General features: G+C 38.8%; 2 protein-coding genes across 2 annotated transcripts; one reads left to right on the top strand and one right to left on the bottom strand.

Moving 5' to 3' along the window:
- Positions 1-1,426: 1,426 nt before the first annotated feature.
- On the bottom strand, positions 1,427-84,358 carry WASF1 (WASP family member 1). Its single transcript, XM_032185697.1, has 9 exons — positions 84,281-84,358; positions 28,387-28,547; positions 16,676-16,810; positions 9,197-9,350; positions 8,526-8,643; positions 7,539-7,711; positions 5,369-5,548; positions 3,422-4,059; positions 1,427-1,779 (listed from the first exon to the last, which is right to left on the bottom strand). The coding sequence occupies exons 2-9, from the start codon at positions 28,517-28,519 to the stop codon at positions 1,622-1,624; spliced, it is 1,689 nt and encodes a 562-aa protein (XP_032041588.1). The 5' UTR covers positions 28,520-28,547; positions 84,281-84,358; the 3' UTR covers positions 1,427-1,621.
- Positions 84,359-84,890: 532 nt separating this feature from the next.
- Positions 84,891-120,678, top strand: CDC40 (cell division cycle 40). The gene is made up of 15 exons (XM_032183999.1): positions 84,891-85,095; positions 91,491-91,577; positions 92,995-93,124; positions 101,832-101,915; positions 103,549-103,688; positions 104,324-104,420; positions 106,101-106,240; positions 107,179-107,253; positions 107,927-107,972; positions 109,514-109,615; positions 110,738-110,853; positions 111,132-111,265; positions 116,219-116,295; positions 118,554-118,698; positions 119,630-120,678. The coding sequence occupies exons 1-15, from the start codon at positions 84,904-84,906 to the stop codon at positions 119,805-119,807; spliced, it is 1,743 nt and encodes a 580-aa protein (XP_032039890.1). The 5' UTR covers positions 84,891-84,903; the 3' UTR covers positions 119,808-120,678.
- The last annotated feature ends 4,888 nt before the right edge of the window (positions 120,679-125,566 follow it).

Genomic DNA, 125,566 nt, shown 5'->3' on the forward strand with positions numbered 1-125,566 from the left:
AACACACAGACTCACAAATTGCGAGAATGCTTTTTCTCCTGCAAACACAACAAGGGCATTACTGTTGCAGTGGAAAAAGTCTTCAATATAGGAGGCTGTGTAGAAAATTGCAGTGGAGCCTGAGATGGTGACAGCAAAGCTGGGAGGGCTGCTGTAACGTATTCCTACTCGTCTGGGCTTCTGGAGTTTTGTCCAGTCCCAAGAGCAGGTTAATAACCACATGCCTCTGCAAATGGCTCCACATCCTACACATTTCATGTCCCACCTTCAGAAATCTTGTTCCGACTTTCAACACTATTTTCCCTCTGTTATGTAATTCCATTTTCCAGGAGTAAGCAAAGCAGAGTGCTCTTGCAGCCCCTCATGCCTCCGTTACCAAAAGGTTTTTGACTCTCTGCTCAGATTTGAAGGAGTTATTCCAGAGAACAGAAAGAAACACAAAAGCCTTGTAACTATTCAACATGCAGTACGCTCCTAGGTAGCACTTAAAAATGACTTTGCAGTGTTATCCATGTTCTTTGCAGTCTTTCACTGACCACGATTTTGACTGCTGCACCTCCCCTTCTCTCAAGATACGTTGATGGTAAAGCTTTAAAAAAACACTTAATATAGCTCACAAGTTCCCACTTTTTTCTTTTCTTTTTAAACTTAAGGATCACAGTAAGATTTCATCTTCTTGTAGATATGCATATATTTTTATCATCAGATGATGCATTTTCTTGTTTAACACAGGCCCTTTGATAAAGTATACAGTACTTACTCTAATTTTGCAGACCACAGATTAAATCTGTGAAATCCAAGTATCCCTCAGTTATAGCAGTGAAAAGCAGGTTTCACTGAAAAAGCAACAACCAGGAACATTTAAAATGAACCATTTATTAAATCAAACTGTTATTTTAACAGTTACATAAGTTACACAGCATGTTTAAGTCAGAAGATTTCACAAAGAAAAAAAAATTAAACTTTTATTATGCAGGCAAAAATAGTACCACACAATATGTACCTGGGAGGGAAGAAGGGAAAGGGGATCTCTAAACATTCAAATAAGGCCATAATTATTTAAAAACAACAATAAAACAATAATAAAAACCCCCCAAATCCATTTTCCTTTCAGTGTGTTCAGTGCTGCTAACTATATGTACTTTTAGTGTACAGATGTAATTGAGGCAGTGATATCTTGATAGCTAGGTTTAATGTTTTTAAAACATTCTAGAAGTGGAATAAGGCTCATTAGTACATACAGCTGCCCTCGGAATGTCAATCTCAGTTGCCTTCATTAACTTAAAATTCACAAAGTGCACAGTTAAGATATGCCAAAAAATTGAAACTGCTACTCTAACAACAGCTGCCCATGCTTAATACTTAGTGGTCTATTGGAACGAAGTACGTTCCTTCAAAAAAAAAAAAAAAAAAAAAAGATCTGTAATAAAAGCCACTGTAAAACATTTAGTTTCAAAGATGCACTAGGAGTTTTTTGTAAACTGAAAAGTAGAAAAACATGGATTAATTATGTAAAGAAAAGAATACAAAAAACACTAGAAATGACCATCAAACCTTCAAAGAACAAGCACCACAATGGACATTAGCATTCGATTTTGTAGTGTACAGCAATGCATTAGTTTTACTCTAACCAATCCACTTCATCAAATTCTGAGTCATCCTCTGAATCACTGTATTCCACAGCAATGCGACGAGAAAGTATAGTAGCAACATCATTCTCAATACGCTCATGTTTAGCTTCTTGTTCACGTTGCTCTTCAACTTTGCGCAGCTGAATACCTGAAGAACACCAAAACACAGAAGTGTCACCACCCCTCTTTATCATTAAACAAGGCATCTGACTAACAAAATGCTTTGCAAGCAAAAATGAAGGATGAGGACACTGTCCTCCTCAGGTAGAAGTTCTCTGTCATGTTTTTTGAGAGGAGTGTTGAAGTTGCTGTAGCAGACAGGACCATCAGCCTTTCTACTGCTTCTGATTCCCCATTAAAAATACACCCATGCTTTTTAGCACCATTCCAAGTGATTAAGCTGTTTTACTATTTGCTTTTCCAAACATTTTTATGCTGTCTCTTCATGGTTTCAATTAAAAGTTACAGCTATGTGAGTATCCTAACACGATAGGATTTCTTGTAACTCAGTTTTGACCACGTAATGGACTATTTTGAGATAAAATATTACTTCAGGGTGAAACACAAAGCAGAAATAACATACTGATAAAGTGAAAATGCCAATAACTCAGTTAAAGACATGACAGATATTATATGTTTTGGGATTTATGTTCACAACACTATAGATTGACACCATCTAAATGTGACCTAAATCCTGTACTTAATACTCCGTGTTGTCAATTGACAGTACATGTACTTTGGTGGACTTGAAGCTATGGTAACTTAAGCCTCTGTTTCTTGTGCAAGACTTGGTCAGAAGCTTTTTCAGGAATCAACTGCGTCAGAAGGCACCTCTTTTTTATTATTATTATTATTTTTAATTATTTTGTGATGTTTTCTACTACTGTTGTATTTAAGTATTGTTGGTTGGAAATGATACTTCTTTATTCAAATGTTACCAACTCACGTGCATATAGATGCTTTCAAAATTATTCTGAATTAGTGTTATAGCCTACCTACAGATACTGCAGTACAATACCAATTCTGTACTGTGGTGTAGATGCATGGGAAAAACAGAACAGTGCAGTATGAGAGACGTTTGAGAAAGATTCACCATTCAAAGATACCACGCAGTTAAACAACAGCGCTCACAGTGCAGCAGGATTTTTCTGGCCGTAGGCTGAAACGCACAGCTTGTACAACCAGCTCCTTCCCTAAATGATCAGGAAAACATTGCCCTGCATCTCTGACACTCACTTGTGCTTTGCCAGCAGGGGACTGTGCAACTGTTCCACTACTGTGCTGAGACGTGTTAAAATTAGATTCTTAACAGCTCAAGTCTTCAGCAACAATTTCTGATTGTCATTTAGATGTCGCTGTAATATGCTGATAATATCAAAATTGAAACGTCCATTATCTGTTCTGCTTTTATCTAGCAGTCTGGGGAAAAACAATGTTTTTGTCTTCTACACAATCTGTCGGCTATCAGAAATAGGTACATTTCCAGGTAAACAGAAATGAAGAGATAATATTCATAGATCATCTATTAGCACATGTACAGCTTTTTAATCTTTAACAGAAAACCAGTTTTGCCATCCAAACTAAAGATCTGATAAGTGCCATTACAAGCTGAAAAAAGCATCTGTCTGCTTGGCAATGTACACACTGCAGAGAACAGAAAACAGAAAGAGTTAAGATGTGCTCCTCTAAACTAACTTCCTACAGGTGAAATGTTTCATCTTTCAATGCTAATGCATATTTAGTACATTTCTGAGGCCATTCTTCTTGTTGCTTATTAGCCAAAAAATTACCTTTTCGTATTGCTTCCAGCAGAACGCTTCTAGCATCACTGATTACAGGAAGAGTTGAAGGATGGCGTTTGGGTTCAGGAGCAGGAATCACTTGGGCTGGTGGAGATGGAGGCATCAGGGGGGCATGAGGGCCAGGGACAATGGTTGTGGGAGGAGGGTGCAGAACAGGGGGAGGGTGAGAGAGGGCAGCAACCGTGACAGGAGAGGAGGGCCGAATGCCAGGAGGAGGCAAGGGAGGAGGTGGTGGTGGTGGAGGAAGTCCTTGTACTTCACCTTGGGGAGGAACTGGGTGAACTGGTACAGCTTCACACACTTGTGCAGCTCTAGTGACAGGGGGAGAGGGCTGTGCTAGGGGAGGAGCAATGGGTGGTGGAGCGGGGTGTAGGACTCCAGGAGCTATCTGGAGAGGAGCTGGTGGAGGTGGCACGGCCGGAGCCTGCAGAGCAGCGGCAGGAGGGGGTGGAGGAGGTGGGACTGGGGGGGGAGGAGTGGAGGTCATTGCAGCTCTTAATGACGAAGTGGACAAAGCAGATGGAAGAGGCGGTGGTGGTGGAGGAGGAGGAGTGGGGCTCACAAACACGGGGGTTCTGCCTGTTGCTGGTGATTGAGGACGGTTTTCTACCAAGCCAGGTGCGGAACTGAAATGCCAAATAACAGGACAACAGTTATTAGAGATGGAAAGAAGAGTTTCATTTCTGCAACTTAAGAATATTGAACACTGCCCATTAAAGTGTTATGTACTATCAAAAATTCAAGGTATTTGTACTTCACATACAAAGAAACCTAACTCTCAATACAGAGTATGCATCAGTCTTCCAACAGACCTTTGCTCACATCCACCCATTAACTCAGTTTATACAAAACTGCATCTTTATCATGTTTCCTGTGCCAAGTATTACGCTTCCCTTCCATCTCTAAATTAATCCAAGTTATTTACCTGAGGTAAGAAAAACAGCAATTGATTAATTGCTTCAACCCACAGACCTTAAACCAAACCAACCAACCAAAAACAAACCAAAAACCTCAAAGCACTAGAAGCAGTGAGGAAGAGTTGAAATTGAAATACATATTTAAGATTTGATGACAGGGAGAGCGAGGCTTATATCAAAGGTCATCAACTGTATCTACAGAGAGGTATATTTATATGCTACATTCTCATTATTGTGCAGTGAATAGGCTAATCAAAGAAAACAGTACAACTGCTTCCCTGAAAGACTAGTAGAGTATTTCTTTCAGCTGCTGTGGTAAAACTAATCTAAAGAGCTTTGCATTTCTGTGTATATTCTCCTGAACAGTAAAAAGACATTCTTTTCAGGAGATTAACATCTCGCTGATCTAACAACTTAACCATCCTGTATTTCAAGTTGTATGTATCTGACCCTACACTAAAATTTTGAGTATAAAAAACAGGGGAGTGAAATATTCTAAGTATGTATCCAGTTCCAAATAAACATAGAGAAATAGAAAATTAAAGGAACTGAGAAAAAAAAGTCATTGTAATTTAGCAAATGTAATGAATGTAATAATGAATATATAATTTCATCAGCTGACCTCACCACATTTCTTTCCTTTCATATATGCTGAAAGACAGCTCAGTAGTACAAATGTTAGGTTTCCAAATTTTCAAAATTCCAGTGCTAAATCCTAAGATTCCATCATCAATCAGAAAAACATTTTCCAAAAAGTTTCCCTCAGAACGTGACATAGTCAACACATTGTTGGTTAGGTGGGGCCTGTCTCCAAAATCACACACTATGAGACTTAGATTTTAAGTCCTCTCTCCCAGATCCTACATGGCCCTGCAGCTGTGGAGATGGAAGGACTATGGACTGACACAGAATGTGTGTGCTGCCTGCGCTGCATAGAAGTAACACAAACAACTCTTAGTGGGGTGGTGGGAAACTAGACCTCCCCAGTAAATTTGCACGTGGCTTGATCACTCCTTACCTAACACAAGGAGGCACGGGTTTCACATCTCCTGCTCCATGCATGGGAGGCGGCGGTGGTGGTTCATGTGGCCGGACCAAGACGCGCTCCTCAGCTCTGTTCAGAAGTTCAGACATCTGGCTATAGGGTAATGCAGAAAGAGAATACGATCCATCCATGTGGTCCACATATGCTTGAGATCTGTAGGAAAATAGCAAAAAATGGTCCAACATAAGCTTTATTAAATCTAAATATTATTGCCCTCAGCTACTATTTTATACTTCGGTTTTGGTTCTGAGTTCAAAGATCTTCAGCAATGTTGCTATTATACCCTATAGCTTTTTATAGCACATTCCACCTTCCATGACTTTGCTTCTAGCAGCTTTAAGTCTAGAACAGATATATCAGACAATTCTGATATCTGAAATCTGGCTTTTGACAGATATATCAGACAATTACTAAGTGTGTGATCTTAACTGTTCATGAGTCACATTATTTTGAGTTAAGTAAACATACCGATACAATCAGAAATATATATATATAACAGACTGCACTATGCAACAGGCATTACAGTTGGTAATGGTTTCAACTCCTCAATCCCTACATATGAACAACCACATTCTTTTATAACATTCACGAACCATCCATCAAGTGGTAAAAATTTACAACTGAATAGTTGAACTTGTCAGAGGTTCTATATTCCAATAAATATGGAGAACATGCAACTTCAGACCTAACACTTTGTAGCTATACAACAGATATAAAGAAGATAATCTAAAGGTCTACTATTGGGTAGCAGCAGTAAATACAGCTATATACAAAGCTTAAAATGATTCAACTTACTTGTTAATGACAACTTTTGACACTCCTTAAAGACCTGATCAGTTAGGAAATTTTAATCAACTACTCAATTAAAAATATTAGTATCTGTCCAAATTCTCTATCTCATGTTTATGAACACTGTCCAACATTTACAGTGGTACTCTATGTTTCCACATACCGTGACCACTGTAGTATCTAAGCCTATTAAATCCTCAGGGGGCAAAGCTCTTACTCAGTGTTCAAAAGCACTGTGCTGTTCTGTATCTGAACAACATCTTCTGCGCAGGTACTGCTCCCAAGCATTATTCATAGTTTCCTTATTGTTACTGAGATAATGGTCCTGGGCATCAAAGGACTCCTGCAACAAGTGTGTCTAATATAGAATCTGGTGTACAACACAAAAAAATGACAGCAGGCAAGCGTTTCTGTCAACTACTTGACACTGCAGTTTACAAAAATAAGATACTACAAAACTGTTCCCAGAAAAATGCTCATTGCCATTACTTGAGTCGTACCCTACTGCCTGGACTGAGACAATTTTTACTTTATGAACTCGAAGAGATAAAATTTCTACAAGCAGGTTTTTCCATTTTTCAGACACAAAACACTGTCACCTACAGCTGTTACAATCATCTACTGCTACGCTTAAGTTTGTTTGAAAGTCTTATGGAGTTGAACAGAGTATTTCCTTGGCCGGTGAAGGAAATGGGATTTAAAATATACATATATTTTTTTGAGAACAACAAATCAATTTTAACTAAAAAAAAATTGCTAATATTACTTGTTAGACTTCTTTTTTTTTCTCAGATGATAGAAAGGACTTGCTTTTGGACAAGCACCACAAGAGGAAACACAGGAGGTGTACCATGTAAAATGCTGCTTTTAGCCACCTGCAAATACGTGCTGTGAAATGAGAATCCAACAAGTTGGATTTCATAATAGACTGTAACCAGAAACATCAATCAAATCTTGGATTTGCTCATGAGTAAAGATATGCTCAGCAATTGCATCCAAGTTCCAAGTGGACATTTGTTCACAGCACACCCACCATATAGTCTTGGCAGTGTCTGCTATAAGAAAGATCAAGAGACTGGAATAATAGGGATTTTGTAGGTCAAGACTGGAATGTAAGGACTACACTTCCTTCAAGTCACAGACGAATGACTCCAGTAACACGATAATAACAACTCTTTAAAAGATACACCAGCCGAGAATTTTAAAACTGATTTTTGATAGAGCTAAATCAATGATTTTCAGTGAATTTCAAGAACAGCAGTAGCATCTCATCATCTACCATTCCTCAAAAGAATGTTTCCTATACAGTACAAATATCTATACTTAATATAGGATAGAAAAAATAAAGAGTAACCTTGATTCAAAATGTGAAGCTGGGCCATTAGCAACTTCAATATGCTTATGTAAGAGGTTAGCATCATCTTCTGCGAGCTCCGGACCTTGGGCTAACTTCTGCCACTCTCTCCGTCTGTCATGAGGTGCCCTCGGCACTTTTTCTGGTTCATGAGGACGATCTAGATTTTTCTGCTGTAGGAGAGTTGTGCAAAAAAGAAAATGACAACTAAGACAGTGTTTTTAAATTAGATGCATTTAAACATCAGCCACAAAATAATGAAAAACAATCCCAAATAGAGTGCAAGAAAAAATATAATTTCAGTCTAAATATGATATATAAACCAAAAAGCCTTGTAAGAGGCAGAAGCTTCAATCTAGTATATAATTTGCTCAATAATACACTGTAAAATAATTGCACAAATAGCTTCTTATACTGTCTGAAATGAAATTCCAGATCAGTTATATTTGTCACCTCTGTGTTGAAATATACAGAATAATGGTGAAAAAGGAAGTAGCATCGCCTTTTCAAGATTATTTGATTTTAAGAAAATATACACCAATTACTCAATTCCCACCAATTTATTCCTAGTTTAGGGTAAACATATTTATAAGGATTTAATTTCTTCCTCCATCTGTGAGGCTGTCAGAAGTCTGTAGTATTAAAAAGTGGTCTAGTGGAATCCCTTATTCTTGCTGTAGTTCTCCTTTTTCTCTTTGTTGAGTCATTGCTAGAAGACTTCCATGTTCTGACCAACATGCTGTTAGTTACATTAGGACAGCATAAAAGCTCTAGGCCCTTCCATATTTTTTTATTATTTAATATTTGTTAAACTTGATGGCAGCGAATGGATACAAGTAATTTTAGTTGAATGACGAGAACCGTAACTGTCTCTGTAAAGTTTGAGTTGCTGTTCATAGCATAACCAAAAATGTACCATATGTGCAAGTAAACCCTTTACAGGAAAAAACACAACAACCAGGAGCTATACAAAAATAACGTATGTACCTTCTGCTTCCTCTTTTCCTTTCTTTTGTCCTCAGTGTCCTGTATCATTTTTTCCTTCCACAGGTCGAAGAAGTATGAAGGATTGGTATAAAACTTCAAACCCTCTTTTCCGTCATCCCTGTAATACAGTCACCCGAACAAGACATGCTGTTTACTTGACACACATGAATGCAAACATTAAAGCAAAATAAAGGCATATTATGGAATATCTAGTATCTCAGGCCCTGACATATTTTACTGATGATGAACATTAAAAAAGATGAACACTGAACTCCTATGCCATTGGTCTTTACCATCTTTCTTTGTGTCCAAGGTCCCAATTTTAGACAAGTAACTAACACAAATTTTAGTTAAAAGGAGTATTCTAAGTAAGTGAACTCCTAGTTCAATGACTTAAATCTTGCTCTACAAATTTTAAGTGAATTTGAGTGCTAGTGTTGTAACTACTGATTTAAATTGGCTTTGGATCAGCAGACAACATTCACCTCCATTAAAAACCTTTCCTTCTACATATTTAACCACTTGTTTTCTTCACTTCTCATCCATCATCATTTACACGGTTTAATATATACAAATCAAAAAGGCTTTTTATTACCATTGTTAGATGAGGGTAAAATCTGAGTAAACAGCTAGAAATTGGTTTTGATTTTTTTTTTTTTTTTTACACTAACCTGTAAGGGGTGAGAATGTTAAGTGGAGGAGGCTGCTCACAAATGTCATACGTTTCTTGCAAAGGAATAGGCAGAGTTTTGCGGTCAAACAGCTGCTGATCTTGAATTGTGGAACTGCGGAAAGCTTTCCTCATTGTAATGTCCTGCAATGACACTGGAAGGGGATATTGCCATTTTTAAAAAATGCCATCAAAGATACTTTATTTAGTTTAATCTGGAATTGCTTAATGACAGAATATAAATATTAAGCTTTACAACTATTATGTACAGCACAAATGCACGTTCAGCAAATATAAATTCATCTAGCACTACTGCCATGGCAAGATACTGTCAGATTATGTCAAAAACATGCTTGTAATGTTCTAGTTCATTACCCTTTATTTAGCTTCCTAGAAAACTTTTGCTCACCTGGACAGATTATCAGAACTCTCTCTCTCCAAAGTAATTCAACAAATTGCTTAACATAGCTATAAAATACAATTTCCTAGGTCAGAAATACCCGATAGCATCTACCAACTCCATTTCATAATCCTTTTAGCACTAAAACATCCCTCTCTATTTTGAGGTGATTTTACCCTTGTCTGTCATTAACATTTCTGTTCCTTGCATGTAGGCAGCAGCTTGTCCAAAGGCCCACCAAGATGCCACACCAGCAAATCACTTAAACTTCTACTGATATCAGTGAGTTTTAATGGGAGGTGACACTTTGTTCCAACACGTGAAAGTAGTCAAATGCTGTTTTTTTAATCAGACTGTTAAATTGAGATGAGACCACTCTGTTTAATTCAGGTGAGACACCTTGAGTTTTTAAGTACACTAAATGAGGAATAATCAATGGCCATTATGTAAGATTCAAAGGAAAAATAAAACTAGATGAATTCAATAGATTAAACAGGGACTTGAAACATATTGACTTTCTGTTGCTAAAGCCTGCCTATATTTTTCTAGCTTGCAATCACTGAAATTTAGAAAAAGATCAATGGAAAAGTGACTACTTGACGAAACCTATACCTTCAATTCCTGGAACAGTGTACCTGTTCAGTCTCATGTTACTATTTCTCCCTGATGGTCATTTACTACTTCTGTGAAGCCCAGATGTGTCTCAAGACTTTCTTTGTAGCTTCTGTTAAATAAGCTACATAAATCAGCAGCCTTTTTCACTGGCTCAGATATTTTAAAAATTAAAATAAAATGACAAACCACTGATACTGAAAACAGGCAGTTTTATAACATGATACAAATAAACCATTTTAATTGCATTCATTTCATTTAATTTATTAAGAAATATATCTATGTGTGTGTGTGTATAAAATAAACACATATTTTCATATTGTTGACTGTAGTGCCTGTTTACTCAAGATGAGAGGATGCCTCTCCCATTTCACTTCTTTAGAGAAAAATCACTAGGGTCTTTTGCAACTATTTTTTTTAAGACTGCATTGGCTTAAGCTGAAAGCTGTGTTTACTCTGCTTCCTAGAACACGTACAAGTGTATGTGCATAAACACACGGGCAGAGTTGGATTTCTTTTGTATAATCACAAAGGGGCAGAAGGCAGGTTTTTTTTTTCCAGAGGGCTTGCAATTCATGGAATGTTCTCTCTTCTTACCTAAATGTATTGGCAGCGTCCTTTGTGAGGCTAAAGATAGGATTTATGCAATTTTCAGTTTGGCTTTTGAAGTTTATTGTACTTGGCAAGGTTGTGTGTGCTAGAGAAGTTTGCTCCTCTTTACCCTTAGATTATATATCATTACAGTATCTTTTATCCTTTTAATACCATTAATTAGCTGCTCAGAAGCCCTTTTAAGTGTGTGAAAGAATTGTTATAATGTACAAATACCAGCTAGGGCTCTCAGTTTCTACGGGTATTTTTGCACTCATAAATAACCATACATATTTTGTACCTGTCATGAAGTACATGTTTTTTTTTTCTGGCAGAAGTTCACAATTGAAATAAAAGAACTAGGGTTTGCGTAATCTAAAAACACATTTTTTATTTTTATTTTTTTAGAATCTTTTATGTTTTAGCTGTTTTTCAGGTTGCTAGTTTTGCAAATCACACCAAACATACTTGTTCAGAGTTGCCTGGCAATCTTGCAAGTCTTTAACTGCCTGTTATTTATTGGAGACTATGCCAGTAAAAAAACAGCAAGTTAGCATACTTCACTTTGAACCTGTCAACATTCTGAAAGCAATTAAATAAATTTATTGTACTAAATATGAAGCCAGTTCTTTGTTTTAATATTAAAATATTCACAGGGTATGTGACACCATATTACTGAGACATACGTTATTCTATAAACTCTTTATTTGCATTCTGTACTTGATCTCTAGTGAACAAATACAGCTGGGCTTGCTCATAATCTCCATTTTCTTATTTTCATTTCCACTTTTTAAAAACATGTACAAGGGAACATCACACCTGAGGATAATCAATCAACAGCCAGCAAGTGTAGATTACTTCCCCTCTACTAGGCTAAAGAGCAAAGATCTTCAGAGAAAACACACACTGCTGAATTCCAAACAGCCAAAAGCATTTCCTGCATTGATATTCAATGAAAGGTATTCAATGTAAAGCATGCCATTATTCAAAACAACTGACTAAATTATGATATTATGAGGGAAATGAAAGGGCACAGAACACAAAATGCTGAGAATTATGACAAAATACTGATATAGCTAGCCTACAGAAAGAGACTGGGTAAACGGCATGTTGCAAACACAGGATATAACCCTGGGCACCGTATATAACCGCAGTTGGCTCACAAAGCCACTTGTTTAGCTTGCCAGCTGGCTAGGAAACAGCAGCTCCGTGTGTGTGGCTTCCCACCTCCAGGGTGGGAAAAACGTGAGAACCTGGCTGGTCATCTGGCCACTTAGCTTTGGCTGAGCGACAAATCAGCACAGCAAGAGAGCAAACGAGTTGTATGTATGAATTCAGGTGTGGGGATATGGGGGACACTGAAGGAGGAGTTGGAAATGCTTCAGGGATTTAACTTGATGCTGATAAATTTGAGCCTCCAGTTGCCTAACTCCTAATCAGCACCAAAGTCTCTGTATGGCCCAAAATCTTACATTTTGTATGGCTAAATTTCTCCAAAAGTCCACCTGTTGCGCCACTTGTGTTTACTGCTAGGTACAAAAAACGGATTCTGTATTTCCTTAAAAGTTGAGGTGCTCACAATTTAGTTAAACGCCCATTCAAGAATTTGAATAAATGCCAGTTTATCTTTACTTTATCTGTACTTGGGACAGTATGAAAAGACCTATTATACCAGCCAGTCTAACTGTCTATAACCACAGTATTTTCCATGTAATTAAGAATTATTTATCTCAGAAAGCTAAACAACCAAGATTTTGTACACCTGGTTTTGAAAAAGATCTAAGTCCATTTTTATTCGTAAACAAAAGCAAAATGGAAAAAAAAAAAAAGTATTTAAATTGCACTTGAATAACATACAATAAAAAGCTTTCTTCTGGGCTGAACTGCAGTGAAATACGAACATGTACTACTGATGTGGCTTTTAATAATGTTTTACCTCCTATTAAGCCTCTCTTTAGATTTCTCTCCTCTTAGTATCATTAAAATCCCCAATTTGTAGTAGAAGTTAGGTATAGAGCACGTCAGCATACTGACAGAAAGTAGCTACTTGTACATTTCAAATATATTAAATATTACATTTTATCTCACCATAAGGAAAAAAAATGTTAAAGACACCAGATGTTTTATTAATTTAAACTCACTTCAACATACAAAATAATATATGTTCCTTTTAGAGCTCTCTTTACACTTTTTGCAGAATTTCATCCTGAAAACTTTAGGACCATGACCTTTTGAATGTCACAGCTATATCTCCTTGCAGAATTGAACAACTGTGAGAAATTATATACAAATGAATGGATTCAGTTGCCTACAATTCCCTTTCTCTGTTCAAAATTTTACCAGTGATTTGAAAAGTGCATGGAAGAAAGAATGACAATATAAACATCTAATGGACAACATGGTCTTAAGAACCCAATTAAAAGTAATAAAAGGGGTTTTTGTGTTTTTCTTGTTTGTGTGATTCAGTTCCTGAAGACAGTGCAATCCTGAAGTCTGATTTCCACTTCATATATATATAAACTAATGATTATATGTTTCACCAAAGCCTAGAACCTCACACCTACCAGATTTCTCGCCCATCAGAATACTTCTGACTAGTCACTGCAGGTCGAATACTTGCTAAGCTGAGAGATTGCTTCTCCAGGATAGAAACCACTTTCCCATGGGCTTGTCCCCAAGACAAGCAATACAAATGTTCTATCATACTTGTAAAAACAACAGCAGCTCAAGCACTTTTTGGATAGGGGATTTATGTAGCTTAACTACTACAGGTAAACAAAGAGAAGACACAAATGTTTTAGGAGGACTGAGAAGTTGCTTTAAATGCAGCACGTGGCACTAGGAAGCCCAGAGCAGCACGTGAGGGAACTGAATCACCCAGCTGCATCAAGCAGCAAATCTGCTGGTGGGCCTCAACAAAGCCGCCACATTATTCAACAAATGACATTTTGTCCACATCCCTCTTTATATACAAAGACCAAATTATGCAATATCATGGCTTTGACACTGCTCTATTGAGCCTTGGACACACAAATTTAGAACTGATTTTCTTACTAAATAACCCCCAAATTGAATCGAGGGCTAAGAAAACCGGAAGAAAAAGCAGAGAAGCAAAAGAAAGCAGCTGGAGCCCAGCCATCTGCCGGGATCTCTGGGAGGGACACGTGCTCAAATCCAACATTCAGTTGCACGGAGAAGTGTCAAGAAAAGGGTCCTACTACACAGCTTAATTGAACAGTCTTTTTCTTTAGTTGACTTTGGTGGTAAACTTGATTATGAATTAATTGACAACAGTGTTATTCTCCATGTTAATATGTTATATGTTGTGACAGAAGGATTGTATGCCAGGAGTCAAGTTCTTCAGTACACAATCTCAACGTTGGTTTCATCTGCTTTTATATTCTTTCAGATATTGTAATAATCCCCAACACACACAAACTATTCAAAAATTCTAGAGCTTTTCTCTACTTTAACTCTACCAGAAACGCTTTGTCAAGTATCTGTACCTTGCTCAGTGAATCTGACTTGTGCTGGTTTTGCTCGTGCTGCTTAGCTTTAAATGAATCTTAATTTTTTTCCTCTTGTGTAATAGCATTGGGCCCAAAGGAACACATTACGTCTTCTATTACTGCCTGCTGGCAAAGAGCTATCAAATGAGACTCATTTTGCAAGCATAGCCCATTTTACACATGCTGTTAGCTGAATAGAAGTACTGAAATTTGCTTAATCCTTCCAGATTGGGTTAGGAAAGGTATGAAAGGTAAATCTAAATGTCTTCCACAAACCTTCACGCATTACCAATCTCCAGATATTTTAGCTCTGACCAAGAGTAAAGCAAGATCGTTTGTGATAAACTACTAAATTTCAAGCCCCAAAGAGGATACTGAAGGTGAAAAGGTTTCTTTATCCCTGATTTTTACAGAAATAGAATGTCGGGTTTCCTCTCATCTCTTTTGCTCTCATCTGGTGACTCATTCTGGACAGACTTTTGTGAATAAGGAACGCTGGGGATGGCTCAAGGACTGGCTCAAGGACTGGATATTCTTAGTTAATAAAAGCATTCATTTAACGGCTCCTGACGCATGTGTTCCTCTGAAGTACTAGCAGTCATTACTCTTTTCACAGAGTCATAGAATCTATGATTCTATCTCTTTTATGGAATGAGAGACAAATCCAGGGTATCAGATCCACGTCACAATCAGCCACTCTGGACTCAATCAAGTAGACATCTTTGTAGCCTTGTTTCCTTTAATTTTAATGCATCAGTCTCTTTTCTTACATATGCAGCTTAGCAAATAGATATGCAATTCTGTGACAAGTTATTGATCTGGTGCATTTGGTACTACAGACTATTTACAAATATTTCTGGCAATTCTCTAATAGGTATGAACATGTAGTTCTGAAACCTACAACCACACTTGTCAAGGGCCATTTATGCTGTAAAGTACAAACTTCCATCTCACTATCCCGTAACATCCTTAAGACATATTAACCATATCATGGTCTCTCTATTTTCCTGGAATGTGAATGGTTGCCACACCAGATATATCACTATAAATCCCACTCTGATCTAAAAGAGTAACTAAGTTCTCTAGGGTAAATGTGGAAATGACATTAACACTCTGGAGTATTGCAGCTGTTACAAGATTAGAATTGCTGACAATTTGTTACTGTACACTAACAGATTTGTGTCATTATCCGATCATAGTAAACATGGTATTTTATTGGAAAAAGAGGTGTATGCATATGATTTATGCTCAGTTGTCAAGAGACTTGGAAAATCCCATTAATGTAAGAATTCCCCTAGGCGAGTCATGGTTTTCTGGAAAATCTGCCACAAGCTGTGAACAGCTGTCTTTCAAAACCTGCTCTGAAATAAATCTCACACGAAGTACAGAGTCTAAACTTCCTTAGCTTGATTTTGCTAATAGTGAAATTTCAACATAGGTAACAAAACAGCCTGAGAACATGCTCCTGGCTTGATGCTTTGTTGTTCCTCTATGACATGCCACCATCATACCTAGACATTTAGAACCGAAACAGCTTTCTATATTTTAAAATTGGATCCCATGAGGAGTCTGAAGTTGTTTTTCATGATAGGATATTGTTCAACTTTCCAGGTCTTAGCCATATATCTAGAACACCCTAAAACTGCGGTTACAGGACCTTTTATAGTTCCATCTGTAACCAGCAGATATCCAAGGAAGGTAAAAAGTGTCCTGATATTTGCACATTACCTGGTCATTGTTCTTATAGTAATCCTAAAGTCCATACATCATTTCAATCCCATAAAAATTCTATTTTATAAGCACTAGCCATATCCTATTGACTGTTAGAAGTACTTGTTTTCTCAGTGCTACCAATCTTTATATTACTGAAAGCTATTTAGGAAGAATCCAAGGGAGTATATAGCATCATAAATGGAGCTATACAAGTAAAAGTTCATGCAAAATATAAGACAGTATCAAGTTAAGTGCAAAAACTCTATCTGGACAAATGGTTACATCTCATGGCAATGAGTAAGAAAGTCACTAAGGAAAAGAATAAAGATGTATTCCCAAGAATTCCCATAATATTGCAAATTATTAATATTACTAACACTAATACATAACACTACTGAAGTGACATGCTCCTATAGCAATTTTTATGTAAAGTTGTGGGTAACCGTAGTGTTCAGTAACCATGAAAATTTTGAGCTCAGAAAGCTGCTCAAGGCTATAAAAACAGCCAGCAGCAGAAACAGAAATGAAGCTCACTTTCATAATGCTCTGCTCTGTGTTCACATAAATATAATTTAAGCTATTCTTATTTCTATTTCATGTATCAGTGATTTTAGGGAGATGAAATAAGAACTCTTCAATGAAGACATTAACTTACGTTCTTCTTCCTTTGGATCAAGTTGCGTAACACTGACAGATAGGCGATCCACACGCTCTTGTAGGGAGTTGACTCTAAATGAGAAACTGTGTGCTTCATTGAAAAGTTCACCGAATATATCTTCAGCATATTTACCTAAAATAGGGGGGAAAATACCACAGGATGAGTTTGCTTTTAGAAAGATTTCTGATAATTATTCTCCTTAAATAAGTAAAGCTAAGGTGCGTATCAGTAGTAACAATCCGTACTTACTAAGGTATTTAATAATGCTTCAGAAGAATAAACAGAAGTTAAATATTTAATTTAGAATGTATTTATCATATATGACATTTTATACTTTACAGAACAGACAGACAGTTGGGCAAAACTGACTGAACTATGCCGATACCCAAAGAACTAGACTATCAATTTCTTGGATATTTATTAAAGGACAACATATAGCATCTGTATGAAGATTAACTGATCTTTCCAAGTGAAATTTATCTCAACATTTCTCAAAATGGCATACAGCTTTCACTCCTACAGTTCAAAACACCTTTCAAAAATGAAAGAGCAGATGTCTATATCTAGGTTAATTAGAACTAGCATATTCAAAGATACACATTAAAAGAATGACTTCTACTTTGAAGGGTTAAAATTCTAGTAACTGACTAATTTATACTAAAGAAAAATAGTCTCCTTTGTTCACTTTGATGGACATCACAAATTTAGCCCAACAGACCAGGAGATTCAGGTATCATGAGAAAAGGCTCAGTAACGATTTTTCTTCTACAGAGAGAAACTGGAATGCTCTACAGAGCATTCTACTGGAATGCTCTACAGAGTGCTTCTACTGCACCCTGAACTCAGCTTGAGTAGTCTGACAAAGCCACTGAAAAATGCACCAGGCCATCTATCAAAATCTGGATCCACATCAATGAAACAACATGTGATAGCTTTTAAAATGTTCTATCATGCTGTACATATGTAATTCATTTGCTGTTAGTGCACCTGTGTTGGTTTTTGAAGTATAAATCTCCCAAATTTCTAACTACCTGGTTTGCACACAAGTTCTCAACAAGTACAGCAGGAAAAGCTATTTATGAAATCTCTGCCTTCATTGCACAATAACTCTGGAAGTATACATAAAAATGAGGACACGTAAAGACATCAAAAGGACAAAAATTAAATTCTTACAGGTAGTGTGGAAACTATTTAAGGATACCATGTGATGGGTACAAGGCCAGTGCACAACCATTTATTAAGACTGAGGTAATGGCAATAAAAACCAGCACAAATAAACACAACAGAATATAAAGGGAGAAATTAGAAGACTTGTACAAATGAAGAAAATAGAAAACATTGCAAATTGTGGCATATTAAATGAAACAACATAAAAAATAGCATGAGGAACAACTAACAAACTACTAATAAATATTCCTTCAAACACATGAGGAACAAGAAAGCCTGCAAAGGATGCAAAGGAGTCCGTAAAGCCAACTGATAATGAAGGTATAAGAGGAGCACTCAGAGAAGACAAGATCACTGGAGACGAGCTAACTTCACACCTTCCACTGGTGTGGAAAGGAACTGGAGAGATCCTCATGCCAGAACTCTTCTTTGTGGGAGACTTGTCAAAGAAAATGAAGTGACTATATAAAAAGTACAGAAAATAAATTGGCAAAACGAACAGTAACGATTTGTAAATCTCCTTAATACACAATGGAAGGTGGCAAGCACAATATCAAGTTTCAATTTTTTCATGGAATATCTTGAGAGCTTCAGGCCGGTAAACCTGATATACGAACAAATTAGTATAAATCATTATGAAGAACTGAATTAGCAGCCACCTGGATGAACTGCGAGGAGTCAGTGCAGCTTTTGTAAAGGTAAACCTCTGCAGGTTTACAAGCACACAGATGGAGTGCAATGATCTAGTTAGATTTCCAAGAGTTTGGAAAGCCCCTAGTCAAAGCTTTTTAGGACAGCTTAACATCCAGGGCATAGAAAGTAAGAGACTTGGCACAGATAATTCCTCAAAAGGTATAAAACAGAGGATAGGAGTAAATAACCGGTCTTCACACTTGAGAAAGGGAAGGCTTCATAGCTTTATGTACTGGGATCTATGCTATCATAGATAATTGTAGGTGACCTAAAAAAAAGAGAGATTAAAGTTGGCCAGTGATTCTAAGGCATGGAAAAGAAACAGAGCATTAGCAAGCACATAGAAACCCAGCTGGTTGATGAGGCTTCCAAACTGGAAGCAGTTGAAGGCTGAGAGATTAGTAGGAGGAAAGCATCATACATGCTTATCTTGCTCTTATTCTTCTTGAGGCATCTGTTACTAGCCACAGTGAGAAGCAGATGAAAGGTACAGCCGGTCTTAGAACCGTGTATCTGAGGACTAGGCCACAGTAAAAGAGATGGAAAGTTAAAGTCTATTTAGCTGGCAACTCACCTAACACAAGACTTTCTAATATACGTCTTGAAACTCTGAAAAGTTTATGTTCTTTAACCTGTATCTGAAGCAAGAGAAATTACTTAAAAATGAGATCCACTAAAAGCAAGATTACTAAATTTTTAATATACATTTACTATAAACAGATTTAATCTAGTTCTGATAACATATTCAGATATATTCTAATTATTCAATTTAATTAGACAACTCATGTAATATTCAGAGACATACAAATTAAAATCAAGCATAAACTTTCACGTATAGATGTATTTGAAGGCTAGTTTGTTTTATCTATATCATTTAATCAGGCTTACAATTCATCTACCTCATTAATGAGCTCCAATTGCAAATAATCTGTCTCAAGATCTTTTTGTTATTTTGCATACAGCCACAAACACATTGCACAGAATAATTTGCCTGTGCTTATGAACATTAATCCTCAAATGGGAAATACATTAAAAACAACCTGTCGTGTTTGAAGTGGTATGCAACCATAATGTTGTCTCTACCTACATGCCTGTTGGCAGTCTTCTTTGTTTTTTGCTTGAAGCATATTGAACTAAATGAGTTTTCAAGCCAAACAAAATGTTTGCTTTTAGTGAAACGTATAACTTCCGTTCAAATGAATACTATGCATGAATGTATGTATACGAGACTTTTAATCCAGTATTTGTTTATTTTGACGTCTTTGTGTGTATTCCATACAAATGTATCTTCAATTTTGAATAGTTTGCAAAAATATATGACAGGTGATAACAGTGAACCACACAAGATGTCACAAAAACTCACATAACTTACAACAAAAACTTACAAGAAAAAACAAAAAAAAAAAAAAAACACCATCCCAAACTTATTGGCAGGATGCTCAGTATTTAATAAACACAGTTGCTCACATTCCTATTAATGTATAAGTAAATAGGTTAGAATGGTAAGAATCAAGATTAATGTCATTATGTAAAGTGAGTATTACTGAAGTATTATTAGCAGTGCAGATCACTTACATCATTATGAGACTGTTTGATCAAAAACTCTACTTGTGTTCCATGCAGCACAATGAAGAGAATGACAGATGACTAAAACAATTAGAATAATAATGCCTTAGGATTTTGGTCATAGCTGGAAATATAATACCAGATTAAAAAGATCAGTGATTTGTTTACCTATTAATTTATTTGCAGAAGACTATATTGGCATTTATTTCAACATCTGTGAAAATCTTATTGTGTTTGCAAAACTTGCTTAATTGACCAGAAATATACCTAAATTTGCCATTTTTAAAAGGCAAGCCACATTCCCTCAAATATTACCAGTTGTCCTTCTCAGTCCATCATTCTGTCTTTTATTAGCAGATCACAGAGTTCTTTTCACTTAAATAAGAGGACACACAAGTATTTAATTTAAATTCAGGAATGCATTTATCAGCTCATTCTTTTTGCAGCTTCTTGTCTCAAAGGTCTGTATTCATGATAACTTTCAGTAAGAAAGTGACACCAGGATGCAGCTCCCTCTGGTGTCAACGTCCTTTCCTGTGACAGCCAAATAAAATGTCCTGGAAGTGACAAATAGTCCTGCCCCACAGAATGTATGCATGTATGCCTTTTTTGGACAATTCTTCTCCTGACATTTAAAACACCTACAAGCTGAAAATGCCAGTAGCTATTAGGTGAAAATGGAATAAAAATAATACTGCTTACTGCCTTCCTCTTCCTCTTTTTTTTTTTTAAACTAGACACACAAAAACATATATCATCTATTCCTGTTCATCACCATGGCAATTTAGCACACAATGGCTTATAAAATCTGAAAAAGCTATGGATCAGTTTTACAGTTTTCAATCTTTCACCGTTTTTCCCTCTTCATTTATTTTTTATCACCTAGTTTTTCCCTAAAATTTATTAAACATTTGTCCAGCACTGACTTCTGTGTACAAACTAATGATCTCTAACTATCCAATGCAGTAATAGGCAGGGATACTGCAATACAAGAAACACCATTTTTGACTTGTTCTCAGGACATATCAGATGAATTGAAATCAACTACAATCCCTACACAGTGTTTTGAACCCTATTTGAAACTAACTGAAGTGTGGCAGAAGAGTCCCTTTATCAGTCCCTCTCAAAACTCCAGTCCTTAAATTCACCCCAATTACTGCATTCTCTATGCTGTATCCATTAGCAAAACTTAAGGAATGGGTGTTTAAATAAATCATTTTACAACACCAGATCAGTTACCATCAGATGAAGTTACAGGCTCTCAGACAAGGAGTGGGACCTGAATCCTGATGGAAGAAGCTTGTTTTCTTTAAAAATGCAAAAGGACAGTAAAGAGTTGCAAGCCCTTTGACTGCACCTAAGGCTGAAACAGCATCCCTCAGACCTGTTATGGTATCAGCAGCCTCTAGGAACTATGATCTAAATTTTAAGAATTTATCTGAATAAATAAACTGATCACTTGAAGTGCTCAAAGCCATAAAGCACCATCAATTTGAAAATTCAAGAAGATGACCAGTAAATCTCAGGCCAATGTGAGATGCATCGAGTGGGACAAACAAAACCAAGACAATTGTTAAGTGTTGCCAAAAATACTACTCTTAGTTAATTTAGCCTTAACTTCTCAATCAAACTTCTGGAGCTTAGCACAAAGACAGAAAATTAACATGTACACAAGCAAAATCTAATCCACCTATCATTAAAAGGTATTGATATATGTTTATAAAATGCACGTATAATGTATAAAATATTTAATGTGCATTTAATAATTTTTGACATATTTAACAATGTATAATGTATTTACCATAATAAATGCTAAATATGTTAATATATTAAAATATAAAAACCTCAAAATATCATTACAGTTTAAAAATATAGGTTTGGTAATCTGACTTTTGAAACAGCTGTAGAAATGTTTAAAATCAAAGAATAAGCTAAATGTTGGGCCTGTTAGCCACTTTTATGCCATCATTCCTTGATTTCTATTACTTCAATTCCAGTCTCATAAGAAACAATATTTTTGTTCAGTACATTTTGTAAAAAGAAAAGCATAGAACAAAGGCAGCAGTAAAACCCACCCCAGGTCCTACTTCATTCTTTTCCCAATATTCTACACTATGCAAAATTACACTACTAGCTACCAAATAGTTTCTTACTATATCATATATTGTATATATTAGCAAATAATCTTTTAGGATAATTAATTACCATATAAGCCAGTATGAATATGTAACCAGGGTCCCTTTATGCAGCAAAACAAGAAAGCTATTCTTTCTATTAATATATTTTTTCATCCTCAGTTAATTTTGACATATAACTTAATATATCCAATGCCAGTTGATTCAGCTTCTCATCTTCACCACATTAATTTCATTTAATTAAATGCTTTAGCAAAAAGGCAAGCTGTATCAGAGTTTCACTGAAAACCCTAGGCTTGATTCTCATTGGATTATTTCAACCCCACTATTCATTGAGGTTGCTCTGTGGCTAGGAGAAGGACTAAAGTTAAGGGACTGAACTGTCTTCCAGGCTCGGAGATAAGACCCTTGGTAGATCCTTGAAACCATTAGTGGCTGTAGATGAGCAAGCTCTGGAAAACCATGTAACTAAATATAGTTCATCTATGCTAATTAGGAACCTATCATTATGAAGGTGTAAGAGCAACCCATAAGGACTGGCTGTGAGGATTGTAACAGTATGGTCATAATTTTGAAGAGACAACCTGGTTCCTTTAGCTGGCAAAGATGAACCACGCATTTATCAGACAACCTGACCAGGATATCAAAAACTCAGGTGAAGGCCAACTCTGGAGCAGGTCTTATGCTTCTCGTTGACATCCAAGCAGAAAAAGACATCCTTCAAAAACCTTCAGTCACAGAGGTCTGAGGTAACATTTCTCATCTCCCACCGAGGGTACCATTCAAGTAAACTGGCTGAGCTTATCCACGCAGTACTCAGAAAATCTGGGAAAGAGACTGCTGGGAGCTGAACTTGGTGTTGAAGGCACCACTCTTAATAATCCCTTCACAGGGAAGTCTTACTCTTCCTTCAGTGCTTTATCTAGGCAATAAATTAATGACTTGTAGGACTTCACACTACTCTGATTTCTAACACAGATGTTTTCAATGAGAAATTATTGACCATTTGCTCACTCCCTCATTATCATTTGAAATGGAGATGAATCAGCATCATATTGCTGACGCGGCTACTACTGGAGAGACACCATCAAGAAATCACACAGAAGTCTTTGAGAGGATGGAGATCTCTGAAAAGCACTGTAAGCCTTCAGTTTTTGAGCTCATCAGTTCCCTTACACCATCTGCATTAGAACATTTTCTCTAGTATTCCCTGGTAATCATAGTAAAACAAAGAAAGAGGGGTGACTAATGAAGAAAATTCACAGAAAACACTGAATATTCTTGCAAGCACAGCGAGGAGGAGGATTCCCACAGCAGGAACCTGCTATAAGGATTCTGCTGGTTCTGAAACACTGACTGAAGTCCTAGCTGCAGGTCTGCAGAGACCTACTTCTCATCGTGCAACATGTGGGGGCCTCACCATGTGAAGATGGTGTCCAGATATCCTGGTGAGAGAGGCTGGTCTTGAAGAGGCTTGGTTCTAAAAATTCATTGCAGTCTAGACACCTTGATGGTGAGTATTTCTAGAGAAACATTTCCCATTTATTGAATAACATAAAGCTTTGGCAAAATGAAGGTTTTCTGAAGTGAGAAAATGTCTCACACAAGACCAGCAATGCTTAAAACTCTCTAGGGGATGGCATGGTAAGCAAAAAATAAGGAACAAAACTCGAGTTGGAGCAGAAAAAAAGGGTGAATAAATAATATGTTCAAAAGTAAGTATTTTACTGGTTACAAATAAGGTGTGAGGAAAAGAAATAACTACCTAGGACAACAAGATAAAACTCAGAAATAATACCAAGAAAAGAAAGGAAGAGAGAAAAGGTTACTGAGGTTCAATGTTAATTGAAAATTATTTTCACTAACATTAAATGTACTCCAGCTTAGAAAACAGTGTTATTCAGCATCCTCTTTCGTTATAGAAAATGTAGAAGAAAATGTAGAAATGTAAAAGAAAAAAAGGGGGAATTAACATCTTGCTACAATTCAATGAAAGCTCTGGTCCGAATGCTTGCAATATTCATAAAAGGAACATACATACAGAAAAAATACTCAAAAGGAGAAATTTTCTCCTCCTCGTATGGGAGTGTCAGACTGGGAACAAGAACGAGCACCATCAGTTCGGTTTCTTATATGATAGATTTCGTCTACAAGGAACAGCTGAGTAAAAGGAAAAACAAGATTGGTTGATGGTTGTGAACAAAAGAGGAGGTTGCCCCCAGACAAAAGAACTATTTATCCATCTTCTAACAATGGCACAGCTGCACAGTGCTATCGGTCATGTTTCATATATGATGGAAGACGCTATAGCCTGACTAACATACACTAACATAAACCAACACAGGCTGTACTGAATAAAAATACATCTGCGACATTGCTGAAAAAATAGGTAAGCACTTATGTAAAGCAGATACAATCAGAAAGCAAGAAAAAAAAGGGAAAAATGGCTAGGAAATAGACAGTTACTGCTGCTGTCCAGAGAGTTTCTGTTGCCACAGTGCTAAGAAAGGCTGTCAGAAAACAGGTCCTTTTATCAAGTTAGGGAAACGTGGGAATAGACGGGGAAAAAAAAATTACTTACTGGCAATTTTGTATGTAGCATAAAGACAGACCGATATGTTTTCATGTTCCAGAGAGAAAGGCAAGGCCTATCACTCAAAGTAGATATAAGTACTTCTGTCCTTTCATCTCTATATCTTTTAAAGGTCAATGTGTTTTTTTTCAGCTTGAACAATTAAAAGCAACACGTCAAATAAACTAGGAAAGGACTAAGAATTTGTATGAAGACACATAACAACTATTGCTGACAGACTGATGTAAAGCTCTTTTCATTTTATATTAAAACATTAAAAACCCACAGAATTCCTGTCATTTTATAGGTATTGTTTCTGCAGGCATGCTCTGCTTGCACATAGCACCCAAGACCACAGAATGGTTGAGGTGGTAAGGGACCACTAGAGGTCATCCGGTCCAACACCTGGCTCAAAGCAGGTCCAAGTAGATTCAGTTGCTAGATTAATCCCATCGAATTATTATGAAGAGCTCCAAGAATAAAGATATAACTGCGTACATGATAAAACTCTACACTAAGCTTTTCTAAATAATGTTTTTCAGTACCATTTGAAGTACTGGAAGCTCTAATTTCATCATAGCACTATTTGTCCATATCATTATCAGAAGAAAGGTTAAAAGAATGCTTGGTCTCGAGAGTCATAATGGCAGGAGATTAATCCTCTATTTGAGGGCTGGTAACAGAAAAATCTTACAGGCAGAAATGAAAGAGTGCTAATCAGGTTAAAGAACATTCATTTCAATTTGCATAACTTTACTGTCAGAAGCAAAAGCAGCTTTAGTTTAAAGGAAATTAAGCCCTATCAGAACACCGAGTTTCAGCTCTCGGAGAGAAATCTAGCTCTGTCTACAACTTGAAGGCTGATTCTCAAGCACGCCCATTTATCCACGGAAAACAAGAAGGGAAGGACTGCAGAGAAGCTGGTTGCCAAGGGACTGCTGCAAAGCTATGCCTGCTGGCTATGACTCACAGATGACTACTAAAATTTATCTGCACGTCAGCAGGCTTCCCTGTATACTGGTAAAAGTGAAACACAAGGTGCAGACTGGTTATTTGGGTTCAAGCATACAGGAGACAATATTCCTGTGCCAGAAGATCTCCCCAATCTTTTCAAATCCATATTGCTACAGGTCCAAACAGAAAGAATAAAATAAAACAATTCTAGATCAGAATACTTTCAAAAGGTACTCATGTCTTTATAAGAAGACCTCTGTTTTTAATAGAGAAATCCTCAGTATTGCTGAGGAATAAGGACTAATTTGTAAAAATGCCTTCTATTTAATTACAGATAAAAATATTTTTGTTAAAAATATACAGTATAAAACAAATACATACAGGTTGAAAAACTAAATCAGTTGACTGTATTAAACTCCAAAAAGGAACATCAGTTATTCAGTAATTCAGTTGGTATAAGCACTGTCCATAGAAAACTGCAAACACCATGATGCTGTTTGGAAAGAAGAACAAAAGACTGAAGTAACAGGTCCTGCTCATCAGTGTCTTACTTATTAAAAAAAAAAAAAAAAAAAAAACAGCTCTGAGTGACCTATTCTGTGCTTGCTACTGCAGAGTAAACTGGTACCTTTTCTCTCCTTTCTTGCCTTCCTTGTTATCTCCACCATTTTGTGCCTTCCTGACCACTACTGAGTCACAAGCTCATGACAAACTCCTCCCATGTGAAAACAGCTAAATTAGGGCTCATGACTGTGTATGCACAGTTCATGTAGCACCACACTCCTCTTACAGAAGCGGAGTTTACATAATTACTGTTAAATTTCCTGGAAAGTGTCTCTCTATCAGTGCAATACATTAGGCAAGCCATACAGCAAATGCAGGACCACTCAACAGGTATTCTTTCATCCTTAGTTTTATCCCTTAATTGAGTTCTTCCTGTTCTGATATTGCATCCTGTGAGGAGCAGCTGAGAACAGTGGATTTGTTAAGCTTGGAGAAAAGGAGGTTGAGGCATGACCTCATTGCTCTCCACATCTTCCTGAGGGGGGGAGATGGAGGGGGAGGTGCTCATCTTTTCTCCCTGGTATCCAGTAACAAGACACGTGGGAATGGCTCAAAGCTGTGCCAGGGGAGGTTCAGACTAGACATCAGAAACAACTTCTTTACCAAGGGGGTAGACAGACACTGAACAGGCTTCCTAGAGAGGTGGTTGATGCCCCACGCCTGCCTGTGTCTAAGAAGCATTTAGGTAATTCTCCTAATGATATGTTTTAACTTCGTCAACCCCGAAATAGTCTGACAGTTGGACTTGATGATCTGTGAAGGTCCCTTCCACCTGAAACTATTCTATCCTATTCATCCTGCACTTTTCCTGAACAGCTGTAGAAACAACGTCAGACATGAGGTATGTATAATTAAGAAAACACAGCAAATACTGCTGAATCTCAAAAAATTAAGCACTGACACCATGCTGTTGGGTTGGAAGTTGGTGTTCTTTAAAACTGAAAATTGGTTAAGACCTCGGATGGTGATCATCTACTGCATCCTAAACCTGTATGTTCTTGGTTCACAGAAAATAATTTAACAGTTAAATTATTTTCCTTGCTTTTGCAGCATCTATATGAATAATGTTCATATTTATGTGCTGTAAGCATTCCTGTCTCAATTGCATAATTCAGTGTCCTCAATTAGGGTGCTACTAGGTTGAAGAGACTAACAGCTTTGAAAGGCTGCCAAAGCACAGCACCGTACAGTATACCCTCAAACCAATAACTAAATCAATCTAATTAACAAATTAGGCTGCATCACCTATGGCCCTAAGATACTGAGGAGCTGAAAGGCTTTTCACATTCTGGATTTATATGCATGCACATTTTAATATTTAATGTGCTGGTAGTCTGGAAAATACTAGTATCCTAGTGGTTAAAAAACAACCGCAGTATTGGAAATTCAAAATACTACGATGCTGGTGCATCTGACAACTTTTTAAAGTTGCTGTAACTTAAAGAGAGACAAACACGCAAACAAACAAAAAACAACAACAGAAGCCAGCTTTTGCAGAAAAACTCCTTCGGAGTTCTAGAGCTTGTGAAATTTACTCCTTTAAAATGCACCAAGGGAAAAACTGTTGACAGGAGAAGGAAGAAAAATCTTTAACTGTTTGAAAACCTATGTAACAACTACATTTCTGGATTTATTATTAAAAAAAACACACAACTTTTAATCTTAATGACCATCACAGGATGAAGGGTTTAAGTTAAGAGAATTAAAACAATCCAGTGATATATATTCCCCATTATGTCATATTCCTTACCCAAAAATTGCTCTAAGGTTAGCAATTACTGGTTTTATTAGCTACCAGATATCCTATTCTGACATGTTCCACAGGTAGCAGAAATATACAGCTGAACAGTTCTGAGATGTGCTACTGGAGAAATTCAGTTTGAAGCCTAAGCGTACTTTCACAGCAATTGATGCTAATCACTAGTCAGAAAAGGAGCAGATTGAAGGCTCAGCCACAATTTTCCGAGAATGTGAAAAGGTGTTCCTACTTCAACCACAGAAACAGCGAGTGTAAAATATATCAGTTCTAAATACAGCTATTAGGACAAAGTACTTACTTAGGCTACTCAGCTGTCTGATTATGTTTGCCAAGGAGATATTGGTGACACATTCCAGCTCATTCTTGATACCTCGAGGCAGAGCTGTGTGGCACAGATGCCTGGGGTCTATGTTTCTTTTTACCAGCGGCATTTTGAAATGTATCAGTGGACCAGGAAACCTGTAAAGAAAGGACACAAAATACTGTAATAAGTTAAATTGTATTTTAAATTCAGATTATGTCGAAGTTAAATTGACTAATCCTAACAAGATAAAAATACCTCCACAGTACTGACGGAATTCATTGCTCAGTAAATACATAAATCTCGTCTTCTTTGCCCAATGAAAGACTATTTCATTCTCTATCTTTAAACCTTTATCCAAGTCAGATGCCAGTGATGTGACAAAGACAATTCATGCTTCCCCAACCTCCCAGAAAAAACAAAAAAACCACACACAGAAAAGTCTTCTCACTATAAAAACGTTAAATAATTTTCTTCTTGATGGATTGCTTCCTTATTCAGGCCAAGCAAAGTCCATCAACAAATTCCTTTTATTATGTGGTCAAAGTAGTTTCCTATGCCACCTGAAAGGCACATACGATCCATCCATTAAGTAATGTTATATTACTAGCAGGAATCATCCTCTTGTCTAAGCATCATTTACAAATCATACCTAATCAAGGTAAGAAAAGAGAGATTTCCCTTCCACCTGCACTGCCACTGGCAACAAATTTAGCTAAGCTAGGGATGCCTCTTCCAAATACAAAAAAATACAAATACAAAAGTCTTTTTGGTAAATTTATAGTACAAAATCCCCCATGACGCAGAAATCCTACCCCTCCACACCTTTTCAAATCCACATATGTTACATTAATCAAAAGCCTTCACCAGCTCTGCAGACAGTGTAAGAATCATCTCAGACTTGTGATTTTCTGCACCCACGGCACCGACTGGAAGGAGTTTCCCAGTGGGGAAGTTGTATCTACAGTATCATCTTGTCTTATTAATGCTGCTTTTTAAGTTCATTTACAAAAATTTTTCTTCATTAAAAATGGATTTCCTAGAACTCTGCACTTTTTGTGTTTTCTGCCATGTAAAACCCTGAATGACCAACAGAAAACCCCTACTTGATATCCAGAGAACAGTTATACGTGGTGTTGGGATAATTTAGCCTCCCTTCCCACTGTGGAAGAGAGATTGCTCTTTCTCAAGACAGCAAGGCAGACAAGTTTTCCACAATGCTCCCTGCAGACTGAATCCCTCCGTAGGACAGCGTGGCAATGCTTCATCTGCCTTCTGCTTCGAAGCTTCAGCCCCAAATGTTCCCAGGATGCAGCTGCATCTTCATGCTGTGCAGCAAAACACATTTTCCCTATAGTATATATTTAGCCATGGGTATCTTTACTCATAATGGAGATTTTTTGGGGGGAGGAGTAAGAATCCCATAAGGCCAGTGGCAGTAGAGCTGAAATTCTGCTGACCTAGAAAGTAATAGTGAATTAAGAGTCAATGAAGATGGTAATGGGGCACCTTCCCCTTGCAGGCTGCTTAGATTTCTCCTTGCCATTTTTTCTGGGAGGCTATTCTTTCTCTGAAGGCTGCACTTGTAACTGAGGAACCCAGGAAGGATCCTTAATTCTTCTTGAGAAACTCTGGGCTTCCAGGATCTGGCTAGACATCATTCAGTGCCTTTCAACAACAAGTCTACTCCCCTTATTTTCTTCAGAAGACAATCAAAAATATTTGACACTTGATTAAAAATACAATAAAATAATTTCTCTAGTCACTGCTTAAGATGAGAGTTCTGAAAATTTTGTAATTTAGTTTCTCAATATTAAAAGTTTAAATACATGAAAATGTGCATAGGGCAGGAAAATTATAGGATCAGATTTCTATTTTCCAGGAATATCCCAAGTCTTTCTAGCATACGAATGCCAAAATACCAAAACGCCAGCTGATAATATAAGCTACATTAAAAAAAAAAGTGCAAATATGAACACTGTCTCAGACAGAGGCATTGAGAAAGTGTTGACAGTGACAAGTGAGCCTCTGTACTTGTGGTACACCATAGAGAACGAAGCAAGGCAGATCAAGCAGGACCCTACCAGCAGAGCTTCTGCAGTCTTAGCAGCATGCAAGCCTGTAGGAGCAACAAGCACATGAACAACCCTGGTTCATTACCACAGTTCCCCAACAGAAAATAAAGGAACTATTTTGTCACTGTAAAAGTAACACAACAAACAACATGTGAGCAATGTTCTACAGAAACAATTAAATATTAATTCCAGACTTGAGCTCTTTCTTGATTACTACTTTAATGATACTGTCAAAGAAGGTAAGTCTTGGAAAGAGAGGACCAAACGCATATGAAAAGAAACTTAATAAAAGTAAAAAATCTACATTAAAAGAAAGTGAAATAGTTATTTCTAATACAGATATGGGATATAAAAAAATATCAGTAAGAGTAAAAAAAAAAATGATGGTTGATGCCCTTTTTCTTGAGTTATTTAATCAAGACAATACTAAACTGATAATATTGCTCTCCACCATGGTTTTATACCCTGCATGAAAAAAAAAAACTTGCCCAGTTTATAGCATGTACAGATCATAAAGTTTCAGATGCTTAAGTGAAAGATTCTCTATAAAACTGTGTGTAATAGCAGTAACAAAATATTAAAGAAATTTTATCCCACTGCTAGATAGATTTTAAGTAACAGCATTTGTGTAGTGCCCCTTACCTGCCTCATTTGCCTCTAGGATAGAATATTTGACAAAACAGCTGAAAAGACGCAATATTGGCCTGCATGTTTTCTCCAGTGGGCATAAAAAAAGCTGGATAAGCAAAGATTTGGCCAGAACTCCCTAGATCTCAAAACATACAACTCTGAACCCGAATAAAAGTCCACTTATGACAATAGATTTTTTTTGACCTCTCTAGACTTCTCAGAAAATCCACTCGGCCCTTTCCTCCTCCCCAAACCACAAATATCATTTTCTAATAATATCTGACTAAGGCAGTTTGGGTTGTTCTATGCAAAGATATAGAGGAAAAAGAAAAGGTAGCACAGGGAAGAGAAAGTATGGTGTAAGGTAGAGTTTTAAGTATGAATAAACTTGGAAAAGAAATGCCAGAAGATAACTGCCACCTTCCAAATTATGCATCGTGTCTGAAAACTACACAAAACCTGAACAGAGAATATTTCCCCATTTCCTACAGAAACAAGAACAAGGAGGCAGCAAGGAAAATATCAATCAAACATGCTTCAAAGGGAAACCCATCTCACATGATGTTTAATAAACGGTGGAACCCATTGCTACAGGAGCTGTACACAGCAAATTACCTGTTGGTAATTTGTCCACCACAGACCACATAGTCTTCATAGTTTGTGGCAATCTCTAGTAGGTCTTGATGATTCCTCCCCGGTCGTGTTTAGTGATCCCAGCACTGGGAGCCCTCACTCACAACACAGGAGTGGGACAGCAAACAACTTGACCGTACCCAAGCAATGTCTTTTCTCCTATAAAAGATGACTTTCCTAACGCAGATCGTATCAAGAAAGCTAACAAATTCTGAAATCCCTGAAAGTATCGTGCAGCTTTAGAGCTGTGAAAGAGGAAAAAAAAAAATAAGGAATGTCACAACCCAGTATATCCTCCAGATGAAAAGCAAAAATTGTACCATCTTCCCCTCTGCTCCCAACCATACGTTACCCAAGCCATTCCTGCTGCAAAAGAAAAAATCATCCTCAGATCATAACGTCTTGTTAGCGGGTTGCTCTCAATTAAGCCCTGAGAACTGTAGATAAGGGTGACCAAGCAAAGGAGAGGAAGAAGCATGCCAGTGCATGAGAGCATCCCTTGCTGTGAGAAAGGTGACCGGACACCTGAGAGGCGCGGTTCTCGCCCTGCCTGCCAGGTGACACCTCCAGGGCAGGGACACGGTTCCCTCCTCCCTGCTCTCCCCTACAAACCTCCGGGCAACTCTTAAGCAGTGGCACTAGTTTGCACTCGATGAACTGCAAATGCTCTAAAGGGATCTCAACTGGGAAATTAGTCTTTACAAAGAGAGACGGATCTCTTTCGCACAGCCACTACTGAAAACTTCTCCCACACTTCTTGTGCATCCTTTGAAGCACTCTGACTCCACTTGAGAAGCCGACTCTAATCTTTATAAAGCTGTCTGCTACTCCAACACTTGTACAACAGCTGGCACAGTCTGCCCCTCCATGCTGAGAGGACAAACAAGCACAGAGTACGAGCACCGAGTGTGCGTATGTACTTGGCACCTACGTGTTTCATTTATCTATTATGCCTTGATGTGATTTTTACAAGTTGGTATAATGCTGCCGTTGCCTATGGCTTAAAGAACTGCAAAGCAATGGCACTAATGAAGACAATTAATACCTTCTCAGAAGAACAGCCTTAATGAGATTTGACTGCCCTTCTTTTCAAAAGGCAAGTTGTTTCGTGTCCTTGCTGTGACACCGCGCATGACGATCACCCCACCACCACTGCTGCTGAGAGCACCGTGGTGTCGGACACTGCTGTCACTGCCCCTTAACGCCATCCTGGAGACGTATCTCAGAAGTTCAAGATGCATGGAGAAACGTTGGATTACTAGAAGCTTGTGAGAAGCTGAAAATGTCAATTGTGACAACGCCAGCTGAGATTTTCTAGCAAGTAACACTAATATAAGTAGGAAAGCACACCATCAAAGTGGTGAAAACTAACTGCCCAACTCTAACTAGAAGTGAAACCATACTTCAGTTTTACTTTCAGAAGACTAATAAAATTTCACAGCCACAGCATCTTTTTAATGAAAGTTTACTTCTGATTAGGTTACACTTTGTCAATACTAAACTCAGTTTAGTTTCTTAGCATTAATGAAAGACATTCATCTATAATTTTTATGTAAATCAATAATGCAGCACTGGAATGTCCTTGCTTTAATGGGTTTAAATTTCATTCCAACCATTTTTATAATGTATTTTTATGGCTGAGTATTACCATACTTGTAATTTCTCTAACATTGTACAACAGCAATGCCTTTCATATGCCTCATTTAATGGATCACATTCTAGCTGCTGGCGTAATAGATCACAGCCTGAAAAGTAATAACCAATTTAACACTTCCCTTCCCCACCTCCCCCTTAGAAGCAGAAATAAAGTATGCAGTAGCTTTTATATTTGCCTATATAATCACATAACTAACGGTATCTATGCTAAACAGACTTTGGGACAGAATGAAAGTAGCTAATAATCTTCATATTTCTTACATGAAAAATCTTTGATTTAATACAAAGTTCTGTTAACTTTATCACCAGAACTTTCAAAATTAAGTTTCTGCAAAAATAATTCTCCTACATGCAAGTACCAATAACATCCTCAGCTACCACTGGATTTGCATTAACTGAAAACTCATTTTGTAAATGTTAATCAAGCAGCCCTTAATTATCATCAAATTCCTCTCTTTGTTTATGACATATACTTTAATCTTCAATTACCTTCTTCAATTCAGACACGTGGTTTTCCTTGAATTTGGTCTCTTAACATCATTCCACATAATAGTAAAAAAAAATTACAACACTTCATACAAATCAGCTGTAAGATTTCATTACAATTTTGACCTGAATATATCTCACTGTCCGTGACACAATAGTTTGGGTGTACTAACCCCAGATATTCTAATAATGAATATCAAGAAGACCAATGAACGTCAAAATGAACTGCAAATGTGTTAATTAATCTGGTAAAGTATCAAGACTGTACCAGTTAAACAAATGAAGCTCATTCTCTTGTCTGTCAAAATTTTAATTATACTACCACATATCCCGTTATATTGCTTGCAGGGAGGAAAAAAAAAAAAAGATGAAGATCTTATAATATACACCACTATTACAGAAAGGCAGATGTACAAAGACTTCATTCATTCAGGTAACATCCTGAGAAGAACTGATACCAGCAGTGTGGGGTTCTGCAGTAAAGTAGGCCATTACCTGCTACTGCCCAGTTGATTACATGATATTAAAACTCCAAAGGTAATCCATGTCTCTTACAGATTACATCTTGGAACTGATGACAACTGACAACTTAACTTGATTTAACAGAAACCTGTTAAAACTACAGTTTTGCAACCTTTCTACAATGAACCACATCCCAGAATGAAAGACTTTTCTTTGGAACTCTTCCCTCAAATCTCACTCACCTACAACTTGCTCTCAAAAAGACTTTTACCTGCAGATGACTAGGAAAAGATGACTTTATTGTAACTAAAAACCAGCGCCAAAGAAAATAAATTGAAAATATGCTATTAGAAAGCAAAGTTGACATCACCACTATTTACACAAATGAGTAAATGTAACCAATTCATTCTGCATCTTAATACCTCCAGTACAGGATTGTTCAAAATGGTTGGCTCACATTTGGTCAACATAAAGTGCAACAACTATGCAGGGTATATAAAGCAAGTTGAGCCTTTTATTTTTTTTAAACCACAGAAAATCAATAACAATATATTTCTTATTTTATTTGTAGTCGTGAATATAAATGATACTGTTCCTGAACTAATACCAATAAAAGTCTCAAACTGTTCCCTTAACAGTCTGTTGCTGTATTGAAGGTAAGATTGTGCAGGGCTGGATTAATATGTTTATGGGCCACTGAACTCTCTCAGTAATGTTGTATAGGAAAGTATTTGATTTGCAAAATAATAAAGAACAGACTGTAAAGAAACAAACCTAACTCATAAAAATATAAAATGCATTTTAAAATTCATTTGCAATTTTTATTCTCTAATACTAACCGACATTTATACTGTTTTAATGTATGTGTCTGTGACAATTACTGTTTTCTTCATATAGAACAATCTTTAACCATTTCGGTACATCTTTCATGTGAGATAAGGAGAAACTGACAATGCAGTCAGAAAAATGGGTAGGGCTTGAGTTCTACTAAATATCTAAGGCATAATTACAGAGTGCTTAAATGTGACTTTTCAGCTGCTACCACCCAGCCAATTTTCTCCCAGGTGTGTATCGTAAGACTGCAATCTTTCTCATGCACGCTTGCACACCTGAACAGAGACATATATATATATATATATACACTCATCTTTAAAGCACATGAAAAAATATTGAAAATTATGGCTTTGATTATAGACACAAACCACAGCTACATCCACTTGCTTGCCAAAATTTACAAGTTTCACCTTTACAAGTTTTCACCTTTTTTCAGCTAGACAAATGAAAGAAAATGGCAATAACTTTCTATACCAGAAAAAAAATAGTATTTTCAGCTCTATTGGTTGTGAGTACCATAAAATACTTTACCAAAAATGAAGGCAATTTGGGGAAGCTATGGGTGAAAACAAATGGAGTTATTTGTATGTTGACTTAAGAACTTTTATATGTGATAAATTTGTTTTTCAAAAAGTCTTAAAGAGTTACTGTTGCTGAGATAACTCCAGTGGAGTCCTGGAGGAAATAAATCTGGAAAATATGACACCAGTCGTAACAGTACAGTAGCACTGCCAACGTGGCAAGTAGCATTAATAGAAACAGCAGTAAGCTTCCAGGGGAGGATGCAGACATACCACCTCGGAAATTTGTTGGCTACCTCAAGTTTCAGAGGATATGAAGGTGCATTTTCATGGAGAGAAATGCTGCAGTTTGGGTAAAATCAACGAGCCACATGGCACAAAACAAGGCACAATATCAAGCAGCAGAACACTTCTGCTGAATGATTCCAGGAGAAAAAGTCCCTTAGGGCTCCCACACCACATCCACTTTTGTTGTGTTAGATCTGTAATGCTCAAATCCAGCTACAACCCACTGGATGGGTTTGGGCATCCTCAAAGCTGGGCTGGGCTCAACCACAGGACTGAGTGTATGCAACAGAGGGGAGGGGAGCTTCTTGCACTCTTGTCTGCAATTCTTCCCATCCATGTTTTGGTTGGGCTGTCACCGGCCACGGTTGTCTTGATACACTGGCGACAAGGGCAGTTACCATCTCTTTTAGACATTTATCTCTTCTCAAGCTCTTATGGAAGATTTCACTCAGATCATCCGTAAAGACCAAAAACCTAAGGGATCCTAAATACAAGGAGCTCAACATGTGCTGCTTTTTCCCAGCACAGGTGCAAAATACAACAGGGTTACATGAACAGCACACCAATATTGCAAATCTCTTCCCTTTTGTTAAGCAGAATTCATATTAATGAAGTTTAATTCAAACACAAACAATTCAGAGCACAGCAGTTTCCAAACCGTGGCTTTTTTAGGATAGCTTCTTTCTACAAAGCTAAACTTGGCATGATTTCACGTAACTGAAACTTTTTATTTTGCCTTCACCTCTGATTTTCTGTTCTACGATATAATAAGTACCTACTGATTAGTCAATTTAATAGGCATTGATTGTTTTTAACCATGTTGCTTTCATCATGTTTTCCATCACCAGAAGTATCTATCTTCCTATGGTAAATGTCTTTCAAATGTAATTTGATTATATTAAACCTAACAAATCACAGTAAAAGTACAAAAAAAAAGACGCACACCACATGAGCACATTTATTTGATGTCTCTCGCTAATAACTGCAAAAACATTTTTGCTCATCTTAATAAAGAAACAATTAAAATTAAATGCTATTGCAAAAGCATCAAGTTCAACACTTGCTACCCTGAACCATATGGCTGCTGGGGGCTATGAGGCACTAAGTCAGTTACATTTCTTGCTCATAGACAAAATTCAGTATACTAAGTTAGATGTGACACTATTCAGCAGGTGTACAGCAAGAAACATTTTACAAATCTGCTTTACATTAAATATTTTAAGCAAAAATGAAAATCGAAAGCATTCTTTTCTTCAGTGCAACAACTTATTTCCAATATATATATATAACATAACAAACACATAACACATGAAGAACAAAAATTCTGATTTTAAAAAATCCTAAGTACATTAAATAAAAATAATAAAAATACAGATTTCCAAGTGTTAGAGTGGAATGGATTGGTATTTGTTTTTCTCTTACAATTCTACTTCCAAGTAGCTTTAAAATATAACCTTTAAAAATACCTTCCAATATTGAAACCACAGTATTAACCTACAGTGAAGACTCACAAAACCAACCTTGTGAATAGTTCACAGATGAGAAGAGAAAGATTGTCCCCAAGCAGGCGCAAGCTCTAATGATATCTTACTACAGAAAAAAAAGATTAATGAAATCCATGTGCCTATATATTAATGCAGAAATATTGAAGTCACGGGGAACCATATTGCATTTTATTGTTAGGATATTAATCAATGCAAAAAATAGACTCCCTACACTTGTACTTCTATTAAGCTTTTTGAACAATTAATTTAAAAAATATAAAGTATATGCACAATTAAACATGCATTTGCATTATATATCTGCATACACACATGCTGCTAACTCTAAATAGTAATCTTTCAAATTATTACATGCAAGATTTGAAAAAAAGAGCAGCAAAATTTGCTATCAGCATTACTAAATATAATTCAGATTACCCTGAACTCATTAATTTTTCTCCTAGTGAGCTTCTGTCAGGTCATTTGATTAAAAACAATTTTGGAAGTACCCTGGGTTCTAATTTAGGTACAGCCAAGAATGCCCAAATTAATTTTTGATTACAACTTTTCCTCCATTCCCCAAATGCTAAAACTGTATTAATGCATATAACATACTCTGTGATTTGAAATTGCTTTTTGAGACCTGCGTTTTATCTGATGACATTTTTTCTCTCGGCATTAATCTCGTCTTCCTGTTAACAGCTTCTACGCATGGCGTATAGCACAAAAGCCCTGTGATGGATTGCAACAAAAGCTCTTTATAGTCTTGACAGAGACAGATCGCTAATCCACTGTTAATTTAAAACCCGAATCTTAATGCCAGAACTAAAAGCATAGCTTCTGTGGTTTCAGCGTATCTATCAGAAGATATGTTTTCAAGAAAAACTGTAGAAAGGTGGTATATTTAACATTTTCACAGTTACCTTTCTCACCAGCTCAGGATAACACCTACCATGAACACAGGTGTCAGTTTTATAACTTAATTTTCCCAAATCAATGCCAAAGCCAATCTGCTCATTCTGCTTTCAAAGGGACGGCATTTTGTGATAAATGTTTAAGGAGCTGGTACCCAAACTTTGCAGCTGGAGCTGTTCGGCACCGGGTGGACAAGCAGCACCCACTTGGGCCCTGCTCCTCAGCGGTGCGGCACCTCGTGGCCCTGTGGGGCAGGAGGAGCGAAGCCCACCTCACAGACAGCAGCTGTGGCCCCGTGGGCAGCCCCTATGAGACAAAAACCAGCCCCTGCACGGAGGCATTAGGATTCAAGGCGTGCAGCCCTGCCTTAACAACAGCGCTGGTGCTACGGAGGAAACCGAGCGCACACCCCCGGTGACCAAAGCCTTCCCTTCCCTGCTGGTGCGAGAGGAGAACCCCAGAAGGCAGAGCCATTAGGAAATAATTAATCCTTTGGTACCAGGCTGCAACTGGTAAATATTAAATTATGACGAGCTAAAACTGAAAGAAACGAGTGGATGTGCATGGGTGAGGAAAGAAAGGATGGGGAAATACGATGGTCTCTCCCTTTCATTATGTTGACCTTGCTGTTGAATCCGAGAAGGAAACTGGATGCTACTGAAATAATAAATAACATCAGGAATCTACACTAGCACCACAGGAGCCAGTTATGCAAATGCATCATATTAATCCAGCACTGATGAACAGCACGCTAACTAGTACTCTTAGCACTAACTACTCATTGCTCCTAACTAGTACTATGCTGGTAGCAAGTGCCTACAATGACTATCGGAAGCTTTCTGTGCCTCAAAATGTTACTAGAGGTTTGAAGAAGGGCCGTGAGCACTGCAAGAGCCAGAGATAAGCCATGTATTTAAAACACAAATAATTTTAATGCGTTTCAGACCATTGTACCAAAACCAAGAAAGACAGATTATTGGGTTTGATTTTCTTTTTCACGGTTTTAAAGGAGGAATTAAGATACACCAAGTATCAAGTAGGATGCACAGATGTGAAATAATCACCTTATTATTACTGCCTGAGCTTCTTTGTAGATTAATTTTTCCTCTTTGTGAATGATAAAACTCCTCGCAGAGGATGGATTTGTTGCTAAAAATGTGAATGTGCATAAACAACACCGCACTATGTCCTGCCATTTATGCTACTTCACATGTTTGAACAGACACGGTGATGGAAAAAAGGTATGAACATTCGCAGAGAAGTTGTTTACTTTTGAACAGAGATGTTATTAAATATTCAGCAGTCCAGAAACACTGACAATTCATATTGTTTAAGGCTAGAAACCGATCATTTGATCCTTCACTCTTTATCATGTCAAAACTCCCTGCTGAAATCAGTAACAGATTTGCTAAGTAAAGAATGGAGAACTCAAATGTGCTTCTTTACCGCGCACTGCAGAGCTCCTTGTAACAACACATTTTCTAGTATTTTTTCCCTTTCAGTTATCATCATTTTAGATAGTAATTTCCAGTAATTTCTTGGGTAATCTCTTCTACAATCAAGTAGACAGGAAGATATGTCAATTCTCGTTTTCTCTCTTAGATTGGTTCCCCTGTGCTTTCAGATTACTTATACTGGTTCTTCATAATTCCAAAAGCATTTAAACACCTCATATTTGAGTATGTATTTTCCCCTAAATTTAAATACTAAAATTAATTCTAACCAGCATTCACTTTCACTGTTCATGGCTGAATTTGAAAATCAACTTTGCCAGGAAAGGAATAATACTACAGAGAAAACTAACAATTTTGTGAACACTGGAACTAATTACAGCTAGTCCTCTCAAGGTTTGTGTGTCATGGCTGATTGTGAGCTTTAACTAAAGCTGTTCCCATAATCGGGATATCTTTAAGATGTCTTTCCTCTCTGGTTTCCTGTATCTATTTACACGTAAGCTAACACCATCACCTTTCCATTGCCATTAACATTTGCAAAGATGCACATTTTCATAGTATGGGCAGGAGTTTAACAATCTTTCAAATATCTGTTTCCCTATCAAATTTGGCTCAAAACAGACAGTGGTTAACAAATCATTGGGATGAAACGGATCACAGACAGATAACAAAGAATGACTGCATTTGCATCATTTTCTTGGGCCACAATGCTTCAGAGGGTTTAGAAACTTAATTTTTAAAGTAACTTGATTTTGTGCTATGCTTCAAACAGCACTTACTGAAGTTATGAGCTTAAGTAACAGGAGTCACTAATGTGAAATAAGAACATTTCTATATTCATGCATTCTTGTACTTCCTGATTTAAACTGGATTTGGGGTTGGAAATCCATGGAAATGAAAACTACAGTCACTAAACTGGAAATGCCACCTCAATTTCAAGCAGAGACAAACTATTCACATTGGGAGGCTTTGTGAGGGAACTCATCTTTACAGGGTCAGAAGACTGTTTTCAGTTATGTGCTCCTCTGGAGGCATTCTTCTTAGTAGAGAGACAGTAAAAGTGTATCTACAAGGCTTACTTGAACCAGCAAATGGCACACAGCTTTTCTGGTCATAGTGACTTAATACTATTGAGGGGCCCAAACCTTGTGTGCATATATTTATCAGGAGTTCTCAGTCTGCAGTGAAAACAGTTCTCAGCATCTCAGGTGTGACCATCACAAGTCTTCTGAGGAGCAGCTGAGGGAACTGGGGTTGTTTAGTCTGGAGAAGAGGAGACTCAGGGGAGACCTCATTGCTCTCTACATCTACCTGAAAGTGATTTCCAGGAAACCTTTAACAAGCAAACAGAAAAGAGAGATGCTTTTTATACCACTGAAGAGATACTTTCTGCATAAGAACATAACAGCCCCAACACCATACCCTGAAAATGGCAAGATCACTACAGACTGGAATGTGCTTTCTGCCAGACAGAAGAAATAGGAACGTGTCCTGAAAACCAAGAGTTGTGGGCCAGTATCTCTATTGATGAGATATCATCACATCTCACACATTAGCTTGAAACAAGCAAACACAAGCATTCAGATTTTTCTGATCCAGGATGAGTCTTTTTCTCTTAGCCTTGAGAAAATAATTGCAGTAAAGTCTATTCCTGAAATGGGCAGGATTAATTACATCTCTCTCTGGTTAGATGAGTAGATTCTTGCTATTTCAGTCTTTTGTTTAAAGAAAAAAAAAAAAAAAAAAAGTAACTGAAAAAAAAGAGATGATAAGACTAGAGGTTGCTGGGGAACCACCCCTCAAGGTGAAATTGCTTCAGGCCTGATCCCAAAGAGGTGGCAGGAGGGAGAAGTGAAATTATTTCCTAAGGAAATATCCAAGATGATGTTTGAGGTGCAATGAATGCTGAGCAATTGTTGCAGTGGAAATGCTGTCTTCACCGCTGATGGTTATGAAGTCTTAATAAAATTGCCTCCTTTGAAACTCAGGAGAGATTGAAGAAAATGTTCAGAAAAATACATCTCAGAACCAGAGGAAATAATCCAGAAAGAATACCAAGATAGTCACTGAGTCTTTAGGAGAAAGTTAAGAGCACCCATTCTGGAACTATTTTCCACCAAAAAAAAGGACATGTAAAAAGCAGACCTTGTGTTAGAGGAAAATTATGCCTGTGCTGGAAAACATAACTGCTCCATTTTTTGCCAGAAGCAAACATTCATAATAGGCAATCAGCACTATTTTGTAATTTACAAATTAGCATGTTTTCATTAGCACGCTTCGTGAGTGAATACCACCACAGGCAAAGAAGTCGGCTATAGACGTGGAACCTGCTATTTTTTATGGCTGATTTTGTGACTACACCTGCCAGAGGAAGCTGTGTTCTGCCCGATGTATCCCAGACAGTTCAAAATCCTTAACTAATGGGGAGTACAAACCAGAGAATACAGGAGAAGGACTTTGAATACACGGAAGGGCTTGAGATGATTTGGTAGGTGTCCTTGGGCTGAATCTACAGAACATCAGGAACTCTGCACAGTCACTGAAGATTAGAGCTGCATTTTGATGACACAAAAAATGAGGCAAAATACAGTAATAAGACAAAAAAAACGAATTGGGAAGGAATCCCCTTAAGTTAAAGGGTGTCGTCTTCGCTTACAGCAGGTCTCATAACCCTGAGATAAGACAGAGGCCACTTCCCTTGCCAGAACAGCACAGGTGCCATTTGAGCCAGCTCAGCGGGTGGCATCACTCCTACAGCGCTGTAGTCTTACGCTGCAAGATTCCCTTCACTCCATGACATCTGCTTAGACCAAGGCTTTCAAGAGGCTTGAAAACAAATGTCATTTCAGGAGGAGAGTGGGGATTTGGGTAGCTACAGAAGTCCTTCAAGTGTCTTTTCCTTAACACCACAAGGGAATGAAATGTACCATGTCTCAGATTTACAGATGCCTGAGACAACCAACCTACAGCATTCTTCAGTCTGACAATGAGGTTTTAAAGTCCCAGCAGGAAAGCATCTCTCTGAACTCTGGGTAACCACTGAACTTGAAGATGCATGAGCAACCAACAAAGCAGCTCCAAGTACAGCAAGTACATTATGGCAGCAAGGGCTGTAAAGCACTGAGATGCAATACCAAGACATTTAGAGCAAATGACAGCCTAAGCATATCCATGGTGGGTTTTTTTTGAGAGGGAAATGTAAATGTCTGTGTGAATACAACTTCATCTACTCTATCAGAGGTGGCAGAACTCCACTGATCAATGCCAGGAGATTAATAAAAATAAAACAACAGGTTTTCTTCCTCCTTAAAAATACAACTTCTACCTACAGGGTCTCAGAGGCACTGGGGCTAGAGAGTACAAAAGGCACCACTGTGACTAGCATCTCCAGGGAAGCTTCACAAACATTCACACACAGTGGAAGCATTCATACAAAGATCAGTGGGAAGACTTCACAGCAAATTCAGACAGTCGTCTTTTTGTCAGTAAAAGCTAACAAAATTAATTAAAATATTCCTCTGTAGTAAATTGTTGATTTCAAGGAGATATCAGTTTTGTGCTGCTAAGACTATTGGCAGCTAATTTAAAATGATCTAAAAAGATGCTAAAAACAGACTTCTAGTTTCTCCCAATCAAAATAAGAAATAAAAGCTGTAAATAAAATCCTTGCCTTACCCTATATACTAAAATGACAGACACAGTGAAACAACAACTGCTTGGCTCTTCCGCAAGATCTTTAATCAAAACCTCAATCAAAAGAGCAGAAAATAACCAAGAATGAAAGTAAAAAGCTTGCTCAAAAAATATTTGCTTTAGTGCAATCTGAAAAGAAAATAATGCTGCTGATTGCAACAAGTAAAAGCTCAAGCAGCCACCAAATGCCACCTGCATTACTTGGAGATCAACAGTACAAAAGCAAATAGAGATGGTTATGCACGTAACGGAGTAGGTAAGAAGTTCCTACTAATGGCCTGGAGATATTTTGGAACAGCAAGCAGCAGAGAATACCACACTGGTGACAAGACTGACACTGCTGTTTATTCACTAAACAAACATGTATTTGTACAGTTACATGTAAACACTGTGAAACGACCCAAAGGTGAGCTCTAAAGCATGTATTTAAAAAAATAAAACTTAATGTGGTTTGGCATAATATTATTATTATAAATCTCACCAAAAAAAATATATAAAATCTGCAGTCTTCATCAATGCTTTTATAACCACAACCTCAACTTTGCAGTGTTCCCAAAGGGCTAGACTCTCAGGTGGGTAAAAATACTACCCGAATTCACACCTGAACCTATGACTAGAAAGACTAATAAAATTATCTGCTCTGACTCACTGAAACACACTAGTCACAGAAACACTTTTTACACTTTTTTTTTTTTTTTCCCCCAGCAATACCAGAGCTTTTGCTTTGGACTACACGCCAAAAAACAACACAACACCTCAAATTATAGCAGAGATTCACATGCTAATTAATTTAGGGGGGGGAGCCATACGCAAACAATTAAAAATAAACTTACTGTGGTTATATCATTCTTTAACACAGTGTTTCAACTCTATTTTCTTTTCCAATTGATGTTCCTGGCTATAAATGAAGACGGGTACCAGCTTAGATAATTAATATTTAACTCAAATGGCAACTCCTATGTATTGGAGTTACTCTATTAGTACTGAGATGATCCATGCCATGTACACATTTAGATGAACTAAGATTTAACTCACATAGCAATTCCTACATACCTGGAGTTATTCTATTAATGCTGAGATGATCCGTGCTATGTCTATGAGTTGGTGGGAGGAAGGGGCATGGTAATTTGAATTTCAAAATTTACAACCTAATCATACACGGAACCGCTTTTCTCCCAAGAATTAACCAGAAACAAGGTAACTAAGAAGAAGACAATTGGAAGAACAAAACTCTTCTGTTTTGCTATTGAACTATACTGCAAGCTCAAAGCATCTTCTAATACCCAAGCTTATATCAAACACCACAACAGGAAGAGTATTCTGCTAATAAAAGAGGAAAGGAAGAAAAAAATAAAGCAACCATATACAAGACTTTGAAGTAACAAAATTAAACCCTTATTTTGTAAATAATTAGAGAACCTTATCTGTAAATAAAAAGGATGAAAGTGATTGTCCAACACTTGCAGTCACACAGTTACTCATAATGAAAGCTGTAAGTTTCCTCAGCCATACTTATTCCCTATAAAGCATTTATTCCCTACTATTGCTGAAACTCAAAAATATCACTTTTTGATGACAGAGAAGCATCTTGTCACACAATGAGATAAAATATACGAGTATATTGGTGGATAAATAACCAAATGATTACAGAATACTTACTATAAAGATGTAACTAAGTACAAGGATAAGGAGATTTTTGTTCTTTGTTACCAGTCAAGGTAACAGAAGTACCAACTAAACTGAAACAAAAGAAACTTTAGGAACAAGCTTTTGTCACTACAAAGCAGGTAACTTCACTTCAAAGGTACTTTGCTTTGAAGTACAAAGCTACTTTGCTCTGCTTTGAAGGGCGAGTCCGTAAATGTTTCATTTACTACCAAGCTTTCAATCACTACCGTAATTTTCTAGTGATTTCTAGTAGCCAGCAATAGCTTCACATTCTGCTCAGTCAATAAGTTTCCACAGGTTTCAGAAGTCTGCATGAGACTGATGTATTCGGTGTTGGTCAAGCCTGCCCTTGAAAACATCCAATGGTGCCTCAGAGAGTTTGGCAAAATCCCAAAGAAAGCTGTTATAATATTTCATAGAGCCACAGGTCAGCCACACACTTGAGAACAAGTATCCTTCATTTTAGCTGGGTATTAATCTTTATTCATCCCAAATAAAAATACTGGGTAAACCCAGGAGAAAAGAAGGTGTGAGGGGGGAGAGTTCTCACAGCAAAAAATAGCTCATTTAGGAAAAGAGAATTGTTTTTAGCCACAGGCTGAGGACACTGCTCAGAAACTCAGCTTGTCTGAGTCTCTTCTGGGCTGGTGCAACAACCGTGGGGCAGTGAGGATGACAGGCTATGAAGATGTTTGTCTTCACCAACTACCGTGCCTCTTAACCACCTCTTACATGGAAATACTAGCCTTACTCTGAAATACAAAACCTGCCTGCGAAGAAAGGCAACTGGATGAATAAAGCCAGCTGTCTTTTCACGGCCAGGATTTCTGAACTTTGAACAAAATGAGCCCTGTTTCTGAGACCGCTTCCTACACTCACGATACCACTGTTGGCACAGGTTTCCAGTTGTGCACTACCCACGGACACCAGTGTCAAAGGATGATCTGATGCCCCTTCATTCATCACGTTAAAGGTGAATGTTTTGAAGATGGAGCTAAGAAGAGCTGCCTGCAGTCATCGCGCCCCATACCAAAATGAATTTTATTCACCTCTGCAAACCGAAATGGGGAGAGAAAGAGACTATTGTCAAGTGTAAATACGCACTGCACAGTGCCCTGTTAAGTTGAAATTGGCTTGCTTCTGGCTGAGCATACTAACACTGCCTGGCACTGGTGCCTTGATGACTACTGCTGCAGCAGCAGCTCCAGCTACACAGTCAGGGCAAGTCTGCTACAGCAACCCTTCAGCGTCTAGGAAATGCATGTAGAGAAAAAGAAATCCTATTAATTCCCAAATTAAGGACCTCACGGGGGAGGGCAGGGAGCAATCAGAAGTTTATGAGACTGCAAAGCCACCTCTAAACTCTTCCAAAGAAAGCCCGGGTAGTTCTTACAAGTGCGATGGGGCCAATTCAAAGTAATGAGCAGCGATGGTAAAAATATTCAAAGGAAGTTCCAGGGATTAATTAAAATATCTCAATGCAAAGAAATCAGTACCAACACAACATTTAAGTTTTGCATCTACTAAACTCTTTCAAAAATTAACAATATCTGGGAGGCAAATTTCAATAACTATAAATACTGTATGCACACTCACACAAATGTAATCCTTATCTTGAACTGGTACGGCTACTGGATTCATCAGTAACATTTCCTTGTTGATAAAAGCAAAGAATGATCAAATTTTGCAGTAAAACTATGGGCAAGTAACTGCTAAAGCTGTACAAATGTTCTGAGAAATTCAAGCTAAAGTTGTTACTAGAAACTATATGAAGTAAACACTGTATTTAGTATTTAATACATTTTAAATAGTCATCTTTAGCTGGGCACATGCTACATTTACCACATTTCTGTATTAAAGGAAGCATTTTGCTTTTTTAGTATCAAAATGGACTCTTTCAATATGCAATATAAAATAAGCATTAAGTAACCCGCTTGCTCCTATGTGCTACAGAAGACTGCCTCATGCATTAATGGAACAGAAACGGATAGTAACAAACTTAATTGTCTTATTTTATATTTATTTGCTACATTCACAATTTTATTTTTAATTCATTCTGGCAAGACAGAAACAAAGAAAATGGAAAGACTTCACAGCACAGCTCTGAAAGGTTGCTGAATTTCAAACAAAAAATTTGGGGGAACAGAACGAGACACATTTCTCAGCTATGTTATCCACACTATTCAAGCTGCAAGCTTCCTGGAGCTTGATCATTGAAGTGAGGATGGTTGTTCTTAAGTATTCATGAAATTCATAGAATCACAGATTGGTTTTGGTTGGAAGGGACCTTAGAGACCACCTAATTCCACCCCCTGCCATGGGCAGGGTCACCTCTCACCAGCCTAGGCTGCCCAAAGCCCCATCCAGCCTGGCCTTGAGCACCTCCAGGGATGGGGCATCCACAGCTTCTCTGGGCAGCCTGTGCCAGGGCCTCACCGCCCTCTGACTAAATTCCTCATAGTAAATTCCACAGATCAACTGAAAGGTATTCTGAGGTACAGACCACAGAAGTTTCATCTAGCATTTCTGGTTCATGCACGGGGAATCTGCCACAAAGCACTGCGGACTAAATCTTTATTTGCTGGCAAAGACTGCTCACGACAAATTCTGCTAGTATAGTTCTTATAATGTACAATTGTTCAGGGTGTTAAATTTTCATAAAATTAAACTGAAAAGAGGTCAAATAGTTTGTGTGGATTCTTGTCCTAGAACACATGAAAAAAAGGACAAAGAAGTGATCAGGAAAATTGCAAAGGTGCTTTTTTTTTGTATTATTTTTATAGTGGTAACATATTGATACTCCAGTGCTAGATGCTGCATAAAGATGCTACTGCTCTGAAGACCTATCTTGGTTTTAGAGGTCAGATCCCAAATAACAGTGGAATCCTGACCTACAGGTACCAGACCCATCTAATACTAGAAATCAGAAGGGATGACATGCTGATTATATGACTTTTTTTTTTCCTCACTAATTAAGAGAAAATGCCTTTTCCCTTTTTTGAATAAAATAATTTTCTCCCTTGAAATGAGAGGGATATAAATTTAGCACAAAATCATTCTGTAAAGTATATAATTCTAATGTTACTGTTCTGGCTGATCTGTTCAACATTTTGTTCCATTTTATTATTCTGTGCTTTCAACAGAATAGCTGGAAAAAGCACACATTTGCATATTTCTACATTACCAGCATTCCTACATTGACAGCGTGTTCCATACAGCTCACACTTTTCGTACACAGAACTTCAGACATTTCGTTTTGTTCTTTTCAGTGCCATATTTTCTTTTCTAACTTTCATTTTATATACAATTACACTTTAAGACTTGTCTAAAATGCTTAATTTTTACCAAATTATTAATATGCCTATGTCTCGATATTTATGGAATGTGTTAATAATTAAGAATGGATGATTTATACTTTAAGCATTAGAACAGGCATTGAAAATTCAAAGGACCATTTTAGATCAATTTCTTGTCCTAAATTAAAAGCTTAATATACCAGGCATATTGGAAATTTTCTGAAAGGAAGACTTCGACACAGAATATGTAGTTAACAGAGTAAAGCATCCTAGGTACACAACAAAGCTGCATCTTAACTAAAGTTTTTAATCAAATCTAAGTAACAAGATACCCATTTCAGAAGAAAATCTGCATGACTGAAATTTCAGGTAGAAACAAGAAGCTCACAGCATGCTGTTACCTTTCCAAGCATGACGGTGACACCAGTCACCACAGAGGCATCACCTGCTACCAGACAGCAGAGATGTAGCAAGGGCAGAACATTCAATTTCAACAGACACGTACATGGAACAAACATCCTAAATACGATATGTTTATAGCCTATCAGTGATTGTTTCATGGTTAGCAAGCACATAACATGCAACCCATGACTTGCTTGCACTGAATAATGCCCAGAGCCAGTCCAAAGCCTGACAGTGGAAGTGCCACTCAAGCAGTGACTAACATCAATAGCATTAGCCAAGCAACAAAAGCCAAGAAAAAGCACCACAGCTTCCAAAGGCAGAACTATGTGAAAATGAGGCTGACTTCAAAAAGCCAAAAGGGGCACCCAAAACAACCAAATCCTTAGAGGCAGCAGCAGAGACTACTGAAGGACACCAGGTGGTCAAGCATTGCAAGGGACTGAGCAGGGAAGTGGTGGAGTCATGATCCCTCGAGGTGTTTAAGAGATGTGTAGATGTGACACTGATGGATGTGGCTTAGTGACAGGACTCGGTACGTCAGGTTGATGGTTGGTCTTGATGATCTCGAGGGGCTTTTCCAACTTAGATGATTCTGTGATTCTGTTTCAGCAGCATGGTGTCAACGTACACAACTTACAAAAGCAAATGCTGGCGTAGGATAAAATGAAATGAGCTGACTAAACAACAAAGTTAAGGGGAATAATGCAACTAAGCCATTAAGTCACTAAGTAAAGGTTCTATTTTAAAATGGAAGTAACTACAGAAGGGGCTCTGAGACAACCACACACACAGTAATACACTGCCTGGGCCCTGTGGTGTTCACCCCTGGCTTCTGAGGAAACACGATGAGGGAGCTGCAGGACAACTTCGTTGGTACCTAAACACTGGAGCTGAAAATGTTTAACATACACATAAATAACACAGCGAAGGAGAGGGGAAAAAGACGGCTGGACATCGGTGAGGTGAGAAAATCTACTGACAGTACAAATTTATTCAAAGTAGTAGGGATGAGCAGCTTTAAAGAACAGCAAAACCACGTTATCAGTCTGAGTAATCAGGTAATAAAAGGGCTGGTGAAATTCAATTTAGATACACGTAAAGTGATACACGTGTGGAAAACCAATCCTAGCTTCATATATAAAACAACAGGCCCTGAGTGGACCTGTAACACCAAGGTGCAGTAGAGTGGGGTTTTGCTAGATGATTCCATGAAAGCAGTGCTTGGCTGTGCTGCAAAAGCAAATTAGGTAACTTTAGAAACATCAGGAAAATGAGGAAATACCAGGAAAGGAAAACAGAGTGAAACAGAAAAAGGTCATCCGGTATCATTCTATAAATCTGTGTTTACTCCATACTCTAAATATTGCTTGAAGCTTTTGCCTGTTCCTCTCCGTAAAACAGACAAGTGGAAAAGGTTGTGCAAGGACGGGAATGACCTATGGCATAAATTGCTCCCATACAAGGGATGCTCAAATAGACTGCCACTCTGCTGTTTGCAAAGGAAAAGGAGTTTGGGGGCTTCACAGCAGACATTGAATGCTGAGCAGCGGTGCCCCAGAATCTGTGCCAGGGGACACCCTGGATGCAAGAGGCTCCCATTCGGTCATGGAAAACCAGGCAAGCGCTCAGAAGGATCCACTGCAGGGCAGTCCTAATGAGTTTACAAAACCCTCAAGCTGAGAACAGATAACGACATACCGTTCTGAGAAGGGAACGTTTTAGCTCAAACTTCCTTCAGGTTATACACAGAGAGTCTGCTTACGTTAGAGCGGACCTCTCGAGTGGAAGAATTTACAGAAGGAGGAAGATGCTCATCACTCTTTCTGTTACTGGTGCTTAGGAGCCACAGCTGCAGACCACAGCTCTGCTGCGCTGCTCAAACAGCAATGTACGGCTGGAAGTCCAACGTGGCCAATTATACCATACAATTTTTCTTTAACCAAGTTCCATTTGATATCTACAGCTACACGAAAACCATACAACACCGTACGGTTAAACGGTTTCCTTCCAGTTTCCATCCTAAATGTATTCATGTCCCACTATACAGACATTTGTTCTTTTGCCAGCACTGTGGTTTATGTTAAGTAACATTTCTTTCTTCAGTGTTTACTCTTTGATGTACTTACAGGCAATGTGGAAAAAAATCACAACTCCTTTAACTTTAATTTAGGTTGTCAAATAAATTGCTTTCCTAGTCCTTAGCTGCATCTATTACTATCATAATATATTGTTCATGCATACAAAGTCTCACGTTGGATCTTTCCAGTGCTTTGTAAAATGTCACTATTATATTTCTAGCTATTTCAGAAATGCTTCATTTAATACAACCTAATATCAAATATGCCTTTTACAGAATTTATATTTATTTTTGGTTGTCAATGTATCATCTGGTCAGCTAGTACTTCTCATTTTTTCTCATACACTCTTCTATTGACAAATGTAAAACCTCTTTTTTGACTTTTCAGCTTTATTACATTTCACCCAAATCCACTGAGTCTTCGGAACTATTCAGTTTTTCTGCTATAATATCATGATCTCTCACTATTTAACAATGCCTTCCCATTGCCTCACCTACAGACTTTATCAACATCTTCCTGCTTTCTGCGTACTGATAAGACGGGTTCCTCCTTCAAGAGGCTTGAAATTTAAATCTAAAACAGGAGACAAAAATATAAAAGATAGGAACATACAGACAAATGTTGGCATTTGTATTGCCCAAACCTGTTCATGTAGGCATTTGAAAGAATGATAAGGAAGACTTTAATGGACTATAATGAAGTTTTTTCTTGTTGGCTTTGTTTTGTTTTAAAAACAGATGTTAAAAAGAGAATCCCATTAGCACAAGCATGATAAGAAGCACAGTTAATTATAAATATGCATGCAAGTTGCACTGGGAAAGTCTTCTTCACATGCCCACTATCCATTTTGTAATTTACTATGCACTGAAACCCTTTAAAAATATTTTTTTTTTTCATAGCTGGTGTTTCTTTTCTATTAGATACACTCATTAGAAATCAAATATAAGGTTGCTTTCAGAATGTTTATAATTTTTTATTATGTGTAAAATGCAATCTTTTATTCTCTATGTACAGAACCATCAAAAAACAATAAATGTGCCCTAAGCGATCTCACTGAATTAACTCTGCCAGTTTTAACTGCTCTCGTTGATGTAGATACAAGGGTCAGATCCAAAGTCAGACACAGCACTCCAGGCCAGAGCAGAAGAATTAGGGTGGCTGGCTCTAGGGATGGAAACCATATGCTCCATTAAGCTCCTTCATTCTCTGTACACTGAATTCACACCCTCAGGTATAGAAAACCAGTATTCACAACACCGAGTATCCTGAATACAAGAAATACCATCACCAAGCAAAAGGAAAATGGACAAGAGAGAAAGCATTTCGGAAACGTTACCTCTTTTATGGATTTATCTACCTAAGCTACACTTGAAGCAAGCACCTCAGACCATTTCAAACACTCCCACGTTTATTTTTTCCGCCACAGTATCTGGATCCAGACAAGTGGATTAATCGATGTTATTTCCCATTTCTCACACAGCTGCCCAGGCATTAAGGCACTAAGGGGAAACACTGATTCACTAAGCAGAAACTCCCCATCTATTCAGATCCATCCGTCTCACTTTCAAGAATGCCTTAATCACCGGGATACGGGCATCGGTACACCACCTCTTTCTGAAAACTGGCAAAGAAAAGAAGAGCAGTGGTTTGGCCTTAATTCCCAATTGTCTAGGCGCATCCAAAGTGCAGCTTACCCCTTCTGGTTTGCAGCCCTGAAAGGAGAGAGCAGCAAGACCGTCCCCCCGTGGTTTCCAAGCAGCCTTTGCTGGCACTCAGACACCTCAACGTGCTGACGCCTGCACCCTCAGGCTTGGGCTCAGCACAGACCTGAAAGTTTACAACAGCTTTTGCTCGAAACCTTAGACACTGGTGACAGTTAAGTAGGATTTTTTTTTTTTTTTTCAGATCACTCCCTTGACCTTGGAAATCTGAATCCCATGCAAAGCGTGCAGTACTGAGAGATGGGAAGATGTTTTGGACAGGAGCCATACGCACGCCTTCCCTGTTCCTATTCTTTGCCAGTGCATAGGCAGAGTATGAGATTACGAGATTTGTTTCCTCCGCTTGGCTTTGCTCTGCACATCAGCTCTGAAGTGTGTGCACTTCACACAACTCTGCCTTTCTGATAACTCCATCTGTACCTCTGCGAGTTTAATTAACATTAGGAAAAATAGATGGTGAGATATCCAAATCACTGTTATTTTTCCCCAACATGGCTGTTACTCTACATTAATGACCTCAAAATTAATGTTTTGTCTGGAGAGGGGGTGTTTTCCAGTTGAGGAAGCATTTAAAGTATAAAAGACTTCTCTATTTAGGACCTCAGAAACCAGCTGTCGCTTGCCAGGATAATTAAGTATGCATATAATGCAGCGATGACAAGAAATGTCAATACATGTGTTTCTTCAGCACCAAGCTTTCCTGAATACTCTTTTTTAAGCACATGATGATGACCATGTACATTTTTATACACCTGTGCTCAAAGAGAATCTCTAAAATTTTAGAAAGTGCCATTTATTTTGAATATACTTAATTCTCTAATCTCCCCTGCCATAGTGGATTGTCCCACTGTAAGGCATACCTCAACAAAATCACATGCTTTCGGGGCTTCCGACAGCTCCTGTGACTACTGCTATTTTAAGTCAAGGCTGTACATTTGCGTGTACAGCTGCATATAAAAAGATTTCTTCCCTTCTTCTTCCTTTGTGTGGAGAGAAATACATGGAGCTTACTATCAACAGGCAAATTTACACCATGAAGGAATTTTTAAGGCTTAGGAAAATAAATTACTGCAGGATAATGTTATTGTATAAAACCTGCTCCTTTACAACCACAGGGCATTCATCAGTTCTGCCACACAGGATATATAGGAGCACAGAGATGCAAGTGTACACGCACACCCCAATAGGCAAAATCAGATGAAAGACGGCCTTCCTGTCATAACACAGTAATGGGCTTGTGAATTGAAGCCCTTAAGGTACAAGATTGGTCTGAAATACTTTTTCGAAATGCAAGAGCCTCCTAAATTTGAATTATTAAAAAAAAAAAAAAAGAAAAGAAGAATAGGAGAAGAAGAGGAGAAGAAGAAGAGAAAGAAAAAAGCAAGCAACCCACAGATTATTCATCCCTTTACATCCCGAAGTGCTGCTCTGTTAGTGATTAGGAGGTTTCCTACAGGTGACTGCCAAAGCAATCAATTTACTGTTTGGAAGTAAAAATAGCTTCTATCATTCACTTCTATCAGTCTATTAACACCATTTCTTGGTAGTAATGGGTTTGAAAAAGAAAACACAGACCACAGCATAGAGAAAATATTAAAATGGTTTTGATTTGTGACTTGTGCAGAAGCAAGTGCATACCCTGTGAAAATAAATCTGGCTTAATCCTCTTGCCTGAAAAATGTGAAAGTTCTTTTCAAGTACTTTAAAAATGCATCTCTCCTTAATCAGCATTAGGGGAGAAAGCAGCACTATGTAAGAAACATTTCAACCAATCTGGCTTAAATATTCATTGTGTATCTACTAGACTAATGACACAGGAATAGATAGTTGCATCTGATAAGAAGTTTCCGGTAATAAAATCAACAGCATAGGACGCAGTGCTGCTCCTTCCACAAACACATAAGACTATGGAGGCAGCATTTTGTCAGATTTATAAAAAAAAAAAAAAAACAACTGAGAATACAGGATGGCTGTATGGTGAACAAAAAGTGAATTGATCTTTAGTTCAGACAAATTCAGAAGCCTTAACCAAGACATTACGAAAAGTCCTAGACAACGTATGGATTTGGAAAGCGTTTTACCAACATTCTGGACAATGGCACACACCTCTGTAGCAAAGAAAACCAAAAATAAAGCAAAGTACCTAGTGAACTAGGGATGATAATGGTTATTTCAACACAAACTATTCAGACCACTGTAGGTTTTGCTAGGTGCTCTTCAACCTGCCTCCTGCTTTCCAGTGGAAGTCTCTTCTAGAAATGGGAATCCCAAATAATGGTACATGAATGTGCTCTTAAGAGCTGTGTGCAGTCCTTGAGAGCTGTATACAATCCAACACAGAGCTGTAGTTTAGACAGTGGTTTCCACTCCCACAGAGATATACTCAACAGCAAAATAGCTTGAAAACCAGGACTTTAAAACAGATTCTGAAAACCCTTACAGAAAGATCAGCCACTCTACCTTAATGAGTTTACTACAGGCAGATGGAGCTATCAAAAAAGGATCCGTACTGTTCTTCCATGTAGATCGTAATATATCTAATTATAAAAAGCCATTTCATTCTCTCCTTGGCTGATATTACCAAGATAAAAAAACATTACAAACCAACCCTAAAGAACGGAGTTGCATTTACCTAATCTTGAAAGCAAAGATAAGAATTTGTGAAGAAAAGGAAACGCTACTGTTTCTAAGCCTTCCAGAAATGAAAAGGCTTAGGAAAAGCAACATTTACTTCCCTTTGAAAATTATTCCCTTAAGTAGATGGCACCAGCATTAACGTGGAACCCCAATTATTCTCTTTTGTCACTGATGTGCATGCTTAACTGATTTTTTATTTTTTTTTTCTAGAATGCCAGTATTTACAGGCATAATCTGGAGGGCAGGCTCACAGAACGTTTTATAGCCTGGATGTCAATTCTGCTAACCAAAACCAGAAAAACGACATGCACACCACAACTATCATAAATACGTATATAGAGTCCTCAGTGTTATATGACTGTGACCATGCCACGCAGCCAGATTAAGAGCATGTAAAATGTCTTTCTCATAATTTTAAAAAAGGTAAGGAAAACTATAATATATATTTAAAAAGTCAAAACTAAACTGCAGACAAAAATGCTGTTAAAATTACTCCTTTAAAAGTTTTCAGTTAGAAAAATTATAGATAACATATAAAGAATAAAAGATGTGAAGGCTGCCTGTACCCTTTTTGAAATCACGACCTAGCAGTTATTCTGTGTTACAACACGGACAAATCTGATCTAGGACAAGGTTACCCACTGAATTCCATTAAGACAAAAAACATGATGAAAGTTGTCATTAAAAAAAAAAAAAATAATTGTATTTTATTTTATCGAGTGGAGTTTTTAAAACTGTACATTTATTATGTAACATAAAAATAGGAAATATTTTTCCTATGTATTCCAGAAAATAAATGATAAACTTTGCTGTTGGTACATTAGTAGGTGATTTCCTACGTTTTTCTTCCTAGTCTCCTCTTTCTTCCTACTCTCCTCTTAGCAAAGTAGTGCTGAAGACTTCGGATAGCTAATTGAGTTATTATTTAATAAGAAAGAAGTGCATGTGATCCCAATTGTCATATTAAAAATAAAACCTCATATTCTACTACAATTTCTGAAAGGAAGTCTCTAGTTTAGAAACAAGAGAATAAAGTCCCTGTCCCAAAAGCCTGTGGAAGTCCCAATCCTACAAACTGACCTATAAAGAATCTTTTTGTAGTTCCACTCAGTCAAAATAATTCCTAAAAATGAGGCCAAACATGAAACAGATATAAATATATTAAAGATAGAAACAATCTTAAAAGAACTGATATTGTGGTCAAGATGGACAGAATCTTTATTTTGTACATACTAGACATTAATAACAACAGGCTTTGTCTTGGTTACAAAAAGGAAAAGAAGTAATATTATTTTTAGGGGCCCAGAGTTCCTCCAACAGAAGTAGGTAGTACTAGTTCTATTTTCCTCTTTCACTTATTATTATCAGGAAAAGTAGTTTGCATTTTTGCTGTGTTCTATCACAAATATGACAAGCCTCAAGACACTTAAAAAAAAAAAAAAAAAAAAGTCCAATAAACTAATCTCATTCCTCTTAGACATGTTTTCTTGATAGTTATCTATCATTCAGGATCTATCTTTCCATTACTTTAATGTGTTTTAGAGAAGATCTGTCAAACCAACTCAAAATAGCCAGCACAGGACTGATTGTGTTTCTGAGAGTGGCTACATACGGATGTCTAAAGACTTCTGAGAACAGTGAAAGCAATAACACATTTTCCTTGCATGATTTTGCAAATTAGGTATTCCCTAAATCATTAGTTGTATCCACTTTCGTGTTTCCTAACTGTTTTTCCATCTAGCCATTTTCCTAGCCTAATTAAATCGTATGTTGGCATACACATCAGTACTAATGCCACAACTTAAGTTACATGAAAACCTACTCTTGTTTTAAAACTTATGCGTCATAGTTTCATTACACTGTATGCTAACCTACTCCAAAAACAACTTGTCATTATCCTTCTTCATCTTTCAAATGTCTTCTTTCCAAAATGAAAAATCCCAGTCTTTTCTGTTGAAACTAAGGCAAAAGCTGTTCAGATCTAACAGAATTACCTCACAAAAATAAAAGTCAGAGATACAATCCCATAATTGTGAAGTCTATCAATATTGTAATCTCTTCAACTACTCACTTCTATGCACAACACTATAACCTACACAAAATCTCAGAATAGACAGAATATATAACTACATCACATGCTTAGTCGGAAATCTGTTGTTTTCACTAAAATACTTGGTGAAAACACTTGGGGAGGTGGACTTTTATTTTTTGCTTAATGGACTATCCTCACTCACTTCTTTACTCCATTGCTGCTTAGTAAGTCTGAACACTCCTTTGTCTAAGTTTATTAAAGTACCAGAAGCAAGATCAAATGGAAGCATGCCATGCTTTCCACAAGTGGTCAAAACTGAAACACTGCTATTCCTCCTACACGTAGCTTCTACCTGCTCATCTCTCCCTTAAAACTTTATTCTAGCAGTCTTCAAGAACAGTACTTTGAAAATCAATGAAAAAAAATAACAATACTAAACCCAATCCTCTGAATATAAAGACAAAGTGCATGTTCATTATGCCTCCCTAAAGATTTTCAGTCGACTAAGAATCCACCTATTCAACTAGAATTAAATAACTCAAGCTGAACATCATGGTAGTCTACAAGTTTTTACTGCTTTTTGAGTAAAATAAATAAATAAATAAATCAGAATCAGAACATTCGCCTTCGGTCTATGCAGGACTTCAGTTCTTTCATATCAAGTTATTAGCTCTTAAAAATCTTAAGCCATACAAGTCTAGAGGCATAATAAAAATTTTTAGTTTCCATATTAGTGCCTCTTTTAAAAAAAAGATCAAAAATGTACCTGCATATTACATACATACCTGCAGTAGTTACAAACAACTATTCATGTTTTGTTGTGCTCCAAAATGTAAGTCATACTCTTCTCTACCTTCCAGTTCTACTACTGCATGTAAATTCAACTGAAGAGCTTTGTGCAACCCAAACAATAGTTTCCTTGTGAGTGCAATTTTGCCCACTTCGGGTCTTCAATTATGCAACTAATTTGCTGATTTCCAAAATAACTCAAGAAACATTGACTTAAAAGTTAATTCAATTTCCTGACTCTTCAGATACTATAATTTATGAAGATGAAAGTGAAACATTTTTTACTAGAGCATAAACTATGCTTTAAAGCACACTTAAAAAGCTTTCCTCACTTTATAGCTCTAGAAGACATCAAACCAGTAACTAAGTATTTTATTTGACATTATCAAAAGGAGATAAAAAGGAGAGAGTGTATTTGCAATTGTTTTTACCAACAGTTTGGGGGATTTTTTTTCATTTTTAAGGAGTTATATAACCTGTGGGTAAATGAGATGTATCGGTAAATTTTTGTAACAACAGAATACAAAAGGAGGGAAGAGGATTTTATTTTATTTTATTTATATCCAACAACTGAAAATGACAAATCTGCTTGAGATCACATTGTCTTGTTTTCCTTTGTCCTTATCTTTATTTCTGTCATCTCATTTCCTTCACTTTTATTTAGCTGAATAATTGTGTCTCCTCTGCATTTCAGTTCTGTTTTGGCAGCTTAGACCTCTGACTGTTCCTTCTTCCAGCCACCACAAAGCTACACGTTGCTGGGTGAAGAGAATGCATTACCTCACTCAGCCAGACGAACAGAAAGGAGGCTTAGGTCTGTGACCTCTTCTTTGAGCTTCGGCAGCCAACATTAGAACTAATAAAAAAAAAGTGGAAAAGAAAGGGGGATTTTTTATTTATTAAGACACCTGTTGCTTTCTTACTGGTGACACTTTATATAAGCACACACACATCTCAACTTTCTAAACTACTCATATTTACTTTTTTTTCCTGCATCTGTTTAAACTAATCTGACAACTTTAAGAAACTTTGTGCACAACATAAGTTGCCTAAAGTTCCATTTACTGAAAGTACTTCAAACATACATTATGTTACCCTTTTTGTTTGTGGAAATAAAGGAAAAGATGAATGACTACTAAAGTCTTTCCAAATAAGTCTAAAAAAAGCAACTTATATAACCTGACAAATTATAGAAAACTTCTGATATTTCACATATATTTTAACAACTACTGCCAGTGCATAAAATGGGCAGATAGAGCTATTTACTATTTTCAGGGGAACGCTTGCTAACACATACAAACACTGCTTTTCAAGTTTCCAAACAAGCCACTAAGAACCAATCCTTGTCTGAAACTAGGCAGTTAGCTATAATTAGCTGTAAAACATGAAAAACGTGTTTTAAGTCTTTTGCCTTAAAACTATGTATCCTCATGAGATACGCTTATTACAGAAGAACAGGTAAAGGTTCTTCTTACATGCCAGTACGTGCACAACTAGATCTTTCAATGAAGTAATCGTAACTTCATTGGCTGCATGGTTTTAGGTCAATTTCAAAAACATCTCTCATGCACACAGCCTCAAAGAGCCTGCCATTCCAGAAGATGACATGCTACAACATGGTTTACAGTGATACCTCATTCCTCCCTCCTTCCCCCACCTCCCACCCATTTCTTAAAAGAGAAGTACAAGGAGAAAATACAGGGAAGAGTGACAGCAGTCTTCTAGCTGATAATCAGCATTAAAAACAAGTGTACAAAGCCCTGTAACTAGCGTAAGTATGAAAAGGCATGATGATTTATCATAATCTAATAGCTGATATGACAATAGCTAAAACAGAAGCTAGTTAGCTGCTAGCATGAAAGGATTTGTTTATTCAGTATGATTAATTTATTGCAGAGTCATGAAAATGGATCGACAAGAGAGGCAAACTATCCTTATCTCTCCGTGTGATTTCTGGGGAGGGGAGGAAGAAGAACATTAGAAGTTACCTACTTTTGTTGCACAAACTCCCACCTACTTTATGAACAGGAAACAGTTGTGTATATAGAAACAAGCACCGTTATTCGTATGTGTTGACCACAGACCTTTTATTGCTCATTTGCAAGCACCACACACAGGTAGAGCTGGGATTCTTTTTAACCAGAAGCATGTCTTTTGCTGCACTGTGGCTGTGTTACGATCCCTGTAGGTACAACAGATGATGGTGACAGGAACCCTCAGCTGTAGCCATTCCAAATACAAGGGACAGAAGGCAATGACACTGCATGTGTGAAGATAGGCTCTCAAAGAACTACAGATACAGCAGGTTAAATTGCTTGCATTGAATTATCACACTGACCCTATTAACAGTGATTAGCAAGAATTCTCACTCACTTTCTAAAATCAAGCCTGATCTACATATGGCTCTAAACTTCACACAGAATCAGAGATGTTTGGTCAGAGGAACATCTAGAGGTCATCCAGACCAACCTCCTGAGCTAATGAGGATTATTGCCAGCACTAAATCAGGGCAGCCTTGGCTTTAATTTATCAATGCCTAGAGGCCTGCAAGGACACAGACTGCAGTCTTGCTCAGCAACCCATTTCAGTGCTACACTGTCCTCCTAGAACACTTCCAGGAGATTTAAAAAGGTCAGCACGTATGAAGTTGTAAAAGCTCAGTTCAGTAGAAAATCAAGTCAGAAGAACCTTAGTCAATAAATCACAGTCTATGCAGCTGGAAAGAACCTCTAGAGATCACCTAGACCAGTCCTCTGCTCCAAGCAGGGTCACCTACAACAGGTTCCTCAGGGCCTTCGTCCAAGCATGCTGTGAGTATCTCTTAAGGTGGAGATACTCACCTCCCTTGACTCACTGGACCTGCACACACCGGTGCCCGTGGCTTAATCCCCACGACCTGTAGGATTTTGCATGTTCCATTGTGGAAGTTTATGATGTTTCCATCAGCCTCTTTGTTCAGACTGTCCAAGTTCCTCTGAACAGCAGCACTACTTCCCGATCTACCAGCCACCCTCTAGTTTTGTAAATTTTGTTAATATCATGAAACATTTTGTCATGAACTTCTGGAGCATACACATGCAACTCTGTATGAATCACAGCAAACACAAAAATAAAATATTAAGAACTTCCACTGTGCCATTTATATCAGCATTTGGCTAAGCTGTCTGATTATGACTTCTTTCCATCCATTAAATAACGATGCAAATGATTAATAAAAGGAAAATGATAACCAACATTAAATAACCCATTTACTTTATACCGTATGTTTGAAAACAGATTAGGAATAGTTGTACATGTATCAATGAATCACATGATCTCTTTTTTTTCTTAATCCCCTATTATTTATCCTTCAATAAATTGCTCCAAACTGCTGGACAGATGTGTTAATCTCTGGCATTTCCTCTGTTTACACGTAGTCAGCACTAGGCCACAAGACAGCCACTAATAAAGCTGTGTATGTTTCTACCTAAATTTTATTAAGAGACCATCATAAAATAGCTTTTGTTCTCCCTAAAAATCCATCAGGTGTTCCCCAGACCCAGTTAAAGATGCTGACTTTAATCTTGAAAAGCTCTAGCACTGTGGACTCCGAATACCTCAGTGGCCTTGTCATGGATGAAAAGATAAGGCTCCTAAATTAACATTTGCTCAGTTGAAGGGAGTTGAAAAAGCAGGGAGGCTTCTAGAAAGCTTCTTGTTTGAGGAGTACGGTTCATTTCTCTGCAGGTGCTCAATGTCTCTCCCTATTCTCCTCACTGCCCAAGAAGAAATGGAAAAAAAAAAAAAAAAAAAAACACAATACAGATAGCAGAAACACATACACTTTTTTTTTTTTTTTCAACAAAAAAATTATTTTAAAGTTATTTGGGAGCCATTTTCTTTCTGAGCATAAAACATTCAAGCACCAAGTGCTTTGTTAAACTAAAATATACTTGATTCTTATATTCATCTTCACAAAGCTCACTACGCCCATAGTAATGTTTATGCCCAACAGTAACACAACAACTGATCAAATGCTATCAAAGATTGGTTTTGGAAATCTTCATCTTTTTAATTTATGAAAATTAGGCAGTATGAGTACATTAAGTACATTTTTTCCCGTAATTGTACTACAGCATTTTTAGTCATTACAAAACCTTGAAACACTATAATAGAGCTTTTAGTAGTTTTCACAAGAAGCATGGAAAAGCTTAGGTAGTTAACAAGAACAGTTAAAAGCCTTTTATCTGCATTTTCTAAAGTAAGATTAAAATAAGATCGAGTCAACAGATTTAACTTTCTGTGATTCTGTTTTCTGTTGCATACACCTACCATAAAGCTCTCTTGTTCTTAGAATGTACATATCCTCTAATTTTCATCTGGCACTTACAGGTAGCCTGGTTCCTGTTCCAAAAAGCTTCAAATGGGTCAGAAAATGAACAAAATAAAACAATACAACACCTCATCAATTTATTCAGCTATAGATAGTTTCACAGAGGTGATACATCCATATGGACATGTTTGTAGAAGTCACCTCTGGAAATTAGAGAGAATATTGCTATCTCAAAAATACAGAAAGAAAGAAAATGAGAGTGATGAAAGAGATGCTGGTAATAAGAGTTGCTGGATTAACAGCCCAGTCCTGCAAGGTAACGTCAATTTCAAAGGCATTTCAATGTAAACCAAGATAGAACAATTCTTCACAAGGCTTTGTTTCAAATAATCAGCGGGTGCGTGAAATAAACCCACAAATCCCAGGTCTCTGCCCCAACCACAGGCTTGAAAACAGGAGTCAACATTGTCTGCACCTACTCATTTTCAACTCTTGAATAGCAAGTTGGTGCTTCTGCACATCACTCCTGATGATTTCACTGCTAATTCGGAGGCTGCCTCCCTCAAGGCCTCTCACGGTAAACACACGGTCCGTGAGGTGCCCACTGTTGACCTGTAACATTATCTTTGAATTTCATCAGTGACACAAAGTGATGCTCCCTGAATCCTTTTCAGCCTTTTTTTTTTTTTTTTTGGCATAGAAAACGTAGACCGTAACAACAGAACCTAGTTCTGTCAAAACAAACAAAAAAAAACACACAGTAGGAGTCCCTTGCCTCAACTACAACTAAACTGGGTTGGCAATTTCCAATGTTAGCCCCCAAGTATCTTCTGAGAAACACGATGTTTAAGTCAGCATTGTTCTATAACCTACAAGTTTGCGACTAAAATTAAGTTTTGAAAACAAATGCAGGCTGCCAAAAAAATGAGAAAAAATAGTTTTGAGGTTGGAGTAAAAAGGAGTCTGGGGACTTGCCTCTTCTGCCAAGCTTCTCACGCTGCGTTAAATTTTAAGCAGTCCACAAAGATCCTTTACGCTTTTAGCTTTCTAATATGAAAGAAAACAGATAGTAGAACATGTGAGAAGCATGGGAACTAAATCTAATTATGACTTGACATACATAAATGCCTTTAAACAAAAGATGCTGCGTAGACAGGGAATTCGTGGAAGACCATAAGAACAGCAGAAATATTTTATAATAAAGAAGAAACTAAACTTTCTTGTTGTACTGTGTTTTTTTTTCCTTCATAAAATTAGTATCTGCGATAAAAATTGTTAACGTTTTCTATATCCTATTTCAAAAAGGATGCATTTCCTACTCTACGTTAGGGTAACAAATGTTCTGCTCAGTTTAAATTATCTTCCATAAATATCCAGTATCTCGCTACAGCGGTTACCTATGCAATAAAAGCCACCTTCAAAGTGATGCTGCCCACATGTAACGATTATTCATTTAAACCAGAAAGAGAAATGGAAAAGAGCAGGGAGCACTATTTTTATACCAAAAGGATTTAAAAAAAAAAAAAAAAAAAAAAGCACGAGGAATTAGAGGAGACCAAAGTCAAAAATCACACCTGTGGTTGGTATCTCCTTACCAACAAGCAAAAAAAACCTGCAGCCTGTCTGATGGGCAACAAGATGAGCAAGGTTATTGTACACCAACTATTTAACCAAAAGGATTTTTCTTTCCAAAAGGTTCTAATTTTCTATGGAGAATCATTCATGATGGCAACAGGCTTGCAACCACAAAGCATATATTCAAAACTTGCCCAATTTCAAGCTTTAATCTTCAGAATTCCCTCTACTCACTCACAGTGAGTTAAAAAGAAAAAAATAACCCCAACCTATGCGCATCTCCATGGCATGAGCTTTGCAATTTGTTTAGAGATATTACCAGCCCCTCAGATGGTCTCGCATTCAAGTCACATATGAAAAACCCTCTGCTCATTTCAGTCTGCTCCTCAGTCAACCCTAAGGCTTTTGGCTGTATTCACATACACCCTAACGCTTACCTGTATGCTAAAATATCCGCATATTTTCTGTTTTATTCTGTGTGTATTTATGTGCATATCTTACTGCTGAATCAATCTGGAGGCACTTCTATCTTTGAATAGACTTTATGTTCCACTTCCCCAACCCCTGAACACCGCTTCTTCGTAATTCCTTCAGGCACAAAATGCTGGAGACAGAAAATCATTGAAAGAATTGTGTGTGCTCTGAGCTTTTCTTTGGTTTTGCTATGGTAATTACTACCCTTTGTATCTAACTATACACGGTAAAATTAATTAAGACCAAATGACGAAACTTTCAATATGCACAGTGTGAAACTGAATCACCTGTACCTTCAAAATAACAAAGATTAGTTAAGCGTGTTTTCCATCTACTTGAACTTCCATGGCGAAATAACTTGCAAATTAAATTGGCATCACGGGAATTCCCTAAACATCCAGACTAGGGATATGTTACATTTTCTCATCAGTGTACCTAATTAAAGAGCTCATCTGATGAGATTTCAAAACATAGAGTTGTTTCTTTTTTTCCCCTCTTTTCTTTCCCCCACCCCTTTTAATACTCACTTTCGTTTTTCTCTTGATGCCATTTCAGGTTTCCTCAAAACGATTTTGGCTAATGAGAACATGGAGTCACTGGGAGAAGACAACCCCCCAAATCTGAACTTCGGTGGAACATTAAACAACATCAGTGTACTAACTGATCAAAAATCCCTTTACTAAAGCAGTATTTGATCTGTCTCTGAGATTTCCATAATTTGCTTTGGCTGCTAAGCAACAAATTAAATATGATTTGGTATATCTAAATGAATTATTCTTCCTAATGCTCTTCTGACTGAGAAAATACAGTTATAAAAATGCTCTTGTCACTGAGCAATTGTGTTGAGGAAAAGTCCTGCACTTCAGCAGATATCCTACTTGTTAGCCAAAAAAAAAAAAAAAAAAACACATTTGTTTGCCCTGCAGTAGAAATGGGGAGGTACAGACATCCCAGTGTCCTACAGTCTATTCCCATGGTCAATATTGTTTGGGTTGTCATGATAACTACAAGGATTACGGTTTTGTCTAAACTGGGCAGCTTGTGGCAAAATAATAGGCAAGACAAATACAGGATGGGTAAGTAACTCCACCTGAGGTTCTCTGTTTGAAATCTAGCAGCATACTGGGAACTCATTGCTCTGTTCCAGGACTTCAGACAAGCGGACACTACATTTCCAGCTGAGAAAAAAAGAACCTTCGGTATCGATCAAGAACACTGCTTGCCCAGAAATCAGGAGCATCACTCTTCCTAGCCCTTCAGCTTCAATATAATACCATCGTACCAAAGCAAATTGAAACCTACATTTTAATGCAGATTTCAAGTAGAAGTGCAGAAAAATCACAATAGGGCTCTGTCTTCCAATTTGTATGTGCTACAGGCTCAGAAATACAGTTTTTCAGAATGCAAAAAGAGATAATGTTTATTCATTCACCTTCAATTTAAAACACAAAATAAAGTGCTGCCAAAGGTGTGAAATAGCCCTTGAGTTTAGAGAATGAACACCCAGCTTCCTTCACATCCTTAAAGCAACTATGCTAGGCATGAATTTAAAGAAAGAAATAGCATCTGGTGCGTGGGCAGGAGGCTTGCATTGCTACTACCAGTGTTTGTCACCTACCTACTGAATATAAGCATTTTAGGACTTGATCCCGCAGTCTTAATTGGTAAACCAGTAACAAAACCATCAGAATTAAATAACACAGCAAAGTTATATTTGTGTACACCTTAATATCTATTTTCCACATAGGAATAGTTGTGTTCTTCATCTCAGCCTCATTAATACCAACTTTCTGTGAACTCACAACTCAAATTATTAGCTATTCACTCTGTTATTGATAGATGAACATTTGCCTGTAAGGACAGCTCTATGAGGAATATTTTCTTGATTTGTTCACATCACTATGATGGATACTTTTAATTTCAGCGCAGTATGAAAACAACCTACTAGATTAGGCTGCCAGACAAACGTTTTTTTTCCCCCTTTACATTTTTAACAAACAAAAAATTAACAAAAATGAATTCCTTCACACAAATATATCAGACCTTATTCCTATTCTAATTATATCTTCAAAAGAAAAGACTTAAATATAATAGTGGTAGGAAAGAGGCTTAATTTCACTTCTTTATGCTAAAAAAACTCCAGTATTAACTGTATTGATCAAAATATGTCAATAATTGTATTTGAAATACATAGATGTGCAGCAGGTTTCACTGCAGATACTCACATTCTGACCGTACTCTTGTTTTTTAAGTATTTGTCCTTTTTCTCGTCCTTTGAGTACAAGCAGCCCCTGTGAAAGCTGCTGGAATTTGCATCCCTAAAACAGATGTATTAATTCATCTACAAACCAGATTCAGCACACGTAGTACAGATTGACAATCTACTGGGATGGCAACCTTGAACATCAGCACAAGCTGATACCGTGCAAGTAACTGACTGCTGCTAGTGCTACTAAAAAATTTCAGGCACACCGCCATACAACTGTTCAGTAGCAATAGCTTCTCATCGTTATAAAGATAAAAATTAAAAAGTAGAAATTCTCCTCTTCTCTTAGAATAACAGGCCAAATTTCTAAGTCAAAGACAAAATTAAAAAGCCTTTCTCTGAGGTCTGGGGTGGTGGTATGTGGCCTTTGAGAGGTTCAGGGCCGTATTTCACTTTGCTGAACGAATCCTTGATTCCCAAGTCTTCTTTAGAGACTGGGATAACCCAGATTGTAGGTGTGGTTGGCTCTAGCTCTGATCTGTTGTTTTGATACGGTAAAACAAATGAACAAAATCCAATCACGCAACTAAGCTCACTTAGTAACAGTAAAAAAAAAAAAAAAAAAAAGGACATTGAGTACCTTGACGAACAAGTCATCTGAACCAGTGAGGCTCAGTAAGAAGCCCATGGAGGTAGACTAGCCCCACACATCAGCACGGCTGATGAAGCTTCAAAAGGTGCAAGGCTGGAACAGGTCACAGATGGAGACAGATATAGAGAAGTGAGCCTAATTTTCCTGCTGCTATGATAATTATCTTGGAATTGTAGGGCTAGCTCCCCTTAAACAGCGGTATTCAATACACAATGAAATGGGAAGGAAGCTTGGAATGACCACTAAAACAAAACGCATCCTTTCACCTGAAGCATATCACTAAACCAGTCCTGATGCTGCATTAAAGGATTGCTTAAGAATGTCATGTAAAAAAACCTCCCCTGCCTACTTCAACTTTTTAATATAAACTTTGTATTTTGTTCTTCTGGAAAAATAAACAACTAAATCAGTCTGTCTGACATTGCATCAGATTACTGATAATAACTAACTTATGCATGCAAACTGCTTGTTTGGTTTTAGAACCACCTCCTCCTACTGCCTTACGGAGCTGACAGCATAAAGTCTCATTTCATTTTAACTGCCACCCTTACTGCCTGTTTTATTCCAAACTCCCTCATATCCATTAATAAAACTTCCTCATCCATAAAGCTGCACTTACAATTAAGAAGTTAATTTAAGGGATTCCCGGAATAGGCTATCTCTAGCTTGGAAAAACGTATTTGCCAGAATTATTTTCTTCTGAATAAAAAATCTGAGTTTAAGAATAAGATAGTCTGACTCTAGGGAGAATGTTACAACTGCATGGAGTACTCACGCTAATTATTTCTAACAAAAGTCCAAGCGATATGCAAAGTCATCCAATTCCAAACCTACACGGATGCCTGATTTTCCTACTCTGCTCGTTTAATACTTAGCAAGCTGTGATGAAAAAATGAACAGGAAAAAAAGCCGTGTCTCGAAAGAGAAACCTCTGGAATGCCCTTTAACAACCCCGGTCCATTTGTTTTCATAAGAAGCCTAATTTTATTGAAATCAGTTGCAATGCTCCCATGATTTCAGAAGTGCAGAAATACATTTGAAGCGAATTCTTTGCAAAGTTTTGTATAGATCAAGAACGAGTATTTAGGCTACAATTTGGTAACCAATTTTCAGCAGCACAGACAGAAACCCTGCAGTTTCTTCCTCCATTTTGTTACACCTGCCATAAAGGTAAAAGTGACAAACAAGAAGAGCAGAAAATCACTCCCGATTAAAAGTAATCCAGCAAATACAAAGACCTTGAATGAGTACCCAATCCAGTCTATCCCATGACCATACAACTGCAAGGTGATGCGAATGCAAGAACCATCAGCAGGTGCTGCCTAATGAAATTGGTACCACAAGAGTTTCTTGACAACCTATGTTCTTCCAAGCGTATTTCTGAAACTCACTTACTCAAAAATGTATATATTTCACCCATATAAGATCTATTCCTTTTAGAATATAGACGTAGAAGAGATACAAGGCTCCTGCCTCAAGTTCAGAGTATCAACAAGGCGTGAACTGTATGCAACATATTAGCCTAAGCCAGTCATGAAGCTTCAGAGTTTATGTTCTCAAAACCAGACAGTGCTGAAGCCTTGTGCAGATTGTTAGCTTCTTCAGCCAAGCATAACATAAGGCACTGGAGCTTCATGCCCACACTTAAATAACTGGCTCTGCGGAATCTCGTGTTGCTATCTTTAAGGAAAAGAGCATCTCCCAGAAGGCAAAATGAAAGCCTGACTGATTTGCAAAGATTATAGGATGAATGACAATAGCTAACAAGATATTGGTCTGTCTGTCTAGGTGTTCCTGTGAACAAAATGATTATGGCACATCAAGATGCTCGAAGTAATGCCTACACACCTTTCAGATCTGCAGAGGATTTTTAAACTTGAGTTGTAGTTTAACCTAGTTTTGTATCCCATATCCCTCTTTTTCCCCCTCATATTTTTATAAGATCGTTTAAATTAAGCTGTTTTTTCTTTTCTTAAATGACCACCCTAGTTTAGGATGGATATGCACTCTGACCCTCTGCATGCATATTTTTCTTATCTTTCTCTGCTTACTTCTTCCTTCCATTTTCATTTTCAATCACAGTTTCTCCCAATTATGTTTGTATATGGGACTTTTACTATATTTTCCTTTCCCTTACTGCTTTCCTCTATTTCTTCTCAATTGTACATATCAGCACATTGAAGCTTTCTTCCAGAACTCCCTCACCTTTTCCTTTTTTTAAAACTCTTTTCCTACACACCAGACTTATCTTTCTTTTCTCTCCTTCAGCTCCCACATTCACTGCCTCCTCCTAGTACACCATCTAGCCTTTAGTCCCTCTCCACTGTCCTATTCACTTTGTCTCTTCCCAGTGCACAGCAATCTATGTAATAAAAGCACTCTATGAATATTCCACACATCATTGCAGAACACCTTGAGAACGCTACTACCAACATCAAGGGGATTACAGACTTAAATAGATAAGTTAAGAGAAAATGGTGGGGTTTGTTTTGCTTTTTAAATCTACAAGTTTTCATCTGCCTCTATTTTTTTTCCTCCATTTTTAGCAGTCAGTAATCTGCTTTCTTCCCAAAGACCTGTCACAGCCAGGCTCAGGAAAAGAACTCTGAAATCCCCATTTTCCACCCCCACCCACAGCCCACCTACGCTAGCAAGCTAAGTGGTTGTGGTAGCACGAGGAGGCCCTGAAATCCACGTGTTTCATCCCGTGTCAAAACTGCTGGAGCTGTAGTCCGCAACTGGAAAGAAAAGGAAAATAAGAAGGTTTGGAGTTTAATTTTCCACTCTGAAATTTTCTAATAAGGGAAAAGAAAAACAACAACACTGGCAAGCACCTATTAAGCTGCAATTGACTGGAAGAATTATGTATTCTTTGTAAAGCGCACAAATACTTTGAGCAACAGACAACATTTTACTCTGAACATGTCAGCCGACATGTAATGGTAAAAGATGTGAGTAAAGAGCTTATTTTGTACACCATCTTAGCAGATTTTCAAGAGCATATTTTACTTTGCCAAATCTAGTTCCTTCCAAAAAGCTGTAATACTTGAAAATGTGTTTCCTGTGATACCCACATAAATTATATGTTATACAGTGGTGATTTAGCAATACCCAGAAATAATATTATTGCACACAACAACAATATTCAAAGTTTCCTCTAATCTGATGACAGAATTTTAAGACTCACCTGGGAGCCTGAAAACTTCTTCCAGACCATAACTGCCTCATATGACTCCGACTCTTCTCTGTTCATGCTAGTAATTTCCTCTACTTTTCCACATCCTCTTTTTCACCTGTTAAACATCAGTCCTACTTATCTGTTTCTTCTACTTCTGAGATGATACTAGGATGAAACCCAATAGATTCCTACAGCAGCACTACTGCTCAAGCATGGAACAGAAAAAAAAAAAAAAGCTCTAAAAATCCTGTTTTGCTTGCAATATATTGGCAGAAGGTATGAGCAGGTACATACTCATAAAATCCATTCCTTTGTAAAATAACAAGTTTCTCTAAATTTGTGCTTATTTCTTTAATACAATGCAAAAATAAAATACAATAAAAAATCCACTCCCTATTCTGGATTATAGCTTTATTATGTTCTAACTACATACAGTTGTAATTCTGCACAGAATTATAATGAAAATACAAGCAAAGTTTAAAAGTTACTGTCAGTTTGTTTAGAAGGGTATTTCCTCAAGTCCTAGGTATACACAAATGCCTTTAGTTAATTTCTCTCCTGAGCAAGCTTTACACAGCATAATATAAAAAGTACAAGCATAAGTAAGCAAAATATAATAAAAATAAACAAAAATAAGAATAAATAGCATAAGGAATTCAAAATTCCTTCAGTAAAATTTACTCTCTTCATATCTCTATATATTTAAGTTATACTATTTCAAATAAAATTACTTCTTTATTATCTCTGCATTCAAGAATTTACTGGACAAAACATGATTCCTTTGCTATCCTCTTGATCTTGCTGCAAATTACTAGCCTGTCCAGGTCCCTCTGGAAACTACACGACTTGTTATATAGTCTGTTAAAATGATTAAGCCTTCTTCCAGGCGCTCACGTCCAAGTGACCTGCCAATGTAAATAAGCAGAGCTTGACACCTGCGGCAAGTTGGTAATTGCAATACGCCGACTCGCCTGGCCACGTGCACGAGATCTGCACATTGAAACGAGCCCGGCATTCTGCTTCACCACGTACAGAGGACTTGCCTCCACCACCAGAAGAGAACAGAGCATTTTCCTTCCAAGTTCACTTACCGAGCAGTGAAAAGGCAAGAACTGTCAACAGCGATTTACTCCGCAACTTCGGCTATTGTCTGCTGCTCACACCGGGTACTTTCCCAGCAAGTAAAATACAGCAATTTGGTGGAAAAGTGATGAGGAGAGGAGAACGGTGAAAGGAAGAAAAATCAGAAGACAAATGAAATAAGGACAGTAGTTGTTGCTACCATCTTACACTAAGAAGAGTTTACGTTATTGCGTTGCTTATTTTTTTCCTCTAAAAGCAGAAATCAACACTTCATCAGTGTCTGCTAAAACATGCTGTCAACTTAAATCCATTTTTACTGTTTGGAGGGGAGTTATTTTGGGAGGAATCTAGAAGAGTTATATTCAGGAGCAAGTTAAAGTAGCCTGTTCACATTGCACACTACTTCTTAATACTTCTGACAGTAGCTATTGTCTTTCTTTTATAGCCACCTTCTAAAAATCCCATTAAGAAAACTGCACTCTTGAGATCAGAGCGGAGCTTTAGAACTTGTTTAAAGAGCAAATGAATGCAACTACTGTCCCGAGAAGTGATATGTATTGCAGAGCTGTACAGAGATGCTGGCTTCAGTTAGTTTGTAATACCTGAAGCTCAAAATGTTCTGACACAGAGTGACTTATGAATTTTACAGAATATCCATTAAAAAGGTGTCACAGCAGGAGGTTAAAGTGACTGCAGGAAGGGACCTTAAAGCCCATCCAGCTCTAACCCCCTGCCATGGCAGGGACACCTCCCACCAGCCCAGGCTGCCCAGAGCCCCATCCAGCCTGGCCTTGAGCACCTCCAGGGATGGGGCACCCACAGCTCCTCTGGGCAACTGTCAATGTGAGGGGCTTTTACGTTGGACAGAAGCATACCATCAGGGTGACTCCTTGCAGATTTAAGACTCTGTTCATTGCAGGCTCTTGACTATCTGGGGCACCCTTGGCTGGCATGGCTGATGAAGGATGGCAAAGCTCTGAAGTGAGGAGAAAAAAGGCATTTGGTGCATCCTCTAAGGGAGGCACATCACTGTCCTTCAGGAAAGGAGCAACTTGAGGTACCTTTCTTTCTTTCTTTCTCCACCACGGGCAGACCAGGAGCACATCGCTTCCCTGCATTCCTCGCTCACCTCTGGTCTCTGGAGGTAGGCACAGAGGTACAACAGAGCAGGAATGTGCAAACTAAGTCAGTGTTTCTCAAACTGCAGTCAGGAGCTTCAAGGAAAAGAGACTGGAAATGCTGCTTTCTGTAAAGGTTCAGTTTATATTCTCACAAGCAACCTACAGCAACATAGGCTTGCAGCACACCACCAGATTCAGGCAGAAAAGATTATGGACATCAAGGCACTGAAAAAGAAGGAGCAGCACTGAGAGGCGCTGAATTTTCCGCTGTAAGTTTTTCTGTTGCCTCCAGAAACAAACCACCTTCATAAATTCATGCTCCACTGAAAAAATAAAAAAAAACCTGAGAGCAAATCAGCACTTATGGAGGCACTGTATTTAACAGACTGAAAAGAAAAGGGTGCAACCTGAAGCCTCACACATCCAAGAACAAACAAAATGTTTCTCAGACTAGAGTTTGGGTGAAATGACAAGTTTTTAATCACACGTGAAACATGATTCCCCATTCTAACAGTTTTTACTTCCCTACCAAGCCATGATACTACAGTTACTGTTCAACTTCATTTTTATTGTGCCCCTAAACAGCATTCAGGATTACTAATATCCTGTAAAACAAACTCAAATTACCCAAAATGCATCTAACAACTTTGCTTCGCTCACTACAGAAATGTTGTGAGAGGGAAAAAGTATCGGTGTCTATTTTCAGATGGCAAAAATACTTTGCTGTGCTGAGAAATGCACTAAGACACGCTATGACTCCATTTACACAGATGTAACTGTGTCACCTTTCATTTGACAGAGAATTTTTCTGTCCTGCCTAGGCAGCTTTATTCTAACACACACTAAAAAGATACCGACCAGCTTTGCATTAGATACCACACCGTTAAAGCCTAGATCTAACACAACATTTAGGTTGTATCTACCTGGGCAGTTGGACACAGACCGAACTCAGTAGCCTCAGCCCCATCCTGTGCACACAGTTCACTCCTTCACTAAATGAAGGAAATGTCCTTATTTTCTCCTAGAAAACGTGCCCAGGAGATAGGGTTATCTATCTTTGATATTAGGTCTGTCTCCTTTGAAGCAGAAGCCTCTTCCTTGGCCTTCTGGTAGCTCAAAAGCATACCTCCTACATCTGGGGAGAGGTATAGGGGTTAAAATATATTGATAGACTATATGCAAACACAAGTTAGATACTATTCACCTTCCATTTGCAGTTATTCCACTGACCACAAAACAATTCAAGATTCACAATAGCGGAAAAAGACCAAGCATTACTGTATGACTCAATGACACACAATACATCCTCCAGAGAGCCTTTCTGTATTTCATTCAATAACTGTCTAAAATTCTCTCTTACTACCAAAAAAAAAAAATGACAAAACAAGCAAACAAAAAACCGTGACGCACTCAGAACACGGGCAACATCCTCAAAGACTAGATAGAGAAGAAATTGACATTCTCAGGATGCTTGACACTGTTATTTCCATTTTATTTGTTAGAATAAAGAAGTAGGTAGATGCTAAACAGGACAGAATACCAAGGACCAGTGATTTACCTGACAATTTTTAGCCAGAATCTGCAGTAGCAAGCAGCTGGCGCCTTTTTATATATATAAAAAAAAAAAAAAAAAAAAAAAAAAAAAAAAGATTAACCTGTACCTATACCTAGGTACAGGTCCCTGACTAGAGACTAGCAATCCATCACTTTCTTCTTGGAAAACAAGGTCCCTGAAGTTTTCTTCCCCAAGGTCTCATATACTGAAAACCTCCTTATCTCGATTAGCACTAAAACACCACCAAACGACTTGCCATCTCCCCTCATTTTCATGCATGTTTCACAGAAGAGAAGAGAAAGTACCTAAAAGCTTTGGCCAAGGGGACGGGCATTAATTTCACTCTGCAACTCCCTGACAAAACCCAAGCTGCAGCAGCGGGACTGAAACACACTGAGTATTAAACAGGACCACAAAACAATTGTTTTCTAATCACATTTGGTAAATTATAGCTACTAAATGGAAGAATAAATTCTAAACTTCCTGAGCTTTACATTTTCATACCTAGTAAGGGAAGCTTCCTAGCTATTTACTGACAAGTAAAGCATCACCCAGTTATTGCTGGTTGTACATGAGTCGGTACATGAATTTCTCTCAACTTCCCACGAATGATTTTTCTATGTAATACGTACCAGATTATCTGTTCGTTGCCACATCAGAGATGGTGGCAGGGCCAGATCATTTCCCTTCTTAACCACGAGTTAACCAAATGATGTAACTCAGCTCTCCAGGCTACATACCACGAATGGCATGTATGTACCAAAGAACATGCATCTAAGCCACAGAAACATTATTACCTCTAACACATATTCCTAGATGAATACACTGGCAAGTTACAGAGACAGGCTAAAGCAGATTAACACCCAAGTCTCCTGAGATTTTGGACACTAGCTTTTGGATCTTTAAGGAAGCCTGGAAGTGGCCTCCTTTTGTCCAGAAGCAGCATCCCAAAATGATTAAGCAGGAGTCCTGTACCCTGATCTGATTTTGTTAACAAAGACGGCTCGCCACATCACTGACAGATGGAAATTGAAGAAGAAATCATAGTGCATCTAGAGGGAGAATTGTTAGAAGCCCATTCTTTTCTAAGTAGGTTTTAACGCTGATATCCTTCAAAATACACTTCCATAATAAGCTTGGTATGCTAAAAATAAATGCAGTTTCAGGAAAAAATGATACTCAAGACCTAGCAAGAGTATGACTCAATTTTGTGCTTTTGAAATAGGAAGCTTAGAACACACAGATGGTTTATAGATGACCTAAACAACATTGTATAAGAAATGAGTATACATCTAGACCCATTTACTCCCTGCTTCTCTGAGGTTGTAATTAACGTTAGTTCAGATGATGGTCTTTACAATACCCAAACACGACCACTGAAAATACTAAGTTTCAGCTAGTAGTGACCTTAGACCACAGTCAAACATTCACCCAGCTGCCCAATTCATACTGGAACTACCTTTAATAGACAGACAAATTTCTCCTCTACATTATCCATTAATTACAGGATATATTTCAAAAAAATCCTAACAGCTGTACAAATCAAAACCAGTATTACAATTATTTCCCTTTCTAAATATGCAAGAACTACCCCAAACTTAATTTTTTACTAGCAAACTTTCACTAACATTGGATAACAAGTGAACTGAAGCACTAGATTGTAATTACATCTATGTAAAAGCCCACAGCATTTGTAACAAAAAGAACTTGATTACATATCAGTAATTAGCATTCTCTTGTTCAATTAGATCTAGAAATTAAGTTACAGTGGTATACTTTTTAAATAGATCTGCATGTGACATGTTAAATCTTATCTCAAAAGTTTGCATAATCCTAACAAAAATTAACACGTTCACTATGGCAGGACCACACCACGTAGCAGTTTTGAATTTTCATTAGGTTAAAAACAAAACAAACAGAAAATAATCAGAATAAAGCCAAACCTCTGATCAACAATATGATTATTATCATACTCAGATGTGCTATTTACCTGTTTTCTGCACCCCAGAACATCTGAACTTTCTAAAGGGTTATAACTGTGTGCTGGACATGCATTTTCTTTCTGTAAGACTCCAGATATTTCAACATTACAACGGTCTTACAGAAGAAAGGTCCAGACAAAATATATTTTTCTAAAGTGTTGCTTTTGAATTAAAGTACTGTTCCCAAGTCCAGGTGAATCAGGCTTCTCCAGAGTCCTTTCAACAATGTCCAGAGGGTTCCTCATGTTTCAACATGAAATCAAAACCATCTATCAATTCGTCTGCAACTCAAGCTTAGAGCTAGCTGAGTACGCTAAAAATAAGGCAAAGAGACATATCTTGGGATTTAAACGGCCATTAACGTCTTGAAAATTAATATAAATGCTATCCTGTAAAAATGGTGTACGGGCAAGTTGCAAGTCAGAAAAAAAAATAAAACCACATAGGAAAAGCGTAATGTTACAAGGCAGACTTTTGAGGATGGAGTGAAACCAAGATTAAAAACTCTTGCAGTGCATGTTCTGAAAGCGGTACACCGTGAGCTTACAAATTCCTGAAAAAGGAGGGATAAAAGGAGGTAGAGAAGAATCTGTCCAAGATCTTTCTCAGCCTCCCAGAAGCTTGCATCAAGCAGAGCTTAGTTCTCTCTAGCTAAGATGCTTCAGAATAAAAAGCGACCAACAGCCAGAACTGTATATTAACATCGAATATGTTTTTAGACTGCATCACAGAGCTTTTATGGTTTTCTTTTCTAGTTGCTTCCACTTTAAAATCATGTCCTTATCCACTTGCTTAAAAAAAGTTAATCTTTTTTTATAAAATATCCTTTCTCTACTGATACAGAAGGTTTCAAAGGCAAAATGAGTAACTATGAGTAAAGGAGCTCACTCTAACCACGAATGGACTGGAACACCTACAACAAGCATATGGTTTGGGATTGTCGAAAACTGAAACACTTCCTTCCTGCCACGTAAAAAGGACTGGCTGCCACATACAAGCTTAAAAATCAGCTTTGGTTACCAGTGCCCCATATGGCAAGCACTGAGCTAGGAAAGAGCTTGCATTTCTGAAAATGCTCAGATACAGAAGATGACCTGTTTGGATCATGTCTGTACCCAAATGGCTTTGATTTTCAATGCATTCCCACAAACAGTGGGAAGATAAGATTAAGGGACTATTTAACGTGACAGGGCAAGAGTCTGAAAGTATTCAAAGCAAAAAGTTTTCTCTATCAAGAGATTATTCCATGTGAAGCCTCTTAAAAAATATCACTTCAGGACGATGCTAATTATTAAGTTGCTTTTTTCCTACCAAAATACTCTATGGTCTAGTAAGAGAGCAACTTCAATTGCTGTCAAGTTCAGCATTAACTGATCCACCACAAGAAAGCTGTTCCAAGTATAGCATGCTATGCAATATTAAACAATTCCACAGACGCTAAAAAAGGTGGTCCACAAGCTCCAACAGAGTAACGTTTTGGTAATTGATCAGATCTCCAGTGAATAAGCATGGAGTAAATTTGTGAGGAACCCTAAGACTCACCAGAAAACCACCTGTAAAATATTAGTGCTGCGAGAATCTATCAAATCAAGTAGATGTTAAGAACATTTATCTCAATTGCAGTAGAGAGTTTGGTATATAAGGCAGCAGGTAAGGAGTAATAAGACCTCCTTTTCTCCTTCAACCTAACATTGCCGCTATCATTTTTCATAAATGCTGCCAGCACTCATAAAGAGTTATGTAGTGAAGCCCCACTCTTAACTTCCAAGTAGATTGCAGAGATAACTGTACAGAAGGAACCCAAACCTGTCCGGAGCTTAAAGACATGCACATTCATCATCCTGGAATTAAAAGATGTTTTCATCTGCAAAGTAGCCTCAGGTATGGAAGAGAGCTCCAGCTGTCCTCCAACAAGAAAAAAAAAAGACAGCAGAAATCTCTCTGCTAATAAACTTTTTGCTCCTTTCCTAGGCAAACAAATAAAACCTTTTTAAGAGTGAGAAGTAGAGTGGATAAAAACACAGCTAGACAGGCTAGCCACAGATAATCCCCTGTGTCTAACTTCTGTTACTGGAAACATCCTAGCCAGCAGAACATACGCACTTTTGGGACTGAACTGCACAGAACCTCTTCCCCAATCAAGAAGGTAGATTTCCTGGAAGTTCATTCCCATGGAAAAAGAAAACTGTTACCTCCCTTAAAACTCAGATTTATTTATTGCTTTAAATAGACCACTCAGGCTAGCTAGAACCACAGAACACCTTCCATTGTCTTGCTTGGAAACGTAGACAGCATCGTTTCAACCGAGTAACCACATTTCAAGTTTCCAGAGAGCAACAGACACCCCTGAACATACAAGACCATGGAATAACATCAGCTAATTCTGCAGATAATGTCATTCTGCTGCTGCAGCTTAGCCTACAACACCTAATACTTGCAGTATCATTTTTGATGCATTTTCACAAGAGCAAATTCAGCTCAGGCTGCAACACCAGAGTCACTCCTTACCACCTGTATGGCCATCTAGGCTACCTCATACTTCTCCTCAATTACTCTTCTGGTATTGTTTCTCTTGCTGTGAAGATCATATAATCATAGAACTTTTGGGGTCAAAGGGACTCGTGGAGATCCTCCAGTCCACACTTCACCACCCCCCATCAAAGCAGGATCAAACTCAGGGCAAACTCAGCTTGTATTTTTGTTAGTTTTTGTTCTTAGTCACAGCCTTCTCCTTCGATATCAACAAAAAGTCAGAAGCAGCTGAGTGTAAAAGACCTCACTAAGCATTTCTGCACACATACTCAACGGCTAGTGGCTGAACAAGATTTAACAAGTTAAGCATTTCCTCTTTACTGAACAGCTGAGTCTGCGTGCCATTTTTACAAAAGCTGCTTGAACTACGTATCTTAAGTTCACACACACTATCAAATTATAAATTACTTGTCATTTTCCTAAAAAGTGCTCGGAATTTCTCGAAGGTCTATGCCGGACTGACTGCAGAGGGTGCTGTTCTGTCTGACGATGAGAATCTCTTGCAGAAAACCGTGGCTCTTCAGTAGCAACACTGCTTGTCTGGTACAGCTGATCTGGCAGCAACCTGGCTGAACCCACGTCAACATCACGAAAGGGCACGAATTAAAAAGATTACGGACACTCAAAATATGAACAGTATCGCACTGCGGAAATATTGTTGACAATCATGATTTTGGCTCGTCCATAGGTATTACTTTGGAGGTGGCAACCTGGTGCTGCTAGACAAGCTGCTGTAACACACCATTTACCATGAGAGCTACCAGTAAAAGTAACCCAGTATCAATCACTCTTCCCGTTTTCAATAACCTGTCCACCTATTTTACAGTGCTGACGCTAAATAAAAGAGTTAACATGAAAGAATACCCTCACAAAAGGACCTTTGTGCTCCTTTGCCGTTTGCCTTCAATGTTCTTTGAGCTTGCTGGATCGACCTAAGAGAGTTTCCCTTCAAACATCAGTTTTCATCCATGGTTTGTGTTCAAGCTGGCCGTCCCCATGCAACAAGTCAGTTCCACAGTCAACGTATTGATTTAAGGATTTCTCTCCTCATGCCACCGATTGGAACTGCTTCATTATGCGTAAAACATTTCATTACATCAAGCAGTCAGACAATGACTCCAAAGCCCAGAAATGACAAAATTCATTTTGGATACAGAAGACTGAGAATACCTTCCTCCACTGAATATTCATTTATTTGAGCAGCCATCTCTGATGGGGAAAAGCAAAGTTCAAACTATTGGTTTGAAGCAAATAAAGCAAGGATGTTAAGCTGCTTCTGTGTATTTAAGAGCATTAGTCTAACACTGGGTGACAGATAGATACCTATACAGAGACAAATGCTTGTACATTGCATGGAAGCAGGGAAAATTTAAGTTCCCCTCTCCTTGTAAAAAGGTATAAATTCAATAAATTGTAATTTTCTGAATGCAGCTTTTTTTTTTCTTTCACATCAGCTGTTGGACAGCATAAATTCATATCTATTTTATAGCTTTCCACCCCTCACTTGTTTCATCTGCTTTTCATTTCCTGAGATAAATAATTCCAATCTTTTCGATCCCTTGAAAAACTCTGCCATATCCTTCACATCAAACTCTCCACAATCCCGTGATTTTATTTTTTTTTCAAAACCAAGTGATGGGTAATAACACACGTTGAATAGCAGAAATGAATTACGGAATTTGTACAGAATGACACTTCCTTCTCAATGCTTTTTCCCTGCTTCTGATTGCAGCTATAAACTGGGGACTCGGATACCTCGGCAATCTGCAATGATGTCCAAATTTTCTCCTTACATTAATACTGTCAACATGAATGGTTTCTGCCTCCAAAACAGTTTTGCACATACCAAAATTGTTTTACCTGTTAGCACTCTGTCCTTTCACCCAGCTTACTGAGACTTCTCCGACGACCCTTCCACTATTTCTGAATTTGGTTAAACAATTTTAAACCCTCAGCATACGTTGCCACTTTGTAATCCAACTTCTACAGATGATCAACAGCAAATACTAAACAGCTCCTGGTTTAAGAAACAACCTGAAGCCTCATAGAAGTTAACATTTATTTCTGTTATTTCATTTCAGAGACGGTGACTCAGGACAAGAATTTCACTTCTCACCTTCTTTATTTAATAGCCAGGCGTGAGGAACCTTCACATACACCTTTAAAATCCTAATACGTATGCGAGAATGATAATAAAACTAAACTGGAACAGCATCTGCTATGCCATTACGGCAAACAAAACCCCTAGCAGATCAGTGAGGCGCACGTGTCTCTGCAGCAGCAGCTGTGACTACGTTAGCAATACCAGTTAGCACTGCTGAGCCTGCCACCAGCCCTTTTTGCCCCCTCCCATCTACAGGTATTTGCAGCTGTAAGGGAAAAGAATCAGGTGTGCAACGGTTTTGCTTTCAGAGCTCCCAACAATTTGCAGATTTAAGAGCTCACTTGCAGAATTTTCTTGGAAGCTGCCCTTCGGTAGCTTCAAAACCTACTGACTGATTTCTACCATCTCCTAATTTGGTTCTCCCAACCAAGCATGTTGAGGTTTTCCAAATCTGTGAGAACAAGAGCCAGAAAGTGAACAGAGACTTTATTAATATTCCCAGTACATAAATGCAGCTTGCCACACAGCGTACCAAAATGTAGGGGGGGGGGGGAACAGTACAAATGCCCTAACTATAAAAAGTGCATCAACAGAATTTAATGCCTTTTATCGGATGCCAAGAAAACCCACCTGGATGTAGAACTGATTTCTGTTTCCTAATAGGTTTTAAGCGTCAGATGGTTTTGGCATTCCTAATAACCTAGTTCTGCATGGAGCCTGCTGTCTGAAGACTAAAATTCATGGCACAACCACAGCACCTAATTAAAAAGTCAATCAATGGCCAGATAGAAACTCATTGAAAACTATCCATCATTTCTGCTAAATACCTTATTAAGTATTTAGTTAAAATGTAACTGCGTTTGTTATTCTGTAGTTCTCTGGTATAATAAATTACCTTAAACACACAACATCCTAGGGTAACCAAGCTAGGATTTAATTCAGCTTCCACCCCCAAAGCACCTCAATTAACAGAAATATTTTTAGAAATGTATACACTTTTGATGACATTTTCTGTGTTTTAACCAATTAAAAAAACACATTTCAACAGATTAAGAAATCTAATGCCAAAGATACGAGAATTTCTAATGGTGCTAAATAGTTTATTTTCCTGGAAGCCTACAATTAATGTCTTGCTGCCTCTTGGAGACATTCTTTGTTCAGCCTGAGTTATAAGATGCAGGACACGGCGCTGTGTAAGCACTACACAGCACGCTTCCAACCTCTACGGAGGAGGTTCTGCAAGGAAATTTTTGGTTTGCAAAGTCATTTGAAATAAGTACGACAATCTAAGCTGTTCTGTCTTCCAGTCCTATCTTGCATCTTCTTTTTTTTTTTCTTTGAAACCATGTCTTGTAAACACGAAATTTATAGCCTGTAATCTGTGTCAGACGACCTCGAGATCCCTCCCCAAAAACTTAAGAGACTGATTCACAGATGTACTGGAACACACAACTCCTATTGCAATCTGGCGCCTTGGTATCGCTGAGGATCCGGGCCACAGTCCAAAAAAACAAAACCGGGAACGGAGGTATTGTCACCCTTGCAGCAGTCAGAGGCTCCAAGGTGACAGAAAAAGCAGAGCATGACTTATAAAGGGCGCTTTGCTTTCCTAGGGGTAGAATTAAATGAAGTACATTAAGATACCTCAGACGTGCCAGCAGGAGGTTACAGAAAGCCCCAGTAAGAATGTAGGAATAGGAACCCGATAAGACTTCCATCATGGCTCTTCTTGGCAGTCAAAAAGCATAGGAACAGAGGCAAAAAGCCTTGTTTTCTTTCAAACTGTATTTCCCTTGGACAACAGAGCCTCATACTTTAGTTCAATCCTCTGTCTGATAAGTATCTGGCATGGCGTTGGGATTTTTTCCCCCAAACTGCAGACCTACATCTTGGTGGATGAGAAGCAAGCGTATATGCAAGTGGGCTGACAGCATTTTAAGAGTGTTAAAAAAATATATAGATAGAAAAAAATAGCACAAGCAGGATTACAGGCAGCATCTTCTGTGGGGAAGAAACGCCAGCAGAAAACACAGGGTATGAGATAAAACACATCCATCATGGAAAAGGCGCTATGAAAGAGCAAGGAAAGGGAAAAGAAAGTAGGACAAAACATATTAAATAGACTGAGAAACAGATGATTTTTTTTTTTTATCTACTATAGGGAAGAAAGGACCGATGTGAAGGAAAAATTGTGACATATTGAGTTAAGATGTAATATACTTTACCCTGGCTTTTTTAAGGAAACGAGTCTCACGCAGGAAGCGTTGGTGAGGGCTAGGGGCTCCCATGTGCTCCACAGAGCCTGGAAGCCGGCTGGCTGAATTCCATCAAGTTTGACAGAAGGGGAGAGATCTCAAAGATAATTGCCTAAGAAAACTGGAAGTTTGTGAAATTGAGATGCGCCGAGCGTTCCCACTGAAGGCAAGGCTGCAGCGAGACCTTCCTAGATGCTGGGTGATTCACAAAAGCACGAGCCCATAAATGTTTCAAAGAGGGAGGGGGGGGAATCCATTAAGGCTTACAGTCATCTATCAGATTTAAAAAAAAGAAAAAAAAAAAAAAAGGTAAAGATGTTTTTTCTGTTGCTCAAGGAAATATTTTTAAATACTTATTCCTGTTTTACCTAGGGGAGAAAGGAAGGCTTGGTGGCACTTGGTAGGTCCACCACGGCGCGTAGAGACAAGCAAGTGCCAAAGAGCCCTTTTTAGCTGGAAGAACGTAACAGAAAGCAGGACGTTTTCATTTTATTTTGGATTAAACTGAAAGAAAGGAGGCAAAGCGAGGAGAAACAGAAGGGGGAGAGCTGGGATGCAAGCGAAGGCAGGTACCCCGAGTCCTCCCACCTGCTGTTGCGGGCTGGCTTCGTTCAGAGCATCCTCGCCCGGCACATTTGCGGGAGGCAGCGTTAATTAATCACGGAGAGGACTTTTTTTAACAGGCTGCGTGTGCCGCCGCCGGGCTGTGAGGTGCGGAGCGAGCCCCCCCTGAGCCCACAGGAGCCCATTCGCCAGCCGCCAAGCGCTCAGGCGTTATCAGAAGGCGAAGAGAGGCGCAATCGCCGCTTTATTTTACCGCTTTACCCCGATAAGCCCCGCTCTCGGCGGCTCCACGCGTGTCCCCCCGGCCGCGCAGCCCCCAGCCCCAGCCCCGCGGCTGCCGGGGACCCCCCCACGGGCAGCCCGAGGCGCTCCCCGCAGGCTGCAGGGCGACCGAGCCGCCCCCTGCCCACCCTTTGGGGCACAAAGGCTGAGCCGCGGGCGCCCCCGGCCCCCCGGAGCCCTCACACAAAGGGCGAGGCGAGGCGAGGCGAGGCGGCGCCCCCCTGCTCCCGCCGCCCCTCCGCCCGCCACTGACGGCGCTTACCGGCTCGCGCCCCTCCCGCAGCCGTTGGGGCTTCAAACGGCCGCCGCCGCCGCCGCCGCCATTCCCCGCGCGCGCGGAGCCCGGGCGCACGCCGAGGGGCGGGGGCGCGGAGGCTGCACAATGGGCGCGGGCACCGGGTGCGGGAGGGCGGGGGGGGAGGGGCCAGAGCCGGGGGGCGGAGCCGCTCGCACGGACACCCCCGCTCCACTCCCCCCCCCCCCCCGCGGGGGGCAGGTGGTACGGTCCGGCCCCTTCTCTCTCTCTCTCTCTCTCTCTATGCCCCTCCCACCACAGGGAGGCGGGGCCCGCTATTGTGACGTAACGAAGCCGGCTCGCTGGCGGCCAATCGCAAGGAAGGGGCGCCGCGGGGCATGCTGGGGTTTGTAGTCCCGCGCGGCGGTCCTGGAAGGTTAAACGCCACCAACGACAGAAGGAGGCGAAGCCCGCCTCGAGCGCCCGTAGAACCCACCAGGCCCCACGCTTTATTCCTTAAAATGTATTCAGGGATTTAATCAGCTGCCCCCAGCCGCGCAGCCCCGCCCCGCTCACCCCGCGAGGAGAGCCCCACGGCGAGAGCCTCGCGGCTGCCAGGACCTGCCCGTCCCGTCAACCCCCGCGCCAAGATGTCGGCGGCTATCGCCGCGCTCGCCTCCTACGGCGGCTCCGACTCGGAGCCGGACTCGGAGCCCGAACCCGAGGCCGACCCCCGGCCCGCCGCCGTGCTGGCCAGCCGCGACGCCGTGCTGCACCTCCGCCCGCCGCCCGCCGCGCCCCCGGCGCTGCCCGTCGACTCGGCCCCGGAAGTGGCCGTGAAGGTACGGGGCGGACGGGACCCCGGGGGGGGGGGGAGCGGTTGGTTCGGCTGCGTTCGGCTCCGCTCGGGGCCGTTCGGCTCCGTTCGGGTCCACTCGGCCGCGTTCGGTTCGGCTCGGCTGGGCTCGGGTCTGTTCGGGTCCGTCCGGCTCGGCTCGGCTGGGCTCGGGTCTGTTCGGGTCCGTCCGGCTCGGCTCGGCTGGGCTCGGGTCTGTTCGGGTCCGTCCGGCTCGGCTCGGGTGGGCTCGGGTCCGTTCGGGTCTGTTCGGCTCCACTCGGGGCCGTTCGGGTCTTGGCGCCCAGGGGGCTCGTTGCGCTGAGGCGAGGCGGTGGCGGCCGCCCCGTGTCCCTGTGAGGGCTCGGGGGCGCCGAGCTCTGGCAAAGAGGGACCAAGAAACCTCCCCCTATGTTGTCCTCTTCTAGTTTATGAGTTGTTGCTATTAATCACGCATGCCCCTGCACGTTATGTTGTACACTCACACGACATAAGCACCGCTGCCCTCTTTGAAGCCTGCACATATCTTACTGACTCGCCCAGCTCACCCAGGACTGCTTCTACCACAAGTATTTTGTTAACCAAAACATAAAACTATCAACCAGTCTTGTAGACAGCCTGCTTTCAACACCTTCTGTCTAAAACTGATAGCAGCCCACCAGCCAGCAGGCGAAGCTTGCCAGTCACCCCCTCGTGATTTCACTCTAATTCTTTAGGATTAGAGAGCCCTTACTGAACAAACATAAGATAAATGTTCAAATCACAATCGTTCTGTACGTACAGTTTTAGAAAAAACAATGATTTGAGTGAGGAGAAAGTCACAGTTCATTAGTATCACTTGTGCAAGTGCTGTTTTGACGCGAGTGAGGATCCTGTACTCTTAAGTGCAGGGATGTGTCACACACAAGGGACCAGAAATGTGTAAGAAAATATGGTGATAAGAGGGGAGGCTAGACAGGTTAGGCATATAATATGAACAACAGCCACACAACGGTGTGTTTCTGGCAATTGATAATGTAAGTTTTATTTATATGGTGATCCACTCACTGATTGTAAGCGCTGTACCTGTTGCTGGCGAAGAGTTTTATCTTAACTTGCACAGACTTTGGATTTGAGTGTACTTCAAAGAGGGACATGTTACTTGCTCTCTTTATTAGCAGGGCATAATTCTTAGCTCATTCAGCCACAGCATTTTCTGGTGTTGTTTTTTTTTTTTTTAGTTGGGCACCACAGTGTAAGAAGGACATGAAACTATGAGATAGTGTCCAAAGACTATCTGTAAGAGCATCTTGCCACAGGATGGGGAGCTCCCAGACAATTATGTTGGCTCTGGTGGGCTGTAAACCTCTGTCTGCTTTCTGCCAGCATTGTGAACTTGAGGCACTAGGAGAGAATCAGCCACCAGGACCTCATCCCCAGCATGGTATCCATCCGTCTGTAATGTGGGGCTGGTCAGGCTCTTTGTGTCTTATGTTTTTAAAGCAATCAGTTCTGTGAACTGAGCATCTTAAAAAAGTTACAGTTAACACAATGAGGGAAAACACAGAATATGTTTAACTGATGGCCACTTGGCTATCTAGAACCCATTTGGACTGGATTAGGTATCCAGAAACTGGCTAAGAAAGGCATCTGTTGTTTTTTCTATGGATAGTGAATTAGAAGAATTATTAGAAGAATATAATGTGAAACAGTCAAATACAGAGGCTCATTTCCTTGGTGTTTACCACCAGTGTGTTATGAATGTTTGTTCAGCGTCTGGCTTTGATTTGAATGTAGAGTTCAGCTTGCAATTCAAGACCTATAGCAGTTCCCTTTTTTCTCTCTAAGTCCCTTATTTTAGTTTTCTCTCTAAGTTCTGTTTTGCTAGACTTTGCCAAAACCAATTATAATTTTTTCATACAGCTTCTACTGATACAAAAAAAAAAAAATCACCTTAAGGTTGCTCACAAACCTGTGAATTAAAAATGCTGAAGGAAATTTAGGAAATGGAACATACTGTGAAGAAAGCAGATTCGCATGAAATATTGCAGCTACAACTGTTGGTTTGGGAGAGGATATTTATTCTTCGTCTGCTCAGGGTGAGACTTGGATGGGAGCAGATGGTCCCTTATTCATCTGCAGCGTCTCATTCACTGTTTTTGAGAAGAGGATAATCAACTGGACTGGGCTAGTACAGAAACTGGAAATTGTGTATTTAATGTGGGAAGGGGTTGGAAGTCTCAAATTTATTTTTTCTATTGGAACTCGTTTACCTTTGGCAGTGCGTAGGTGTCCAGAAAAATATTACTTCAGGGATTAAGAATAGACTTCAGTCAGATTTCTTAATGTTCTTTAAAAGCTAATTCTTGCTCATCTGTGGAGAGGAAAGGTACAAAGTCATTGTGAGACCATTAGGAAGCAATAATGAACATTGGTGACTTCTGGGATGAGTTGTTGAGAATGTCTTGGCTTCTTTTTAATTTGGTTTCTTTTCTGCTTTCTGTTGACACAAAATAGCTCATAGATGTTTAGAACTTGTCATCACGCAAGATGATGGATTTTTGTCCTAGTTCATTAGAATACCATTAAACATATACTTCTCTTGTCAGTTTATTTTTATTCTTCTCATAGAACCACGGCATGGTTGGGGTTGGAAGGGACCTTAAAGCTCACCTAATTCCACTCCCCTGCCATGGGCAGGGACACCTCCCGCCAGCCCAGGCTGCCCCAAGCCCCATCCAGCCTGGCCTTGAGCACCTCCAGGGCTGGGGCATCCACAGCTCCTCTGGGCAGCCTGTGCCAGGGCCCCACCACCTTCTGAAGTCAGTGGGATGGACATTTACTGGTAGAGTACATGAAAGGGTAGAAGGACTAAAAGCTGGTAAGGACCAAACATCACTGCTGGTGCATCACGGTAAATGCCACTCATTTCTTGGTAATAAATCTGAAAAATCTATAGAGTAAGAGAGTATTGTTTTTTGACAGCCCAAGCGATTTATGCAAGAATGTGTAAGTGACAAACTGCTGAAGCCTTCACAGCTCGTGGGATGCGGTCTTAATTTAGTGCATTTTTCTAATGGATAATTAAAACTAATTAAATCTTATGCAAAGCCAGCTGTATGTTTTAGCTATTTGGCTAATTAGCAATGAATTTACTTGGGGAAAAGGGAACATTTTAAGTTTATTATTTAAAATGTCCATGGAAAAAAAAAAAGCATACAGATACCTTGCAACTCCGTGCTTGCATGATGTGAAACTGAAAAGCTATGACCTTTGCTTTGTGCCGTTAAACCTCACGTTTGGACAAACAGTTAAAATTTCAAGTGTCAAATTGTGCTTCGAAATACATCAACAACCCTCATTAAACTTGAAGGCAGCCACATGCTAGCACAATGGGTGTTTGGCTGAAATTTAAAAAATATTGTGGATTAAAAGGATTGTGAGTTGTGCTAACGTAGGCATCGCTATTACCCTCTTAAGAAGGAACAAAATTATCTGCGCCCATACTGTAGTTTGTTGCTTTTGTTTAGGGTTTTTCTTTAATGTGTGTTTCAGGGATTGGACCTGTGTCTAAGTCAAGGATGTTTTTGTCTTGTCTTTCAAACGTATCAAAGAAAACTTCCAGTAGGCTTTTTCTAGAAAAAAAAATATTTCTATTTTTATTGAAATGTCTTACATTCTACAAATCAAGTGCTTTTCATAAATTGTAATGTTTTTGTTTTATGGCATTCAGGTAGGGTTCTTCTGAAGAAGAAAAGGACTGTGGTGCATGTGAAGAATCCATAAAAAGCAGAGCTGATCTGGTTTACTGTATTAATAGTCTAAAATCCCTTTTGTTTCCTGTGCTCTTGCCTCTGCTGACTTTTAACTGGCCAGAGGGACTTTACGGCAGGGCTGAAGGAGGACACCTTGGCAGCAGCCAGACCTTCTGCGATCCCTGGGGAGTTGCAGTGCAGTGCTTGGCTTTTCTGTGCCTCGAGGTAGATTCCTTGGGAAACACTAGTACGCCACGGGTACAGCCCCAAGTGCCCTTCCTCTGTGACAGCATGTGCTACAGTGCTGTAGGATGAAGCACAGCAGAGAGGAGGTAAAAGGAGAGCAGTTAAGGATGAAATAATTTTGTATATACCTAACCAAATAACATCTGAACTGTATATCATCAACCTGATATTCCAAGTAAGCAGATGATCACATTATTGGAGAGGAAGAGAGAACGATACCCCAGGTGCTTCACTGATAAAATGTCATCTGTTCCTTTTTTTCCTTGCATCAGGGGTGATACCTCTGTCATTCTGCACAGACACGCGTTTATCCTGTATTTACCAAACCTCAGTGGATCAACAAAGCACAGTGTCAGTGCTTTACTGTCCTTCTTTCTGTTTAATTATATAATCTTAATCTTTTAGACTAAATTAAATTGTTCGATTTTTTTATTTACAGGTCATATTTTCTTAGATCATTCTTGATTTTCTCTTTTGGACCCTTTTCAGTAGCTTGTACGTGTTGCCCTATGATGCTATGGTATGCAGCTCAACTCTTGTTACCAGTGCTGAGGAAAGCAGAGAGAGAACAGGGAGAGCTGAAGTTTGCAGCTCCGTTGTGTTGTACTCCAATAAAGCCATATTCAGTAAAACACTACTTTCTAAAGCCTTAATTCTTCTTTTTTTCAGGCTATATGGGTTTAACACCTTTAATAATCCTGCAGCATGCCATAAAGCCCTTATTTGTACCATCTCCAAGCTGCGGCAAACAGAAGCTGCCTCTGCCAGTCTTACTGGCTTTCTCCACGGGAACACTGCATCTGTTTAAATTGGCAACTTTCTGACCCCGTGTTTATGATTTCTGAGCAGGAAGCCACCTGAAGTAATACCCAGGCCATCGTTAAAATCACAGATCCTTCCTCTTTCAGCTAGCTCCTGCTAGCCTCCCATCCCACAGAGCCACTTGAGTCGCACTTAAGGCATCAGCTGCGTGATGAATTGCTCATCTTAAGCTTTTAGATGAATCAAGATATATCCTGTGAGACCAAAGTTGGGGGGGGGGAAACCCTACAGCAGAGGGACGTGGTCCCTTAGATTACCTTATCTCTGCCTGGCTGCTCCTGTAATCTCCTCCCTGTTGACGGCAGCGATGGCAGTGGCTGGGCTGCCTGCTAAAATAATTGATGCACCGTGAGTGTGAAGCTCTCTAGTTGAACTTAAAACCCTGCTAATACAGCAGTCTTATTACCAAAAAATTGATGGGGTTGCTTTTTTAAAAAATAAACACATTTTTTAGAGCGATTTTAACCAAATGTAATCAGGTGACGATTACAGAACGTGTCACTTTGCTCTTTCAAGATGCTGTCATTCTCTGATAACCAAGAGACTGCTAAAATGGGATCTGCTGCCATTTCTCTTCCTTCTGTGAGTTGCAGATGCTTTGGGGATCCCATTGTAGATGAACGCTGATAAAATATTAATGCCAGGTACCTTTCAGTACGATTGTTAGGAGTGTTATCAATATGCAAACAAGTTATAAATCCCTTTCAGATGTCTTTATTCTAGAAGAAAGCTTCAGGAAGCAGTGCTGGTAGAAGTACCCCAAAATAACGTTCTCCTTTGTGGAACTGAGCTTCCACTTTGTGGAACATCAATTTAGGCTCAGAGTAAATGAATCTTTGTAGAGCCCTTCAAAACCAGCTCTTTGGGAGCACTGCCACCTCATCAGAGTTTTTCTTTCCCGTCTTGTCTGTCTTCCACTTTGGCTGCATGTGCCCTTCTGAGTTTTTCCCTTTGAGTTGTCTGAGAAGTTATGCTGTATTTTCAGCCCCTCTTTCTTGTTCCTTCATCTATCAAGTTAAATTTTTCTCATGACAAGCTTGGGAACGTGCTTTAAAACTGAAGCTGAATTGCATTCATCCCTTTTGGTAAGAACTTGGAGGTGAGGGGTCACTGGATTCTCTGAAGCTCATTGTTATACGTATGTTTGCTCAGAAGTCTACTGTTTCCAACTGTCTTTCAAAGCAGTTACTTGTGACTTCTGCCTTCTACTGTCTACCTTTTTGTAGAAATTTAGCTTTCCCACTTTGATATTGAATTGAAGACTGCTTTAGTTGACTCTTCTTTAGAAGATCTGGTTTTCAGGCATCTTGGGGAGGAAAAAAAAACTTCTAATCTTGCTATTGTTTTTAGAGTGTGTACATGAAATCTTTTAATAACAGTACACATGCAAAATACCACGTGCATTTTAGACTGCATTTCTTCTTTAAAGCATTATTTTTGCATTTTCCTCCAGTGCTTTTCTCTTTTCTTTTTTTTCTTTTCATCGTGCTACAAGTGTCAACCTGAAATCCAGCATTGATTTGGTCAAAATGGGGTAATGTCATATATTTAAAAGTCTGGACATGAAAAATGGTGTTTTAATCTGTCTGTTTTATTTCAGGAAGATGTGGAAACAGGAGTCCACCTCGATCCTGCTATCAAGGAAGTCCAGTACAATCCCACTTACGATACCATGTTTGCACCCGAGGTAAGAAACAATATCGGTATTTAGAGCAGAAACCTACTTGGTTTAGGGCAGAGGTTCTGTAAATCTCACCTAGAAGTCAAATAAGACGTACCTCACAAGCATTTAGATGCTTGCTATATTTAAGAATCTAATTTGGGAAAACTGGAAAAAAAAAGATTATATACAGGTACGTAGGTGGCACATTTAATACTTGAATTTTAATATTCTGCATAAAACTTCTGAGAATAATCTTACAGTGGTGATCAGAATCAGAGCTATAAAATTAAAAATGAGGCTTGGAAAATAGCATTATAAGTAAAACAAACAGTTTTAAAGTGGTCTCTTACTATTTTCACATCTTTTCCTATCTCTTCATCAAGCTACTTAGCAAAATAAATTGTTGGAAGTCTTGTAGATGTATTGTTTTTAATTAAAATCCAAGCACTTTCAGTATAACTATTCACATCAGCATTTTGTTGATTTTTTTTTTTTAACTTAAGCTATTCTAAGGTGTATAGTGAAAAACCATATTAGGCGCAAATTGGACTGGATGGTGCAATGTGAGCCACTTTCTATTTTATAACCAACAGGCTATCTGAAATATAAAAATAGCTGTCAAGCATTTATATTTTTTTCACTATTTAACTTCTTTGTACAGATTGTATGTTGTAAAATCAGGAGTTGGCATTCCAGGTAGATAAAAGCTGATCAGTTCCTTGAATTACTCATACTAAGATGGCCCTACATCAATCTGAAATCCCTGCATCAGTTGTGCTTTGTGTTTACAAAACAGTTTTGCGGAAATACATAAACTGGTATTTACTGCTATTACTCTGTATGTTGTATGTGTTTGTAATCACTATTCAAATACTTCTTCTTGTCCATGGTATGTTCAGGAAGCCTTTGGCATTTGTCATTTTGCAAAAAGAAAAGCAAGGCAGGGCTTCCTAAGTGTTTCTTCTGGAATAATGCAGCAAGTCCCTAGTTGCTTTTTAGATGCATGAAAGTGGTGTTGGCAGTGTAATTTCCATATTAACTACAAGAGTTTTATAAGACTTGCTATCTCCCACTTCTAAGGGACAATACGCTGTGATTTTGTCTTCTGAACATGCTTGTACTGATCACATACTGAATAGAAGTCTTTTCTGTCAAACAGTTGATATTGATTTGTCTTCTGTACCAGTAATACAGGCTAGAAAGTTCAATCATGAAATGAGCTGTTCAGAGCAACTGTGTTAGTGATCACTGTGTGAAATAACAGACTAAGATGCTTATTCAGTAGTTGGAGAGAAACAGAAAGCTGAAGTGACTTTGTGTTACCATTTTTGAAAGACAAACCATTCTTTTCCTGTTTTGTTTGTTTGTTTTCCCAAAAGTACACACACATAAGTAAGAAATAAGTAATTCTGATCTACCTTCTTTAACATTTTTTATGTAGTTTGGACCAGAAAACCCATTTAGGACTCAGCAGATGGCTGCACCTAGAAATATGCTTTCTGGATATGCAGAACCAGCTCACATCAATGATTTCATGTTTGAGCAACAAAGAAGAACGTTTGTAACCTATGGTAAGTCCTTAACAGTGGAATCTGTATGGGGAAAAGTCTTTGAATGAGAACCCATACAGCTGTAGATCGTAGTATTTATTTGGGTAATCTCATTTTGAAGCTGTAATCAAGTGTGTGACCTACCAAAATGCTTTTAATTAATTCTTCCATTAGCTGCATGGGTGTGGAAAACACAAATCAAAATTTCACGCTCTTAATGTAACAAATAACTGAGTATCTTTTATGCAAATAGGTTATTTCATGTGATTCTAACTAAAGGTTCATGAATGTGGAATGTTAGGATACAGAACATAAGTAAAATGCAGATATTAAGAAATGGATGTCTGGTTGTGTAGCATAATTTTAAGTTACTGGACTGCAAGTTTGATGTTAGAATTGAAAGGTGGTGCAGGTAGGAACCTGGACAGGCGGTTTTGGTCTTGGTCACTGATATTATATGTTGTGCTGTGTGGATTGTGCATTTTGTAACTGTGTTAAGTACGTATTGGAAAAAAGTGTCTGTGGGCATATAGTGTTTAGTTTTCTGGATTTTTTTTTTTTTGTAAAATTTAGTTTGGGGGAGGATAGAACTTGTAAGTCTACTCCTGCTGTTGATTTATATTATCAGTACATAGCAACTACTCTAAAAGCTTTACTACAAGAGAGTTTTAAAAATATATTTTTACACTGGTAATGCTGGCAGCTGTGCAACTATCATGTTCAGCTTTCTAGAAATGTTCAGTAGATAATGATCTGAGTACAGCAAAAACAGCTACAAAAAGGCTGAGATAGGCAGTTTAAACTGCAAGAGCTGGCACTGAGAAGCTCAAGTACAAGCTAGAAGGTGCAGTAAATGAGCACTAGAAGGTCTATTGTGAGCTGTTTAACAACAGTCCTTGTTTAAGTTGTCAAAAAGTTGTCTATTTAAAACATCAATATTCTCTTTTCCATTTGGACGGAGGTCACGACTATCTTCTTGAGAAAGAGCAGCAAGTATGAAACCACAAGTGTAATTGCTAGGCATAAATCTGATTCTCCTGTGTTTTTAATGACAAAGCCTTTGTATATTGGAAGAACAGAAAGTAAACTTGGTAGTTGAAAGCTGCAGATCTTAAGAGCTCCGGCCCTTGCTAGGCTGCTTGACAGCACTGTGCTAAGGCAGGAGGTCTCAAATCTGCAGTGGCTCGCATGTAGATGACCAGTGACTAATTGAGGGACAAGTGTGATACAAGAGAAAGGATGGTAAATGAGATCACATGTCCCAAACAGGTCAATGATGCAGTCTTGTAGTATGGGAATTTATTCTTAACTTCTTTTGGCATTATGTTAAGGTAGGGTTTTTTCCTTTTTTCCTTTTTTTTAATGGTGGTTTTATGTATCATCTTGAAAGTTAATATGTATTCAGTGAGGAAACCTATATATTAATTACAAACAAAACCAAAATGTCTTTTGGCAGTCTTTGCCATGTATTTCTCTTGCAGTAAATATTCTCTGTCAAAGTGCTTTTCCTTCCTGATGCTTGGCTAGGTCAGAGCATCTGTGCTGTAGTTGAAAAAGGGCTGGAATGTTCCCCAGTCCTCTTAGATGAGAGGGCAGCAGTGGATACATAATGAGGAGCAGGAGAAAGGGACAAACAAACAGTAACATGCCTGAATATTTTTCTAATATGCCATCTTTCAGCTGGGCCAATGTCTCTGTATTTACTGATTTTTTTTCTCAGTGAATTTGTTTTGGCTTTGATTTTCGACAGATTGATCCATTTGCTTCTTGAACAGGTATATGTACATGGGTTCTGTATACGTGGTAACCTCCTGCAGGCAGGTCTGCAGCTCACCAGCACCTTGTGTGATGAAGTAGCTCTGTTTGGCTCAGACCCGTGAAATTTAACAGCCTTCTAGTTTGACTTGGTATCTCCTGATCTCTCATGTTGGAAAACACATCAGTCATTTCCTTTACTCACCATTTTGTTGGCATTCCTTACATTAAAGATCTCAGCCATAACTTTGTTTCTGTTTTGTTTTGTTTTGTTTTTCCATCTGAGATCTTGGTCAGTCTTCTTGTTTGTCTGCTGCAGCTTTTCCATGCTTATGGCCGTGCTTGTTCCTCTTGTTTTTCTGTGTTAGTTCCACTCTATCGTTACATATATACAAGATGAAGAGCAAGGCTATATACAGCATTAAACATGTAATCTCACCATGGATTTGTTCTCTGGCTTAATAAAGTGGGAGTTGTTTTTTTTTCCCTTCAGTTTCTATGAAGTAACATTGGATTTTTCATTACAACTTTGAATAACTTCATACGAGCCATTTGTTCCCTTGTAACCAGATTGTTTGTCACTACGTTGAACAGCATGGGCCTGAGCATGGATCTGCCAGTGACTTTCCTGCACTGTGGAAACCAACCATTTATTCCTGTTTTAATATTTTTGTAATCAATTCACCTTGTAAAGCTGTGGGCTTTCTGAAAATGTCCTTGAGGTACCCTGTAATCAATCTAACTGTGTTTAATAAAGGGTATCCAACATCAACCAATTTTCTTTCATTCTCGTGATTGTCACCTCACAAATACTCTGGAGTTTTCGTCGCTCTACTTTATCTGTACAGAAAGCTGCGTGTTCTGTTCTGCTGCAGTATTTAACACCCAAGTGCCTGCTGATCATTCTCTCTATTTTAGTTTCTACTGCCTGAAACTTCCACCCTTACAAATACCTGACTGACTGACCTGTAGTGTCCCAGCTCCTCTCTAAAGCATCTTTTAAAAATAGATTTTTGTATTTGATATGTTCCCTTTGTCATATAGAGTCAATACTGGGTGAGAGATTTTATGCTGTGATTTGGCTTCAGATCACTTGGGTGAGCACCATCTGCTCCTGGTGATTTGTTACCACTCATCTGTCTCTAGTCTCCTGATATGCTGCTTTGAGGTAGATGCTTTGTCATGTTGCCCATAAAGAAAGGTTCTAGCACAACAGCATCCTCAAGCTCTCCATAATGACCATGTATTAAAAAAGAGGGGAAAAAAAAGCCTCACCATTTTCTTGTAATACTCTTTTTTTTTTTTTTCATTCCTTGATCATCTGTTGGCCTACACACTGTCTGATGTGCTTTCTGCTCCTGCCGTTTTTGACAAAGTGTGATGTGTTAGGTTTTTATGCCTTATGTGATTTGTTTCTCACTTAGGTGTGGGAGAGGCTACTCTACTGTAGTTTTTACTTCTGTTCTGCTAGAGGTTGGTTCTTTGCATTTTACACGTTTAGATGCAACTCGTTGAAGAATATTTTCTCATTTCTAATTGTTTCTCTTTACATAATGTTCAGCTGTGTTCACTTCCTTCTGGTCTCTTTTATGTCTTTTAATAGCTGGCAGGCATTAGTTTTTTTTCTCCAACATGCTGTCTTTGAAATATCCCTGCATTTAGAAAAGGCTTTACTGTTTGGTGCTTACTTTCTGTTCCTTTTAAAAATCTTTTCTGTTTTGTATAACCTTCCTGGTTTGAGATTAAGATCATTGTAGTAAATCTCTTTATGGCTGTCTTCGCTTCCTCAAGAATGTTAATTTATTCTGTTATGGTCACAGTTAAGATGTATATCCACTTAAAGGATACACATCTTAAAATTTTCCTTAAGGGAAAAATCCCTTAAAATCAAGGTTCCAGCATTGCTCAGTTAGCTTTTTTCCTTGTGAATTTCTCACATGACTGCTTCATGGAATAGGTACATTTTATAAAAAATGCTGTTTTCAGCCTATCTCGACATGACATTTGCATCATCTGCTCCAAGGAGGTGGCTCGAGTATCTCATTATGACTTATGCTTCTTTTCCTAGCAGCTTTGTTACCACCTCATGGTTATCGCCTCTTCTGGCTGAGCAGTCAGTAATGGAGTCCTGGTAACTCTACATGCTGCTACTTAAACCTGGAAGTTCAATCCAAAGGATTCTCTACTGCCTGTTAACACTATTAAAAATTGCTGATCTAATTTGCTTTTAAGCTTTCTTTAACACACCAATGGGGAAAAAACATGCCATGACCACCTTATTTTTACATGGTACAGTGCTTTCTGTCCAATTAGGGTAGTATTGTCCTACCAATTTTGTTAGCTTCTGAATTTAAAACAAGACGGTCAAATTTCAGCATGCATTATTTCACTGTGCATGTAGGACAAGAGGAAATGGCCTCGAGTTGCACCAGGGGAGGTTGGATTTCTTCACTGAAAGCTTTGCGAGGCATTGGAACGGGCTGCCCAGGGAAGGGGCTGAGTCACCATCCCTGGAGGTGTTGAAAAGACATCACAGAACTGAAGGGGTTGGAAGAGACCTTGAAAGATCATCGGGCCCAACATGTAGATGTCGTGCTTAGGGACATGGTTTAGTGGTAGGCTTGGCAGTGCTAGGTTAACAGTTGGATTCTGATCTTAGAGGTCTTTTCCAACCTAAATGATTCTCTGATTTTTAGCTTCTGCTATTTTGTATGCATGCTCAGGCCCTCAGTTTAAATAGGATTCTGTGCTTATTGCTGCCCTTCTTATCTCTGTTTTCAAATTTCCATGCTACCTTTTGCTTGAGGATATGTATATTTTTAAGTTTGCGTGCTGTGCCAGATCACTTATTATTGTTTTTTCACTTATTTTTGTTTAACTATTGTCTTTCCCTAACTGTTTAATCAAAAAGCCCTCTTTGAACCTTTTCAGTACCAATAACCTTTTTAATCTATGTAAAACCTACCCATCATACTAAGGTCCCCTTCATTCCAGAAACTTGGAGAGGTGGTGTTGACACGAGTACTGGAGGGTTTTTTTTTTTTGATTGGCATTAAAGATCTGCAGCTTCTCTTTGCAGTGAACAGCTTCTTGAGAACCATCTGCCCTTCCTGCATGTTTTTTGTACAAATTCAAAAATCCTGCAACCTTAATCCAGTCACTTTTGCACAGTCCCTCAGTCCATGGAGAACAGGAAGAGCATTCTGAATGCAAACCTCAGATCTCTGATAGATCAAGCAGACCTCAGCTTCTTTATTAAGAACATCTTTGTGATACCAGCACTTAGAAGTAATCATACAGCTGCTACTGTCTTTTCATCCTTTGTCTGGGATGCAAACCACAGAAATTCAGGCATATCATACGCAAAAAGAAACATCAAGTCTTAAACTGGCCTAGTGGTTCTCCATTTTTCTCTTCTAGGCCTTGCTCCACCCTCCAGCATTTTATCATTCTTGTTACTCTGGATTTTTACCCAAATTTTTCTTTAAAATACCTTGCCTAAAACTGGATATGCTATTCTAGATTCGGTCTTGCCAGCTCTGTTCCATGTTTTACATAGTTTTTCCTTTTCAACAAATCACAGATTTCTTTTTTTTTTTCTTCAACAGTGTCAGATAGTCTTGTGGAGTGTAAAACCACCACTACCCTTGCACAGTCCATATCGTTTTTTTCCTGTACCTAACCAATTATTTATTTTCCTGAAGTGAAGTATTTCACACTTGGTTTTGGTTTCAGCCACTAGTTGTACAGGTATATGATGCTTTGATGGCATAATCCATAAAAATACTCAATAAAATCATCTCGGCAGGTCATTCTGTAATCTTATATGAGATCCTCTCCTAGTTTGATGGAAAGCCATTCACAATGAGTCTATGAGAGTCTAACCTTTTTTCAGTTGGTAACCGGTGTTGCATCTACAGTCATGGGTAACCCACCCTTTTTAGAATCCACGGGTGTAAGGCAATCTCCTTACATTATTTTATCTATTCAAGAAAAGGCTTTCTTGAAAGGCTTTTTAAACTTTCAGGTAAAGGGGCATTATGGATCTTTTTACATTTTGCACACACACTGTTCATGAATATGAATGTGCATGGCAGGCACGTCCTATGAGGAGAGGCTGAGGATGCTTGGGTTGGCCATGCCTGGAGAAGAAGAGGCTCAGAGGGGACCTCACTGCTCTCTGCAACCTCCTGAGGAGATGCTGGCCTCTGGTCACTGATGTCAGGATGCGTGGGGCTGGCCTAAAGCTGTGCCAGGGAGGTTCAGACCTCAGACATCAGGAAAAATGTACCAGGAGGGTGGTCAAACACTGGGACTGGCTTCCTGGAGAGGTGGTTTTGGACAACGCTCTCAAAAGTCTGCTGTAACGTTTGGTTAGCCCTGACGTGGTCAGGCAGTTGTACTCAATCTTTGCAGGTCCCTTCCAGCTGAACTATTCCTCCCTTAATGTGGTTAAAAGAATCGTTTCATCGCTAGTTCAGCCTCAGTACTTATGCTAGAAGTGGACTGCTTCATTCATGCAGCATTTAGTGTTTTGATGCCTCTCCTTCCCAAGGTATTAAGGTCTTACTAAATAATAAAGACTTCTGCCCAGGAATTTCAAAGCCCTTTATTGAGTATTCAGTAACTTGGGTAAAACAGGATTACTGTATCAGTAAGGCTGATACTTGAAAGCTTAAAATGACTGTGACTTGAAAATTAAACTTCTGTATTTTTTACGTTACGTGCAAGGCCAACAGTCGCTGCTACCTCTTACAATTGTAGACACTTCAATGCTTTGATTCTGCAGAGAGGCCCCTTCGATCAGCATCAGTCCAGAGATACTGTTTCGCGTACAGAAGCTACCTTGGGTTCCTGTGCTGCATTGCATGGAGCAGTGGAAATGTGTTTGAAGTAGCTGTCATTCTGGAATCTACATCAAAGTCTGATTATTTAACCAACCCTTTGCAAATGCACTGAAGTTATGGGTGTAGGAGGAATTGTACCTTGCCTTGCTGAAATGCAGTATGAAATATCTACCTCCCAAATAAAACTGAAGGAGACGTAGGAGTCGAGGCACTTTATGTGGCATACCAGCTGAGGAGGATAAAAGCAAGCTGTCTTTTGCAGCTGCGTTTAGGAGCATCAGCCAGAAAGAAAAGATTCTCTTTCACAAACCCACTAGAAAGTCGAAATTGTTCAGGGTTTTTCTATGACAATGATGCTGGACCAAATTCAATCCAGCTATAAGAAGCCTCCACTTCCACGGGAAGCTGTGCTTGGCCCAGGGGCCCTATTCATTCGAATACTGCCCCTCTTTTACAAGTCCTGAGCAAATAGAGTCCCAGAGACTGTGTCAATAAAGTTGGAGGACAAGAAAACCACTGTATTGATTTTGACATAAATCCAAAGTAATATCTCTCTGCTGCTAACAGAAGCCATATAGCTTGGAAAAGAGCTGGCTGAAATACTGCCTTAATAAAAGCAGGCAGTTAAATTAGTGAAAGTCTGATGGTGGTGTCTGCTCAATTTGGTTATCCATGGAACTAAAAAAATCTTCTAGGACAGCAGTGTTCCCGAGAAACGGTTGGGGATTAACTCCTTTGGCTACTGAGATGGTGTTGGTAGGTTCTCAGGTCGTGTTCTTGCAAGTGCTTTTATGGGCTATTGGTCTCTGGGGCTTCAATACTAGTATACAAACTAGTTCTTGGATTTTTGTTATAAGATTTCCTTGGTTTTGTGTGTGTGATTATTTCTACCAGGGGGTGGTATCTTCATTGTTGTTGTTTTTCCTGATGGAGAAATTCTCATTGGGTCCTCAAGGGACGGTTTGTGATTTGGGTGATGTTTAATAAGAAATGGCAATGTGTCCACCAGGGTGCACTCTTACCCAAAAAAAAAAAAAAAAAAAAAAAAAGTAGTGGTCAGTAACTGTGCACCTGTTCCTTGGAAATTAGATGAGATTATTTGTCGGTTTTATTCTTGTAAAATCATCCCGTCCACTTCAGGACAAATGGAGAGAAACTGTAAGATACGCATATTAAAATGAGAAACCTCAGTCCAAAAAATTGTGAATGTCCTGAATATCTACAAAATGATGATACATTTTATAAATTATTTATAAGAGTAAATGCAGCTTTTTTTTTTTTAAATGGGACTCAATAGCTGCAATCAGGAAATGAAGATGTGAATACTTTATTATTTTAAAAAATTAAAGGCCATTGCTGCTGCTTCCAGTATCTTCCAAGCTACTTAAAACAACTGCTTTCAAGTTGAGGGAACAAGCTCTCCCAACCTGGACAGGTGGAGGCTGAAATAATTTCTCCTAGGGGAGACAGAATATATGCAAAGCCCCAGAAAACTTGAGTTGCCCATGGAGGGTCTTACTGGCTTTGTCCCAAACTAAAGCAGTATCTGTTTAAAATCTTGTGCCACTAACATTAAATCTAGAGTTGAGTCTTTCCCTTACACCACATCACAACGTGAGAACATTGTTGTGACATTCCAAAAAGTCATGTGTCAGATTACAGCAAACTGGGCTGAATTCAGCGTTGACCTTGCTTGGAGCAGGGGTTGGGCTAGAGGCCTCTTGGGAGGCCAGACAGATTCTGTGGCTTTGCTCCTGTGATACCCTCTCTTTGTGTCTTACCTGATTTCTTGCTTATTGTACATATTTTCTTTCTTTGTTGCGCAGATTTAAGCGTTCTGGTAGCAATGCATACACAAGGACCTCATGGCAGGGGGCTGGACTAGGTGATCTCTAAAGGTCCCTTCCAACACAAACCGTTCTACCACTCTGTGGTAATAACTTGTAGTAACCCCAATACCCAGATCAAGTGAATGAAATTTCAAAGTATTTATCATCCTGAGCTTCATCCTGAGCTCCTTGAGGACCAACTGGAAAAAAATTCATGGAGCATAGGGGGAGAGAGTACTAAATGTTGTACATCAAAAAGAGAAAATAACATTATTTTGTTTTTCTTTTTGTTTCCAGGTTATGCATTAGATCCCTCTATAGATAACCCTGAAGTTGCTACCAAGTATATTGGTTCTGTAGAAGAAGCTGAAAAAAATCAAGGTAAATAATTCAGAATCTTATATAAATTGGTGACTATTTCCATTGCTTCCTCAGTAAGAAATGGAATAGGTATTAGCAGAGGAAGGAACTATGAGAGACTTACCAATGCAGATCTGTTGCAATCATAATGTTACAAGCAAAGAGAGGTACAAGGGAGCTTTGTTTTCCTGAAGCAGCAAACATATCAGGCTATCACTTGTCAAATTTCAAATTTGGCATTGGAACTCTTACGTGTAATTGTGTGGATAGCATTGATTTGAGCAGAGCTTTTTGGTCCTCTGAATTTCTGTCGTAGGTAAGCGGTCGCGTGTTTGCATTAGGATTCTCGTGTGTTAGGATAACCACTTAAACTGTGCTGCTCAGTAGCAAACTGATCATTCTGTAAGCAACCTCTAGCACTCCTGTTGGGAATTGCATGTTATCTCTGCTTAGCAGAGTTAAGCTGTTTGGGTTATTTGGGAAAGAAAAAAAATGCTGGAAAGTTGCCAAATGGTAAAGGCATAGCATGCCACTGAGAGGATTGACTACCAGAAGCATGGGGTTTGTAATTAATACGCTGATGAAAGATATTTACCACTGAAAGTGACTTGTTAGCATGTGATATTGTAGTTTAGTGTAAAGTAAATCTGGTGAGGATGTATCAAACTGTAGCCCAATATGAAGTACCGAATTTGTAAAGTAAAAATGTGAAAACTTTAGTTATGCTTTTCCCTTTCATGACTTTTTAAACATTTTATTTGCACACATGTATAAAGGTTCTTTATTTCTGTCTTCTCTTCCATGGAATATATACAAGGTGACTTCACTCTTTCCTTCCTAAGTAAGAAAAAGAAAATAGACTTATTTTGACATAGCAACTACATTGGACAGAGATGGCTAAGATAAATAATTTCAGAAGTAAAACATACCCTTCTGAAACTACAGTTTCAGCAGTATTATTTTAAGAAACCTCGTGAATTTAATATACTATTCTTCCATATGACCATTATTTTAGCTTTTACATTGCCTATTTCCCTTTGTTTACACAGAAATCTTTTTTGTTTCCCTTTCCCTAGAGGAGTACTACTGATGCTGTAGGAAAGCATTATTTGAAAACTGCACACTGGTTTTGACAGATGAAGTTCGAGGGCACAGTATTTGTGATAAGCTAGCATTTATGGGAAGGAATAAGCTAGTGTTCAGAAATAGATGACCCTGATTTATTTTCTTTCTGCATTAAAATACACAGTTGTAATTGGGGTTTAGGGAGATGTTTGTTTTTTGTTTGCTTGTGGGTTTTGTTTAAAACAGGGGTAAGGGGATCAGAAGCAAATTGTTAGGACTCTACTTTTTTGAATTCTGCACTACTTAAGGTATGAAAACTGATGTGTTCGTACAGTCTGCAGGCTTATTGTTAAAAACACAAGGAAACACATATGGTTAAATACTAATTTGTCTCTTCCATTACTGTACATAGCTAGCAGTGTTCATAATGTAAAAAGTTAGCAATGTTTTGGCACCAAAATCTGTTTTCCGTTTTCCTGTGTGTGTTGGAGGGGGTGGTGGTGGTGGTGGTGTGATTTTTTGTTTTAGACTGCTGTGATGTGTTGTATTCTGTGCTAGCAGCTAGGCAGTGCATTGTTTCTTTCTGCAGGTTTAACAGTGTTTGAAACAGGACAAAAGAAAATCGAAAAAAGGAAGAAATTCAAGGAGAACGATGCATCTAACATTGATGGTTTTCTGGGACCATGGGCAAAGTATGTTGATGAAAAAGAAGTAGCCAAGCCATCAGAAGTAAGTACTGCTTTAGCTCAGCAGATACAGATTGTTACTACATCATTGTGCCATAATACATTGTGGTGGTTTTAATAGGGATCCAACTGCACTAGTAGTTTGTCTCAACCAGAAGATCCATGCTGTGCTTCAGGGTAATAGAAACGTTTCAGGTGATTTGTTTGAATAAGGTGTTCTGAATATTCTGCATTCAATTATTTGAAAGACTGCTTGGAAATAAAATAAAATGAATTGTGTTTATGTGCCATGTGTAGAGTCCGATAAAAGATGCTTATATGTAGGAGCAGCTTGAAAAAGACCTGAAAGTAAAACTGTAATAATAATAAAAAAGGGGTGGGGGAGCAACTACTCAACCCTCCTATCACCAAATGTCCTTCACATTTAGTCAGTGATGCCTAGCTGTAGTCTTTAAATAAAAAGCTTATACATAATTATTTTCAGTGTACACAGCTTTTCAAATTAATCTGATTTTGATAAAAGTATTCTCTTGATTGAGGCTTAGAAATATTTCTGATCTCATTTAGCCAGTAAATGTGTTTTAGATAGTAAGTAAACAGTAATGCAATTTTGAAATTTGTTACGTCATTCTGAATGTTTAATTTTTTAAAAGTCATGATCCTGTTTAATTTTTCCAGGAAGAGCAGAAAGAGTTGGATGAAATAACAGCTAAGAGGCAGAAGAGAGGAAAGCTGGAAGATGATAAACCTGGAGAGGAGAAGACTATATTACATGGTAACGGCGTCTTCCTGCCTGTTCTCATTTTCTTGCTCACTATGTTTTCTTGCCTGCTGTGTTAATTAGTAAGGATGGCAGACAGCCTCAGCTGTTTTGCTGAGGCACCTTGATGTTTCTGTTTTGGAGATAATAGCGCTCAGAGGCATAAGCATAAAGGACAGAGAAAGAGATAAACTTGGACCAATTCCACTTCATACTGTGAAGAGCAACATAGAAATGTCATCTTTCAGGCTACTGGTTTTATTCATTTTTCATGTTCCTGGGCATGCATATCTCTCTCTTATTTTACAGAGCAAAGAAATTTTAGGTTATGAGTTTGGCTTAGTCCGAGCTTCAGAGTTACTGCAGTTTTGTGTCTCAGTACTTTCATCAGCAAATAGTGCTTTGAGTTGTGGCTTACCTACATGCAATTTAGAAAATCACTTGGACTCGGTACTTCCTCATTTCTTAATGTAAAGGCTCCTGCTGTCATACTGTGAATAATTATGTACGAAATAATTACCCTATAGCATATGGTATCTTCAATGAAAATTGCCAAGTAAGTAAAATTAGGTGATTTTTGGAAACTGTTATTTCAGCTGGCTGTATGCAAAACAGTCCTGCTTTACATTGCTTGGCATAGAAATTTAGCCCAAACTGAGCCTCTCTTTTTGTGTGCCACTTACCACAGCCAGGATCCTACACGTAAGCTGGAGCATCTTCTTATATGCATTAAATAGGAGTGGACGAGAGAGATACTTAGTACTTCATTGTATTTATATACAGTAGATTATGACAATATTTATTGAATAGTGACAAACATAGACTTTAAATTTTAGCCATTGAGCCTCCTGTAGAATAACTCTTTGTATCATATTTTCCTTGGTCTCTAAAGCTTCATAGTGAAAGTCCTTACAAAATAAACATTAATCCTCTCGAACACAAGCCTTCCCTAAGCCATTTTGTAGACACCTTTAATCATTAATACCAAGCAGGAGGTCACATATACAAACGGAACTGCCGTAGTAATATCCCAGAAACTGAGAATTTGATTTAGTCAGTGCACAGCTTAATGTCATCACTATCCAGCACAAGTCTACTTTTGAAATAATCCTTTCAAGCACGATGCATCCCTGCATGTCTGACTGTCCAATCTCTTCTGTTAAATCTAGTTCAACAGCAGGTGTTGGCTGCTGACCAGTATTGGTTGACCAATATTCATTCACGTTGGCTAAATGGATTTTTTTTTTTCTCTGGTTTGCAATTCTGTTGATATGACTGATGCAGCACAGAGCTGGCTGGAATGTAAATTGCAAGCACATGCCAGGGTTAGAGCTGCACACCATAATCTACGTAGGGTTAGTGTAAGCAGACCATTATTGGCCTCTCTTGCGTTTTGATAATGAGTCAGATCAGTAGGGGGTTAGATTGTTCTAATGTTCAGATTTTCAGATTCCAAACAGACTTTTTGCTTCATTTCAGACTTAATTTGAGCCCAACTGATGTCAAATAAGTTTCTACATCCATACCCTATGAAGTGGATTTCTTTTCTCCCCCCCCCCCCCCCCCCCCCCCCAGTTCAGAGCAGAACAGCTGTGTTGAGAAAAGCCTTAACCATGTGCAGCAGTTGAGTCTTTCCAAGATTATTACCTCGTAAAATACAATCTGATTCTCAGATTTCTCTGTTTACCTTTTTAGTTAAGGAAATGTATGACTACCAGGGGAGATCTTACCTTCACGTTCCTCAAGATGTTGGAGTTAATCTCCGTTCTACAGTGCCGCCTGAGAAGTGCTATCTTCCAAAGAAACAAATCCATGTATGGTCTGGACATACAAAGGTAGGAAGTTTGTGAGTGTACTTTTTTTTTTTTTTTATTGAGAAACACTTCATTTTGTGTCTGAAGCTAGTAACTTCTATAAAGCTGAACTATCAGTAGAAGGAAGGAATATTTTTCTCATTTATGACACACAGCTCATGGCATCCATGGCATTGTATGCCCCACATGAGATGTTTGCATGGTCAGAAGTGATTGTTTCTGATACCTCCATATACTTTTACATAGACATAGTGACTTCCTGACATCCTTTAAAGCGAAAAATATTCTTCCTTCACCTCTGTGGTGTTTGGAGCTATTTTCAAAACTATCATGTGCATAAGAGGAAGGCTAATTCTAGAGATCACTGAAAATGCAGTGGTAGAGTAAAAGTGCTTGAGTTATTTTATATTAAACGTAAGAAAATAGGTTTTGTGATTACAGTGCATAGGCATTACAAGATTTCCAAATACGTTTTTTAACTTAGTTTTATTTATTGCTACATCATGTTTACAGTCTGCTGCCAGAGCCCGTAACTATATACATACTTTTATATTAAAAGCCTTTCATTGATCAGGTTCATAAAAGCCTTCTTTTATCTCTGATTTTCAGTACTCCTTCAGGGAATATACTGTGCTGCAATGGACAGCACCTTAATGGTAGCCAGAAGATGGAAGGAAGTGTGTGGTCAAAGCTGTTACCCTCAGCCACAACTTGTATTTCTTTGCCATGATTCACAGTAACGGTGTGAATGCTGAAGGAGGGTGTATGTACAGCTGTTGAACTGAATCTATTTGGTGCCAATAACAATGTTCAAAACGCACTGCTGTTTTTCAAATGGAATGCTAGGTTATTTCTTCTCAAGATGCAGTTTAGCTTTTTGCCTACAAAAGGAAAGAGGGCAAGTGAACTGAGGAAATATCTAGATGCTCCACTTACTATCTAATTGTCCTTATTTACAGGGAGTCAGTGCAGTTCGGTTGTTTCCTCTGTCTGGCCATATGCTGTTGTCTTGCTCTATGGATTGCAAAATTAAGGTGAGTTATTTTTTAATTTTTATTTATGTATTTTATACCATCATAGAATACAGACCCTGCATTTAGAGTATTTAAACACTACGTAATTCTACCAAGGACCATTTTTTTTTTGTCTGTTACTTTTATTTTCTCACTTGATTTTTAGATTACAAGTTCTCTGGAACAAAGAATAATACACAAGATGATGTGGGTGTTAGAACAGTGTTAATCATTTACTAATAGCATTTAGAAGGTCACAAGTTGTTCAGGTTATTGTCCTTGCCATCATCATAATTAATTTTCTATGAAGCTTAGCATTACAGCTAGAAATAGGCTTTTGCTGAAGTGGTTTACTGAAGCATTTGTGGCTTTGAACTAATGTAATTTTAGTCAGTCATATGTCATATTAGAAAACTGATTTATTTTTTTGACTAGCATAATCTTAGGGGTTTTTAAGTTTAGATTTGGCATGTTTTTTAATTATTTTAAGACTTTTTTTTTTTTTTTTTGCTAATAAGATGATGACAACATTCTTGTGAATTTCTGCATAGGTAGTTGTGATTAATCGGTTGATGTCTTCTGTTTGTAATTAATTTCTTAAAAGATGTTGTCGTATATATTTGCACTTAATTTCAGCATCGTTTTTTTACCAATTAACATTCTTTCTCCTCCATCCTTTTTTTTTTCTTCCAAGCTATGGGAAGTATATGGTGATCGAAGATGTCTACGAACATTTATTGGTAATAGCATTTTTTTTGAACTGAGTTCTTAAAGTGTGTGTGTGTATCGATACATATATATATATATATATAAAACAACTACATGGAAGGACATGATTTAGATTAGCTTATTACTTTATCTTAGAAAAGATCTGGAGGCATACAAGGTAAATGGTACTCAGTGTAATGTTGACAATAAAAAATTGTTTAAAGTACAAGTTTTTAGTGAACCTTTGGCATTATTCCAGGCAATACTCCTTTCCAAAGCCAAAATTAGGAAATGGAATTGCCCCATCTTCATAGTGAGAACAGGTGCCCTGTTCTCACTATGCAGGGAGGGCATCTCACCTTAACTAGGTAGTCTCTTATGTATTCAGTTTCTAGTGCAAAAGCATGAGAGGTTTTTGGTTTTTGTTTTTTCCCCCTAGTTCAGGTGCAGTCTTTGTTCCTGTAACAGGTGCTTTTTAAAGCAGGTGGTTGAGAGAGAAAAATACAAACTTCATAGCAGCCTTGAATACAGAACAAAAGCAGCTCATTCCCCTTTTGAGATGGGAAGGTTTCTAGAACACTGCTTGAGTGAATATATGTTGAATAACAACAAAAAAAAGTATTTTTATCTGATATTCTGATGACAGCAGTGGGGCAAAGGAGTGCTCAGAAAGGGTTCTCTATCAATACCCTACTCTTTCTGAATGGTTAGACTGTTTTTCTCCGAAGGTCCTTATTATCAACCAGATTTGCTTACTATTTTAATCCATATGAAAATTTCCTTGCTGTTTTATATGTATGTAAGTAAATATTATATATATGTCATACATAATATCATATATAATGTAAGTAGCAAGTAATGTAATGCAATGCATATAACGTAATGCAAGTATAATGTAAGTATAGCTATATAGATTTGTATGATTACATGTAGCTATATATTAGATATTTTTAATATATATAGTTCCAGTGCCAACATTTTAATGAAAGACAACTTCTACAAGTCTGGTTCAATTCTCAGCTGAAAGTATTGGGCTGAGGAATAGCAGGGTTAACACCAGATTATTAATTTTCTAACCTAGTAATTAACATGTCTTATACTTGATTATGTCATGGTAAACGTTTCTCCCTTAAGTGCATCTCTTGTAGTGTTTGTCCTTCCTCTTTTTTCCTTAGATGTTGTCATTTATTACAACGTTTTAAACTTCTCTTGCAGTTCTTAACTGATCAGAGCAGTCTTTGAACCCAAAAGTACTTAAAATGTTACTTGCATATCAATTCATGAATGATGCACAGTGCGTGTTTCTGTGCAATACTGTTGTTTCTCTCTCTCCAGTGCTTTAGTTGTGGTTTTGTTTTTCTAAATAATTATCAGTCTTTAGGAGTTACTTGTTCTTTGCCACTTGAATGAATCTCTGTGCTGAAACTAGGTTTACTAGCGCTCATGAAGAATTTCAAGCAATTTCCTTGTTCTTTTTGCTTTGATGAAGATGGTAGCAGTTAACTGGAATGTTTTAAAAAAAAAATTAATTCTAAGCAAGAATGGCTAAAAGTTTATTGCATCTTTTCTGCAGGACATGGTAAAGCTGTTCGAGACATCTGTTTTAATAACGCTGGCACTCGGTTTCTTAGTGCTGCGTATGACCGCTATATTAAACTCTGGGACACTGAAACAGGTAGGCTTGTAATTCTACACACTGTTACATGGCGCTGTGGTAAATACCAAGACATATTGTCAGGTTGTAAAACGTTTTTATTACATCAATTAATTGCACGTTTATGTGTACAGGCACAACTTAAGTAATGAAATTGCACTTTAAACCTAAATTCAATTTAGAAGAATTATTTCACTTGATCTTTCAGCTAACCTGAACATGAAGAGCATTCTGAATAGGAATCGACAGTAGAAATCCAGCTGCTAGTTTAGGAAGTGAAGGGATAGGTGTGATGCTTTCACAGAACTGGCTGGAAGGTGCTCTGTAACATTCTGCTGCAAATAGTTTCTCCAGTTAAAAAGATTCGAAGTAAATTTTGTCAGTATTCTTTTAAGCTGAGGGTGTTTGAAAGGAAGGAATTTCCCATGTTTGAAAAAAATGTTGGCTTCCTTGGTTAGCAGTGGCACAAGTCTCATACAAGTGGCAGGCAGAAGGTAGGTCAGATCCTCCAGTCTTGTGTTAGAGCTCAATTATTTGGACCACCTAAAAAAAAAAAAAAATCATTGTGCTTTTGAACTAAACCAGGCTCCTGAGAGTTACAAATAATGCACAGTCAGGATATTTATGGCTGAGGCTGTGAGAGGAGGTCAGTGGTTTGTCTTCTAGCTGGATTACTGTTGCCCTTTTTAGTGGTGGCAATAAGGGATTCTTCACTGAGTTCAAGTCTTTTGCTGGGGATAACTTGGATCCTAGTCAGCTGGTGCTCTGCCAAGACACTGGTCAGCTTGTGATGTCTTCACTAGTCCTGATGTCTTTGATTATGTCCTGATGATACGTAGGCTGAAGAGAAGTTACGTTGTTTGGAAAGCTGTAGTAATGATATTGGGTGAGTGTATTTGTATGTCTTTTTGCAGATGCATGCTTACAAACACATGAAAGAATGCCTAACTAAAGTGTTAGGGTAGGTAAATGTAGGGTAAATTCTACCCTCTGATCCTCTCAGGGCCTTTAAAAAAAAAAAAAGGTATTTTCTGCTGTTAGAGAGGTAAAAGTAGAATGAATGTCTCTGTCAATACCTGTAATGAACTCACCAGCCCTTAGAACTTCCCTCTTGACCCAATATGAATGGTTTGTCTGTTTCAGGACAATGCATTTCAAGATTCACAAACAGGAAGGTTCCTTACTGTGTCAAGTTCAATCCTGATGAAGATAAACAAAACCTCTTTGTTGCAGGAATGTCAGACAAGAAAATTGTGCAGGTATGTCTACTTAATACCTTATTTTCTTCGGATTCTGTCTTAAACGCTCCACCTACAGCTCGAGAAATTGTTAGTTTTACTTGGATTTTCTGATTCAACTAGAATTTCTCAACCAGTTATTAAATCTTTCTTCATCTTTTTTTTTTCTTTTTGCTAGACCTTCAAAGATTGTTGCTAGAGAATTTGCTTCTTTACCTGAAAATATTTTAAAACTTGAAATAATAATAAAATATTTAGTGTAAAAAGAAAAAAAAATCTTATGTCTTCTTTAATTGTAGTGGGATATTCGGAGTGGTGAGATTGTGCAGGAGTATGATAGGCATTTGGGAGCTGTCAACACCATTGTATTTGTGGATGAAAATAGAAGGTTTGTGAGTACATCTGATGACAAGAGCTTAAGAGTCTGGGAATGGTAAGTTTTTAAAATACTGTTTTTTTAACATAAAGTGTATCGTAAGCAAACTGGGAGGTAGTTTATTCTTACAAGTGTACATGGCACATAGGATGCTGAAGTGTACTGGGTTCTAGCTAAATGAGAAAGAGTTTAATTTAAATAACTACTACATAATTATATAAACAATTTTAGAAAGTCTTTCACAAGAAAGTAAAACCAGAATGATCTCAGATATCCTTGTTGCACATTTCTGATACTGTTGAAGTTGGGCATATACTCTGCATATTTCTTTGTTCTGCCACTCAGTCTAGCGTGGGTCCTAGTTCTTAAACATTTTTGTCCAGAAGAAGAAAACATTCCTTCCGAAATCTAAATATAATACTCACAATGTCTAGACATTATTAATGTTTAATAGTGAGTTATTGTCCCTAGCTTACTGCCCTACTCCACTGCAGTAATTGAAAACTGTTTTTAAAGTCTGTAAAATGGAATGTCTTAAATAGCCTCTGTTTTATTGGTGTCAATCTTATAAGGGCATCAGGCTATGTTTATTATTAGCATTAATTATTAATAATGTATTTTAATGTTGTATCTTATTAAGAACTCTTAAAAAATAATAATTCTGATCATTTAAAACTAGTTGCTTCCTACCCCCTAGCTGAATGCTAACAAACCTATTCTGGCTTAATGCTCAAGAGATTTCATAGATTTCCCTTCCTCCAAAGAAAGCACAAGACAGCCTTATCTGCCTGAAGCATGCTGCACTCTATTAGTGATCTCTGTTATCTCTCTGTTCCCCAAGGGTGTATTAGCCCTTAAATTAGCCTTTTAAAGAAAAGCTTGCTATGTTATGTTAGCCTGTGTAGTTTCTGAATGCTTTGAAGTCAGATATGTTATATTATTATTTAATGTTTGACCAATACATGAAATAACTATCTTAGTTTAGCTTCATTTCTCTTTTTCTGGTAGTCTGCTTTTTGGGCAATCATCAATACGCACAGTATGAATACAACAGGTGACAGAAAAATGGAAGTTTATCCAAGAAAACTCACATGAAACATCATTTTCAATGGCTTCCAGTTTTTAACAGCTCTGGGGAGAAAACAAATCCCTCCTGCTTCTAAAATGTTTTCCACAAGGCACTAGGTCTTAAAACTTTCTGCTTAGGACTTGAAGATTTCTCTAGGACTTCAAACCTCTTTTGGAAATTATTAATTCCATATCTTCACGTATCCATTTCATTTTGCTGTTCACACATGAAAAGCTGTTGCACAATACAGACATTAGTTTGACATCTCCGTGACTAATCAGTTCCTCCCCAGCTTTTTTTTTTTATTTATTTATAAATCTAGACAGGAGACTCCGGTCTGTAGTATTTAAATGTTACTCAAGCAGCCAGCAAAACCCACAGAGTGTCTGTGACCTGCTACCATTGCCAGTAGCAGTGGTGGTAATGACCAAAGTCTGGGATCCCGGGCTTAGTCAAGACACAGAATACCGTCAGCAGATGTCTCTCCCAGAGAGCCCCTGCTCAGCTTTTCATGATTAGACTCTTTACTGAGTTCCTTAAGAAAAAAATCTTTACATTATCATATCTGCTAGGGAATGTCTCCTCTCTGGTGAGTAGGAGGAGGATCTCACTTGCACAAATCTGTTACTTCCTTGAGAATGGATTGCCCTTCTTCTCTGAGCTTTGTGTTGATGGCTGAAATAAATAGCGAAGTGGGTGGATTTAGTCACTCCGTGGGGAAGAGCAGGAAAGGCAAAAAGGTTCTGGGATGGGAACATCACAACCTGATTGTTCCAGTAGCAGAAGTTTTCTTCCTTCTGAAGAACAAAAATATGTACTGAGCTTCCTGTACAATGAAGAAAGAGCCTCCTTGTTCAGATAACAGGGAGGAATTGTCAACAGTAGACAGTATTCTGTGATTCAGTTGTTGGGAAATTTTTTTATTTTATATAAAGCGAATGCAGCGCTGTGTTCCTAGCATCAACCTAAAAAAAACATTTGTCCATAACATGCTATGATACATGGTTATTGCTCTGCAGACATACTTAATTTCAATATCCAGATTCTTACAACACGTGGAAACTAAGCCAGTCTATTCAGCACATCAGATCTGGACTTTGAAAAATTCCACCTCAAACTATTTTGTGCTGCACCTCAAATTCTTTTTTGCCTTAAGTTCATCAGGACAGTTACTCCTAAGCTTTGGGTGACTTGCTTACTGCACATTTTGATGTATTTCTCCAATATTCCACGGAAACAAAGCAGCCTTCAAAGTAATTTTGACCTGAGTATGGCCTTAAAAGCCAGTAATTAAAGCTGGTTTAATTGCTTAGTCTCAGTTGTCTAGAGGAATTTTGCAGCCTGCTTTGTACACACTTCGACTTGGCCAGAGCTGGTAATGGGATGGCGTGTCAGACTTCATCACGGTCAGCAACTTCTCCCCCGAGACTCCAAAGCTCCTTTCCCCAGGAGTTCACAGCATGCACGTCGATGGCACTGGTGGCGTGCTCTGAATTGCAGTTGCCCAGCTGCTAAAAGTTCAACCTGCAAACACAGGGGACAGGCTTACAGACCGAGGGGGGCGGTCAGGAGTCCTGAGAGGAGTACTTCAACGTTTGCCTGCTTTTATTTTCATTTGACTGTAGCTTCACAGCGGCGATATTAAAACATGGGTATTATATTCTGGGTTTTCTTTTTGAAATGCAAAATATTTTGTCTTGCCTGCTTCCCATGCTTCTGACCCTACTTGGCTAAACAGTGAAATAATTCAGGCAACTGACCTTGGAAGCTTTTATTTCCTTTTACCTTCAAGTCAGCTAGCAAAGCAAGAGCAGTGCAGTGGTAGCTTAGTGCTTATTTTGCCAGGCTTAGGAGGCTTGTCACGTCTAGAAAGCTATACCCCCCAGCAGGCCTTTTCACTCCATAATTCCTTGTAAAGATGCTGTAGTCTCCTGAGAGAGCTCCTCATGATGTACAGATCCCAGAAGGGGGTTGTTTTGCTTTTGTGGTTTTTGGTGGTTTTTTTTTTTTTGTTGTTTTTTTCATCCTTTGGAAGGCTTTTTCTCTTTCCTGCTTGGGGAAGAAGTGGTATGAGAACCCCAGATTATCACGTTTCTAGATCTTGGCAAACAGAAGCTACTTTTGATATTTAAACATTTTCGGCCTTTAGAGTGTTAGGAAGTGGGGAAAAATATATAAGGATTCGAAGATCTTTAAATTTAAAAATCTGAACAACAATGGATCACGTGATTTTTTTAGGTCAGCCAACCATGACAGCATCTTTTTCGGTAATTTTTTAATTTTTATTTTTATTGGGAGGGCATGTGCGGAGCAGGCTGATATTACTACTTACTTAGCAATTTGACTGGAAGCAAATGGGGAAACACGAATGTCTCAATTTTTCTTAACAGACGAAGGCATTGTATTCTGCACCTGTCCTTACTGTGCCTGCTAGTTTTCAACATAAAACAGAGCTGTCCTGAATAAATTCTAACAGATGAACCTGCATTCCTTTTGTAAAGGGAGAAGAGAAGGTGGAAAACCTACACTGCATTTAAATTTCTCACTGCGGTAGCATTCAGCACTGGAGATGTATCTTCTGTGATTTATTTCTTTAAAAAATAAGATTTTTTTTTAAACGTGGCTTCTGATAGGATTGCCTTTACCTACAACTGAGGGCTCCAGGTGCCAGGTGGGCTGAGGGGGTGTTGGATTAGGTTTGCACACTAGGAAGTTACCCCTGCACGTGCTCTTCTCCACCGAAGGACACAGAAGAACCCTGCACGTGTTCTTCCCCCCCCTCCTCTGATGCTGAGGGGTGAAATGATCTTACATTTAGCTCACGGGAGCATCGATGTTGCTTCCTGACAGCAGGGCAGCTTCGCACCCTGCTGCCCATGTGCACGTTGCTTAACACAAGATGCCAGGAAATAAGTTGCTCCCCAATAAACCATGACTGTTAATTACCTTGCTAATGCTGTTAGCATTTCCCTCAGTGAGTACAAGGCAGCCATCCACGCTCTCTGCCCTGAGAGTGTCCCAGCAGCCTTCCTACTGGGTCAATTATAGACACTGAGGCCAGAACCATCCCCTTTGTCTTAATTGCTGTTGCTACAGAACATTTTGCATGTCTTCGAATGAATACACTAATCAAATCTATTTTCTGCTGGAGATTTCATTGTTTAAGGGGAAAGCTGTGTGTTTGTCTTCCCTTTTTACCAGCCTTCCAGCGTGGGGTGTGAGGAATGCTGTGGATGTGCACAGCTCATTAGTAATTCACTTTACATAGTGAAAAACAAATGACTATTCTGAGGAGTAAGGATTAGCCTGTAGGGTTTTTTTTCCCTTGTTCCACGTGCCTTTGTACATTTTATATATAGACTTAACATGCACTGGCACGGTCCTATATGGAATTGAGACTGAGGAGTTTGCAGTACAGTTCAGCTATGAACATTCAGAATTGATTGGCATCCCATTTGGGGAAATCAGGAGGAAAGGGTCGTTGTCAGAGAGAAGTGAAAAAGACTCCTGTTTTCTCCTTCTAAAGGGAAAAAAAAAAAAAAGCATATAAAAAGGCAGAGAAGCATTACAGCTAAAACAAGACTCAAGTCCTTGAGTTATTGCAGTGAGATGCATGCATATATCAGTCTATTCTTGTTACCTACATAAACATTTGGCCACATTTTAACACGTTTGTGTTAAAGTTTAACGGTTGGAATCAGGTTTGTGCTGTAGAGTATGGGTCGCTCAGTTTGGGGTTAATTCATGCTACCAGAGATTATCCCATAAATGGTTCCACAACTGGAGGTGGGCATTCATAATTTTGCCCTTTTCCACATCCTTGCTGCGGACAGCACCACCACGTTCTCCGTGATTTGGTGGCTGAGTAAATCAGCAGACTCCAGGCAGCCCGTTGGAGTGTCTCCACGTCTTCCTAAAGCACATACTTCTTCCTTTTGCAGGGACATTCCTGTAGACTTCAAGTACATTGCTGAGCCAAGTATGCATTCGATGCCAGCCGTGACTTTGTCTCCAAATGGTAGGTTAACACTTTCCTGCCTTCTTAGGCAGCTTACGTAGGCACGTCTTACTGATTATATCTGTAACTTTGCCATGCTGCACTTCCCTGGTGCCCCACACGACCCTACCTTCCCGAAGGAGCGTGTGGACATTTATTCCAAGATTGGACTGGATAAGGTTTTGATTGAAATGTTCTGAGAAGACCAAGTATGTCAAAATGAGGGGTTATATCAGGATAACTGTTGGTTTAAATTTAGACCTTCATCCAGAGTAAACAGACTCTCCTTTTTTGTAGAGCTATAATGCGTTCTTTGCAATATTTACAATATTAAGAGAAACACTGGTGGTAATTGACAGTGGCTCCAAACTGCTAAGCAAGTTTATCAGTCCTTGTGGTGCCACTGATAAAGCAAAGAGTGATGTTGTACGTGTTCCTGTTAATGCTGTTGCTTTCTCTTCTGAATATAGCCCAAATAACACTTAGAGAAATTCTAAATTATCTCAGTGTTTCTGTGTGCTAATGTTTCCCTGGTGTTTGTATTCTTCTATAAGAATCAAACTGAGGGAGGATAAAGGGTTAGTGTCTCCAGTAAGAAGTGAAAAATCCTTTTAATAGGACAAAATCTCTTTATGTGTTTTGGCCAAAATTAAATAGCTTTATTGCCAACGTTATTGAAGTGTTACTGGATTTACAGTTAACGGTCTCATTTGTTGAGCAGCGGCTGATGAACTTGTTGCACAGCTAGCATTTTCAGCCAGCTATCAGCATCAAATTACATTTGCTTTGCAGTGTAAATATTTTATTCTTAAGAATTGAAGTAGAGCTTTAATATGGAAAGGAAGATTCTGGAGAAAGAGTGCTACGTGTTTAAAATGTTAGCTTCCCAAGCTGGGCTATTTCAGCCCCTATTTCTGACGTGGCACAACTCACTGTGCTCTCATCCAGTTTTTCTGCTCACCTCATTCTTCCACATTTGTATGAAATCTGGTATTTACCAGATCTGGTATATACCAGATTTCTCATTCTTTTTCCTTATTGGTCATTTGAGTATTTGATTTCTGTGATGAAACAGTAAATGATGTTAGGAACGAAGTAGGGTCATTTCTTCAGCTCCAGATACCTCACGTTAACTAACAGTATCTTGACCTGTTGAGTAGTCCAACATCAGGCAGAACAAGGGCTTTCAGAATAATTACACTACTGATTGTGCCAGATACATAGTGCATCGTTTTGGAGTTAAATGAGTCCTTTAAAGAAAATCAAACTGAAAGTTTTACAGAAGAAAACTTTCAATTTCGTAGAATCTGAATGGTTTGGGTTGGAAGGGACCTCAAAGATCATCTAATTCTAACCCCCCAACCATTAGCAGGGGCACATTTCCTTCTGAAGGGTGCAGGAGATGGAGACAGACTTTTAAAAAGTAGAAGAGAATAACACATTTGGGGTACACATGCTGTTTATTTCTTTGGGAGTCTTAAGAAAAACCTCTAATTCCAAGGTAGGAGCTGGATCAGATTTACAGATAAGTCGACACATTTTGTTACTGCTGTTCAAATGGGACACTGTGAAGACAGTGATGATATAAAGAGTTCAGGACGGGAGTCTCTGTTCTGTACTGTTCTGTAGTGCATCATCTTCGTTGGATTTTCAGGCAGGAGTTAATGTGCTGCCAAGAAGCAGAGTGAAACGGAGTTAAGATTAGAAAAGCCTGTTCTTTTTTTCTTAAATGTCTTCAGTAAATCATACTCAGTTAAGGCACAGAATATGAAATAATTCCGAAAACTTCAGATTTTCAAACTTCCGAGTCCACCTTAGAGCTGCTTTTCTCATAAAGAAAAATAAGAGGTGATGATCTTAGAGTTACCCACAAAGGAGGTAATCAAACAGATTGCAGCTAGATGTTGTTTTTTTTCCTCATCTAAATTACTTGATTGAGTGTTTAGAATGTGTGCACCAGCAAGCTTGCTCGGTAGCTCAAAAACAGATCAGTAACTCAGTGGGGTTAATGCAGCATATTGTTATAACTGGCAGGGCTTTTCTTACAGTTCTGAGGGGTTCTTGTGGGCATAGGCTTCCCAGCTCCTGCCAAGCATAAGGTTCTGCCTCTTGTGGCAGTTATAACAGGCAGAAATAAGGTTCTAGGTAGAAGTTGATACTGATACATACTAAAAATCTCTATTAATATAGTGCAGGAAAAGATACGTGTCTCAAACTTCTCAGCCAAGTCTTTTTTTTCACACGTGGCACTCTGAAATCTTTGTTTCTTGCATTTACAGGGAAATGGTTGGCTTGCCAGTCAATGGATAACCAAATTCTGATTTTTGGAGCTCAGAACAGATTCAGATTAAACAAAAAGAAAATCTTCAAAGGTCACATGGTAGCTGGCTACGCTTGTCAAGTGGATTTTTCACCTGATATGAGGTGAGTTTTGTGGGAAAGTGTTTCACTGTAAACTTGCTAGCACAGACACTAGGATTCTTTTTGAATCCTCTGCAACAATGATTGATGCACAGCCCTTCAATTAACCCAGCATCAGACGGCTTTCTAGCCAAGCAGCAGAATGGAAATTCTGTTCTTGTGACTTAATTAGACTAAGTTGTACTCAAGAGTTGGTCCAAACAACAGTAGAAAACAGGCAGTGTATTCCAGATTCCCCATTCTGCAAAGATGGCTTATGTTTCTGTGTTAAAGCATCCAGAGATTCCCCTTGTTTTGTCCAGCCTTGGTGCAGCACAAGAGGCTTCCACATCTGACTTGCCTCTGGCTCTTTACTGTAGACCAGCTGCAAAGTCCTCCCAGAAACCTCAAGGCTTTATCCCTGCGATATGCACTTGTCTAGAATACCTGGGACTCAGAAATACCCACTTCTTCTAATTTGTGGGTCTGCTGTGGTGAATCCTGACTTGCTGCTGAGAGAATTTTCTTTTCTTCATCCTGTTTGCTCAGGATTACACTGATACATTTATCATTGTGTGTACATAAGATATTCAGTACTATAAAAACGGGAGAATAACCTCTTCAAACCTGGAGGAAACAGTGGAGAGAAGCGTCTGTAACTTGCAGATAAACTTCTAGCACTTCATCTTTGCCCGATGTTTTCTCTCCAGTAACACCATGTATGGTATAATCACGTTGCTTAGCGCGTTTACCTCGCAGCTGATGAATCACCTTCTGCAGGACTTGTGTGCTTTAGAGCACAGCACGAATGCTAATTCTTGGGCAGATATGTTTTCAGACTGTCAGATGGGAAGCTCGCTGGGCGAAGCTCTATTTCCGTTGCTCAATGCAAACTGTTAAAATACCAGCAGTCTTTGCACTCAATGCAGCTTTTATTTTAATTCCTTTAATACAGCTATGTGATATCTGGAGATGCAGATGGAAAACTGAACATCTGGGACTGGAAGACAACAAAACTCTACAGCAGAGTAAAAGCACACGATAAAGTCTGTATTGGTGCAGTCTGGCATCCACACGAAACATCCAAAGTCATTACGTGTGGCTGGGATGGTCTTATTAAACTCTGGGACTAACGAGACCGCTATGAGGATCTAAAGGTGTAAGCCCTGCAGACATCTGAGACTGGAGTGCATTCAGCTGTGAGGAGAGGTAAACTTTTGTAATACAGCTGTTCTCAGCTAGCTGTACATATGCTCTAAAAAATGGGGAATTTCAGAAGACTTGTCCCAAAGGATATTGTTTGAAATATGACATCTGGGTGTGAGAATCTGAGGTCACCTGGAGCATGCAGAATCGAGTGTTAGTTTGTCCTGTCACTTTTTGTGCAAGATATTCTTGTAAAATAAAATAATTTTAAGAAAAACTATTTTTGTGGTTCTGGCTGTCAGAGGTGTGGGGACTTAGAGAAGAAAACCAGCAATTGTGTAATTCTCTTCCGAAGAAGAAATCTTTGATACCTGCTGCAGTAGAGCTGGAAAAGATGCATTTGTTTGTGGCTTTTCGCAGTATTTTGTTCTCCCCCAAATACTTCTACCTTTACAGAACACAATCATTTGCTAATATCTGTTAATTCACGGTTGGAATGGACTAATCAGAAGCTTGCAGCCCTCAATTAAACTGTATCAACAGAAAGTCACATTCATAAAAACCTTGTCTTGTCTGTATTTAACGACTGTATCATGCTGATCACCAAGTGTCATCTTTACAAGTGCTCCTCAGTTTGAAGATTTTGCCTGTAATGGTCGTGTGCTAGGTGTTTTTCTCTTCCCTTAATGTTGTTAAGTTCCAGTAAGCATGACATATTTAAAAAAAAAAAAAAAAAAAAAAAGGCACCAACAAAGTGAATACATTGTATTATAAGCTCCATAAAGTTTCTGACAATTTAATGTATATACATGCCACACTTTTTCTCGTCAAAGAACTTATTTTTAATAAATCTTTTTATAAAAAAAACTGATTATCTTCACTCAGTTCTTCCATCTAGCACTGTCCATATGAAATACTTCTTATCATTTGGTGTTTTAATTCTCAGTTGTATCAGAGTTCAGATAAACTCATTTTCTCACACCATTCATACAAAACTAATGTAAATTTAAAGGACTTTCCCCCTCCTTCTAATTCTCTATCTGCTCTTGTTTTTAGGCCATAACAGAAATAAAAACATGTAACAAATGTATCCCGTTTAATTACAGTTTTGGACTACACTCTGTTTACTGTAAGTCCAACCACTCCTCATCAATTAAACAATAGTAAAAGAGTAATAGCTATAATTAGCAGTAGGATAGGAGATAAAACATCTCAATAGTTGAGATGCGAAGAATCACAAATTGTGTAGGAAGAAGGGCAATTATTTTTTTGTTTTGTTCTCTATTTTTTTTAATCATCTGTTTTGGAAGGATTCATTAAGAAGATTGTTCTTTCAAAGAATACTTGAACCAAAAGTTTCAAGCTAGGCTTTTACGAGTGGCCATGGAACTTAGGGGTTTTAGGACCAGCTGTCTGAAGCTGAATTTGAGTCTTTTCACTACTAGTTTATGTCATCGCATAACTGTACCAAATGTATACTCAGGAAATCCTGGAGATGATGAATTAGGATTAAACGTGTGCAACAAGCCCTGAATCAAAATCCCGCCAGAAACTTTCAGATAAAATCCTTTGTCCTTCGCTGCTGGTCACCCTGTTAATCCCTTGTGGAATTTCTCACATCTGCATTGAAGCCCGCAGGGGGAATTTTTATGAGGATAATTCCCTCTTGTCAGCCTGAGAGTTATGAACCCCAAGGCTCGCGTTGTCAGCTATTTTCCTGTGCCTGAGAACAGGCGGTGGGTGTCTGTGTGGCTTGAGTCTAGACTTGTCTCACCAGCAGCCACCTGGGAGCAGACTCCTTGCTGGGCTAATTAACTCTAATCACGTTGTCCTCTTATCTTCCCAATTTCGTGTTTCGGCAGAAATTGGTCTGCCACAAATATCGGTCAGAACAAGTCTAGACTGAGACCTCTAGGCTGAACTGAGCGTGTGAGCAGACAGCCACGGAAAAGCAGCTCTGTGAGGAAAGGAAGCCACGTGTTTCGAGTTCCCAAATCATTGTCCTCTAATGCCGGGCAGATTCAGGCTGGAAGGAGCTCCTTGTGAGGGCTGGAGGCAAGCCCGTCGCCCTATCTGGAAGGAATACTTGCAAGTTGGCACAAATGCTGCTGTGACAGCATTATAATTTAGTTCCCCTTGACCGTGCATCTCTAATTTTAAGAAATGACGTGGCTATGTCACCACTTTTATTAATATCAGGTGTTTTTTTTTTTTTTTTTTTTATCGGTTTTACGGGTAAGTGAGCTATCTCCATCATCCTTGGAGCTCTGCCTCGGGAACTTGGTCGTTCTTTTGGCCCTGTGCCATCTTCTTCTTGGACTCTCTTCATATGCGAGAGGGGGAAATATCCCACATATCCTCACGCAACTCGCTGCTAAGAAGGCTGTCGCTCTTGAAGCAGATGGTCTTGGCATCTGTCTTGCACAGAGTTTATAACAGTCCCCAGTAAGACGGGATGCTCAGTCTTTGCCCTCATTACAAGGAACAAATACCTAAATTACTGTACATCCAGAAAACTCCAACATTGCCTTGTAAAAAGCCAATTTTTAGCAACGGGCAGATGTTCAATCTACCATTTAACAGTGTGGTCTTCAAAGGCTGATTTAAACAGTGAGCCTTGCAAAGCTGAGCACCCAGGAACACAATGTACTTTCCTTCTTCCTACCAGCCGGTCATCACAAGATCTTGCTCCTACTTGCTAGAGAGGCTCCATATGACGAGCAGCCTGCCTGAGGGGGAATGAGCAGGAGAGCAGGGCAGGGAGGGGAGCTTTGCCTGCAAGACTTGAAAGAGTTGAACCTATATACCCAACAAATCAGCTGACGGGCACCGCTAAAATCAAGCAGTACTGCAGATGTATTGGGTTTGCCATTCAGAATAAGAGGCTATGACTCGTCCTTGGGGTTTTTTTTTGGTTAATCTGAAAGATGTCAAGGCTAAATAAGCCTGTTTGCCCTCCGATGTGGAAAGGAAGAAAACAACACAAGTCTTCTAGTGAGTAATTTCAGTCCTATGAGCTTTATGGAGCTCCAGGACCATTGACAGGTACACAGACATGTCTCTGGGAGCTGCCCACCTCTCCAGTTCTCCCAGCATAATTACCCTGAATTGGTGTGTTGCTGTAATTTCCTCATTTTATATTATGTATACTGCAGAACTTACTTGCATGTAACTACTGAAAAACAAGCATGTATGGTAGTAATCCAATGAAAAGAGTAGGGACGTTTTGTTTTTATTCACATTTGAGTCATTGTTTCTACACAGTGCAAAGCGAGCTCCTGTTTTCTCCTTGTGCAAGGTCAACATAAGGGCTGTAGCACAGACCATCTGCAAAGATTTCCTTCTGACCCAGCTGAGACACACTTGAGAGCGGGCAGGTCACATTATGCCAGGAGCAGGGTCTTCTATTTAAGGGTCCATTCATGACCATGGGTGGTTCTCTTCAAGTGCTGGCCTTATTTTTTGGATGCTCCCCATGAAAGAGCCAGCAGAGAGAGGGAAGTATAAATAGGTCTCTGAATGTAGGTCAGCTCTGAACTTCCACCACCACTGAAACAGGTTTCTACTGACTGCAATTAAATGTCACGTTGTGTTAACAAGCAGGAAGAAAGCAGGAGTGATTTCTTACTGAGTAACCCCGAGGATCCTTCCAAGAGCAAGGAAGTTGCTAATGAAGCTCACAAAACCAAAGGTTTTGAATTAACCAATTGGTCTCAGCTACTGAATAATTCAGAGAGAACGAGTGCCTTTTCTTTAGGTGTGCTACCAGGTGATATGTCTTGTTGGCATCTGCCAAGAAAGACCAGACATACGTTCCCTTTACATTTTCTCTGATCTTTCAGGATTGAGAGGTCCTCATGAAGAACAACCCATCACAAGTCACTGGTGGGGTCAAGGCCCAGGGCCATAAAAGCATTCAGCTCAGGCTGAAGGAGCAAGAGACTTCGGGCGTGACCAGTGCAGGATCTCTTCCCTTTTCTGTCAGCTCAGTCCCTGAAGGATGGGTGATGTTGCCTGAGCACGGTGTGTGGTGGGGCCCTGCGGCAGGTGGGGACCCGATCACACCTCAATGTCACACAGTGGACACTCGCTCACCAACACGGTGCCAACCACATTTCTTTGAAATCAGGCCCAGTCGTTAGCAGGGAACTGGCTTTGTGTGAGATTTGCTCCTTTAGGTAGAAGGAGGTCAGGAAAAGAGAAAGGGCAGGGCACAAAAACAAGAGCTCGGAAAGGAAGGGCTGTAACTCCGCTTCAAGAGGCGCTAAGTAGAGAGGCAGAGTGCATAAAATAAGAGCCATTCCCTTTCTCACATAATATCATATAACTGCCTCCGGAATGATAAATGGCTTTTATCTCTCCTGAAGCTTAGGAGAGGTTTCTTTAAAAATTACCATAGTTATTGGGCTCTTTTCTTGCAGGAGATGTATTTGCTACAGCCTAAATGGCTCCTGACACTACCTAGCAATCCTGAGCAAGAAATGTGACGAGGGTACACTCAGCTCTGAATCTTGGGCACCAGGATGGCCCTCCAGTCCTTTTCTATGATTTACATATACATGTAATTTATGGTTTTTCTTCACGACAATAAATGATGAAAGGTTCGCATCCTTTTTGAATTTTAACACCTGAAAGAGAGTGTCGCTTGTCTTTCTACCTCTATCTTTTGGTTTCTTAAACAAATGGTAATAAGCCACCAGTCCAGGTACTCCAACACTTATCAGCAAGAAAACCCTGTGTGGTGCTAGAGCCTATATTTCTATGCTTTATTAATAGCGCCTGGCCTTCTGCCATCCCGTTATTTGAAAAATGGAAGGGGCGCCGTTCTCTGATGAACAAAGTGTGACTGTTCCCAGCCAGCTTTCTAGCAGCTTAGCAAACCTGGCACCCTCTCGCATTTTAATGCTTCTCCTTCTGGCCCTGCCTTGTGGAACAGTCTTAGCACTTAATGTACAGGGCACGGCTGTCACAAAGAAGGCATTTCCCACTCATTTTCGGAGGTCACAGCTCTCTGGGGTTACCCTGGGGTGGCAGTATGTGGGCTCTGCTCCACCAGGCCGCGAAGCCCTTGCTCCCCGGCCCAAGCAGGGTGTGCAGGAGCAGGCCCAAGCCACATTTGTACCAGAAACAAACAAAAAAAGCAGTGTAGGATAAGTCCTGCTCTAGCTGTCCCTGCTTGAACAGGGAGGGGGCTGGGCCAGATGGCCTCCAGAGGTCCCGTCACGCCTCAGCCATGCCGGGACTGCATTCCCAGCCTTGTGGCAGGGGCTGGCCGTGCCTATTCACCACACGCTGAGCTTCCAGCGCAAGGTGGCTGCATCCGAGCTGGCCTTGGCTTGGGCTGACTCCCAGGAACTGTCTGGGAGGGTCCCAGGTGGCCTGAACCAAAACTGTGCCAGGGAGCTCATTAATTTAACCAGGCAGCCATGGCCAGGGCCTGCGATCGCTGCCTGCCACCGCTCCATTTTACCAGCAGTCCTGGCCTTCCTCCTTCTTCCCCAACTGAGGTGTTTAATGCGTGAAACCCGTAAGAAGTTGCCTTAGAATTAAACCCCACTTCAGAAAATCCCAGTGCACCCAAAGAAGCGGATGTGTTTGTTTTTAAAAGGTGATAAAAATGGGATTAGAGAGGCAGTAACTCCCTTCACACAACACAACAAGGTGCTGTCAGCAGGACTGAAAGGCAGCGGATTGAAAATCAGCATGCCTTTGTTAAAACAGGCAGAGTTTGACATTTATCACAAGT

The sequence above is a fragment of the Aythya fuligula genome, chromosome 3 (genome assembly GCF_009819795.1).
Source record: "Aythya fuligula isolate bAytFul2 chromosome 3, bAytFul2.pri, whole genome shotgun sequence".
Taxonomy (NCBI): domain Eukaryota; kingdom Metazoa; phylum Chordata; class Aves; order Anseriformes; family Anatidae; genus Aythya; species Aythya fuligula.

Bases quoted from the DNA above. Each gene is read 5' to 3' on its own strand.
- WASF1 (XM_032185697.1), bottom strand. From the start codon at position 28,519: ATGCCGCTGGTAAAAAGAAACATAGACCCCAGGCATCTGTGCCACACA. The intron at 9,351-16,675 runs GTAAGTTAATGT...ATCCCCTTCCAG, and splicing joins TGATCCAAAGGAAGAAGAAC to TGTCATTGCAGGACATTACA. The intron at 5,549-7,538 runs GTTACTCTTTAT...ATTTTCCTACAG, and splicing joins GCTTCACATTTTGAATCAAG to ATCTCAAGCATATGTGGACC.
- CDC40 (XM_032183999.1), top strand. From the start codon at position 84,904: ATGTCGGCGGCTATCGCCGCGCTCGCCTCCTACGGCGGCTCCGACTCG. The intron at 93,125-101,831 runs GTAAGTCCTTAA...TTTTGTTTCCAG, and splicing joins AAGAACGTTTGTAACCTATG to GTTATGCATTAGATCCCTCT. The intron at 104,421-106,100 runs GTAACGGCGTCT...TTACCTTTTTAG, and splicing joins GGAGAAGACTATATTACATG to TTAAGGAAATGTATGACTAC.